Source organism: Suncus etruscus, chromosome 16 (assembly GCF_024139225.1).
Source record: "Suncus etruscus isolate mSunEtr1 chromosome 16, mSunEtr1.pri.cur, whole genome shotgun sequence".
Taxonomy (NCBI): Eukaryota; Metazoa; Chordata; class Mammalia; order Eulipotyphla; family Soricidae; genus Suncus; species Suncus etruscus.
The window spans coordinates 71,292,281-71,414,812 of record NC_064863.1 but is presented as its reverse complement, the minus strand read 5'-3'; the positions used below and the strand labels follow the sequence as shown (position 1 = coordinate 71,414,812).

General features: G+C 39.8%; 1 protein-coding gene across 1 annotated transcript; it reads right to left on the bottom strand.

Moving 5' to 3' along the window:
- Positions 1-15,314: 15,314 nt before the first annotated feature.
- On the bottom strand, positions 15,315-72,858 carry LOC126032203 (uncharacterized). The gene is made up of 6 exons (XM_049789879.1): positions 72,781-72,858; positions 64,472-64,542; positions 57,322-57,418; positions 53,163-53,264; positions 38,061-38,219; positions 15,315-15,446 (listed from the first exon to the last, which is right to left on the bottom strand). Exons 1-6 carry the CDS (start codon positions 72,856-72,858, stop codon positions 15,315-15,317), a joined length of 639 nt encoding a protein of 212 aa, XP_049645836.1.
- Between the last annotated feature and the right edge of the window lie 49,674 nt (positions 72,859-122,532).

Below are 122,532 nucleotides of genomic sequence, written 5' to 3'. Positions count from 1 at the left end.
AGTTCCATCTTTTTTTCTTAAAATTTTGTGTTTTAGGGCCACACCTGGCAGTGCTCAAGGGTTACTGCATTCAGAAATTGGCTCGCAGAACTTGATTCTGCACTCAAATTGCTCCTTGTGGTGCTTCATTGGTTGCCAGGGATCTACCCATTATATTATTGCTTTGGTCCCCTCTATGCTTTAAATAATTGTATGACTATTTTTAAGCTAGATAAAAATAAAGTCTTAAAGTAACCTTCCCTGTTTTATGACTATAGATACAGTAGAAAGCAGAGACCCCAAAACTACTGGTTTGAAATTCATTGCTCTCAGTAATAATGGAGAAAGGGGATTCTATTCCCACTTTTAAAATTACACTTGGCTTTGTTTTGCTAATCTATATACTTGTAACTATTTAAAATGCTATTATTTCAGGCATCTGATAGGAATATTTAATTTATTAGCTCCATGTTTTTCTCAGGTTGAATGTCCTTCAATCTGAACTGCCTGCCATTTAAGATGGATGAATAGCTATTGAGTAGGGGTTTTTCATTCTGGATAATTCCTTTTGCTCATTGATTTTGGTATGGTCACAGTATTTTTTTTTTTTTTTTTGGTCACAGTATTTTTATTTTTGTGCAGCTAACTTCCTATTTCTGAAACTTTTCTAAAGTGGTTTGTTTATTTTTCTTTTGTTCCCTCTTTTTGGTTTTTGGGCCATACCCATGACGCTGAAATTACTCTGGCTATGCGCTCAGATATCTCTCCTGCCTTGGGGGACTCTGGGGATCTAACCCAGGTCTGTCCTGGGTTAGCATTTGCAAGGCAAATGCCCTACTACTGTGCTGTTGTGCAGGGACCCCCAAGTGGTTTATTTCTGACCAAGATACAGAAGTTTCTAGGTTTAGAATTAGATGCTACTTAATTATCTGAGATTTTTAAAAAAAATATTTTAAATAGGTTTTGAAATATTTAAAAAACTTTTTTTTTAAATATGTTGTACTGGCACTGAATGGATTATTGTTTTAATTTGCTTTTCAATTATGAAATTTTTTTTTTTTGGTGGTTTTTGGGTCACACCCGGCAGTGCTTAGGGGTTATTCCTGGCTCCAGGCTCAGAAATTGCTCCTGGTAGGCACGGGGGACCATATGGGACGCCGGGATTCGAACCGATGACCTCCTGCATGAAGGGCAAACGCCCTACCTCCATTCTATCTCTCGGGCCTCTCAATCTGGAAAATGTTAGTGAACTGATAAAATATTCGTCATCCCTATAGGACTACTCCAGTCCCTCTATTCTCTGGTATTTTTATTGAGTCAGAGTTATAGACATCAATTTTCTGTTAAAATTTTTTATGCAGTTAACTTTTGTTTTTATGCAACTCATCTGGTTGTGCTCAAACATGACTTCTGTCTGCACTGGGGCTCACTCTGGCAGGGCTTGGGGGACTTTATGGAGTGTCAGGAATTGAATTCAAGTTGGTCACATGCAAGTCCTTACCTGCTGTACTATCTAGCTCTCAACTTCTGGTTTTGTATTTTTACATTGTCATCTAATTTGTTTTTGAGCCATACCCGGCAGTGCTCGGGTTACCCAGGCTCTGTTCTCAGGAATCACACACTCTTGGTGGTGCTTGGGACCATTAGATGCCCAAGGTTGAATCTGGTTTGACTGCAAGGAAAGACCTATATGACTCACTCTACTATTATTCTGGCCCTTGTCTTCTATTTTGTTTTTTTGGGCCACACCCGTTTGATGCTCAGGGGTTACTCCTGGCTAAGCGCTCAGAAATTGCCCCTGGCTTGGGGGGGGGGGACCACATGGGATGCGGGGGATTGAACTGTGGTCCTTCCTTGGCTAGTGCTTGCAAGGCAGACACACCTTACTGCCAGCACCACTTTGCCAGCCCCGTCTTCTAATTTTTAAGCAAATCCTTTTTACAGAAAAAATACAAATATCTTTTTGCTTTTTAGTCTTAAGTTTATTAGAAATAGAAAGGTTTTATTTTTTTTTTTTATTTCTATTTATTTTGGCGGTGGGGATGTGTGGGGCTGAGAGCACAGGCTGTGGTGCTCAGGGCTTAATTTCGGTGGTTATCAGGGACAGTGGGGTGCTAAGGATCTAATCTTAGTCGGCCTCTTGCAAGGCTAATGCCCTACTTTCACTCCAGCCTCTCAAAATTTAACACATTTTCTTTACTGATTGGTTTGCTTCCTGATTTCACATAGTAGAAATATTAGAGATTTCCCTCATGACTTTACTCCTTAGTGGAGCGTTTTAAAAGCATAATTGGATGTGAATTTGTGTGTGGGCTTGATAACTATGGGATGCATTTGGATTATCTTTCACTTTATAGGGAAGCCCTTGCTTATATCTTACTGTAATATAAAGACCTATGAAAGGTGTTTGGGGGCCACACCCATTGGTGCTCTGGGATACTCCTGGCTCTGCCTTTGGGTTATTCCTGGCATTCTTGGGTGGGGGGGACCATATGGAATGCTGGGGACTGAACTCTGGTCAGCTTTGTGGCAAGGCTAACTACCTACCCACTGCTTTCTGCCCAATCACAGGTCTTTTCCATTAACCTTTCTAAAAGAAAAAACTTTTTATCAGGGTTCCGATATCTCAATGGAGAAAGGAAACAAGAGAGTATTAAAGTACTTGAATTCTTGAGTTTTGTCACTTCCTAGTTGATCACTATGCCTATCTCGCCTGCTTTTAACTCACTTTGGAAAACTTTAGTTTTCTAAAAAGAGGAGGGAGTTGTGGGTTTTTTTTGTTTGTTTGTTTGTTTGTTTGTTTTTTGTTTTTGGGCCATACCCGGCAGTGCTCAGGGGTTACTCCTGGCTGTCTGCTCAGAAATAGCTCCTGGCAGGCACGGGGGACCCTATGGGACACCGGGATTCGAACCAACCACCTTTGGTCCTGGATCGGCTGCTTGCAAGGCAAATGCCGCTGTGCTATCTCTCCGGGCCCGGAGTTGTGGTTTTTTTCAAATATTTCTCAGTATTTAGGCCAGTGGTGGCGAACACGCGGCTCATGGAGCTCCCGGCCAAAATGAATGCGGCTCTTTGCCTTTTATCATTATTTTGTCTACTGTGGCTCTTTGCCAAGTTTGGATTTTGTTCTGCTGCTTCTGAGGAGGGACCTCTGAGGAGAGATCTCCGAGCGTAGTCCCGTCTCCCATCCCTCCAGCAAGGGGGCGGACCCGTGTGTCACATGATGGGTCACATCTTGCCGTTAGTTTTTAGTGTGGAGGATGCAGCACACCCTCCCCATCACTGCAGGATTTTTACCCTCACTCAAAATGGCAAAATGCAATATGTGTTTAATATATTATTACAATTAGATGCTTTTGTGTGTGTCTGTTTTGGCTGGTCACTGCATGGTGTGGCTCTCTGACTCTCACAGTTTAAAATTTTGTCTCTTTGTGTCGAACTTGTTCGCCACCCTTGATTTAGGCTGTCAGTTGTGTTTTTTTGTTTTTTGTTTTTTTTTTGGTTTCTTAGTTTTTGGGCCACACCTGGTTACGCTCGGGTTACTCCTGGCTATACGCTCAGAAATCACTCCTGGCTTGGGGGACCATATGGGACGCCAGGCGTTCGAAACTCGGTTCCTCCTAGGCTAGTGCGCACAAGCCACACACCTTTTGCCCGGTGCCTATGCTCCAGCCTCAGTTGTGTTTTTATGTGTGGAACTTTCACTAGTAATTCTGCTTTGCAACTTAGAATATTGGTTGCTATTTTCCTAATGCTTGTGGTAATTTATTTAGTTTCCCCCCACCCCCTAAATTGATAATTTGTTTCTTTTTTTTTTTTTGGTTTTTGGGCCACACCCGTTTGACACTCAGGGGTTACTCCTGGCTATGCGCTCAGAAATCCCCCCTGGCTTGGGGGGACCATATGGGACGCCGGGGATCGAACCACGGTCCATCCTACGCTAGCGCTTGCAAGGCAGACAGCTTACCTCTAGCGCCACCTTCCCGGCCCTGATAATTTGTTTCTTAATGTTCAGTCTTTTAATCATATCACTCTACTCACTCTCTTCAGTATTATTTCAGTAGTATCTCAGAAGGTACTAAGGGTTTATTTGTAGTCTTTGGGATAGTTCGTCACACAGTTTGGGTCAGAATCAAGGATAGTAAAATAACAGCTCATTACTCTTCTATGGATTTTGGCCAGCAAAGGTAACAAGTTGGCTAATTTATTATAGAGCCAATTTGTATATGCAACAGTGTTTGAGAGACTTAATTTTTAATTTCTCCAGTTTTGGAGATGACTTTGGTTTGGGCGTTCCCACATTGAACCCAGACTCCTTTACCCACACTCCAGACTCTAGAGCAAAGCAGAGCTCACCCCTCATCTTCCTGGTCCTTTTGTAGAGTCTTTAGAGCCACCAGTCTAAATGTTAATAAGTTTTCTAGGTACACTATTTGATTTCAAGCCTAGATAGATACCTTTTGGTATTCTGATAACTGGTGAGTCAGTCTTCCCTTCCAGGCTTTTGTATTTCCTTTTATCTCCTTAAATGTGTGGCTTAGGGCCGGGTGGTGGCGCTAGAGGTAAGGTGCCTGCTTTGCCTGCGCTAGCCTTGGACGGACCGCAGTTCGATCCCCCGGTGTCCCATATGGTCCCCCAAGCCAGGAGCAACTTCTGAGCGTTACCGGGTGTGGCCCAAACCCCCTCCCAAAAAAAAATGTGTGGCTTAAAGAATATAAATCTGGGCAAGACAGATTGTACAGTGGGTAAGGCCTTATACATGACTGACCCTGGTTTGATCTCAGCATCCCTTAGGATCCCGGAGCCAGCGAGGAATACTTTTTTAGTGCAGAGCCTGAAGTAACCTCAGCACTGCTAGGTGTGGTCCAAAACAAAAGATTTGTAAATTTTTAATGTCATTTTTTTATTGGGATAACAATTTTTCTTATGCATAAATTTGTGTAGAATGCCTGTCCAATTGAAATCTGGGGAAATATCACTCGGCCCCCAAATACTAGGTCTTTTTTTTTTTGTATTTGTTTTTGTTTTCAAGTTTGTTACTATGTTGTTTAAAAGTACTATATGAGGGGCTGGAGAGATAGCATGGAGGTAGGGCATTTGCCTTGCATGCAGAAGGATGGTAGTTCAAATCCCGGCATCCCATATAGTACCCCGAGCCTGCCAGGAGTGATTTCTGAGCACAGAGCAGGAGTAACCCCTAAGTGCTGCTGGGTATGACCCTAAGACAAAAGAAAAATACTATATGAAAAAGAAAAGTGCTATATGTTGAGAACTATGAGGAAATTGGGATTTGAAAACCAGGACTGAAACTCAACCATTCTACTTGGTCCTGAATGAGTTTATTTGGCTTGAGGATGGATGGATCTGAAATCATCTAGAGCTTTTTATAATATACTCAGTACATTTCTGTAGATTTTAGAAATGAGACTTTACTAAAGAAATAGGTTAAATTTATTACTGAGCTAACAGTTAAAGATGACCCTAACTTCATGAGTAGTGGCTTTTATTTTTGACAAGGTTGAGAAAGGTGCATAGTTTATCCACTGGCAATATTCATTCATATTCAACACTGACGATACTTAACCTGAAAACTTGGCATTGGTAAAAATGCATAGCAAGATAACTAAATACCTAGTTGTACAGATTACAGTTTCTTGGCCAGCACAATACTATAATGTGAACTGAGGGAGAGATTTTCTTAGCTTGATTTTTGTTTGTTTTTTTTTGATTTTGGGGCCACACACTGGTGCTCAGCACTTAGAACTGACTACACTTGGAATCACTCACTCCTGGGCTTGGGGGACCTTATGGTATGCCAGAGACATACCAGTAGGTACGGCACGTGCAAGGCAAATATCCTACCTGCTGTACTATTTCTCTGGCCCCACAGCTTGACTTTTATAAGGTCATTTACATTAAAATTTGATGTGTTGCTGTTTGGCAGACTAAATTTTAGATACAGTAACAATTTTAAGGACTACTGCTTTAAGATGGTACAATTAAACACTTACAGGAGGGTGTTTAGTTTCTCCTTTTATTTATTTTTTGGTTTTGGGTCACACCCCAGCAATGCTCAGGGGTTTGTGCTCAGAAATTGCATCTGGCGGGTTCAGGAGACCATGTGGGATTCCCGTAATTAAAGAAGGGTTGTTCCCAGGTTGGCCACGTGCAAGGCAAATGCCCCCTCAAACTGCTATTGCTTCAGGCTTGTAGTTTGTACTTTAGTCTCATGGACAAAAGTGCACGTTTTGGTATTCTAATGTGTACAAAATGACAATGAGCACTGTAGCAAGTGAGGGAAGGAAGGAGGTGGGGTTGATCGGCTAGAAATGTGATAACTTGGTTATTTTTTCTCTTTTTTTCTTCCTTTTTGGTTTTTGGACTGAACCTGTCAGTGAGCAGGGATGACTCTTGTGGGACTTGGGATCTGCCTGGGCTAACTCTTGCAAGGCAAGCATACCCTTCCCACTGTACTATCTGGCTCTTTGGTTTATTTTTTAATATTCTGCATGCAACATATCTGATGCCTGTATATAATTCTACCTCCTGTTAGACAGTGTCTTAACTCATTGTTTTAAGAATTGCTAATCGGGCTGGAGAGAGATAGCATGGAGGTGGAGTGTTTGCCTTGCATGCAGAAGGACTGTGGTTCGAATCCCGGCATCTAATATGGTCCCCCTGAGCCTGCCAGGAGTGATTTCTGAGCATAGAGCCACGAGTAACACTTGAGCACTGCTGGGTGTGATCCAAAAACCAGAAAGAAAAAGAATTGCTAATCAGTGACTGATAGAAAGGACTTTGACAGTTTTATTTATATTGACGTTAGTGCTTTTAAGGAAGATTTGTTTGTAATTCCTTAATATGCTGTCATAGATAAGTCTAATTCAAGAGACTTCATATTTAGCAATACAGCAGCAGTGTCACTTCTAAATGTTTTTTTTTTTTTCTTCCCAGTAATCTCTGTAAAGGTAGATAACTTACTTTCAAGGTGGCAAGTGAGAGATAGGATATAAGGAAAGGATAGAGAGGGGAAAAGCACCTTACAAAATTAGTGGCACAGCGGTGTTTGCCTTGCAAGCAGCCAATACAGGACCAAAGGTGGTTGGTTCGAATCCCGGTGTCCCATATGGTCCCCCGTGCCTGCCAGGAGCTATTTCTGAGCAGACAGCCAGGAGTAACCCCTGAGCACCGCCAGGTGTGGCCCAAAAACCAAAAACCAAAAAAAAAAAAAAAAAAATTAGTGGCTAAAGAGAGAACACAGCGGTGGGGCATTTGTCTTGCAAGCAGATGGCCCAAGGCCAGTGGTGGTTAAATTCCGGCATCCCATTTGGTCCCCAGTGCAGGCCTGGAGTGATTTCTGAGCAGAGCCAGGAGTAATCCCTGAACGCCGCCAGGTGTGGCCCCAAATAAAAAACCAAAAACCAAAATTGTATTTAAAAATGCTTTCTTGGGGGCCGGGTGGTGGCGCTAAAGATAAGGTGTCTGCCTTGCCTGCGCTAGCCTTGGACGGAGCCTTGGACGGACCACGGTTCAATCCCCCGGTGTCCCATATGGTCCCCCAAGCCAGGAGCAACTTCTGAGCACATAGCCAGGAGTAACCCCTGAGCGTTACCGGGTGTGGCCCAAAAACCAAAAAAAAAAAAAAAAAAAAAAAAAATGCTTTCTTAGAATTACATCCTAAGAACAAGGTGTTAATGTTACAGAAGTTTCAATCACTATAGTTGATGGAGGGAGGGTTTTTATTCATTTTCAAAGAAAGTATAGCTGGATAAGTATTCTATATTTTAATTCTTGAAACTGAAATAGAAATAATTGGGTTCTATTAGTCATTTTTTTTAAACTTTATTTACTTATTGATTGATTGGTTTTGGGGCCTCACCCAGCACTCGGATTACTTCTGGCTCTGCACCATATGGGATGTTGGGAATCGAACTGGGTCCCTCCCTGGTCAGCTGCATGCAAGGCAAATGCTCCACCGTTGTGCTATCTCTCTGGCCTCTCTATTTGTCATTTTATTTATCATCTAAGTTGGTATTAGCAAGACTATTTTAGATTTATTGCCATCACTAATTTTTTTTGTAATCAGGCTGTATTGTGTATTGTGTGTTAGAATTTGAAAGTATGGCTACTTTTCCTGGCTCCTAAAATACTGGGAGAAATTTAAGAGGTATATTACTGCTAGTACCGACATGTGACATCAAATCAAATATGTCCTAGAAGTTGTACTTTAAAATAAATGCTTTTATTTAATAAAAAGATTTACAAAATTGCCTTTTTATTGTATGGATGGCCTTGGATTGCACAGGGCTTGGTCACATTTAAATAAAATACCTTCCAATCTGATGATGTGGAACTTTTAAAAATTAGAAGATGGCATTGATATTATAGTATAGATAAAAGATTAGCTAAGGCATTAAGAAACTTGGAAGTGCTCAGAAATTTGTGTAATTGCTTCTACAATCATTTATAAAGCATGCTACTACTCAGTTTTATGTATACTTATCAGCATGTCTTTTTTTTAGTACCTGGTTGGTTTGATTTTAAAATAACTTGATGTTCTGTACCACTTAACATTTCAAGACATTTTCCCCAAGAAAATTCTGTTGGAACCAAGTATTTCCAGTTCTAGAAGCCTACTTGTAGGGTCTTACGACATTTATAGTGGGCTTGAATGGGGTTTTCTTTTGCACTAAATTTTCTTTTCTGGAAGATTACTTCTGTTCAAATTATTATGTAGTGCTTTTGTCTTATAATTAAACGCTTACAGCACTCATGCAGTTTTTGCATTGTCTTTTTTTTAAAAGACCTTTCCTTTCGACAAGTACTTTGAGATAACATAGGTCATATTTTCTTAGTGAAGGTAATACTACTAGCAACATTTTTAAAATGACAAAACTTTTAAATAGGATTCTTTTGAAAGTAACCTCATGCATAATTGTGAGTCATGTATTATGTTGAAGAGTCTGAATTTGTTCGAAGAAAAAGGAAATTCCTAGAGTTTTCTGGAATGTTCATGTGAAAAAATGCTGAGGGAGATTTGTTGTGGACATGTTCAGTGTTTGTCCTTTGCCTGACTTGCTGTCTAATATGAGACTCCTAAAAGACCTGGTAAGCATTAATTATGTTATACATTTCTGAAATTTTTTTCTGTAACAGGTAAATTGAGTTGGGTTTATGTAATAGCTCTAATGTTAACAAATGAATTAAAGCAGTGTAAAGATAAAGAAAGCTTAATGTGGGCCCGGAGAGATAGCACAGTGGCGTTTGCCTTGCAAGCAGCCGATCCAGGACCAAAGGTGGTTGGTTCGAATCCCGGAGTGTCCCACATGGTCCCCCGTGCCTGCCAGGAGCTATTTCTGAGCAGACAGCCAGGAGTAACCCCTGAGCACCACTTCGTGTGGCCCAAAAACAAAAACAAAAACAAACAAACAAAAAAGCTTAATGTACTATTTTGCTATTCCATCTTCTGTATCTGTGACTTTGCTTTAGGAAACTGCTAGCCTGCCAAAAGAGGCATCATTAAGGACAAGTTCTGGTGTGGTTCAGAGGTCACGATTTCTCGTCCCTCACAAATCAGTTCTGTTTTATCTGTAACCAGCTTGTGGTTTGTTACTATTTTAAAAGTCATGCTAGATTTTGCATATTCTGGATTGTATTATGGATTCATAGGAAGAACTTAAAAAGAAACACGTTAAGTATTTCCAGATTTATTAAAATGTGTAACTTAGATTTTTAAACAATTCTTGTATTAAGTTCAGTGGCTTTTAATGAGTGGTTCATTCATGGATTCATTCATTCAGATGAATGGTTCTGAGAGCCAGCTTAGTCATTGGCCCTATAATGTCAGGTAAATAAAAGTTAATTTCTCTAAGAACCAATTACCCGGCTATAAAATTATTTCGCTCAGATGTGGGTATTAGTAGGTATACATAAGTGCTCTGAGGTTAGAATTCAAGTACATAATGTGATTAACACAGAAGTTAAGGTTTCAGATGCTGACAGCTGACAATCAAAGCTTCCCATTGCTGGGATCATGTTGGAGAGCTGTGGAAATTCTGTACTTGAGACACTATTGCGTCTAAAGGCTCCAACCCAGCTATCAGGCAATGCTTGTAAGAAACAAACAAACTGCCACCAAAATATGTGGGTGTGCCCTGTTTCTGGCTTATCTGAACACTCCTAACTTATGCTTCTATAATTCTTTAGTCCTTCACATAGGCTTCTGAAGGTGATGAATCAAATTTAAATAGAAGTTATGTAAGTTTACCGCACAACTGTAATTTTAATCTGGAAAATAAGCCGAATTTAATATAGATTTAGATGATTCTAGATTTAGCAAAAACCCCCTTTAAGGAAATAGGAAATCAGATTTAATATGTTTTATTTCTGGGAAAAGATAAAGGAAAGAGCTGGAAGTTCCAGCTCACCTCAGGAAGCTCACCACAAAGAGTGATGAGTTTAGTTAGAGAAATAACTACATTTTGAACTGTCCTAATATTGAGAATGTATGAGGGAAATGTAGAGCCTGTTTAGGGTACAGGCGGGGGTTGGGTGGGGAGGAGGGAGATTTGGGACTTGGGTGATGGGAATGTTGCACTGGTGATGGGTGGTGTTCCTTTTATGACTGAAACCCAAACACAATCATGTATGTAATCAAGGTGTTTAAATAAAAAAAATTATGCATTAAAAAAAAAAAAGAAATCCAAAAAAAAAAAAAAAAAAGAAAAGATAAAGGAAACATATTGAGTATGGGATTTAGACTTACAGTGATCGTAAAATAAATATATCAGATAATTGAAAAATGATTTGAAATTTGGAAGAAAGGCCATTATTGGACAAGACAATGTGCGAATGAATAAAAAGTACTGGAGAATTAGGAAAAGAAACGAACCGAAGGCTGAACTGTTCTACAGCCATTGGAGTCAAAGACTGAAGTATTCCACATGCACTGACCCACATTCAGAAGTATTTCTTGGACCTCTTCCTCTTAGATTTGAACAGTTTCTTTAGCATGAAATGGAAATAATAGTTCATACATATTTCAGGGTCATGGTGAAGGTTTAATCTTCTTATATACCTGAATCCCTCAATCTATTCTTAGTGATAAACCAGTGTTGTTCTGGAAGTTGATCTGGAAGTTATTTTCTGCCCAGCAGGCCACTTTAATAAAATACTCATGATTTCCTCTCCTCTCAACTGGTATTTAAATTTAGTATAGCACCATCCTGACCCCCCCCACCCCTTTTAATAAGCTTTTTCTGGAGCCAGAGAGATAGCACAGTGGTAGGGCATTTGCCTTGCAAACAGCTGATCCAGGACAGATGGTGGTTCAAATCCTGTCATCCCATATGGTCCCCCATGCCTGCCAGGAGCAATTTCTGAGTGCAGAGCCAGGAGTAGTAACCCGTGAGCACCGCCAGGTGTGACCCAAAAACCAACCAACCAACCAAACAAACCTTTTCTGTGTGTAGGACCATTTTTGTTTTGTTTTGGGGGCATACCTGATGGCAGTATGGGTTGGGGAAGGACCATTTTGGGTGCTGTGGATTGAACCTGGGTTACTTTATGTTAGATAAAATTCCTATCCCCTATTTATCGCTCTAGTCCTAGCCCTTGGTACATAATTTCTGAATACTTCTATATAGAGACTTTCTTTTTTTTTTTTTTTTTTTTTTTTTTTTTGGTTTTTCGGGCCACACCCATTTGATGCTCAGGGGTTACTCCTGGCTAAGCGCTCAGAAATTGCCCCTGGCTTGGGGGGGACCATATGAGACGCTGGGGGATCGAACTGTAGACCTTCCTTGGCTAGCGCTTGCTAACGCCACCTCGCCAGCCCCGAGACTTTAATTTCTTAAATTTAATGCTGCTGGTGTAATTTAGAATACATGAATTCTAATACTTGCACAAATGAAAAAGTATTGCTTTATTTATACTCAGATATGTTCTGACAAATGTAGCTCAAATAGTAGGGAAATGGCTTTTTTGGGCAGTTTTCAGTAGTTTGTAAAAAATGTAAATCTTGAAAACTCTTAAATTTCTATTGAAGACTTCCTAGAAAAGTGGAATTTAATGTGGGTCTTGAAACTGTGTTTTAAAAATGCCAGGTAGAGAGGAACTTGCAGACACACATTTAATTGTTAGGTTTCTAATACATGTTCTAACACTAGAAAGTTAGATAGCGATGTTTAAAGTAGTGAAAGGAATAGTACTTACTGGCAACAAATGTAGTTTCAGATTAGTTGAATTTTATGAGGGCTTCAAAAACAATAATAGCCAGGTACATGATTCCACTTCTCACAATATCTTCAAATTCCTATTTATATCTTCCAGAAATCTACTAATATGGCAAAAAGTAAAATACAATTTTTTTGTCCAATAAGTTAGTGTCAAATGAAAATGGGTCCAGTAGTTAAAGGGATTTAAAAGCTATATACCATGGACAGTTAACTTTATGGCTTTGCGATTTTTAATGTTTCCAGACAGTTATTTTCTTAGTGTCTAACATTGGAACTTGAGACATAGTACAGTGGGTAGGACACTTGCCTTGCATGTAGCTGATCTCGGTTCAATCTGGGACCCATATGGTACCCCAAGACATCAGGAATGCTCCGAGGGCAGAGCCAGAGTTAAGGGGGTGGTGGCCCCCTTCCCCTCCAAAAGAGAATTATTTGAAGTAATATAGAACGTTGACTTAGTAGTTTTTGTTTTCTGGGGACCGTATCTGATGACTCAGGGATCACTCCTTGTAATGTTGGAGCCATATATGTACCAGGGAACAGAACCAGAGGGCTCCCCTGAGTGCAAGCAAATTCTTTACTTTCTGTATTTTTAAACATTTCAGAATTTTGTTATTCTACCCTCATCAATAGTTTTTACCTTTCAGTGTTAATGTAAAAACAAGACACCCAAACACTTTAGAACATTTTTTGTTTCGGAGTCACTTTTTGGTCATCAGGGGTTACTCCTGGTAGTGCTGGGTAGGCCATATGGGATGTGGGGGGATCAAACCTGGTTGTTTGCATGCATGCAAGCACTTGATCCCCTGTCTTGTCTCTCTGGCTCTGCTTTAGTACATTTTGTAGTTTTCATACATTACCCTTTATTAGAGAATAGTTTCTTACATTAAAATTTATTTAATGACTAGAACAATGATAGTGTGCTGGAAGAATAAACTTGTGTATATATTTAAATTTTTTTTCTTCCCGTTTTTGGGTCTCACCCAGCAGTGCTCAGGGGTTACTCCTGGCTCCATGCTCAGAAATTGCTCCTGGCAAGCACAGGGGACCATATGGGACGCCGGGATTAGAACCAATGACCTGCATGGAAGGCAAACACCTTATTTAAAATTTGATCATCAATTATAATGAGTCACTAGTCAGGAAGTCCAATTCCTTTTTTCCCCATGGATCAGTAAATGATTTTTATTTTTATTTCTTTTTTGTGTTTTTTTGGTCACAGCCGGTGAAGCTCAGGGGTTATTCTTGGCTATGCACTCAGAAATCACTTCTGGCGTGGGGGAACCATATGGGGTGCTGAGGGACCGAACCGAGGTCTGTCCTAGGTTAGCACAGCACTGCAGCCACTTTAACACACCACAGCTCACCATAATTTTTATTTTTATTTTTTGTGTGGCACTTGGGTTACTTCTACCTCAGCACTCAGGAATCAGGTCTGACAAGTTCAGGGGGCCATATGGAATGCAGGGGAATAGAATGTGGGTCTGCCACATGCAAAACAAATGCCCTACCCACTATGCAATAGTTTCATCCTCTGTTTCTGTTTTCTTTTTTTTTTTTTAAGGGACACAACAAATGTACTCCTGGTTCTCTGCCTTGGAATCACTCTTGGTGCTGTTTAGGGGACTGTATATCACGTACAGTTCCCTAAACTTGGGATTGAACTGGAGGCAGCAATGTGCAAAGCAGGCTCCTTCGTCTCTGGTCTATGGCTCTGGCCCACTAAATTACATTTTAAATATGGGGAAATGAGTTAATGAAATTGCAAAGGGAAGGCGGTTGCTATGGTTATTGGGAATCAGTGAATAAAGTATCACACGGGGTAAGAAGTGATTGGGCCAAGATAGGATAGGAACTGATTTATTAAAAGATGTGAATGGCTTTCCAGTTTTAAACTTTACTCAAGGGCATGTCCAGTATGAACTATAATACATTTTTATTTTGTCTTTGGGCCACACCCGGTGACGCTCAGGGGTTACTCCTGGCTATGTGCTCAGAAATCGCTCGCTCATGGCTTGGGACCATATGGCACTTCCAGGGATCTAACCACCGTCTGTCCTGGGTCAGCCACCTGCAAGGCAAAATGCCTTACTGCTGCGCCATCACTCTAGCCCCATATTTTGTTTTGTTCTTTTACCAGACCCAGTGGTGCTTGGAGGTTACTCCGGGCTCTGCTCAGGAATTACACTTAGTGGTGCTCAAGGGACCATATGGGATGCCCAGAATTGAATCCAGGTTGGCACATGCAAGGCAAGTGCCCTACCTGATGTTCTGTTACTTTGGCCCCAATAATTTGTATTTTTATTTCAAATGAAAGAGTATGTAGCAGGGTGAGTTTTCTACGGACTATTACAGAGAAAGTTGCGAAATGTTTCTAAAGAATGTTAAGTTTAACGTGATTAAAGAGTAAGGTGTGTAAAGTGGTTAAGGTGAATAAGGATTAAGACAGATTGAGGGGCCCGGAGAGATAGCACAGCGGCGTTTGCCTTGCAAGCAGCCGATCCAGGACCAAACGTGGTTGGTTCGAATCCCGGTGTCCCATATGGTCCCCCGTGCCTGCCAGGAGCTATTTCTGAGCAGACAGCCAGGAGTAACCCCTGAGCACTGCCGGGTGTGGCCCAAAAACCAAAACCCAAAAAAAAAAAAAAAAAGACAGAGATTGAGTTAGTGTAATCAAAGCTATCTTGCACTATTTAATAATAGTTAATACAGCATTTACTATGATGGACTGACAAGGACTGCTGTTTTTACAATTAGGTCCATTTTACAGACAAAATATGGGCACAAGTTAACATCCAAAATCAAGTACCTGATAGCAGAATCTTACTTGGCTGTCAAGTAGTCTGATTCTAGGAGTCCTGCACTCTTAATCTCAACAAAGGGTGAGAGGCTGGGGCCCTACTGAGGAAGTGGAAAGAACAAAAAAATGCACAGCATTGGAAGACATAACAAAGATAAGGTCAAGGGATGCTAAAGGACCAAGCCCATACTCCCAGTTCTTCTCCAGTTCTACCACTAGAGAATGTCTTCAGAACTGTTGGCTGTGAAACTAGAAAGACATACGGCAATTTATTGGTACCTGTTGGGGATTGGGAATAGTCAGATTGGGATTATATTTGTACTTAAAAGAATAATGATTAAAAGGAAAATTGCCAGAGTGATGACTGTCATCTTTTGAAAATGTTTCCACAATATCCTCTTAAGAAGCTTCGTTTTCTGAGATGTTTTGGCCTGAAACGAACAAACACAAATTTAATGCTTTGCTTCTATTTCAAGACTACTATCTATCTTCAATATTTAGTAGAGTTTTGTAGAAGAGATTTTATTTCCTGTAACCAATCTCCAAAGGGCTTAGTCATTCTTAGTCTGCACTGGAGAAAGTACAGGAGGAAGGTGGTTTTGTGTGGCCAACGTCAGTCGATTCCCTGTACGCGGCATTTGATCTTCCAAGCACTGACAGAAGTGATTCTTTATCATACATAGTCTGGGTGTGGTCCAACTCCCAATACCACCACAGGACCCATCACCACCACCAAAATGTTTCTGAATAGCTTTTATAACTTGGTAGAGCAAGATGACAGCTATTCTCTTATTCTCCATTTGGCTGAATTGCATGCCTCCTAATTTTTGAGCTTCAACTTTCTTATCTTTATTTAACATGGTTTCTCTTAAATGTTATTTTATTACTTTTCGTTGTTTTGTTTTTGGGCCACACCCGGTGACGCTCAGGGGTTACTCCTGGCTGTGCTCTCAGAAATCCCTCTGGCTTTGGGGGCCATTTGGGACGCCAGGAATTGAACCGAGGTCTGTCCTGGGTCAGCCAGCCACGTGCTAGGCAAAAGCCCTACCGCTGTGCTATTGCTTCAGCCCCTTAAATTATATTTCTTATAGCACTTCTAGCTATTCCTATCCCTACCTCAATTCATATTTGTTCTCCAAAGTACTAAATTCATACCTACATTTTGCAAATTTTATTTATTTGCAATATTTTATTTATTCTATAAAGGAAACTCCTTGGAACACAGATTTTTGTCTTCACTGCTGTATTCCCCACAGTATATGACAAACTGTAGTTGTTCAATTAATATTGAGTGAATATACTTATTAAATGAGAATGATAGTATGCAACATAGTAGCTGATTTTGAGGAATTAGTGACAATCTGGTATATCTAGGCCAGTGTTTTTCAATCTTGTGCAAAGGCACACTTTTTTCATGAAAAAAAAAATCAAGAGGCACACCACCATTAAAAAATGTTAAAAAGGGGCCCGTGAGGTGGCGCTAGAGGTAAGGTGTCTGCCTTGCAAGCGCTGGCCAAGGAAGGACCACGGTTCAATTCCCAGTGTCCCATATAATCCCCCCAAGCCAGGGGCAATTTCTGAGCGCTTAGCCAGGAGTAACCTCTGAGCATCAAACGGGTGTGGCCTCAAAAACAAACAAAAATTGTTAAAAAGGGGGCCGGAGAGACAGCATGGAGGTAGGGCATTTGCCTTGCATGCAGAAGTTCAATGGTTTGAATCCCGGCATCCCATATGGTCCCCTGAGCCTGCCAGGAGCGATTTCTGAGTGCAGAGCCAGGAGTACCCTCTGAGCACTGCCGGGTGTGACCCAAAAATGGAAAGAAAAAAGAAAGTTAAAAAGGCCGGAGAGATAGCATGGAGGTAGAGCGTTTGCCTTGCATGCAGGATGGTGGTTTGAATCCCGGCATTCCTGAGCCTGCCAGGAGCAATTTCTGAGCTTAGAGCCAGGAGTAACCCTTGAGTGCTGCAGGGTGTGCCCAAAAACCAAAAACCAAAAAAAAAAAAAAAAAAAAAAAAAAAGTTAAAAATATTTAACTCTGGGGCCGGAGAGATAGCATGGAGGTAAGGCGTTTACCTTTCATGCAGAAGGTCATCAGTTCAAATCCTGGCGTCCCATATGGTCCCCCGTGCATGCCAGGAGCAATTTCTGAGCACGGAGCCAGGAAAAACCCCTGAGCATGCCGGGTGTGACCCAAAAAAAAAAAAAAAAAACCACAAAAAAAAAATATTTAACTCTGGGCCCGGAGAGATAGCACAGTGGCATTTGCCTTGCAAGCAGCCGATCCAGGATCAAAGGTGGTTGGTTCGAATCCCGGTGTCCCATATGGTCCCCCGTGCCTGCCAGGAGCTATTTCTGAGCAGACAGCCAGGAGTAACCCCTGAGCACCGCCGGATGTGGCCCAAAAACCGATATTATATATTTATATTATTTATTATATATATTTAACTCTGCCTATATTGACTATATATAAAGTAATTCTCTGGAATAGGAATCAAACAAGTTATAATTACTATTTTATAATGATTGGTCTGTTTGTGAGCTGAAGCCGCATGTTACAGTTGAAATTGGACTTTTTCCCACGGTACAGCAGACTATCTCACGGCACATTCGTGTACCACGGCACAGTTGTTGAAAAACGCTGATCTAAACTGCCAGATGAGACTAAATTATGCCAGTAAGATTACACAATGTATGGGCTGGAGCAATAGCACAGTGGGTTTTGCCTATTTGCCTTTTGCCTATTGCAAGGCCTATTGCCTTGCATGCAGCCGATCCAGGGCCAATCTGGGTTCGATCCCTGGCATCCCATATGATCCCATAGACTGCCAGGTGTGATTCCTGAGCCCATAGCCAGGAGTAAACCCTGAGTGCTGCTGCATGTTGCCCAAGAACAATACAAAACAAAAAAAGGATTATGCGATCTTTATAATGATTTTATTATAGCTTTTTATGCTATACATGGCATGGGGTTCTGGTACTGCTTAGATGATCTCACTAAAGTGTAACAAATTATAGAACTCCGGAGTGATAGCACAGCAGTAGGATGTTTGCCTTGCATGCAGCTTACCTGGTCCAGGCATCCCATATGGTCCTGGGAGCCTGCCACGAGCAATTTCTGAGTGCATAGCCAGGAGTAACCCCTTAGTGCCACCAGGTGTGGCCTAAAAACCAAAAATCAAAACCAAGAAAAGAAAAAAATAACTCCAGATTCTTGTACCCAAGCACATTTCTAGACAATCCCCAGCGCCTGACATAAGAAAGCTAGTAAGTTTGGTATGTTTTCCAGCATGTTATAACTTATGAAATGCCTTAAATTCAGGTGGTCAGTGAGTTGCTTTATATGTGTTTTGTTTAATAATATACACACTAATAATCTATGTATTTCTGTTTTATAGTGTTGAAGAAAGATAAGGTTTAAGTTTCTTAAGGTTATATAGCTAGTAAATGGAAATAGTGGAATTCAAATCTGGAGTTGTATTATTAAAATGTATAGAATTATTAAATAAGATAGAAAGACTTTGTATCCTTTGCTAAGATTTGTTCTCTTTTGGTTAATGTACACACAGTTTGAAAAGCCAGTTCTGCAAGGTTTTATGAGTAAAAGCATTTTTCTGTCCTAATCCTTTCCACCACTGAGCCTGGTTTTCAGAGGTAATTTTTATTTTAGCTTTTTCCTGCTTATTTTTACTATATTTCCCAGTACTGGAACAGTGGTTCTCAGATGGGTGTTTTTACTCTAAAGGGGAAAGTTGGCAATATGCGGAGACTTTTTTGTTTTGTTTTTGGCCACACCCAGTGGCTCTCAGGAGTTCACTTCTGGCAGACTTAGGGGATCATATGGGATGCCGGGGATTGAACCCAGGGTGGCTGCGTGCAAGGCAAACACTACCCACTTTACTATCACTTGGGCACCATGTGTTTAGACATTTTGGATGGTCATGTCTAGCGTTGGCTGTTATTGATGTCTCATGGATAGAGTTAGGGATGCTGTTAAACATCCTACAGTTTGCCTTGCAAACAGCCGATCCAGGACCAAAGGTGGTTGGTTCGAATCCCGGTGTCCCATATGGTCCCCCGTGCCTGCCAGGAGCTATTTCTGAGCAGACAGCCAGGAGTAACTCCCGAGCACCACCGGGTGTGGCCCAAAAACCAAACAAACAAACAAACAAACAAAAAGAAAACAAAAAACATCCTACAGTTTATAGGGTAGTCCCCTTCATTACCCTCTCCCACCAGCAAATATTATCCAGTCTAAAATGTGTACATTGGAACTTTGGTTTAAAATAGTGTCTGATACATAATGGATAGGCAATAATTATTAAATATTAGCACTTTGGTTTATTTCCTCTAAGGTATAAATTTAAAAAAAATATTTTTTGGGGCCGGGCAGTGGTGCAAGCAGTAAGGTATTTGCCTTGCTTGCACTAGCCTAGGACAGACTGTGGTTCGATCCCCCTGCGCCCCATATGTTCCCCCAAGTCAGGAGCAATTTCTGAATGCATAGCCAGGAGTAACCACTGAGTGTCACCGGGTGTGACCCAAAAACCAAAAAAAGAAAAAAAAATTAACATTTAACTTATTGTTTTAATAAACTGATTTACAAAGTTGTTCATAATAGAGTTGTTTTGGCATACAATGTCTCAGCACCAACCCTATCACCAATATCCCCTTCCTCCATGATTGTCCTCATGTGCCCTCTTTCACTCCACCTCCTACCCGGCATGCCTGCCTTGATACATGTGTGTGTGTGTATATATATATCAGGAATCGCACCTTGATATATATACATATATATATCTATATAACAAATTTATTTCATATTATTTGCTCCAACAAAACTTAAAGGAATGACGAAAATAGAATGATCAGAAAATCAGTAAAAGTCAATTTGTGATGATTAATGGCTTTGTAATTTTTTTTTTTTTTTTTTTGGTTTTTGGGTCACGCCCGGCAGTGCTCAGGGGTTATTCCTGGCTCCAGGCTCAGAAATTGCTCCTGGCAGACATGGGGGACCATATGGGGCGCCGGGATTCGAACCAGTGACCTCCTGCATGAAAGGCAAATGCCTTACCTCCATGCTATCTCTCCGGCCCCAATGGCTTTGTAATTTTAACCTATGTCAATTCAAACCATTTAATGCTATATTGTCTACTGCCTCATTTACATAACTAAGTTAACTTTGGCACCTAAAATATAAAGCATTAAATTTTATTTTGTACTTGGATCTTATTGTAGTGATAATTATGTCTTCCTTGTCATAAATAAAACTAAAAAACTTTTAGTTTCTATGAAATATGTAAAAGGTATAAGTGTAAAATTCAGTAAGTTTAAAGAGAATTAAGATAATTTAAGGGGCCGGAGAGATGGCATGGAGGTGGGGCAATAGCCTTGCTTGCAGGACAGTGGTTCGAATCCTGGCATCCCATATGGTCCCCCAAGCCTGCCAGGAGCGATCTCTGAGCATAGAGCCAGGAGTTGCCCCTGAGTGCTGCTGGTGTGACCCAAAACAAAACAAAACAAAAAGATTAAATGTAGGGGCTGAAAAGTACAGTGGGTAGTAGTGTGCTTGTCTTGCATACAACTATACAACTAACTAATACAGGGTTAGATGTCTGGCATCCTATATGGTCTTCTGAGCATTGCCAGGAATAATTCCTGAATCCATAGACAGGAGCATTTCCAAATGTTCCCCCCCCCCCAAATTATAATGTAAAAATATGAACAGGCCTATAAAAATAGAGTGTTTTATTCTATGAAAAGGAATATTGGCAGAAAAAAAAAAGAAAAGGAATATTGGTTTTAGAACAAAACTAGATACAGCTTAAATGTCTGGATTAATAATAAGTAAAGGATTGGGAGGCTGGAGCTATAGTATCACCAGCTGTGGCCCAAACACCAAAAAAAAAAAAAAAGTAAAGGATTGGAATAAAAATATAAAATATCCCTGGATGTAAAAAAAGAAACTGATCACGAGCAGTCCATGTGAATGTGGCATTAATTCAGTTTTGAAAATGAATAGAGGGGCCAGGCGGTGGCGCTGGAGGTAAGGTGCCTGCCTTGCCTGCGCTAGCCTAGGACGGACCGCGGTTCGATCCCCCGGCGTCCCATATGGTCCCCCAAGAAGCCAGGAGCAACTTCTGAGCGCATAGCCAGGAGTAACCCCTGAGCGTCACAGGGTGTGGCCCAAAAACCAAAAAAAAAAAAAAAAAAAAAAAAAGAAAATGAATAGAAACCCTTGGACAGCTAGGAGTAAACAAGCTTAGTAGTGGGCAACCCTGACTGAGTGCCATAGTCATTGCCAAGTGTTGGGAAGTTTGTGCTGTTCTTTTAGGAAGCTCTTAGTGCTACTTGCAAAACATTTTCTGGGCTATAAAATCCCTGTTGCCTGTCCATGAACTGTGTATCATTCCTTCAAATCTGAAGGATAATCCAGCCAGCTAGAATATTCTTGGGTAGGTGCTTATTTCATTGAGTTTTTGAACTATATTTCTCCATTCTCTTCTGGCTGATAGTCTCATTTGATAGGTCTGTTAATTTTATGGCCTTTCCTTTGTATGTAAGTTACTTTGTTAGGGGGGCGCACCTAGCTCCGCACCTATGAAATACTCCTGGTGATGCTCTGGGGACCATGTGGGATGCCAGGGATCAAACTTTGGTGGGCTGTGTGCAAGACATGTATGCACCTTACCTCCAGCTCTCTGACAGAAAGTTTATTTGTCTCCTAGTTGACAGAAAATGTATTGACTTATCAAGAATATACAGAGACCATGAAAATAGGGAAATTTAATTTAGGCAAAAATAGAGGGTGATTAATAGTGGAGTTGTAGACAGAAAATAATGTGAGAAAAATTATAAAATGCTTTAATCAAGATTCAACTTTTTGTTGTTGTTGTTTTTTTGGGTCACACCCGGCAGCGCTCAGGCTCAGGAGACCATATGGGATGCCGGGATTCGAACCACTGTCCTTGTGCCTGCAAGGTAAATGCCCCATGTCCATGCTATCTCTCCAGCCCCAAGATTCATTTTTTTATTTAGCTGCTCCTACTCACCTTTCTCAAAAAGGAAGTATCTTAACATAATTGTGAAAGGATAGTGTAAAAACATAAGAGTGGTTTGAAAGATAAGGCAGTTAAAGAAAATATAATCTCTTTTTTTTTTTTTTTTTGGTTTTTGGGTCACACCCGGCGGTGCTCAGGGGTTACTCCTGGCTGTCTGCTCAGAAATAGCTCCTGGCAGGCACGGGGGACCATATGGGACACCGGGATTCGAACCAACCACCTTTGGTCCTGGATTGGCTGCTTGCAAGGCAAACACCGCTGTGCTATCTCTCCGGGCCCGAAATATAATTTCTTAAAGTTATTTTTGGACATAAATTTCTGGATTTTGTGTGTTATCTCTTTTCCTTATATTAAAACACAAACACTAAAAAATAGACCTGATGATGCCACAATAATATAATATAATGAAATTAAAATAATATAATACCATGCTAACATTTGTATAACTATCTATGTCTCTATTCTCATAAAGCACTAACATTCAAATGTGTAGCTGAATTTAGAAGCAATTCAGGGTAAGACCAGGTGCACAGCTATGAGTAAATGAGTAAGCTATGAGAAATGACTTTGTCATTATTACTGTGGCCATCTGTGTATGGTGGGGCTGGCCTGTGGTGCAGGGCCTAGTTCTTTCAAGAAAGGCAGGGTATGCCTCCCACACATGGAATAAGAACAGTGGAATTACACCGAGTTTCCATCCAAACTTGGAACCAGATTCAAAGTTTTGAGTCCTCCTTGAATCTGTCTCACTCCACTTGTAAACTATCAGCAATTTTATTTCCCTCTTTCTTCAAAATACATCTAAAATCCAACCATGTCACATACATCAGTATTTTGTAGAATTACCTATCATTACCACTTCCTTTGTTATTTACCTTTTTCTGAAAACCCAGATGTTTCATGTGAGATCATTACGTTTAGCCTAAATAATTTCATTTACTGAAGACATAATAGCTTTCCAGTGAAGACTTCAGTTCCTTTTCCATAATGTAAAGTTTCTGGCCAGTCTGTTAACCAGATCTCATTTCCATGTTTCCCCATGTCACTTATGCTATATCCTAACTACTCAGAATATGCAAAGCAATAAGAATAATTCTTTTTTTTTTTTTTTTTTTTGGGCCACACCCGGTGGTGCTCAGGGGTTACTCCTGACTGCCTGCTCAGAAATAGCTACTGGCAGGCACAGGGGACCACATGGGACACTGGGATTTGAACCAACCACCTTTGATCCTGGATCGGCTGCTTGCAAGGCAAACGCCGCTGTGCTATCTCTCCGGGCCCAAGAATAATTCTTATAAAAAGACAATGGAGTGTGAGTAAAAGTGATAGGTGTTACATCTGCGTTGAAGTAGCTAGCAATGAGCAAATGTATTTTATTCATTCCCTTCTCCCAGATGTTACTTGAAATGCAAACACTTTAAAATCCAAACCTTAGAGTCACAAAATGGGAAACACTTCAGTTCTTGGATTACCAAATTGTTTCACTGAGATTATTAGGTAACAACCTTAGACTGTTAGCCAAAACTTTTGCTGAGTTAAGACATTGAGAAAGTAAGGTACGTTGGTAAAGTTAGTTTTTCTTTTCTTTTTTCTTTTTTTTTTTTTTTTTTGATTTTTGGGCCACACCTGGCAGTGCTCAGGGGTTTCTCCTGGCTGTCTGCTCAGAAATAGCTCCTGGCAGGCACGGGGGACCATGTGGGACACCGGGATTCAAACCAACCACCTTTGGTCCTAGATCGGCTGCTTGCAAGGCAAACGCCGCTGTGCTATCTCTCCGGGCCCAAAAAGTTAGTTTTTCTAATGAGGTTAAAATTGTCAGCAGAATGAGTTGTTACTGCAAACCTGAAATTAAAGAAAGTATATTACTGGTTTTCAAGTGCTAGGAGTGAAAAAAAAAAAATTAGAAGATGAAAAGAGAGTGGCAAGTGCAGAATAGTATAAGTACACAGTTTTTGTATTTTCTAGATTCATTGTTTTGAGGCACTATTTAGTCTTTTGATAAGGCTAGCACACTGAATCCATCAAAATACATAGAAGTTTAATGTACAAGGCTAAGGAAAATGTAGAAAGAGCATATGATAAAATTCAACACTCTCTTATGGCAAAATTTCTTAGTGAAGGAGAGAAGGATTTCTTATTTTTCTTATTTATATACTTATTTATTTGATTTTTGGGCCACACCTGCAGATGCCCAGGGATTACTCCTGGCTCTGTGCTCAGGAATTACTCCTGGCAGTTCTTGGGGGACCATATGGGATGTTGGGGACTGAACTTGGGTTGGCTGTGTACAACACAAATGCCCTACCTGCTGTACTATCTATCCAGCCCCGGAATATTTTTTTTTAAGAGCTAACATAATTATCTTTATCCTATTATTTTTTAGTATGGTCATACCTAGCAATGTTGGGATCCCAGGCCACTCCAGGTGATGATGGATCTGACAGTGTATAGTTTGGGTCAAAAGATTTATGCCCAGTGGAATCAGGAGGTCATGTGATGCTGACTATAGAAATCTGAGTGTGGGGGCCCGGAGAGATAGCACAGCGGTGTTTGCCTTGCAAGCAGCCGATCCAGGACCAAAGGTGGTTGGTTCGAATCCCGGTGTCCCATATGGTCCCCCGAGCCTGCCAGGAGCTATTTCTGAGCAGACAGCCAGGAGTAACCCCTGAGCACTGCCAGGTGTGGCCCAAAAACCAAAAAAAAAAAAAAAAAAAAAAAAAGAAAGAAATCTGAGTGTGGAACACGCTACACATATGCCCATACAGAGCTTGTCTCCTTAGCCTTACAGGAGCATTTATAACTTGTTAAAAGTGTTTATCCAAGTCTGAATATATATATCTAATTATTAGAAAGCAATAAATATACTTCTTTTCAGTTAGGCAAATGTTTTAGGCATTGTTTCTATTCAATAGTTTACTGCATATTCTAGCTAATGTAGTAGAAAAGGGAAAAAAGAAATATTCATTGCAGGCCAGAGATATAGTATCTCTATAGTATGCAGTTGACTTGGGTTCAATCCTGACACCATACATGGGCCTCCCACAATACATGATTCAATGATCCTATAGATCATTAAATAGAGGTTGCCCCCCCAATTTTATATAGAGATCATGTGTAAAAGTCATTATTATATGATAGAATTCTATGTAGAAAATGCATATAGAAGGCCTGAAGCGGTGGGGCAGTGGTAGGGCATTTGCCTTGCATGTGGCTGACCCAGGATGGACCTCAGTTCGATCAATTCGGTTCAATACCCTGGCGTCTCATATGGTCCTCCAAGCCAGGAGTAATTTCTGAAAGCATAGCGAGGAGTAACCCCTAAGCTTGTCTCCCTAGCCTTACAAAGGTGTGGCAAAAAAACCCCAAAACCGGGGCTGGAGAGATAGCATGGAGGTAAGGCGTTTGCCTTTCATGCAAGAGGTCATCGGTTCGAATCCCAGCGTCCCATATGGTCCCCCGTGCCTGCCAGGAGCAATTTCTGAGCATGGAGCCAGAAGTAACCCCTGAGCACTGCCGGGTGTGACCCAAAAACCACAAAAAAAAAAAAAAAAAAAAAAAAAAAAAAAAAAAAAAAAAAACAAACCCCAAAACCAAAGCAAATACAAAAATAAAACAAACAAACAAACAAAAAAAAAAACCCAAAAAAGTGCATATAGGGCCCAGAGAGATAGCACAGCGGCGTTTGCCTTGCAAGCAGTCAATCCAGGACCAAAGGTGGTTGGTTCGAATCCCGGTGTCCCATATGGTCCCCCGTGCCTGCCAGGAGCTGTTTCTGAGAAGACAGCCAGGAGTAACAACACCTGAGCAACACTGGGTGTGGCCCAGAAAAAAAAAAAGTGCATATAGACAATACTATGATAGAAATTCAGCAAGGGGGCCGGGCGGTGGCGCTAAAGGTAAGGTGCGCCTGCCTTGCCTGCGCTAGCCTTGGACGGACCGCGGTTCGATCCCCCAAGCCAGGAGCAACTTCTGAGCGCATAGCCAGGAGTAACCCCTGAGCGTTACCGGGTGTGGCCCAAAAAAAAAAAAAAAAAAAAAAAAAAAAAAAAAAAAGAAATTCAGCAAGACTGAGATAAAAATTCAGTATGCAAAAATTGCATATATTACAAACAATTCCTATTTACTAAAATATTAAAGAACATGTACTTTAGAAAACATAATATGAACAAAATGAACCAAAAATAGACAGACAAAAGGAAATAATAAATTTTAGAGCAGAAATTAAATTGGAAATCCAAAAAACTATCTAGATCAATGAAAACAGGAGTTTATTCTTTGAAAAACATAAACAAGATCAATAAACCACTAGCAAAACTCAGAAAGGAAGATAGAAAAACTTAATAAACCAAATTAGATATGAAAGGGGGGAGATTACTATAGATACTACAGAAATTGAAAGAGTAATTAGAGACTACTTTGAGAAATTGTGCCACAAAAAAGAGAATCTGGAAGAAATGGATAAATTCTTGTATTCATAACTTCCCAAGGTTGAAACAAGATAATCTAGCATATCTGAACAGACCCATTACTATTGAGGAAATTAAATGGTAATCAAAAGTTTTCCCACAAACAAAAGCCCAGGCCCAGATGAATTCACTAACAAATACTTTTCAAACCTTTCAATAGAACCCATTGCTAATTCTTTTCAGGCTCTTCAGGAAAATACAGAAACATTTCCAAATATTTTTTTTTTATGAAACTAACATCATCCTGAATCTAAAAGCAGATAGATGTCACACACACACACACAAAAAAAAAAACGACTATACACCAATATTCCCGATGAACACAGATGCAAAATCTTCAACAAAATTCTAGCATATAGGATCCATCAACTCAACAAGAAGGTCACACACCATGACCAAGTAGGATTCATTCCATAGATGCAAGGATGGTTTAATATATGCAAGCCAATCATTGTAATACAGCCCATCAAAAAAGGAAAATTAATACCACATAATCATATTAATGCATGAAGAGAAAACATTGATAAGGTCCAACATCCATTCATGAAAAGACTCAATATGGTAATGGAAGGAACTTTTCTCAACACAGTCAAGGGCATTTACCACAAGCCAATAGCAAATATACACAATGGGGGGAAAAACAAAGCCTTTCCGCTAAAATCTGGTACAAGACAAGGCTGCCCACTCTTGCCACTCCTATTCAACACAGTACTGGAAGTACTTGCCATAGCAATCAGGCAAGAAAAAGATATCAAGGGCATTCAGGTAAGAAAGGAAGAAGTCAAATTCTCACTGTTTGCAGATGGTATGATACTACTGGTATATTTAGAAATATAGAGCACCTAGAAACAATAAATTCATATAGCAAAGTGGCAGGCAACAAAAATTAACATGCAAAAATCAATGGATTCTTATACACAAATAATGATAAAGAAGAAATAGACATTAAAAAACAATCCCATTCATAATAGTATCACTATGAAATTCAAATGCCTTGGAAACAACTAAAAAGATGAAGGATCAATACAAAGAAAACTACAAGACACTGCTTCTTCAAGAAATAAAAGAGGACACAAGGAAATGGAGACATATACCCTGTTCATGGATTGGAAGGGTTAATATCATTAAAATGGTAATACTCCCAAAGCGTTATACATATTTAATGTAATTACTCTAAAGCTACCATATTCTTCAAAGTGGATCAAACACTCCTGAAATTCATTTGGAACAATAAATGACCCAGGATAGATAACGCAACCCTTAGGGGGGAAAATATGGGAGGCATCACTTTTCCCGACATTAATTGTATTACAAAGCAATAATCATTAAAACAGTATGATATTGGAACAAAGACAGATCCAAAGATCAGTGGAATAGACTTGAGTATTCAGAGAATGACCTCTAGACATACAATCAATCTTTGATAAAAGGGCAAGAAATGCAAAATGGAACAAGAAGAGCCTCTTCCACAAGTGGTGTTGGAACAACTGTGGTCAGCCACATGCACAAAAGAGTACTAATACCATGCACAAAGGTCAAATCAAAATGGATTAAAGACCTTGATATCAGACCTGAAACTATAAGGTATATAAAAGAAAACATAGGCAATGGCCAGGAGAGATAGCACAGCGGCGTTTGCCTTGCAAGCAGCCGATCCAGGACCAAAGGTGGCTGGTTCAAATCCCAGTGTTCCATATGGTCCCCCGTGCCTGCCAGGAGCTATTTCTGAGCAGACAGCCAGGAGTAACCCCTGAGCATCGCCGGGTGTGGCCCAAAAAACAAAAAACAAAAACAAAAAAAAAAAGTCAAGAAAACATAGGCAAAACACTCCAATGACATTGAAACTACAAGCATCTTCAAAGAGAAAACTCTACTATCCAAATAAGTGGAAGCAAAGATAAACAAACAGGACTACATTAAACTGTGTACCAAGAGACAATTGCAACAGTGTTCATTGTGGTATTCTTCATAACAAATGTATGTTGGGACCTACATTAAAATTTAATATATTCACCAGGAAACAAGACTAGTCATGAATAAATTATCTAACCTTGCATCTCAAGAAGCCAGACACAGAACAACAAAGAAAGTTCAAAGTATGTAAAAGGAAAAAAAATTATGAGCGTATGTAAAAACAGGAAAATAAAAAAATACAAGATCAGTGAAACCAAAAGGTGGGTTTTTGGAGAAGAATTTATAAGGTTAACAAATCCTTATTTAGAGCCAGAGAGAAAAAAATGATAAAACTGATAAATCAGAACAGAAATAAAAGGGGGGAGTTTATAAACATCTCAGAACTAGAAAAGATATGAAAACATTACTACAAACAACTATATGCTATTGAATTGGAGAATTTAGAAGAACTGGACAGGTTATTTATTTGTTTGTTTTTATTTTTGGACCACTTCTGGTAGTTCACAGTGCATACTCTGACAAGTCTCAGGAATCACTCTTGGAATGGCTCAGAGAACCATACGTAGTGCAGGGGATTGAACCTGGGTCATTTGTATGCAAGTGCATGTATCTGTCCAGCCCTGAACAAAATTGTAAGAGTCATAATTTCCCAAGACAAAGTCAAGATGAAGTAGAACATAAAAATAGACCTATTAGTATCATGGGAATTGAGACAGAAATAAAAAAAAAATCTGCCTCCAAATTGAAAGCTAGGTTCAAATGGGTTCACTGGTGAATTTTCTAAATCTTTAAAGAAGGGTCTACTAGGGGCCAGAGAGATAGCATGGAGGTAAGGCATTTGCCTTGTATGCAGAAGGTCGGTGGTTCAAGTCCCGGCATCCCATATGGTCCCCTGAGCCTGCCAGGAGCGATTTCTGAGCATAGAGCCAGGAGTAACTTCTGAGCGCTGCTGGGTGTGACCGAAAAACCAAAAAAAAAAAAAAAAGAAGGGTCTACTAAACAATCTTTTAAAGTTTGTCTAGAGAGGAGAAGAAACAGGAAGTCTGAATAGTTTTACCTTGATACCAAAAGCAAAGATATCACTAAAGATAGGTATAGACTATTATAAAGATATAGGATATATCTATGTAATATGTAAAGATATATATAATATTATAATGTTATAATATATAGATATATATAAAGATATATACAGGTAGGTATATCCATGATCCTAAATAAAATTTGTGACACCAATACATTAAATGGATCAAATACCAGAGTCAAGCAGGACTTGTCCCAGGAATACAAGGGAGGTTCAATATACTCAAATTAGTTAATGTGATATACTACATTAAAAAAAGGATAAAAGGAAAAATAAAACCACGTGATAATTTTATAGATGGAGAGAAAACGTGGGGTAAGGTTTAACATTTATTATCATTAAAAACTCAACAAAGGGGCCAAATAGATAGCATGAAGGTAAGGCATTTGCCTTGCATGCAGAAGGACGGTGGTTCGAATCCTGGAATCTCATATGGTCCCCTGAGCCTGCCAGGAGCGATTTCTGAGCATAGAGCCAGAAGTAACCCCTGAGCGCTGCCGGATGTGAACCCAAAACAAAACAAAACAAAAAAATCAAAGCCATAGTAGAAATCTTAACTACGTGGTAATGAGGCTGGAGAGATGGCACAGCCATGGGGCATTTGCCTTGCGTGCGCTGACCCAGGAGGGACCCGGTTTGATTCCTGGTATCCCATATGGTTCCCCAGCCTGCGGGGGCGATTTCTGAGTGCAGAGTCAGGAGCAGCCCCTAAGCACCGCTGGGTGTGGCCCAAAAATCAATCAACAAACAAATAAAAATAAAAAATTTTTAAAAACAAAACAAAACTGTGGTACTGGGATAGACAGACCCTTATAGTAGTCAAGCTCAGGGAACAACCTAAGTACCCAACAGTAGATGAATTAGATAAAGAAATGTTGATATAAATAAATACACACACACACACACACACACACACGCACACATACACACTGGAATACTATTTATTTTATTTTATTTTATTTTTTGTTTTTTGGGCCACACCCGGCGATGCTCAGGGGTTACTCCTGGCTGTCTGTTCAGAAATAGCTCCTGGCAGGCACGGGGGACCATATGGGACACCGGGATTTGAACCAACCACCTTTGGTCCTGGATCAGCTGCTTGCAAGGCAAACGCCACTGTGCTATCTCTCCGGGCCCAGAAGAACCACCTGAGCACCGCTGGGTGTGGCCCAACCCCCCCCCCCAAAAAAAAAGAAATCGCTCCTGGCAGGCTCGGGAGACCATATGGGATGCCGGGATTCGAACCACTATCCTTCTGCATGCAAGGCAAATGCCCTACCTCCATGCTATCACTCCGGCCCCAAGATATTATTATTTTTAGTTTATATATATATTATATATACTTTAATATATTTATATTAAATACAGACATATTATACACCAATATATTAATGTATAAAATATAAATATATATAATGTACATATTAACATATATTTGAAATATATATTTAGTTTATATATATTTTTTGTTTTCGAGCTATACCTAGCTATACTCAGTACTTACTCCTGGCTCTGTGCTCAAGGTCACTCCTGGAGGTCACTTCTGGAATTGAATCAGAAATTTCTGCATGCAAGGCAAGTGCCCTACCTGCTGTGCTATTCTCTGGGTCCAATCTTTATTAAAAAATTTTAAAGGTGCCATCTTATTGGTTGGTGGTGGCACCAGGGCCTGTACTCAGAGGAACTGATGGGTCATACTGTGCTGGGATCAAGTTCAGTCTACCTGTGATTTTATCACTTGAGCTCTCTCTCAGTACCCATAGATATATTTTTAAAGTGACCCCAAATAAAATGCGGGAAAACACTGAAGCCTCGTAAAGTATCATCTGGTAAAATGGGATAGTTTTATTATTTTACAGCTATGCTATTGCTGTAGCCCCTAGTAAATTTTTCTTTTTTTGGTTTTTGGGTTACACCCGGCAGCATTCATGGGTTCCTCCTGACTCTACGCTCAGAAGTCGCTCCTGGCAGGGTTGAGGGGCCATATGGGATGCTGGGACTCGAACCACCATCCTTCTGCATGCAAGGCAAACACCCTACCTCCATGCTATCTCTCCAGACCCTAGTAAACATTTTTTAAATAAAATAAATTTTCTCAGACTTCTAAACCATGGCCTTTGAGAAACACACCCTGGCTTTTAATACAACAGAATGAAGGCCTTCCATGTAGTCACAGTGGCTGTGACCTGAGCATCCAGCATCACATCACATCCCTGAGCACAGAGCAAGGGAGCACAGAGCCCTGAGCACTTCTGAGTGGCTATAGAATTTTCTGAGTACAATTAAAAGTGCTTTGTAAGACTGTAGATACTGGGGCTGGAAAGATAGCACAGCGGTAGTTTGCCTTGCATGTGGAAGGTCGCTGGTTTGAAACCCGGCATCCTATATGGTCCCCGGAGCCTGCCGGGGGCGATTTCTGAGCGTAGAGCCAGGAGTAACCCCTGAGCATAGGCGGATGTGACCCAAAAACAAAAAACAAAACAAAACAAAAAAAGACTGTAGATACTATCGGTTCTTTGAGAATAACTATTCTGTTATTAGACATTATCATTTATTATGCTAGTGAATAATATTTTAAACTGTATCTAGTTTCATGCAAATCTGTCTCCAAAGTAGATTAAACTATATCAAATATATATTTTTATTTTTTTATTCCTGAAGATGACCAGCATGGCACCTTGTTCATAATAGACCTAAGAAAATTTGTTAGTAAATATTCAATGAATTTAAATGGCCTGGCTTGTATTATCTGAGTTCTTGTATTACAACTGTCATAATGTAAAATTGCAATTCTAGATGATTTATTTTAGTTTTTCTTTGCACATTACAAAAACCAACATGAACTTAATTTGTTAATTTGTTTCCTGTTATAAAAATAATGTAGAGGCTTGACTTGTTCAAATACATAGTATTTGTATAGGTGGCAGGACCAAGATGGCTGACTAGGAAGAAAAATAATGCTTTTCTTTATTTTCCTGTATAGAATAATATTTTCCTGTATAATTCTATATCAATATATATATCAATTCTATATCTATATTCCTGTAATTCTATATCAAAGGTCAGTTTAGGTATGAAAATAAACCAGAACCTGATGAAAACAGTTTATACATTTGGGTGGATTGTGATCAAAAACTTATCTTGACAAGAAAGAATTGTCAAGGGCATTAAACTGCAATCCAAATACAGAAACTTGACTCTGGGACAGGGCTGTGTCAAACATTTAGCCGCACTATCCCATAATTGTGTACTTACAGCACCTGAACAGTAGGCATGATATGAATGACACAGTGTGAATCAGGGTTAGAGTTGCCAATATGAATCAAATGCCAGATTGATGATCACTTACAATCTTGCTGATAACAGTGCTAATGGATGCTATGGAATCCACCTTCCTAACTAACGAGAAAGCCATCCCATGGCAAATAGCTGAACTAGTTGAGGGCAGAGAGATAGCTCTCAAGAGCATTGACCTCTGGAAGATCAGTAGATCTGTCCCAAAGCAATCCTCACATGACTACTAGCAAACTAGCTACCTTTTGGGGGGCCACACCCAGCAGTGCTCAGGGGTTATTCCTGGTTCTGTGCTTAGGAATCACTCCTGGCAGGCTCAGGGAACTTTATAGAGTGCTGAGGACTGAACCCAGGCTGGCCGCGTAAGAGCCAAGCACCCTACTCACTCTACTAATCACTCCAACCTCTCAGCCACATTATTATAACAAGCAAGCACCCCAGGGTTTCTCCCAAGAATAGTCAGAATGCAAGGGAATCACATGGCCTGCTGCATTCGTTGGCTGGTCCAGTAGCCAGTTCCCTGCTAGTCCTTGAATGCATTCTATGTTCCAACCTCTTTTCTTTTTTTTTTTTTTTGGTTTTTGGGCCACACCCGGTAATGCTCAGGGGTTACTCCTGGCTATGTTCTCAGAAGTTGCTCCTGGCTTGGGGGACCATATGGGACACCGGGGGATCGAACCTCGGTCCGTCCAAGCGCAGGCAAGGCAGGCACCTTACCTTTAGCGCCACCGCCCGGCCCCGCAACCTCTTTTCAGACTTGCCTTGGTTCAAGTTTTCAGTGGCTGCATGGGTCTGTGTCACTGTGGAACCTTAGCACTTGCCAGATTTGTGAATCCCCCAGCTTTCTCCATCTCAGCTCCACAGCAGGAGCAAGGCTCGTGTAACCACAAACTCCTGAGTGCTGCCCAGGTTGGCTGAAGCTTGGCACCCTGGCCTATGCCAGGCACTCACAACTGCGACCCCCCAGTTGCTGCCCAGACCAGCTCAGGCTTGGCATGGCAGCCAGTGTCAGGTACTGGACAGTTCCTTGTTTGTCATTTTAAATAGCCAATAAGGTTAAGTTCTGAGAGGTAAACATCATGGTGACCTCAAGACAAAACTACTTACAAGAACCAAGCAAAAGGCTAATGGAACCTAGTTACTACACATCAAAGACAAGACAAATATCAAAGGCAAGAGCCATTTAAAACTGCAGAGATGTACTATAATAAAACCCAGGGCTCGGAGAGATAGCACAGTGGCGTTTGCCTTGCAAGCAGCTGATCCAGGACCAAAGGCGGTTGGTTCGAATCCCGGTGTCCCATAGGGTCCCCTGTGCCTGCCAGGAGCTATTTCTGAGCAGACAGCCAGGAGTAAGTAACCCCTGAGCACCGCTGGGTGTGACCCAAAAACTAAAACAAAAAACAAAAAAACCCAGAACCTACATACAAAACCAGCACGTTGCTCAAGCCAGGACTAGAGCTCTGTAGTAGAGTACAGATCTAAAGTATTGAATCTTAGTACAGTCACAGATACATATACACAAATTCTTTTATTTATTTTTTTGGAGGGTGAATACTTGGCTATACCGAAGGATTATTCCTGGCTCTGCACTCAGGAATTACTCCTGGTGGTGCCTAGGGGATGATGTAAAGTGCTGAGAATTGAACATGGGTTTTTGTGTGCAAGTCATGTACCCTACAACTCTCACTCCAGCACCACAAATTCTTTTCTATCAAATTTTTTTTTTTACTAAATATCAATAACCTGCACTCACAATCATGGGGAGAGCAGACTTGACTAAGCTTTGCAAAGTTAAGACAGAGTATTCAGATCTTGGTGATGCTGCCTGTGATGAAGGTCACCCTTCACTTCTCTGCTGAATGAGCCTGTCAGCTTTACTGTCTGTGATTCTCAACATAGCAGGTGCCAGATGCAGTACAGCCCGGTATGCGTGATCCCCACTAGTAAAGGGTTATGAACCCCAGCAAGCAAAGCTAAGAGCTGTGAAGTGTCATGAAGTGACATGGCCAGGAAGATTCCCTGGTCAGCACACGGTTGAGTACACCAGTGACTTGTAGTGAATGCTAGAACTAAAATGTGCTTGAGCACAACTAGAGTTGTGCAAATATCTAGGCTCGATGTTCAAGCACTGCCACCTGCTGGGAAACTTCTAGTAGAACTAAATGCAGGAGCATCTGAGGTAGGCAATGGTGTGACACTGGGCCATTGCAATAGAAAAGGAAATGGACCAGTCCATGGTAGGAAGCTTGCCACAAATAGAGGGGGAGTGCAGTTAAGGCAACGAAGGGACTACTATGACGATAGCTGGAAATGATCACTCTGGACAAGAATTGGGCGCTGAAAGGGGAGAAAGTAATATGCATATACCCCTCAGTAGCAATACTATAAACAACAGAGTCTAAAAGGAAAAAAATGAAGAGAGAGAGAGAGATAGAGAGAGAAAGCGAAGAAAAATACCTGCCACTGAAGCAAGCAGGGAGAGAGCAGAAGGGAAACTTGGGATATTGGTGGCAGGAAATGCATACTTCTGAAGGATGTTATACATTTCATGACTGAAATTCCATCCTGAACAACTTTGTATCTCATGGTGATTCAATCAACCATTTATTTATTAAAAAGGGGGAGAAAAGGAAGGAGAGGTACAGAGAGGTGAGAAGAATCAGAAAACAAAACTTAACCTTCTGTTATCTATAAGAGACTCATTTGAGTCCCAAAGGTAAGTACAGAACACAGTTGCCATGTCTAGATTAGCCAGTTCCATAGATTCACAGATTCTATTCTCAGAAGAGATGTAAACCAAGCCATGCAAAAACCATAGGTATATTGCTCATGCAGAAGAAAGCTGGCAAATCACCATCCTGCTGAAGTCACAGCTGAAGTCATACTGCACCATAATAGCTGCTTCACTAATGGCCCCGCTTCAGCACTCATCTATGGCTCTCTGCAGACACCAGTCTGACCAAAGCTCCAGTATGTTGGAATTTGGGCTGACATTACCAGGACTTTTTTTGGAGTAAGTGCAGGCACACTTCACTCTCCCTACCTCTAAGCCTTCTTTACTTCTGAAGGCTTGACAGCCAAACATGTGCCCCACAAAAGCCACAGTATCAGCAACATTACTTGGAATTCTTGGACAACTCCATTTTAAAATAGTATCATCCGGGGCCGGGCGGTGGCGCTGGAGGTGAGGTGCCTGCCTTGCCTGCGCTAGCCTAGGATGGACCGCGGTTCGATCCCCCGGCGTCCCATATGGTCCCCCAAGAAGCCAGGAGCAACTTCTGAGCGCATAGCCAGGAGTAACCCCTGAGCGTCACAGGGTGTGGCCCAAAAACCAAAAAAAAAAAAAAAAATAGTATCATCCCTATGGAAACACACCAATTTATAGATCAATGTGTATCTTAAACTACATAAAGTTCAGAAACAAGAGAAATACAGAAAGACCAACTACCAACAAGAGTTTATTAAACCTTCTGATAATGACTTAATCTCACTGCAAGAGACAATATTTTTCACAAATTTGCTTGTTGCTGTACTCTTTTTTACTTTCTTTTCTTTCCACCTTTATAAAAATTATTTTGTTTCTAATTACTTGAAAACAAATGTATTATGATCAACTATGCCAACTATGTTATGTGGTCTTTAAATAATTAAAAAAATAGATGAATACAAGCACTAAGTGAAAGATTAAGAACAATCAAGTGGAAAAATATACACAATAAAGACAAGACATTTATCAAATAAGATAGACTTGGGGCTGGAGTGATAGAACAGCAGGTAAGGCATTTGTCTTACACGTTGGCAGACCTGGGTTTGATCCCCAGCATATGTTCTGTGAGCCTGCCAGAAGTGATTTCTCAGTGCAGAACCAGGAGTAACCCCTGAGTGTTTCTGGGTGTGACCCCCCTCAAAAAACAAACAAATAAAATAACATAGACTTGAGCTAAAAAAAAGAAGCAAGTGATATGGGCTGACTTTATGTAATGATGCAGGGGTCTTCAAACTACGGCCCGCGGGCCACATATTGTATTTATTCCCATTTTGTTTCTTCACTTCTAAATAAGATATATGCAGTGTGCATAGAAATTTGTTCATAATTTTTGTTTTTACTATAATCTGGCCCTCAAACAGTCTGAAGGACAGTGAACTGGCTCCCTGTTTAATAAGTTTGAGGACCCCTGGATTAAGGTATCAAAGAATACTAACACTTATTAACATATAAACCCAACTGAAGGCACATCTATATAGAGAAAGCACCTTTCCCACTATGCTATTTGTTAGTCTAAGCTCATTTTTTATTTTTTTATTTTTTTGGTTTTTGGGCCACACCCAGTGACGCTCAGGGGTTACTCCTGGCTATGCGCTCAGAAGTCGCTCCTGGCTTGGGGGACCATATGGGGCACCGGGGGATCGAACCGCGGTCCGTCCAAGGCTAGCGCAGGCAAGGCAGGCACCTTACCTCTAGCGCCACCGCCCGGCCCCGTAAGCTCATTTTTGAATGCTCTCTCTTCTTTTGCCCCCGCTGCAATTTATTTTTTAAAATTAATTAATTAAAAAACCTTTTTTTTTTTTTGGTTTTTAGGTCACACCCAGTGGTGCTCAGGGTTTACTTCTGGCTCTATGCTCAGAAATTGCTTTTGGTGGGGCCAGAGTGATAGCACAGTGGTGGGGCGTTTGCCTTGCACATGGCCAACCTGGGATGGTTTGATCTCCGGTGTTCTATATGGTTCCCCAAGCCTGCCAGGAGCAATTTCAGAGCACATAGCCAGGAGTAACCCCTGGGTGCCAAAAATAAAAAACAAAAAACCCCAAAAAACAAACAAAAAAAATAAAAGAAAAGAAAAGAAAAGAAAAAAAAGAAATAGCTCCTGGCAGGCTCAGGGATGCTGGGAACTGAATCCGGGTCCATCCCAAGTTGGGGATTGCAAGGCAAAAGTCCTACCATTGTGCCATCTCTTTGGCCCCTACAATTTATTTTCTAAATAAGCAAATGTGTTTCTGAAGATAACATTCATATATTAATTAAAACAACTGCAAATTAAAAAAGTTTGCCTATATGGTTTGTTTTATATAGTTGCTCTTTTAATATTTTAGTTGCATTTCAAACATTTTGAGATAAATCTGAGGTAGGTTGACAAAGGATTATCTGGCATGTTTTTGCTTTTGGTTATTTTGTCTCAAGTAGTAATCATTTGGCTTGGTATATCTGAAGGGTGTGAATTACTTACCGTTACTTCAGTCTCATCCATTTGATTAGAGAGACTATTCAATTTTTCTTCACTTTGCAAAACTTTATCAATATTTTTAGTCATAATGCTTTTTACATCTGATATTTGACTCTTCAGAGTGAGTATTGAGCCGTCATCCTCATTGTTATTGTATTTCACCTATGAGTGAAATATAATGCAAACTTTAATTTTTACATGTGAAATCTGTATTATGTCAAAAGTACACCTCATTTATATTTCAGTATAAGGAATTGATTAAGTCATGGTCCCATATCAATCTTCAGAAAAAGAGGTGAAAAGGGTGCAGGACAGACAATTATCAGTGCATGTGGTTATTATATATTGACTATCTTTGAGGCATCTCCGGGAAGGAAGTAGCTTTGTAAAATGATTTATGCATTTAGTATGCTTTTTTTTTTCGGGCCAGACCCGTTTGATGTTCAGGGGTTACTCCTGGCTAAGCACTCAGAAATTGCCCCTGGCTTGGGGGGGATCATATGGGACTCCAGGGGATCGAACCTCGGTCCTTCCTTGGCTAGCGCTTGCAAGGCAGACACCTTACCTCTAGTGCCACCTCGCCGGCCCCTAGCATGCTTTTTATTTACTTATTTTTAGTCACACCAAGCAGTGCTCACGCCTGTTCTATACTGTGGAATGGGGGGTGGGGACATTATAGAGAAATATGCAGTACTGGGGATCCAGCCCTAGCCAGCTGCATGCTAAGCAAGAGCCTTAGCGTTTGTACTATTTCTTACGCCCCTAAGTAGAATTTTTAAAGTCATTTTAGGTTCACAGTAAAATTGAGTGGGCATTGAGTGCCATTGGAGGGCAGCACTCAGGTCCTTCTTGGAAGACAGGTGGGCAAGGGGTCGGCAACAAAAGACTCGAAGTCTTGATGCTGGAAAGTGGCTAAGAGCTTTGGCTTGAGCCTCAGCTACAGAGCAACTACATTTTTTTTCTAGGTTTTTTTTTTTTTTAAATATACATTTAACAGCAGGTTACTGGCAAAAAATCAAAATACATCAATTTACAGGTTCCTCATTTCAACATATTATTAACAATTTTCTAAGCATGCTGACCTAATATAATCTTACTATTTCTTTTCTTTTTTTTTTTTTTTTTTTGGTTTTTGGGCCACACCTGGTAACGCTCAGGGGTTACTCCTGGCTATGCGGTCAGAAGTTGCTCCTGGCTTGGGGGACCATATGGGACACCAGGGGATCGAACTGTGGTCTGTCCAAGGCTAGTGCAGGCAAGGCAGGCACCTTACCTCTTGCGCCACTGCCCGGCCCCACTATTTCTTTTCTTAATCATAAGAAAAATTATTTTTAAAAATTTTTTATTGTGGGCCCGGAGAGATAGCACAGCGGCGTTTGCCTTGCAAGCAGCCGATCCAGGACCAAAGGTGGTTGGTTCGAATCCCAGTGGCCTATATGGTCCCCTGTGCCTGCCAGGAGCTATTTCTGAGCAGACAGCCAGGAGTAACCCCTGAGCAGCGCCGGGTGTGGCCCAAAAACAAAAAAACAAAAAAAAAATTTTTTTTATTGTGACCAAAGTGCATTACAAATCTTTCACTGCATCATTATGGTACATAGTGACAATGAATGAGGGGCATTCCCACCACCAGTGCTGTCCTCCCTCCGCCCCCGTTCCCAGTATGCATCCCATTTCTCCCTTCTCTACCCCCCAGTATGCTAGTGCAACTGGTCTCCACTTTACAGCTTGTTGTAGATTGAGCATCCATTTACCGTCATTGGAGATAAACTTACTATTTCTAAACAATGGCACTCTGGTGATTGTCTATATTAACTATATGACCTAAAAATAGTGGTTAATGTGGTTAATCTTTACTTAATATAAGAAATCTGACCAGGCTGAGCAGTGAGCAGGATTTTTATTATATTTAATATGTTACAAGTCCACCATTTTAAATCTATGTCTGGGGGGTCCAGGTTTAGGTCCCCAATTATGTAATGATTTGGTCCAAGCCTTTCACAGCCTTTTTTTATTTGCTTTTTTAGTAAATCCTTTTGTTCCTGTGTAAGATGACATTAAAGAGGCATTGCTCTTATTAATATTTCTAAAAGGGGCAATGTATAATAAGACACTCTTTTTCCTTCATGCACCACTCCTCTGTTACCAGCTTCATCATACACTCCTGTATAAGGTAAGCCAGGGATCAGGTGTAGTTAATTCTATGCTTAGTGGGCTGTAGTCTAGTCCTATATATAGGTGGTTCCCATCTTTTGCTCTGTTTTAGATATAATCATCGTATGACTTGATTTTTCTTTGTTTTTGGTCTGGATACAGATATATTTATTTATCAAATTGCCTTAGTAAGGTATGGCCAGGAGAAGGGTGAGGGAAACAGAGGCAAAGTATAGTTCAGGGTTAAGAACTGCAGTTAATTCAGAAATTCAAACAAAATAATCAATTTTTGTGAAACCCAGAGTTGACAATCAGACATTAATAAAACAAATTATTGTCATTTTTCAATTTCCAAATGATTTAAGTTTCAATGACAATTATGACTTCTAAAATATCAAACATTTTTTATTTTTAGCTTATTTTTATATTCTTTTGAAAATTTCCTTTATAGAAATCTATAATAGAATTTATACATAGTGAAATTATGCATAGTGAATTGCACTTCACATCCTTTTTTCTTTATTTAAACATCTTTATTAAAAATATGATTGTGATTAGGTTTCATTCATGTGAAGGACACCCCCCTTCACCAGTGCAGCATTCCCACCACCAATGTCCCAAATCTCCCTCCATCCCACCCACCCCCACATGTACTCTAGACAGGCTTTCCAGTTCCCTCATTCATTCACATGATTATGGTAGTTCTCAATGTAGTTATTTCTATAACTGCACTCACCACTCTTTGTGGTGAGCTTCATGAAGTGAGCTGGAAGTACCAGCCCTCCTCTCATTGTCTCTGAGGATTGTTGCAAAGATGACTTTTATTTTTCTTAAAACCCATAGATGAGTGAGACTATTAAATCCTATGACAATCATCTCCCTCAATGTCAATGGACTAAATTCATCAAATAAAAGACATAGAGTGGCAAAATGTGTCAAAAAGATGAATCCAACCTTCTGCTGCCTACAAGAAACACACCTAAATAGTCAGAACAAACATAGACTCAAAATCAAAGGCTGAAGGAAAATCATCCAATCAAACAACACCCTTAAAAAAGCTGGGGTGGGGCCCGGAGAGATAGCACAGCGGGCGTTTGCCTTGCAAGCAGCCAATCCAGGACCAAAGGTGGTTGGTTCGAATCCTGGTGTCCCATATGGTCCCCCGTGCCTGCCAGGAGCTATTTCTGAGCAGACAGCCAGGAGTCACCCCTGAGCACCGCCGGGTGTGACCCCAAAACCAAAAAAAAAAGCTGAGGTGGCCATATTAATATCTTATGGCACCAACTTTATACTCAAAAAAGTTGTAAGGGACAAAGATGGACACTATGTACTAATCAAGGGATATGTGCAACAGGAAGAAATCAGACTATTAAACATATATGCACCCAATGAGAGACCAGCAAATTATTTAATACAATTACTGATGAATCTGAAAGAAGATATCAATAATAACACAATAATTGTGGGAGACCTCAACACGGCCCTGTCAACACTTGATAGGTCAACCAGACTGAAACCCAACAAAAACATACTAGTCCTGAAAAGAGTAATGGAAGAAAGAGGACTAGTATATATATATATATATATATATAGGCACTCCACCCCAAAAAGCCTGGATACACCTTCTTCTCCAATGTACATAGGTCATTCTCCAGGATAGACCACATGCTGACACATAAAACATACCTTCATAAAATCAAGAGGATAGAAATCTTGCAGGCTACCTTTGCTGGTCACAATCATATTTGTAATCAAGGTGTTTAAATAAAAATAAAAAAATTCTCTGTTCTCTGGGGCCGAGCAATAGCACAGCGGGTAGGGTGTTTGCCCTGTATGTGGCTGATGTGGATTTGATCTCTGGCATTCCACATGCTTCCTGGAGCCAGCATGCCTGCCTGCCTGCCTGCCATCCCTCCCTTCTTTCCTTCCTTCCTTCCCACCCTCCCTCCGTCCCTCCCTCCTTCCTTCCTTCCCTCCTCCCTTCCTTCTTTCCATCCTTCTGTCCTTCCCTTCCTTCCTCCTCCCTTCCTTACTTCCCTTCTCCCTACCTTCTTTGTATTCTTCCTTCCTTCCCTCCCACCCTTCTCTCTTCCTTCTCTCCTCCCTTCCTTCTTTCCATTTCCTTCCTTCCCTCTCTCCTTCCTCCCTTCCTTCCCTCTTCCCTACCTTCTTTCCCTCCCTCCTCCCTTCTTTCCTTCCCTCCACCCTTCCTTCCCTCCCTCCCTCCTTCCTTCCCTCCTCCCTTCCTTCTTTCCCTTCCTCCCTCCCTCCCTCCCTCCCTCCTCCTTCCTTCCTTCCTTCCTTCCTTCCTTCCTTCCTTCCTTCCTTCCTTCCTTCCTTCCTTCCTTCCTTCCTTCCTTCCTTCCTCCCTCCCTTGTTTCCCTCCCTCCCTCCTTCCTTCTTCCTTCCTTCCTCACTCCCTCCTTTCGTCCCTCCCTCCCTTCCTTCATTTCTTCCTGTGAAAGACCCACACTCTGTGGTGCTCAGGGGTTACTTCCTGGCTCTGCAATCAGAAATCACTCCTAGTGGGTTTGAGAAACCGTATGTGATGCCAAAGATTGAACCTGGTTGGCCTTGTGTAAAGCAAATGCTCTACCCAGTGTGTATTTCTCCAGCCCTCCAAAAGTAATTTTTAATGCACAGAGCCAGGAGTAACCCCTGGGCAATGCCTGCTGTGGCCCAAAAACAAACAAGAAAAAAAAAATCTTCTGTTCTCTACCTATTTAGGCTTCCTTTCCTTTTAAGCCCTCATAGCAATTGGTCTTTGATCTTTTTTTCTCTCTTCATGGTTTTGACTTTTCCAGAAGGTCAGATAATTGGAATCACACGGTAGGCAGCCTTTTAGAAGTGGCCTTTTGGGAAGATGCAATTGAAGTTCCTCTCTGCCTTTTCATGGTGTGATAGCACACTTCTTTTTAGTACTGAATCAGAATCTATTATTTTGTGATTCATCATTTTATGACTAATGAAAGAGATCTTAGTTGCTCCCGTATTTGACAACCATATGTTAAGCTACTGTAATATCTGTATGCAGGGCTTTTTATTTAATTAATTAATTTATTTACTTATTTATTTATTTTTTGCTGGCAGGCGTGGGAGAACCGTATGAGATTCTGGGGATTGAAACTGGGTCAGCTGTGTGCAAAGTGCTTTGGCCCCTGTATGCAAGTTTGTGCATGGAAAAATGCTTTTAACTTTTGGATAAATGCCAAGGAAGAGAATTATTGAGTTGTGTGGTTAGAGTATGTTTAATTTCTTATAAGCAGACAAACTGTCTTCAAGGTGACTGTGGCATTATTACTCATACCCTGAGAATGGGTTTCTATTGCTCCACATTCTTAACAGCATTTGATGTGTGAATGCTTTGGATTTTGGCCATTTTAATAGGTATGTCAGGGTGTTTCACTGTGGCTGTAATTTAAGATTTTCAGGTCAAATACTGTAGAACATCTTTTCATATGATGATTTATTTGACTTAACTTTTTGTTTGTTTATTGGTCTCAACTGCTTGGTGGGGCTGAGGAGATAGAAATGGCATTTATGGGATACCAGGCATCAAACTGAGTCAGTCACTTGCAAGGAAAGCCTTACTTCCTGTACTCTCTGGCCCTAGTTATGTTTTTTTTTTTGGGGGGGGGAGGGTTACACTCGGAAGCTCAGGGGTTCCTTCTAGCTCTACATTCAGAAATTGCTCCTGGCAGGCTCAGGGGACCATATGGGATACTGGGACTTGGACCTCTGTAATTCTGATTGCAAAGCAAACGCCCTACCTCCATGCTATTTCTCCCCAACCCCCAGTTGTTTTTTAATTGGGTTTTCTTATTGTTAAGTTCACTTGTTCATTTGGTTTTGGTTTTGTGCTACAGCTAGGTGTGCTCAGGGCTTATGCCTGGCTCTGTGTTATGGGAATCAAATGTGGTGCCAGGAATTGGATGAGGGTTGGATTAAACTGGATTGAATTTAGATCTCTAGCCCCATATTGACTCTTAATAGCCATTAAATAATGGCTTTTATTAGATTTGTCCACTGCAAATGTTTTCTTCTAGTCTGTAGCTTGTCTTCTTATTCTCTTTAATATTTTGATTGTATCTGATCATCTGGGCCTAAAAATTTCTGTTTTTTGATTGGTGATTTTTTTCTCATCTGTTCACATTCCTTGAGTATTTTTTCTTTTTTTCTTTTTTTTTGTTTTTGGGCCACACCCGTTTGACGCTCAGGGGTTACTCCTGGCTATGTGCTCAGAAATCGCCCCTGGCTTGGGGGACCATATGGGATGCTGGGGGATCGAACCACTGTCCGTCCTATGCTAGTGCTTGCAAGGCAGACATCTTACCTCTAGTGCCACCTTCCCGGCCGCCCTTGAGTACTTTTTTCATTGACTAATTGTTTGCCTTAAGGTTCTTTTCCAATATCTTCTGCTGTATAGAGTTGTTCTGCATTTCATCTTCCAGTTCACCGATTCTGTCCTCGGTTGCTATTACCCTGTTGGAGAGGCTTTTCATTGAGGTTTTCAGTTCAGCTACCATGTTTTTCAGACCTGTTATTTCAGTTTGCAGTTTTCTGGTTTTTGTCTTTGTGTTCTGTTCAGCTAGCAATATGTTTTCTTTGATTTCCTTGAGGATCCTCCATATCTCTATTCTAAACTCCTTTTCCGAGAGATTAATCAGATGGTTGGTATTTTTTGGGTCATCACAGCTATCATCTTCATTCTCTGTGCATGGTGTTTGCCCACGAGGTTTTCCCATTGTCATGCTTGTAGTGTGATTTTTTTTCTGTGTGTTATGGTAGGGTTCATTAGTTAGAAAGAATGCGTGGCCGCAAAGCAAAGCAGAGCAGCAGTGCTCTTCTGGGACCTCTAGGAGACATTTTTTGCTGGGCCCTTGCTTGCCCTCTCAGGAGTGCTTCAGGAGACAAGAGAAAAGAAACACACAAAGCCGACAGGCCCCCTTAGTCTCTTCCAGTCGCTAATCTCACAGCAGGACCAGACCCCTCCTGCCTGCCTTCACAGACAAAGGAGTCACCTCTCTCAATTGGTGATATTTGACCACTGATTTTTGTTGTTTATTTTTTTTGTTTTGACGCACTTCCATTGGTGCTCCAGAGAAACTTATTGTAATACAAACTTCATTTAAAAAAATTTTTTTTTTTTGGTTTTTGGGCCACACCCGGCAGTGCTCAGGGGTTACTCCTGGCTGTCTACTCAGAAATAGCTCCTGGCAGGCATGGGGGACCATATGGGACACCAGGTTTCGAATCACCACTTTAGGTCCTGGATCGGCTGATTGCAAAGCAAACACCGCTGTGCTATCTCTCCGGGCCCAACTTCATTTAAAATTATAAAAGTTATTTTAATTAAACATTTTTGTTAACTAATCTTTGGTTTCTAAGATTTCAAGAGTTTAGCTTCACACATTTTTTTTTTTCTTTTTTCTTTCTGGCTACATCTGGCAGTTCCCAGGGCTTATCCAGGTTTTGTGCTCTGGGATCACTCCTCAGGGGAACAAACCTGTGTCAGCTGCATGCAAGACAAATGCCATAGCTAGTGGATTATTGCTCTAGTCCCTAGTATTCTTTTGTAAATTAAAAAATATTTACAAAACACACACACACACACACACAAAACCACATACACACACACACAAAAAAAAAAGGGGCCCGGAGAGATAGCACAGTGGCGTTGGCTTGCAAGCAGCCGATCCAGGACCAAAGGTGGTTGGTTCGAATCCCAGTGACCCATATGGTCCCCCGTGCCTGCCAGGAGCTATTTCTGAGCAGACAGCCAGGAGTAACCCCTGAGCACAGCCGGGTGTGACCCAAAAACCAAAAAAAAAAAATTTACATTATTCAAACACTGTGGTTACAAGGTTGCTCATAATACAGTTTTTCTTCCACAGACACAAAGTCACTCATGATTGGGTTTCAGTCATGCAATGCACAATACCCTTCATCAGTGCACATTTCCCACTACCAATGTCCCCAGTAAATTATTTTCTGTGTTTGGGTTGCGCCCAGAGATATTCAGGGGTTATTCAAGGCTTGGTGTGCAAAGGCTTGGTGGTGCTCAAGGGAACTATAGGAGGCTGGTGGTTGAACCTGAGCCAGATGCATGGAAAACATGTAAAGCTCAGCCCATTGAGCTTTATCTTGGACACTAGAATTACTTTTTATTAATTTGTTTTTGGATCATACCCAGTTATGCTCAGGGATTACTAATGGCTCTGCGTTTAGGAATTATTCTTGGTGGTACTTTGGGGGACCATCTGGGATGCTGAGAACCTGGGTGACTGCAAGCAAGTCAAGTGTACTGCTGTACTATCTCTCTGACCCTATAATTATTTATTATTTTAATAAGTTAATTCCCTAATTGAATCATTGTGAAATACACAATACAAAGTTGTTCATGATTGAGTTTCAGTTATACAATGTTCAATACCCTTGGTCAGTGCACATTTCTGGCCACCAATGTCCCCAGTTTCCCTCTTGTCCTCCCCATTGCCCTCTACCTCTCCCTCTCCCTGCTTGCAGGCATTTTTCTTTTCTCTCTCTATCACTCTTTCTTCCTTTTAAACATTGTGGTTTGCAATATTGTCACTGAAGGGGCATCACTTTATTTCCTTTCAGCATCCAGTTCCTGTCCAGAGTAATCTTTTCGAACTATCATTATCATTGTGATCCCTTCTCTGTCTTAACTGCACTCTCATGCTACTTGTGGGAAGCTTTATATTATGGATTGGTTCTTCTGGCCCTTGACTCTGTTGCTTCTGGATATTAATGTTATACTATATACTTTTAATATCCCACAAAATAATGCAATTATTCTATGTCTAGTCCTCTCCCTCTGATTCATTTCCTCAGCAGAATACTCTCTATATCCATCTATGTATTTGTAAATTTCATGATTTCATTTTTCTTAACAGCTGCATAGAATTCTTTTTCATTTTGTAACTTTTTATTTATGATTCATTGGGTTTTGGGCCACACCCAGCAGCGCTGGGGGTCACACCTGGATCTGTGCTCAGAAATCGCTCCTGGCAGGCTCAGGGGGACCATATGGGATGCCGGGAATCAAACTGGAACTCTCCTGGTTGGCCACATTCAAGGCAAATGCCCTACTGCTGTGATTTCACTGCCCCCTGCATAGTATTCTGTTGTGTACATGTACCTTGGTTTCTTTAATCATTCATCTGTACTCAGCAGTTCTGTACTCCTTTGTTCACTGCAGCCTTATTCACAATAGCTAGAATTTTTTTTTTAATTAGCCTTCCCACTTCCTTTCCTTTTGCCTTTTGTTGTGATAACTAAGTTCATACACACTGTCAGACTGCTTGGTTTTTGTGAATATTTTTTAGGAGGTCACTATGGTGCTCACACACTTTATTGCCTGGCATCAGGACTCGTACATTTTTTTTAATCACAGTACTTGCTAATATGTGTAAATATTTATTTTTACTTGCTTAAAAATGTTTTGTTTGGGGGCTGGCGAGATAGCATGGAGGTAAAGCATTTGCCTTCCATGCAGAAGGACAGTGGTTCGAATCCCAGCATCCCATATGGTCCCTCGTGCTTGCCAGGGGCAATTTCTGGGCATAGAGCCAGAAGTAACCCCTGAGCACTGCTGGGTGTGACCAAAAAATGTTTTGTTTGGGCTGGAGAGATAGCATGGAGGTAAGGCTTTTGCCTTGCATGCAGAAGGATGGTGGTTCGAATCCTGGCATCCCATATGGTTCCCTGAGCCTTCCAGGAGCGATTTCTGAACATAGAGCCAGGAGTAACCCCTGAACGCTGTTGGGTGTGGCCCAACTCCCCCCCTCAAAAAAAGAACAAACAAAAACAAAAAAATGTTTTGTTTGTTTTTTGTTGTGTAGTCATACCCAGTGATGCTCAGGAGTTACTCTGTGCTTAGGGTTCTCTGTGCTCAGGGCTCACTCACTCCTGGCAGGCTCAGGAAACCATATGGAATTCTGGGGATCAAACTCGAGTCAGCTGTCTGCAAGGCAAACACCCTATCTGCTGTACTATTGCTCCATCCCCGTATCAAAATGTTTTATTGCAATAAGATTTATACATTAAAATGATTACTTTTACTTTTATTTTTTTACCTTCAATCTTATTTATTTTTGGTTTATAATATTATTAATAATGGTTTTCTCATAGACATAAGTCTGGTACCACAACCATCACCATCACTGTTTCTTTCCCCTCCCTTACCCCTCCCTTTCATTCATCCTCCTAATGTAATTATGAATCAATCCCCCCATTATACTGCCTTCAGATCATTATATATTTAAATATATTTATATATTATATTATTACATAATATAATAACATAATAATTATGTAATAATATAATATATAAATATATTTATATATACTGCTGCCTTGATGAGTATGTTTAAGTTTTAAATGAGAAATTATTCTGCCTCTGTTGTTGTTATTCTGACTAACTTCATTCAGGTTGATATCTTTTAGTTCTATCCATGTTGCTGCAAACTGCATGATTTTGTTCTAAGAACTGCTTTTATCTCAAGGAATATACAAAACACATATGATATGTTTATATAAACATGTATGATATTGTAAGTTAACACCCAGCCATTAACCCAAAGCAAAGGTGCTCCCCCAATTTCCTCTTTCTTTTAAACTTAAAGAGTGTACTCACCAGTCTTTCTGGTAAGCTTCATATCATGGGCCAGTTCTTCCAGCCCTCATCTCTACTGTCTCTAGGTATTATTATAATAATGTCTTTTATTTTTCTTAAAACCCATAGATCAGTGAGACTATTTTGTGTCTATGTCTCTTCCTTTGCTGTATTTCACTCAGCATAATAAAGCCCATGTACATCCATGTATAGGAAAATTTCATGACATCATCTCTCCTGACAGCTGCATAGTATTCCATTGTGTACATGTACCACAGTTTCTTTAGTTTTCATCTGTACACTCATCTCCTTGGTGGTGACTTTGAATAGCAGCAGATTTAGGTTGAGGTTCGTCTTGAGAGAACAGTCTTAAACTGTACCTCTTGTAAGGGTCTATGTAGCAGTCACAGATATTTGTAGGTACCCAAAGCAGGACACACTGTTATTAGATTATTTTAGGGTATAGACATAGAAGATTCCTTTCCCCTTTTATTTTCTTGTCGTAATGGCTGAGGCTCATATGACATATGTTTTTGGTACTTGCACATATGGGTGGTGCTTGCTGGGGGTTGTACAATTGATTGTGGTGTTTTTGCACAATTTAGTTGTGTTTTCACACACTTTGGTTGCAGTGCTTTCCAGGTGCCACACAATATTCTGGATGTGATGCCTGACACATTTTTGTGGTGGCACTGGGCACTCTAAATGACTGTGCTACTGGAACCCTGTTTGGTAGCGGGCTGGTACTGAGGATTAAATGTGAGATTCTGGGTTTTCTAGAAATGATTGTTTTTGTGGGGGCCTCCCCAGCATGCTCAGGGAACCCAGAAGTCACTCTGGAGATATTCCACCAGAATAGTGGGCGTGTAGGGCAGTGACAAGACCTAGAATGTGGAGGTGCAAGGAAGAGGGAGATAAAAGGGGGATAAATTCAGAAATGCTTTGGAGGATATGTACCAGGGATTGAACCCAGTTTGGGTACATGCAAAACATTGCATTCAGGGCAAAGCATACTCTAACTGCTGCACTATTCTATAGTCCCTTAGGAGATTATTTTTTCTGGGGGCTGGTAGTGTTCAGAGCTTACTCCTGGCTCTGTGTTCAGGGATCACTCTGGCTATGGTGCGGAGAGCAGGAACTATAACTGGTGCTGGGGATTAAATCCTGGTAGGATGCATGCAATGCAAGAGCCTTAAAGACCAGAGAGACAGTATCATGGGAAAACCTAGGTTTGATTCTGTCATCCATATGATACTCAGGTCCCACTAGGAGTGATTGCTGAGCACAGTGCCAGGAAATATACTTTTCCTTCCTTCCTTCCTTCCTTCCTTCCTTCCTTCCTTCCTTCCTTCCTTCCTTCCTTCCTTCCTTCCTTCCTTCCTTCCTTCCTTCCTTCCTTCTTTCTTTCTTTCTTTCTTTCTTTATTATTTTTGGCTTTTGGCCCACACATGGTGATGTCAGGGGTTAATCCTGGCTATGCACTCAGAAATTGCTCCTGGCTTGGGGGACCATATGAGACTCTGGGGGATCCAACCACAGTCCACACGTGCAAGATGAACACCCTACCACTGTGTCACCACTCTGGCCCCCAGGAATAATATCTGACCACTGCTGGTTGTGGCCCCAAAAAAACAAAAATGGAAAGGAAAAAAAAAGAAAAAGATAATCACCATAACCTTACTAATTCTCTGGCTCTCACACTGAATGTTTTAAAGTCAATTGAACTATTTCACTTAAGTCACCAACTCCTTAAGTAGTTCTTTTTATTTATTTTATTTTTTTTTGTTTTGAGGTCACACCCAGCAGTGCTCAGGGGTCACTCCTAGCTCTGTGCTCAGAAACAGCTCCTGTCAGGCTAGGGGGACCATATGAAATGCCAGGAAACCAAACCCAGGTCCGTCTGTTGTGCTATCCAGTCCCTAATGCTTTCTTTATTATTATTTTTTAAATATTTTTTATTTAAGTAACACGATCATAGTTGGGTTACAGTCACAAACAGAACACCCCCCTTCACCAGTGTAACATTCCCCACTCCCCCCTTCCATCCCCTACCTGTATTCGAGACAGGCATTCTACTACAGTTATTTGGTTTATTTTTATTTTTATTTAATTTTTTATTTTATTTTATTTTATTTATTTATTTATTTTTTTTTTTGGTTTTTGGGCCACACCCTGTGACGCTCAGGGGTTACTCCTGGCTATGCGCTCAGAAGTTGCTCCTGGCTTCTTGGGGGACCATATGGGACGCCGGGGGGATCGAACCGCGGTCCATCCTAGGCTAGCACAGGCAAGGCAGGCACCTTACCTCCAGCGCCACCGCCCGGCCCTAATTTTTTATTTTTAATTATGAGAACAATGATGCAAAGAGGACAAGGTAAAGTTATAGTGGAAGGACAATCACCCATAAACAGAGTTCTCAGAAGAAATCCCCCTGATGACGCCTAAATATTGGTCAAAGAACATTAAGAAAAATAAGGCAGAACCCATGTACAATTACTTTGTCCACAAGCCCCCAGATTGTAGTACATTATAACATTTCTTAGCAGTACACAAAGCAATCTAAAGCCATAAAATATATGTGACTCCTTAAACATTGAAGGCATAGTATTTTTTTTTTTATATTTTCATGCACATGTAATACTTCCTTTTTAAAGTAAAAAGAATATATGTATGTATGTATATATATGTATATATACATATTTTGGTTTTTGGGTCACATCCAGTGACACTTAGGGGTTACTCCTGGCTATGCACTCAGAAATCGCTCCTGGCTTGGGGGACCATATGGGACGTTGGGGGATAGAACCACAGTCTGTCGTAGGCTAGAGCGGGCAAGGCAGACGCCTTACCCCTTGCACCACCGCTCCGGCCCAAAAAGAATATATATTTTGTTTTCATTTTTGGGCCATCCTAGTGATGGTAAGGATCTCCTGCCAACACTGTGGTAAGGGGGTCGCTCTGGGCATTGCTCAGGGGACTTTGCAGTGTGGCGAATGAAACTGTGTCAGTGCATGCTAGGCAAGCACCAAAACCCTATTCTAATTCTCCAGCTCCTGAAATTCAAGTTTTACTGTACATAATAGAAAAACCACAAAACTTAAATATTTTCATTGTTAAGTCTACTGGCTCAGCAGGATCAAATATTGTGCAACCACCATTTTCAGAACTTTTCCGCAGAAAATTCTGAACCTATCAAACACTAATCTTTTCCCTAATTCAGAGTTGTGCAGTCACCTTTCTATTCCATTATAAATCTGACCTCTGTAAGTGGAATCGTACTATATTTATCTTCTTGTAATAAACTTATTAGTAGGGATTCCTTTTATTTTATGATATTTATTATTATAAAATATTTATAAGTTCCAACGTTAAATTTGTGAACCGTCTTATTCAGAGATCTGGTTTCTAGTCCAGTGTTCCTCCACCCACTGATTTGGCAATCACTTAAATATTTTTGGTTTTCATCTGGGAAGAAGACTCGAAGTTAGCTAGAGCACATGGTTTGCCTGCAGGGACTCTGGAATTGATCCCTGGTACTTTATCATGATCTCTGAAGCCAGAGTAGAGAGCTAGGTGTGGCTCCAAGACATTCCCCACAAAAAATTTCTGGTTTATCTTTCACCTTCCAGCCTCACTCTTTACTATTGTGTGTGTGTGTGTGTGTGTGTGTGTGTGTGTGTGTGTGTGTGTGTGTGTGTGTGTGTGTGCATGTGTGCGTGCGTGCCATACCTGACAGTGCTCAGAGGTTATTCTGGAGTGAATCCACTCAGGAATTTTTTTTAAAGTTGTATGTAAAGATGTTAAATAAACAATATTTTATTTAAAGTAAACATGCTTTTATTTGCTTATGAATATATTATGAATATATATTATGAATATCATTCTTTATATTGTTCTTAGTTCCCAACAATCTTTGTATTATTAAAAAAATTTTTTTTTATTGAGACCATTGTGAATTACAAGTCTTTCACAGTTGTAGTTCAGGTGTTTAGTGACAGTGAATTAGGGCCATTCCCACCACCAGTGTTGACCTCCCTCCACCATAGTTCCCTGATGCATCCCAAACCTCCACCCCTAGCCCCCTGGACTACTAGTGTAACAGGTCCATTAATATTTGTATTCTTGATCAATACTTTATATATTTATATATAAATTTTCTTGACCAATACTTTATATATTGACCAATACTTATATCTTTATATATAACGATTCTTGACTGATACTTCATATCTTGACCAATACATTTTTAATAAAAACACTTTGTGATTTGTCACCGTAACAAATAATATTTAAGAGTAGAATTGGAGATTACATACCATATATTTCCCTAGTACTTGCTGAAAATCTACCTCAATTGCATTTGAAGTAGGAAAATAATCTTGTGAGAGTAAAGGGTTTCTCACAAATGCGTCACTAACCTGGAAAATTAATAGAAATATTTAACCTATAGAGATTATTTTAACTGGAGAATTTACAGAGTGCATATGTTCATTTGAAGCAAAATATAGAAGAAACATGAAATAAAACAAACCACAATATCTCTAGTTTATTTTTTGTGGCCAACTATCCTGTCTCAATAAGATCACTTCTTGCAAGGTTGGGGGATCATATGTATAGTAGGGATTAAAATTAGATCAGTTGCATGTAAGGAAAGTGCTTTATCTGCTTTACAATTTCTTCACTCCCTCCATTAATATTTCAATTAAAATATTTATGCTGATTATGTATTCATGAAAATAATTGGAGAAGAATTACTTACTTAAAAAAAACTTTAACAGAAAGTTATCAAAATAATGGTTTAGGACTTTTCTGCTACTGAGACTATTTTTCATCAAGTTTCCTTATACCTTATTCTGGTAGGAGATCAAACTTGGGGCAATCATCAGCAATGGCTGATATGCACAATACTAATTATCCCTTAAGAAATTCATAAAATGTTATATATCTATATTTGTATATATTTAAGTACTTTATCTAACACATTTTATTTTGTCTGACAATTTTTGGATAACATTTCTCTCAAAGATTGTATCCTATGGACTAGAGAGAACTCTAAGAGTTGAGTACATGCTGTGTTTGTGGGAGGTCCAGGCATTGAGAATCATACCCTGAGAACCACTAGGAGTGAATACAGAGCTTGAGAAACCTTTAAGCACTGCCAGAGGCTATGCAAGCCCCATCACTGCTCCCCAGCAGAAAAGAAAGATTGTATATTTTGATTTAAAATAATTTCTTCACTAATAATATATAATTTAGTCAAATTTTCTACCAAAAGTATCTTATATAATGTGGCCTTAGGCTTTGGATCACTTAATTTTTATTAAGTTATCTCTGTAATTATCTATAAATTAAATACACATTATTGGCAAAACATATATTGAGGAAGGTTATTTCTTTTTAAAATTATTTTATTTTATTTATTTTTTGTTTGTTTTTGAGTCATACCTGGTGATATCAGAGGTAACTCCTGGGGGCCATTTGGGATGCTGGGGATTGAACTGAGTGAGGTCTGTCCTGGATCAGCTGCATGCAAGGCAAATGCCCTACTGCTGTGCTATCTCTCCAGCTTCTAGCCCATGATAATGATGATGATGATGATGATGATGATGGTGATGATTTTGGCAGTGCTCAGGGGTTACTCCTGGTTCTACACTCAGAAATTGCTCCTGGCAGGCTCAGGAGACCATATGGGATGCTGGGATTCAAATTGGGGTCTTTCCTGTGTTGGCTGAGTGCAATGCAAATGCCTTAACACTGTGCTATTGCTCCGGCCCCAAGATTCAATTTTCTTATTCATTTTTCCACTCTGTGTCTTTTAACTGGTGCATTTAGTGCACTGACATTGAGAGAGATGATTGTAGGAGTTTGGGGTGTTTGTGGGGTGTTGTGCTTTAAAGTAGACCCTCAGTTTTTCTTTTTAGGTTGGTTTTGAGTCTGTAAAGTTTCTGAGCTGTTGTTTATGCATGAACTTGTATATCCTTCATTCAAACTTGAATGAAAGTCTGGCTAGGTGAAATATTCTTGGTAAAGCATTCATTTAGTTGAATAATGTCACTATCTCCCACCACTACCTTTGGACATGGAAAGTTGCTTGTGGTAAATCTACTGTAAATCTAAAGGATGAATCCTTGTATGTAATTTCCCTTCTTTCTGTATTATATCCCTAGTTGTGTTTTTTTTTGTTTGTTTTTTTGTGGTTTTTGGGTCACACCCGGCAGTGCTCAGGAGTTACTCCTAGCTCCATGCTCAGAAATTGCTCCTGGCAGGCACAGGGGACCATATGGGACAACGGGATTCGAACCGATGACCTTCTGCATGAAAGGCAAACGCCTTACCTCCATGCTATCTCTCTGGCCCCTAGTTGTGGTTTTTATCATTGTGACTAGGGTGTATCTTGGGGTGCCTTTCTTTGGATCTTTTTTAGCTGGCACTCTTCGGGCATCCAGGATATGGTTTCATGTGCTTTTTATCTCTGGGAATTTCTCAGGAATGATGTCCTTGACTGTTGGTTCTTCATGGGGATTTTCTTTCTGAGTCTCTGGGACTCCAATAGTTCTAATGCTGTTTCTCTTGTCTTTATTCAATAGTTTTAATGTTGTATGTTCACTTTCTTTGAAAATTTTTCCATCTTCTAATTGCTTAAGGCTCTTTTCCAGCCTCTTCTGTTGGAGGTGTTCTGCAGCTCATCTTCCAGTTCACTAATTCTGTCCTTAGCAGCTGTTACTCTGCTAGTGATGCTTTTCACTGAGTTTTTCATTCCACCTACCATGTTTTTCAACCCTGATAGATTTTTGTTTTTGGGCCACACCTATTGAAGTTCAGGGGTTACTCCTGGCTATACACTCAGAAATTGCTCCTGGCTTGGGGAGATAATATGTGATACCAGGGGATTGAACCATGGTCCATCCTAGGTCAGTGCTTGCAAGGCCTTTAGCGCCACCACTCTGGCCCCACAGCCCTGATATTTTTGTTTGATTTTTTTCCTTTTACTTTCATATCCTCTTGAATCTTATGGGTTGTTTGTTCCATGGTTTCTTTGACTTCTTTAAATAGCCTTTACATTTCCTCTCTAAAGTCCTAATGCATGTGGCTGATGTTGTTTGGATCATCAAAACTGTCTTCAGTCACAAGTTGTGGTGGGGTTCTGTGTTATTCCCCACTGTGACCTTTGTAGTTTAATGCTGTTTTTTTAATGTGTGGTGGTGGGTTCCTTGACTAGAAGAAATGGCTGGTTTCCCACACATCAGTTTAATTCAAAATGGTGCTTTTTAAAGTTTAAATTACAGCCACAGCCCAGACCTGGTCCTGCTGGGCTTACACACCTCACTCCAATTCCACTCTTTTATCTTTGTATACTAAGACTTTTAACTCATGTGCTGATGAGATGATTCATTGAAAGAAAAAAAACTTCACGTAATAGCATTTGATTTGGTGACTGGGTTCTTTATCAGACAAGAAAGTTACTGGAGTTGAGAAATCAATAGCAATGAAGTGTAGGCAAACATCATTCCATATAAACTAAGGAAAAATATACATCAGTAGAACCAGAATTCTGTGTCTAGAAACATTGCTCAGTCAAAGTCAAAACATTAACTTGAGGATTCTACCCACATGCACAGGACAATGCAGTCCATGCAAAAATTAAAAAATGGGTAAAGTAATTGCTGTTTTTCTATGTATGTTTCAATATCCTTGAACTTGGGTTCTCAGGTAGGCAGGAGAGTGAAAATGAGAATGCAAATATGTTGGATGGGGCAAAACTCAGCTATTCTAAATCTTTTCCAGTCAACTTTCACCTGCACTCCCAGGGGCAGCTCCAGCCTCAACAAAATCAATGAGCTCCCCCTGCTAGGTGGTGGGGAATGGGTGAACCGAAGCTATGGGCTCCCACATGACATATCCCTTGGGCACCACTGGACTGGCTGGAAGGTAGAGACAACCTTGAGTTCACCTGGTTACAGGAGCTTGGTGAAGGTTAGTTCTTATTCTTATTTTAGTTTTTTAAAAATAATTTTTATTGTGACCAATGTGAATGACAAGTCTTTCACAGTTATATTTAAGGTAGATAGTGACAGTGAATTAGGAATTATTTCAGTTTAATTACTTATTTTTGTGATGTAAATACTTTTATTTAAAGCATCTGAGGGGGAGAAGGAGAAAAGAGGGCAAGAGAAAATGAAGGATTCTGTAGACTAGGGAAGAGAGCTTTTCCTTATTTTTAAAGAATTCATGTGAAGAGAGATTCTGATAGAACTCAGGAGATTGTCTACAAAATTCTTGCTGTAGAGTTTGGGGAATATGGAAACAGAGATAGTCAAGGGGTGAAGACAAGCCATCTATGAAGGCTCTGTTTTATGAATGATAATGCGTATTATCATTTTGATTAGTAACACTAGTACTAACTATAAAACATAGGCTTCATAGTTAATTTTGTTCATTAAAAAAATTCTTGAAGTAGTTTAAGAAATTACGTACATTTTTAAGAAATGCAGATGGTGTTACAGTATCCAAGGCATTATCTGTAGCACATAGGTAAGTGATTCCATCAATTAAGAGAGTATGGTAGACAAAGCTTGGAAAAGAACACATTGAAGAAATTAAGTACCCACACAGAAAAAAAATTTTTTTTGTTTTTTTTGGGCCACACCCGTTTGATGCTCAGGGGTTACTCCTGGCTAAGCGCTCAGAAATTGCCCCTGGATTGGGGGGACCATATGGGACACCGGGGGATCGAACCACGGTCCTTCCTTGGCTAGCGCTTGCAAGGCTTACCTCTAGCGCCACCTCTCCGACCCCCACACAGAAAATTTGATCTATTTACAAATTCATATTTTTGGCCGGAGAAATAGTACAGAGGGAAGGGAACTTGCATGTCCAATTGCCAGCATCTCATATAGTCTCTTGAGCACTGCCAGGAGTAATTCTTTTATTTCAAAATCTTTGAATTTTTATAAATAAATCCTTAAATGAATCACCATGAGATATACAGTTACAAAGTGGTTAATAATTGAGTTTCAGTCAATGTACAGTACCCTTCAGCAGGTACATTTCCTGCCATACCAATGTCCCCAGTTTTCCGTCTGCTTTCCCTCTGTCCTCTCCCCTACCTACCTCTGTGGCAGACATTTTGGAGTAATTCTTGAGTAAATAGCCAGGAATAAACCCTTTAGTACAGCTTGTTGTGGAACCTCCACCAAAAAACTATACTATTTTTTAGTTAGAATTAGAAAATCTTGCACATATTAAAAATTAAATGATGTTAAACAAAAATTTCATAATATTTGAATATTTAAAATAAAATCAATATATATTATTGTCATAAAGCCAAAATTTTATAAGGTTCTATATGTTATAGCTTTGATGTAAATAACTTACATTACAAAATTAAGTCAAAATTTGGATCAAGGGGCCAGAGATAATGCAGCGGTAGGGTGTTTGCCTTGCACTTGGCTGACCCAGGACGGACCTGGGTTCGATCTCTGGTCACCCAAGCAGGAGATTTCTGAGTACATAGCTAGGAATAACCCCTGATTGTCATGGGGTGTGGCCCAGAAACAAAAAAAAAAGTTTTTTTGATCAAATAGGACTGGAGAGATAGTACAGCAGGTAAGGTACTTGCCTTACATACAGTTGACTCAAGTTCTATCTCAGCAACCCTATTTGGTCCCTTGAGCACTGCCAGGAGTAATTCTTGAGTGCAGAGCCTGGAGTAACCCCTGAGCATTGCCAGATGTGGCCCAAAAATAAAACAAAAAACCCCCAAAAATTTGGATCAAGGAGCCGGAGTGGTAGCACAGTGTTAAGGTGCTTGCCTTGCAAGCAGCCAACACAGGATGGACCCTGGTTTGAATCCCAGCATCCCATTTGGTCCCCTGAGCCTTCCAGAGGCGACTTCTGAGTGCAGAGCCAGGAGTAACCCCTGAGTGCCACTGGGTGTGACACAAAAAACAAAAAAATTTTTTTGGATCAAATCGAAAATGTTATATGGTGACTGATTTCTACTTTCCCTATAATTTTGGACAGCCATATTTAATTTTGATATTTCTTCTTATTGTGATATATTAGTTTTTAAAACTTACAACTATTAAATACCAAATATTTTTGAGAAAAGGATAAATGGGAGGGATTAAACTCCCTTAGAGTATATGAGAGTCTACTTTTTCCTAACCATTCCAATTTCCAGATTTTCCTATATTTTCAGAGTCACATATAAGGAAGATAGAAGACACTTAAGAATTGTGTCTCTCTTTACTGTCCAATCTAAGCTTTAAAATGTAAGAGCGTGTCAATTGAAAGAGATGCTTGAGGATTAGGATTCAGCTCAGTTATTTTGAATTTTATATTTGCATGGTGAAAATGCTCAAATGCTAAATTGATTATTTAAGAGAGTAAGGAATCTCAGACACAGGTAGAAAAGACAATCTCAAAGGTAGAATAAAATACATACCCTTTTAATGTAAATTGCTCATATGTACCAGTAATTTCCTTCTACTAATATATATAATTTATATTGTATTTGTGCTATCTAAATTATTTAAAAATGTAGTCACCATGAAATTACAATTATTCGTGATTAATTTTTCAGGTATACAATGTTTTAAAACCTTTTCCTTCACCAGTGTCCACTTCCTTCCACCAATGCCTGTCCTGCTGTTTGCCTCCTACCTCTTGAATCTACAAATTCTGTAATCCCACACTACCCACCAGTCTAATTTTTGTTTCTGGCTGTGTCCAGGGATTACTCCTGGAGGAATAATATGTAATATGGAGGACCATATGTGATTCTGGGATTGAACCTGGATTGACTACATGCAAAGCAAATACCATACCTGCTATACCATACATGTACATATATGTGTATATATGTTTTATATCTATGGTTTATGTATATGTATATGTATATGTATATACATACATATATATTTACTTAGTGGTGCTCAGGGACTATTTCTGGCTTGAGATCACTCCTAGTGATGCTTAGGGGACCACATACAGTGTTGGGTATCAAACTAAACCCTTGATCTATCTCTCTGTCCCTTTTCATGATGATAGTGATTGTTTATGCACATATTCTCCATTTGAAAAATACTGTGATTTCGGGCCCGGAGAGATAGCACAGTGACGTTTGCTTTGCAAACAGCTGATCCAGGACCAAAGGTGGTTGGTTCAAATCCCGATGTCCCATATGGTCCCCTGTGCCTGCCAGGAGCTATTTCTGAGCAGACAACCAGGAGTAACCCCTGAGCACTGCCGGGTGTGACCCAAAAAAACCAAATATATATATATATATATTTCAAAATTAGGAGTATGCTGAAAATAGTTGCTGATTCTGACATATCTCTACAAGTTAAGTATTAGATTTAAAGTAAATTGATACTGGGAGACCAGAGAAATAGCACAGCATGTAGGGCATACCTTCTACATGGTATGATCTATGGCATCCCAGATGAGCCCTGAACCCTGCCAGGTGTGATCCCTGAGTGCAGAGCAAAGAGTAAGTCCTGAGCACAGCCAGGTGTGACCTCCCCCAAAAAACAGACAAAAGTTAAATCAATACTACTAATTTTAAAGTTTTATTTATTATGTTAGTAATATTAACAAACCATCTTTTTTTTTTTTTTTGTGGGTCACACCCGGCAGTGCTCAGGGGTTATTCCTGGCTCCAGAGTCAGAAATTGCTCCTGGCAGGCACGGGGGACCATATGGGGCACCGGGATTCGAACCGATGACCTCCTGCATGAAAGGCAAACGCCTTACCTCCATGCTATCTCTCCGGCCCCCAAACCATCTTTTGAATATTTAATTTCACTATTATACTGGTAACTGACAAAAGGTGACAAAGTTTGTATGACATAATACAACTTTTCTATTATTACCACATTCCACCATAAGGCAATTATTCTCTCTCCTTTTTCCCCTCCCTCCATTTCTCTCTTCCTCTTCCTTCCTTTTTCTGTACTCAGGTCTTACTCCTGGTACTGAGCTCAGGTATCACTGACTGGCTATGCCTGGTGGAACTCTATGTGGTACTGGGAATCAATCAAACCATGGTTGACTGCCTGCAAGGAAAATGCTTTATCTACTATACTCTCTCTGGTCTCAATATTTATGTATTTTTAAAAAGAAAGTAAAAGAAAGTTATAAACTAAAAACTTATTAAAATGGTAAGTTTTTCTGTTTATTTTTCAAATGAAAGCAGAAAAAGTAGTACCATATTTTTCAGCATATAAAACAACTGGGCATATAAGACGACCCCTAATTTTACAGTTAAAACATAGGGTTAGGCCTATATTTGCTGTATAAGACAGAACATTCCTGTGCTGTAACTGTATGTACCACATTGAGCCTGTCAAAACAAGCAAAAGTTCAAAGGTTATACTGTAATAGACTTCCTCTCTGACTCTGGCCACTGAGCAGGCTTTTTTTTTTTTTTTTTGTTTTTGGGCCACACCCGGTGGTGCTCAGGGGTTACTCCTGGCTGTCTGCTCAGAAATAGCTCCTGGCAGGCACGGGGGACCATATGGGACAGTGGGATTTGAACCAACCACCTTTGGTCCTGGATCGGCTGCTTGCAAGGCAAACGCTGCTATGCTATCTCTCCTAGCCCTCTGAGCAGGCTTTTTACAGTGTACCTTTGGGTACAGAACATTGTCTAATTTGCATGCATAAAAAGTCTTCTTGGACTGGCTGAGTTAGAGGGGCGATCCGAGCAGCCTTGCAGTGATTGGTGCAGGATCGAGTTGGAAAATTCGTTTCGTGGCAACATTCAGACGATTTTCATTTAGCGGCATATTGAAACATTTTTCGGGATATACTCAGCGTATAAGACGACCCCCAATTTTGGTTGACTTTTTTTCATTTCAAAAGTCATCTTATATGCTGAAAAATATGGTATGTGATATGGAAAAGAAGGATAATTACACTTCTCAAAGGAAATTTGTGTTATTTGACTTTGGAACCATACAAATGTTTTATTTAGTTATAAAATGTCATAAAAATAAAATTAAGGACAACTGCTCTTAAAAGAAGAAAAAAAGTTGAGGTTGTTCAAAATACTGGAGCACATGCTTGGCATGCTTGGGCTTTGTCTCTGGCACTGTAGACTCTCCTGAGCACTGCTTGCTGTGGGCCTGGATGATCCCAGCAATGCTGAGTAGTTTTTCCCCCATTAAAATGAAACAAAATGAAACTAAATTTATACCGATTAACACAGGAAAGAAATGATGATGACTTGGCGGTTTGGATAATGGTAAAGGTAGTAAGAGTCTGTATACTTTTTTGTTTGTTGTTTTCTTGGCGACCATGTCTAGGAGAACTCTGGACTTTACTCCTGTCTCTGTATTTAAGGATCAATCTTGGTGGGCAAGGGGACTATGTGGGGTTCCAGGGATCAATTTTAGGTTTGAGAAACTGGAAAGATGATATATGGGAAAAAAAGCAGAAGGCTTGTTTTGAGATGTTTGATAATGATGATGTGTTTGATTATATTCGAGATGTCTTTCAGGCATTCAACAAGAAGGTGCAATAGCATTTGGGCAGATGACTGTGAAATACAGGGAAACAGAGTAAAGATTCAAGTTAGAATGTACAAAGCAAATAGTACATGAGGAAATATCTGTTTAAAATAATTTTAGGTGATAAGTGAAAATAAACTACCATTTTTTTAGTATTAATTTTGCAGTCCTCAACATATGAATGGCTTTGGAAATGAATGTCTGTGGCTGCTAGAATGTCAAAAGAGATGTAATCAGATATTGTGTACCATCTAATAAAAAACAAACAATGCTTTGCCCTTGAATCCAATTACTTGGAAGATGATGAACTACATTTTGAATATGCAATCAGCAAAATAAATTATTGGGAAAACTAAGTTCTTAAAAATAAGTCATTGGGCCCGGAGAGATAGCACAGCGGCGTTTGCCTTGCAAGCAGCCAATCCAGGACCAAAGGTGGTTGGTTCGAATCCCGGTATCCCATATGGTCCCCCGTGCCTGCCAGGAGCTATTTCTGAGCAGACAGCCAGGAGTAACCCCTGAGCAACGCCGGGTGTGGCCCCCCCCCAAAAAAAAAGTCATAAGGAAAGAAATGGAAAAAAATATGTACATTATATACAGCAAGTTAAAAAAATGGACTGAATTGTGCCAGCATGTCTAAGATGCTGGCACAATGAAGATAGAAACAGATTAGTGGTTGCAACAGAAAAGGGAATGGTGTTGGGCTGTAGTGTTTGTACAGTGCTTTAGAACTTGTGATGCATGTGGCTGACTCAGTTTGATCCTTGGTATACTACATTGTCCTTGAACTTACCAGGAGTGATCCCTGAACACAACCAGAAGTGATCTCTGAGTACCACTGGATATGACTTCAAAATACAAACAAAGCAGAACAACAGCAAAAAAGAATTGGAATGGTAATTTATTTTGGGGAAGTGGTGTTTGGACCACAGCTGCTACTCAGAGTTACTTTCTTGCTTTGTGCTCAGGTATCTCTCCTCGAGGTGCAATGCTGAGGATCAAACTGAGGTCAGCAATAGGCCAGGCAAGCACTATCTCTTGGCATGGTATTTAATTTTGGACATACAGAAACTGTGAATAAAATAGGACATGGTGGGAGTTTTGGCAGGGTTCTATTTTTTGGGCCACAGAAGCAGTTTTGATGGGAGTTCCCTTGTACAAATTTATAAAGTGCACATTTGCCTGATTGTTTTGTTATTCTGTCTTATTTTACAATACAGATGTTAAAAACAAATCTCTTAAAAACAAGGAAGAGTCTAAATTATGTTCATTCTTTTATTCCCTATGAATTCCTATAACTAGCAAAATGTTCTCAAAATAGCTTTAAGATAGATATACCACATTATATCCTTTGTAACACTTAGGATGATGGTCATTATTCTTGGTTTTATACTATGTATTTACAAATGAATACATTTTATTTTTATGTATTTTTTGGGGGGGGTCAACCTGGCAGCGCTCAAGGGTTACTCCTGGTGCTGCACTCAGAAATCAATTGCTCCTGGCTGACTCAGGGGACCATATAGGATGCCGGGATTCAAATCACCGTCCTTCTGCATGCAAGGCAAATGCCCTACCTCCATAATATCTCTCCGGCTCATGTGTGCATTTTTACTTTATTATTTTCAGAAGGTACATAAAGCCTTTATTAGAGAAAGTGATATTTAGAAAGATCAGATATGAGATCTTTCTTTGAGGTGAGAGAGGGTGGGTGTCCAAAAAAGAGAACTACTCTTTTAAAATTCAGTTTGAATGTATCTAACATAATATGAACATAAAAAAGAATATGAAAGAATAGGTACACTTATAGAACCATCATCTAGTTAAAATGGTACATACGAAACATTTCTGTATTCACTTTCTCAGTGTGATTTTTTCCACCCTTTCCTTTGAACAAGTAGCAATTGTCTTGGATTGATTTGGTATTTATCACTCATTATTTCCATGAGTTTATTATTCCCATTAATGATTTTTTCTTTCATATATATATATTTATCCTTCCTAAGTTTCAGTTATATGCATACATATAACTAATGCTTTCTACACCATTAGAAATGGAATTCTCGCTGATAAATGTTGAAAAAGGATACTTTCGGTGACAATAAACTTACCTTCCCATTTGAATGGTGCTCTTTTGTTCAGCTTTAAGGAGCACTTGTCTAAGCACTATTGCTGTTGATTCCTAAAAATAAATCATTGCAAGCTGTTATTTGTGTTGTTTCATAAAAAATTGTAGTTTTCATCATTTTTTTTTACCTCCCTACAACCATTTCTGAGCCTTTCTCAGGCCTACTCAAAGATCTACTATAATGTATACTATATCCTTCCTGGGGGTTGATGAAAATAATTCAGTAATATGTTGTATTTCAAATGCAGCTAGAATGTAGATTCTTATGTTAAGGTATCATAGACTTTAAATTATTTTTTGGGTTATACCCAGCAGTGTTCAGGGGTTACTCCTGGCTCTACATTCAGAAATCACTCCAGGCAGGCTCAGGGGACCATATGAGATGCTGGGATTTGAACCACTGTCCTTCTGCATGCAAGACAAATGCCCTACTTCCATGCTAGACTTAAAATTTGATTCTAAATCTTTGCAATAGTTTGGTCTAAATTTCTATACCATGTTGTTTGTTTTTAAATAAAATATTTAAGCACCATGATTACAAGTGTGATTGTAAATGGGTTTCAGTCATAAACAGAATACCCCCCTTCACCACTGCAACATTCCCACCACCACTGGCCCCTCCCTCCTTCCCCACTCCTGCCTGTATTTTTTTACAGTTGCTTTATTAGATGTGATAATGCATAAGTATATCACACATTTTTTCTTTTTTATTAATATCTTTATTTAAACACCGGATTACAAATATGATTGTAGTTGAGTTCAGTCATGTAAAGAACACACTCCTTCACCAGTACATTTCCATCACCAATATCCCAAATGTCCCTTCCTCCCTGCCTGACAGGCTTTCTACTTCCCTCATTCATTCATTGTTTTTTTTTTTTTTTTTTTTTTTGGTTTTTGGGCCACACCCATTTGATGCTCAGGGGTTACTCCTGGCTATGCACTCAGAAATCGTCCCTGGCTTGGGGGGACCATATGGGACGCCGGGGGATCGAACCGCGGTCCTTCCTTGGCTAGCGCTTGCAAGGCAGGCATCTTACCTCTAGCGCCACCTTCCCGGCCCCTCATTCACATTGTTAAGATAATTGCAGTGTAGTTATTTCTCTAACTGCACTCACCATTCTTTGTGGTGAGCTTCAGATCGTGAGCTGGACCTTCCAACCCTCCTCTCTTTTGTCTTTAAGAATTATTGCAAAAATGTCTTTTATTTTTCTTAAAACCCATAGATGAGTGAGATTATTCTGCATTTCTCTCTCTCCCTCTGACTTATTTAATTCAGCATATTAGATTCCATATACATCCATGCAAAGGAAAATGTCATGACTTCATCTCTTCTGACGACTGCATAATATTCCATTGTGTATATGTACCACACTTTCTTCAGCCATTCATCTGTTGAAGGGCATCTTGGTTGTTTCCAGAGTCTGGCTATTGTAAATAGTGCTGCAATGAATATAGGTGTGAAAAAGGGATTTTTGTATTGTATTTTTGTGTTCCTAGGGTATATCCCTATGAGTGGTATAGCCGGATTATATGGAAGCTCAATTTCCAGTTTTTGGAGGAATTTCTATATTGCTATCCATAAAGGTTGGACTAGATGGCATTCCCACCAGCAGTGACTAAGAGTTCCTTTCTCTCCACATCCCTGTCAGCACTCAGCACTGCTTGTTCTCATTCTTTGTGATGTGTGCTAATCTCTGTGGTGTGAGATGGTACCTCATAGTTGTTTTGATTTGCATCTCCCTGATGATTAGTGATGAGGAAAATTTTTTTCATGTGTCTTTTGGCCATTTGTATTCCTTCTTTGACAAAGTGTTCATTTCTTCTCCCCATTTTATGATGGGATTAAATGTTGTTTTTTTTTTTCTTGTTAAATTCTGTCAATTCCCTGCATATTTTGGATATTAGCCCCTTATCTTATGGGTACTGGCTGAATAGTTTCTCCCACTCAGTGGGTGGCTCTTGTATCCCGGGCACTTTTTCCTTTGAGATGCAGAAGCTTCTCAGCTTAATATAGTCCCATCTGTTTATCTCTGCTTCCATTTGTTTGGAGAGTGCTGTTTCCTCCTTAAAGATGCCTCTAGTCTCAATGTCCTGGGGTATTTTACCTACGTGTTGTTCTATATACTTTATGGTTTCAGGTCTGATATCAAGGTCTTTAATCTATTTGGATTTTACCTTCGTACATGGTGTTAGCTGGGGGTCTGAGTTTGCTTTTTTGCAAGTGGCTAACCAGTTGTGCCAACATCACTTGTTGAAGACGCTTTCCTTCCTCCATTTAGGATTTCTTGCCTCTTTATCAAAAATTAGGTCTGGGGAACATCCTCTGAGTACTCAAGCCTATTGCACTGATCTGAGGATCTGTCTTTATTCCAATACCATGCTGTTTTGATAACTATTGCTTTGTAATACAGTTAAAATTGAGGAAAGTAATGCCTCCCACACTCCTTTTCCCAAGGATTTCCCAAGGATTGCTTTAGCTATTTGTGGGTGTTTTATTGTTCCAAATAAATTTCAGAAGTTTTCTTTATTCTTCTGTTTAATTATCAATCTCCTTATTAGCTATATTAAGGTATATACAAATAAGAAACAGTCATATTCTGGAATGGGTGACATTCAAAATAAGCTTGGTAAGAGACAAGTTATCATGTAATAGTCACATGAAGGAAACATTTTATTTTTTATTTTCAATTTTATTTTGTTGAAACAATTGTGATCTACAGAGTCCTTCATAGTTGAATTTCAGATAGACAAAGGGTCAGGGCCTTTACCACCATCAGTCAACCTCCCTTCACCAATGTTCCCTGCGTGTATGCTATACCACCACTCTTTGCCCCCTGGCTTGCCAGTATAACAGGTCACTTTAAGTATAGTTTGTTAAAGTTTAGATCCCTTGATTCTATTATCATTGACTTTGGTTTGGGTATTTAGTTCTGTCCTTATTTATTTCTCTGCCAAAACTCCTAAGAACATTTGGCCTTTCTTTGATCTTCTTAGTTTTATAGAAAAATGTGGGAATATGTGGTAAAATACAGCAATCTGTGTCCCAAGGTTCTATGAAAAAGGTGGGAGCCCCAATATAAAAAATAAGAGATTAAAAAAAAGTTGTGTGCGTGGCAGTTTTTTTTTTGTTGTTGTTTGTTTGCATAGGCACAGCAAAATATGGTGGAAATAGAAAGAAAAACCTTTTGACCTAAAAACAGGGAGACCTTACTCATGAAACATCCTGGCATAAGACCGACTAAAGGCTTCAGGCATACTTAAGTTATCTAACCCCAAAGTCTTTCTCTGTGGTCCCAGTAAAAGTTCTTCACAGTCATGGCTGTCACAGTTTCTGTAGTTCAGAATCCTGGTTTTTGTCCAGATCCTATGTCAAAGTCAAGGTGGCAGGAGTGTCTCCTGTTTCCATGTCACCATTAGGTGGCAATTTGGAAAGCCCTGCCTTGAAAGCATGTTGCTATTGCCAAGTCATCAGGGTGTCATATGAACTCATTCTGGAGCAAATCGATGTCAGGGCAGCATTAGGGCCTCCCTTGGTGAAAGTCTGAATCCTGGTGCTGGTGTAGAAAACCATGTTGGTTCCGTAGATGGGATCTAACGCTCAGGAGTGAATGTCCAATATCCAATATTCTGGAGCCTAAGCCTAGTCACTGTGACAAATGTTCAGGGCTTGTGGCTCCACTGCAATATAAAATGTATGTGCTCCTATCTCTATTAGATTAGAAATTGAGGAAACATTTTAAATACATATAATGTAAAAATACAGGTGGCACTAGATAACTGGTTTGATTTTTTTTGGAGGATTTGGTCCATATCTGGTGGTGCATAGAAATCATGTTGGTGGTGCTTGATCAAACCTGGGCTGATCATATATAAGACAAGCACCCTAGAAATTATACTATCTCTCTGGCCTGATAACTGATATAGTTTTTAATTACATCTTATCTTAATTAATAAATGAACTGAAGTAATACTGGTTATAACACTTGTTCTAGGAGTACAAGTTTACAAACTATGCCTATCATCAAAATATCAATAACCCTTCTTCACAGTTTACTGGGGTTCCTTCATCCTTCACTCTCATCCCAATCCACTATAACTTCAGTTCTGTAGTTACAATTCAAAGGTTTGTTTTGGTTTTCTTTTGTCCATCCCTTTGCCTTTTATATATTAATATTATGAATGAAAACATTGGTATTTGTCTTTCTTATGAGTTTTAAGTATAATTTCCCCTGGCTTCATCTGTGTTGTAAGAAGTAACAAGATTTCATCTTTTTTATTTTTTTAATAGCTTAGAAGTAGTCCATTGGAACATATACACACAACTCTTTCCATTCATTTGTATCTGGATACAACTATTGCTAGACACATCTATTTTGAGGTTGCTTCTACGTTTATGTTCTAACTAGTGCAACAATTAGTGTATATACATTATACATGTATGTATAATGTATATATATATAAAATATATTTGTATATATACACATATATACTCACATATTTAGTGTTTTGTAATCTTTTTTTTAAACTTTATTTATTGATTGGTTAGTTGTTGGGCCACACCCAGTGGTGCTCACTGATTACTCCTGGCTCTGTGCTTAGAAATCCACCCTGGCAGGGTGGGGGACCATGCGGGTGCTGGAATTGAACCGGATCCCTCCCGAGTCAGCTGCATGCAAGGTAAACTCACTACTGCTGCGCTATCTCTCTGGCCCCAGCGTTTTGTATTTTTTGAATAGATGACAAGAAGTAGTAATGTTGCATTATTTGGTATATATACTATATATTAGATAATTAGTAGATATATTAATATATATTATATGGTATGTATGTATGTATATATATTGGTTTTTGGCAGTGCTCAGGGGTTCCTCCTGGCTCTATGCTCAGAAATCACTCCTGGCAGGCCTGGGGGACCATATGGGATGCTGGGATTCAAACCACCATCCTCTGCATCTAAGGCAAACGCCATACCGCTGTGCTACCTCTCCGGCCCCATATTTTTTATTTTTTGGGAAGATGTATACTATCTTTCAAGAGGTTTAACCAATATACACGCCCACAATATACAAGTTTTTTTTTTTTCCCCACCACAACTCATACACACTTGCTTTTGTTTCTGGTCTTTGTATTTGGTCTATGCTCTGTACATGTTCTACTTTTAGCTCTGTACATGGGAGTTGTTCCCAGTTCTCAGGAGAACATGTGTGCCTGGAATCAAAATATGATCTCTGCATGCAAAGTAAGTGCTCCAGCCTATTGAGTTATCTCTCTGGTTTTGTTTCAGATATGTAAATTTATTTTTAAATTTAAGTTTAGGCACTGGATTTATAATATTGTTAATGTTAGGGTTGCATGCACGAATCATTTCAGCACTACATTCTCTACCAGTGTTCATTACCCACCACGATTGTCCCAGTATTTCCCCACTTCCAACCAAGTTTCTTCCACCTCTTCCCCATGGAAATCTTCCTACAAAAGATAGTTTTAGGTTTCTGTTGCCTTGATCAAATTCAGGGCCTTGCACATTCTGTTGCCTATGGTATTTGTTATCTCTTTACTATGTTTTATTATATCATACACATGAAGGAGATTGTTTTGTATCTGTTCCTCTCCTGACTAACTTCACTCAGCCTCATACTCTCCAGATCCATTTATGTGGCAACAAATTGAATGATTTCACCTACTTTTACAGATGTAAAATGGCATCTCATTCTGATTTGCCTTATATTGTTCTATTTTTTTTTTTTTTTTTGGTTTTTGGGCCACACCCGGCAGTGCTCAGGGGTTCCTCCTGGCTGTCTGCTCAGAAATAGCTCCTGGCAGGCACGGGGGACCATATGGGACACCGGGTCTCGAACCAACTACCTTTGGTCCTGGATCGGCTGCTTGCAAGGCAAACGCCGCTGTGCTATCTCTCCGGGCCCCTTATATTGTTCTATTAAGTCCTTTAAAGCTAAGCCTTTAATATCATGAAACTATTGGCCACCTGTATGGTTTTATTTTTTTTTAAAGTGGCTATACATGGTTTTAAATTAAAAAATTAAAGATACTTTTTTGAATGGGATGTTGAACGAAGGTAAAGTGACATGCGATACCCTATCAGTAATAGTACTATAAACCACAGTGCCTAAAAGTAAAAAGGAATGAAAACCATGCCTGACATGGCAGGAGGGTGGGAAGGAAACTGGGGACACTAATGGAAGGAAGTGGACTCTACTGAAGATTGGTGCTGGAACATTGTGCACCCGAAACTCAATTATGAATAGTTTTGTAGCTTGTAGTCATGGTGATTAAATAAGAAAAAAATGTGTTGGGGCACCTTCACATTAGTGCTCAAGGATCTAGGATCACTCCTGGAGATAGTGAGTCTAGAGACGTATTGACTGATGGTTTGGTGCTTGACTGAGTTATATGTTTCTGCATGTGACTGTAGTTCTGTAGTTATTTATAGTTCTGGCCATAGAACTATATAACCCTTGGTGCTCTGTTGGAGCTTGGGATTGAATTCAGGACCTTGCACATTCGAAATATGAGTTCCACCACCTTGGGATATTTCCTAGACCCAAGTTGTATAAGTCCTTATATTTTTTCTTAAATATAGCCCCTTGTTAGAGGTATGATGTACATAGACTTTCTTATTCAGTAGCAACTTCTTATTTTATTGATAATTTCGTTAACTTGGTTTAGCTTGATGTAGTCCCCTATCCTTTTATTTATTTTTGGCCACACCCAGTAATACTCAAGGTTTATTTCTGGCTCTGTGTTGAGGAATCACTCCTGGCAGGCTCTGGGAATCAAGTATGGGTCAGCTATATTCAAGGCAAGTGCACTATTTATTGTACTATCTCTCTGATCCCTCTGATTCTATTATGTTTTTATTTTTTGAAGTGATGGTAGCTAAAAGTTCATCAATTTTACTTATCTTCTCGAAGAGCTAGTTCTTGAGCTTATTTTGGGGGGGGCACACTCAGCAATACTCAGGGGTTACTCTTGGCTTGACACTTAGGAATTAACTCTTGTTGGTGCTCTGGGGATTTATATGGCATGACACGAATTGAACCTAGTTTGGTTGCCTGCAAGGCAGGAGCTTTACTCACTGCACATTCTATGGCCCCCTGTTTGGTGATGGTAGGAGGAAGTCACAATTTTAAAAAAGAGCAATCTTTATTTGCTCTCCAGTTTCTCTAGAGGAAAACAAACTGAACACAGGATCCTTCATTCACTATATTTTGACCACTTTTCTGACCTTATCTACAGCCCCTATTATCCCAGAGTGACATATACTGTTCTAGTCATCATCCGTTTTTGAGGGTCCCCAAACAAATTAATGCTGTTTCCTCTGCCTGGAATCCTCACTTCTCTTTCTTGTACCTGGGGAGGTCTGTTTTATCGCTTCTAAAAGAGGCATTCTAACACCATTTGAGTGTTAGAGGAGAAATCTTGACCTATCATCCTTTTAACATAGTGGGAAAAACTGATAATAGCTTTTGGATGTAAAGAGACCATGCTAAGCAGTTGTCCTCTCTGCTGCATCTCTCACACCTTTATCCAGGGACTTCGTCGCTAGCATGTATATATATATATATATGTTAAATATATATATTTAACAAATAGAAATGTATATATATGTATATATATGTTAAATATATATTTAACAAATAGAAATGTATATATGTATATATGTTAAATATATATTTAAAAAATAGAAATGTATATATATGTATATGTATGTCAAATATATATATATATTTAACAAATAGAAATGGTGGTTGAACTGCAAGGTCATTTCTTTTTTTTTTTTTTTTTTTGGGTCACACTCGGCAGTGCTCAGGGGTTATTCCTGGCTCCAGGCTCAGAAATTGCTCCTGGCAGGCACAGGGGACCATATGGGACGCCGGGATTCGAACCGATGACCTCCTGCATGAAAGGCAAACGCCTTACCTCCATGCTATCTCTCCGGCCCCGCAAGGTCATTTCTTGGCGGGGGCAGAGAACAACGCTAAGGGGAAAGAAAGAAAAGTGGCTGTGAATCAGAGCTAAGTGGGCCGCGCGCAGTACCAATCCTACCCGGTAGGCGGCGCACGTGCGCCCCCGCAGTTCGAAAACGCCAGCGGCACCAGCCTGAGATTCACCCTTGTAGCCGCGGGGCCGCGCGGGGGAGTGACCTCTCGGGGGCGGGGCTTCGTGGGGGCGGGGCTTAACGCTCCCGGGCCGCCCTAAGGGGCTCGGCTGGGCGCGCTAGCCCCAAAAAGCCGAAGCCACGGCTTGGAGCTGTGGCCCCCGGTGTACCTTATAGGAGCCGCCGGTTAGGGCCAGTTCCGCCAGGATAGATCGGCCATTAGCAATGCAGCTGTAGGTGATCGTCATAGAGGGCGGCTCTGGGAAAGGAAAGGAAAAGCTCCCGCCAGCCCTAACCGCCCGCGACCGACTCGCGGACCGGAGCTGGGCTCCGGGGGGCGGAGCCTGTGCCTGCGCATGCGCGAGGAGCGGTTGATTGGCAGGAAGGAGGCAGGAGGCGGGATCATCTCTTGCCTAGGCCGAGCCTTTGTTGAGACCTCCTGGGTGAAGTTTCTGGAAACTTCTCCAGGGTTTTTAAAGTCGTTTCAGATCCACTTTGCATCACTACCCGCCTGTCATTGACTTGCAGCCTCGAACTGTTGGGGGCCAGAGCGGTGTGGCCCACTCCCCTCTCCCCACAAAAAAGAGAGAGGGTGTTTAAGAGGAAAGGTCTTTCCCTGCAAGGTCTTTCCCTGAAGTTCTCCCCAGCGTGTTTTCAAGAGAAAAACATGTCCTTTATTTATTAGACATTTTTATTTTATTAAATTACTGGGATACAGAGTTGAAAAATTGTTGATAGTTGAATTTTGGTCATATAATATTCCAACAACCATTCCTTAAACAGTGTTCATTTCTTGCTACCAGTTCCCCAAGTTAATTTTCTGTTGTCGCACCCCTACATCCTGTACCCCCCCTTTCTCTTTCTCTTGTTTTTGGGCCACTCCTGGTGGCACTCAGGGGTTACTCTTGGCTCTGTGCTCAGAAATTGGTCCTGACTCTGGGATGCCAGGGATCAAACCCCAGGCCCATCCTGGGTCGGTTACATGCAAGCGCTATCACTGTGCTACCACTTCTGGCCCCTCTCTGTCTTTTTTTAAAATTAAATTTCTTTATTTTAGACATTGTGGTTTACAGAGTTTTCATAAATACAGTTATTTCTGGCAGTCAGTATGCCAACACCAATCCCACCACCAATGTAACATTTCCTCTACTCTGGTCATCAGAGTGATGGACCAGACCAACCTCTCGAAAGCCTGTTCCTTGGCAAGTATATATAAATATATATTGCTTGGTACAAATAAATGTCAATAAATTATAGAAATAAAAGCATTAAAAGAAAATTTGTGAAAATTATCATATCTTTTTTTTTTTTTGGTTTTTGGGCCACACCCAGCGGTGCTCAGGGGTTACTCCTGGCTGTCTGCTCAGAAATAGCTCCTGGCAGGCACGGGGGACCATATGGGTCACCGGGATTCGAACCAACCACCTTTGGTCCTGGATCGGCTGCTTGCAAGGCAAACGCCGCTGTGCTATCTATCCAGGCCTGAAAATTATCATATCTAACAATGGGATGTTATATCATTGTTTGAAGGTCTATTAAGCTATATATTGCCTCTTGAGTGTTATATTGTTAATTTTATTTGTTAAAATTCTGTGGCTTCTATGATAATTTCAGATCTAAGTTAGTGTATACCTCTGGGAAATCAGTACTAAACTTAAGTGAATATTGTACTGCCTCGTAAGCAGCAGCTCAGTCCACAAATTTGAGAAATTGGACTGATGAGCTCATATGATGAGAGTGGTGGTTTGTAGGGGCCTTCTGAAGGGCCCCAGTATGATCAGCTGCAAGGCTGGTGTGTCCATGAGTTAGTTGTTCTCGTTGGTTGGGCTTCTCTTTCAAGAGTTAGATGAGTCTATGGTGTTGGTTGCTTGCCAACATGGAGGCCACTTCTTTTTCTTTTTTTTTTTTTCTTTTTTTTAGTTTTTGGGCCACACCCGGCGGTGCTCAGGGGTTACTCCTGGCTGTCTGCTCAGAAATAGCTCCTGGCAGGCACGAGGGACCATATGGGATACCGGGATTTGAACCAACCACCTTTGGTCCTGGATAGGCTGCTTACAAGGCAAATGCCGCTGTGCTATCTCTCCGGGCCCCACTTCTTTGTCTTAACTGTACTTTCCACTCATTTCTATTGACTTTGGGTATTATTTTCATACCATGGGGTTTGTTTTTATATCTCACAGATGAGTGTGATTGTATATGTCTGTCTCATCATTCATTTCACTCAGCATAACACTTCCTATTTCTATTCATGCACCAGTGAACATTTCCTGCTACCAATGTCCCTGTTTCCCTCTGTTTCTCCCCCTGCCTGCCTCTAAGACAGATATTTTTTTTTCTATCTTTCTCTTAGTCTCTCTTTCATTTTTCCCTTTTAAACACTGTGGTTTGCAATATTGTGGCTGAAGAAGTATTATGCCTATCACTTAGTCACCTTTCAGCACCCAATTCATGTTCATAGTGACGTTTTCCTTATATCATTGTCATAATCGTCCCTTCTCTGCCCTAACTGCACTCTCCAGCCATTTGTGGCAAATGTCCTCCCACGGAGTAGTTCTCCTGTCTCTATTGTCTCTGGATACTATTACCATACTATCATTTTTTAAATATATAAGAGAGATTATTCTGTTTATCCCTTTTCCTCTGACTCATTTCACTTAGCATAATACTCTCCATATCTATCCATGTATAAGCAAATTTTACGACTTCACTTTTCCTAATAACTGTGTAGTATTCCATTGTGTAGCTGTAACAGTTTCTTTAGCCATTCATCTGTTGTCAGGTACCTGGGTTGTTTTCAGATTCTGGTTATCGTTAATAGTGCTGCCATGAACATAGGAATGCAGAAGCTTTTGTACATTATGTGTTTGGGCTCCAAGAGGATATTCCTAGGAGTGGTAATGCTAGATCATTATGGAAGCTTATATGATAATGAGCTAAGTAAAAAATTTTCCTAGCTTTTTGAAGAATATCCATATTGTTTTCTGAAAAGGTTGGACTAGTTGACATTCCCATCAGCTGTGAATGAGAGTCCCTCTCTCCCCACATTTACACCAGCATTGGTTGTTTTTATTTTTTTGTGATGTGTGCCAGTCTCTGTAGTGTAAGATGATATCTCATTGTTGTTTTGATTAGGATCTCCCTGATGATTAGTGACATAGAGCATTTTTTTTAAATATGCCTTTTGGCTATTTGTATTTTTTTCTCTGAGGAAATGATTGTTCATTTCTTCTCCCCATTTTTGCTTGGGGTTGGATATATTTTTCTTGTTAAGCTCTACTAGTGCCTCATATACCTTAGATATTTATCTCTTATCAGACCCATTGTTTCTTTTAGCGCATTGTTTTTTTTTATAGTATTTCTAAAATTATTTTATCTAAAGTTATAGAGTTGTTTGGTACTGTTAGAACCTCTGAGTTTTTATCTTCTTTTACTGTGTTGGTGGGCTTGTAATTTTCCCCATTGTGTCTACTGTGATCTGGATGAATCTTCATTGTTCACTTGCATGGGAGTGCTCTGTTACTTGCTGAGCAGAAGAAGCCACTGCAAAGCAGCAGGCCACCAGCACTCAAGTGGGCTAGGATCAGATTGGGGTCCTGGTGCAATTTCCATGACAGACTCCGAAGGTTTTATTTATATTTTCTTTTTTTAAATATATAAAATCTTTATTTAAGAACCATGATTAAAAGCATTATTGGGTTAGGTTTCAGTCATAAACAGAATACCCCCCTTCACCAGTGCAACATTCCCACCACCAATGCCAGCATCTCTGTCTGTTTTGGTATCAAGGTGATGTCAGCTTCATAGAAACTATTTCTAAGTGTTTCTTCAAATTTATGAAAGAGTCTGGAAAGGATTGATAGAAGTTTCTCTTGAGAGAATTCATTAGTGTATCCATCTAGACTTTTGTTTTTGGGAAGACTTTTGATCACCATTTTAATTTCCTCAATAGTGATATAGTTGTTTAGATATGCTACCTCATTCTTATTCAATTGTGGAAGGTTAGGAGTCCAACAATTTGTCCATTTCTTCCAGGTTCTCATGTTTTGTGGCATAGAGTTTCTTAAATTAGATTTTGATTACCCTTTGAATCTTTGCAACATCTGTTGTGATCTCTCCCTTTTTATTTCTCATCTGGCTTATCAAATTCCCTCTCTCCCTTTCTTTGTGTATTTTGCCAGTAGTCGATCAATATTGTTTGTTTATTCAAAGAACCAGTTTTTGCTTTTATTAATCTTTTTTTTTTTTCAGGCTACACTCGTTTGATGCTCAGGGGTTACTCCTGGCGAAGCGCTCAGAAATTGCCCCTGGCTTGGGGAGACCATATGGGACTCCAGGGGATCGAACCACAGTTCTTCCTTGGCTAGTGCTTGCAAGGCAGACACCTTACCTCTAGCGCCACCTCGTCGGCCCCATGCTTTTATTAAGTTTTATATTGTTTTTTGGATTTCCACTTCATTGATTTCTGCTCTAAGGTTTGTTATTTCCTTTTGCCTACCTATTTTAGGCTCCATTTGTTGACAACTTTCTAATTTTAAAAGCTGTGTCATTAAGCTATTCATGTAGGCCCCTTCTTCCTTCTGATGTGTGCTTGCAAAGCTATAATTTTCCTACTAGTACCACTTTCACTGTGCCCCATAAATTCTGATAAGTTGTGTCTTTATAGTCATTTGTTTCCAGGAATGTTTTGATTTCCTCTTTGATTTCATCTCAGACCCACTGGTTGTTCAGTAATAAGATGCTTAATTTTCAGGTGTTAAAGTTTTTCTTCTGTGTTCCTTTGTAGTTCATATCTAATTTCAGTGCTTTGTGATCAGTGAAGGTAGTCTGCACGATTTCTATCCTTTTGATTTTATGGAGATAAGTTTTATGGGCCAGCATGCAGTATATACTGGAGAATGACTAATGTGCATTGGAGAAGAATGTGTATCAAGGTTTCTGGGGATGAAATGCCATATATATATGTATATATATACTAGTCCACTTCCTTCCATTTTTCTTTTCAGAGCTAGTATATTTTTGTTGGGTTTCATTCTGGTTGACCATGAAGGGGTGACCGGGCAGTGTTGAGGTTTCCCAAAATTATTGTGTTGTTATTGATATCTTTTTTTTAGATTTGTCAACAATTATATAAATATTTTGCTGGTCCCTCATTAGGTGTGTATATGTTTAGGAGTGTGATTTATTCCTCTTGTACACATCTTTTGATTAGTATGAAATGTCCATCTTTATCCCTTACAACTTTTCTGAGTCTAAAGTTTGTGTCATCTGATACTAGTATGGCCACTCCAGCTTTTTTGAGGGTATGTTTGCTTGGATGATTTTCCTCCAGCCTTTGATTTTGAGTCTATGTATGTTCTGACTATTCAGGTGTGTTTCTTGTAGGTAGCAGAAGGTTGGATTTAGTTTTTTTGATCAATTTAGCCCTCTGTGTCTGTTAACTGGAGCATTTAGTCCATTGACATTGAGAGAGATTATTATTATGGGATTTAGTGCATTTTTGTGTAGAAGTTTTGTGTGTCTGTTGGTTAGTCTTGTCTTAAAGTAGACATTTTAGTTTTTCTTCTAAGGCTGGTTTTGAGTCTGCAAAGTTTCTGAACTGTTGTTTATCCATGAATCTGTGTATATTTCCTTTAAACCTGAAAGTGGGTCTTGCTGGGTGCAGTCTTCTAGGCAAAGTGTTCGTTTCATTGAGCTTTTTCACTATGTCCCACCACTGCTTTCTGGCCTTGAGGATTTCTGTGACAAGTTTGTTGTAAATATTAAGGGTTCAGAAGACTCCATATGCCAGTTCTTCTGTGTTTCTTTAGCTGGTATGTTGGGGGCTCTGGGCAGAAAAGCTATCCATAGGCCCCCTGGGCTGACCACTTAGTTCAGGGGACTGAGATCCCCCCATGCCAGGTGGGTCTTCAGGGCCATGCCTGGTTAATCGGGTCCTGGGGGGAGGGTGGGGGAGAGAAATTCCTCCCCATGCATCCACAACTACAGAGGCAGGGGCTGGCTGCACCCAGAAGACTCCATATGCCAGTTCTTCTGTGTCTCTTCAGCTGGTATGTTGGGGGCTCTGGGCAGGACAGCTAGCCATAGGCCCCCTGGGCTGACCACTTAGTCCAGGGGATCGAGATCCCCCCACACCAGGCGGGTCTTCAGGGCACGCCTGGTTAATCGGGCCCTGGGGGGAGGGGGGGTGAGTGCAGGATTTGGTTACATGTAGTCTTTAGCTCTGGTATTTTCTCTGTAATGATGTCTTTGACTGTTGATTCTTCCTGGGGATTTTCTTCCTGGGTCTCTGGGACTTCAATGATTCTTATGTTGTTTCTGTTGAATTTATTGGAGACTTCTATTTTCATCAGTTCATATTCTTTGAGTAATTTTTCCATTTTTTGATCATTTGCTTTAAGGCTTTTTTCCAATGTCTTCTTTTGTATGGAGTTGTTATGCATCTCATTGTCTAGATCACTGATTCTTTCCTCAGCTGCTGTTACCTTGTTGGAGAGACTTTACATTGAGGTTTACAATTCGTGTACTGAATTTTTCAGACCTGTTATTTCTGTTTGGAGTTTTCTGATTCCTATCTTCATATCCTCTTGATTCTTTTTTTTTTTTTTTTTTTTGGTTTTTGGGCCACACCCGGTGGTGCTCAAGAGTTACTCCTGGCTGTCTGCTCAGAAACAGCTCCTGGCAGGCACGGGGGACCATATGGACACCAGGATTCGAACCAACCACCTTAGGTCCTGGATCGGCTGCTTGCAAGGCAAACACTGCTGTGCTATCTCTCCGGGCCCTATCCTCTTGATTATTACTTGTATTCCATTCAACTCAATGTAAGCTTTCTTTGAGTTCTATGTCCATCCTCCATATTTCTTCTCTAAACTCCATATCTGAGAGACTAACTAGGTTGTTGGCTGTTTTTAGGTCATCTGAGTTGCCATTTTCATTCTCTATGCCTGGTGTTGGCCTGCATTGTTTCCTCATTATCATGCTTGTATTGTGGATTTTTCTACATGTTGTGGTGATATTTATTGGCTAGAATATGCGTGCAGCTGTGAAACAAAGTGCTCTGCTGGCTCCATGCTTTGTTGGGGGGACTGCTCACCTCTGAAGAAGACGAGCCCTCAGGGAAGAATGGCAGAGAGGATCAAAATCCCAGGCCAGGACAGTAGAGAGAAGGCCCAAGATGTCTGCTGTGTTTCTGTTCACACAGAAGAGATCCTATTTATATTTTCTTTTTATTATATATTTTCTTATTTTAAATATATACATGTATGTATTCACAGAAATATATAGAAGCTACACTTGGAGATGGTCAATGGCCTAGTGATGGCCCAAGGACTATCATGGTCAGACCCTATAGTACTGGGAGAAGAAGCACATATTGCTGAGTTTTAAATTCAGTGTCTTGCACATGTAAAGCATGTGTTCTACAACTTAAACCTTTAATTCTTAATTGCAACCTCCTTTAGAAACTATGTAAGTTTCTACATAAAAACTTCATAACCTTGGGGCCGGCGAGGTGGTGCTAGAGGTAAGATGTCTGCCTTGCAAGCGCTAGCCAAGGAAGGACCGTGGTTCGATCCCCCGGCGTCCCATATGGTCCCCCCAAGCCAGAGGCAATTTCTGAGCACTTAGCCAGGAGTAACCCCTGAGCATCAAACGGGTGTTGACCAAAAAAAACAAAACAAAAAAAAAACTTCATAACCATATAAAGGTTTTTTTTGGCGGGGGGTATTTTGATTACCTTGTTCCTTATTATGTTTCAATCTGGCCATTACTAGAATGTTAAAAATACCCACTTGACAATATTTATTAGTTTTTTATGTAGCTCCTTTTATGTTAAAACTACTGAAGGGTCTATGATTTCCTATAGAACAGAAAATTTTTTTGCTCTAACATTCTAACATTATGTAGGACAATATTGGTTGAATTTTGTATTAAGATTTTCTGTTACACCCTAGTGGGAGCCCCTAAAAGGAAGTTTCTAGTAGGCCTTGCTCCAGCTCCTCTGGGGGAGAGGGAAGTGAGCACCTTTTAGAGCAAACACCTGGTATGTCACAATGGAGCCCAACCCCAGAGCTTTACCCACCCCATAGGTAACTTTCCCCCTAGTCACAAAGGTTATGCCTTACATAGGTCACATCTGCAGACTTGACTGCTGTATATACACCTAAACAGTAAGGAGCTCCCCTTCACGTTGTTCGAGTTTCCTTCAAAGGTAAAACCTATTAGTTGTGTAACTGTTTAAATAACTCCTGTTCTGACAATAATGCGAGTTCTCTCTCTATCTCTTTCTCTCTCTCTTTCTCTCTCTTTCTCTCTCTCTTTCTTTCTCTCTCTTTCTCTCTCTCTCTTTCTCTCTCTCTCTTTCTCTCTGGCTCTCTGTCTCTCTCTCTCACACACACAGAGGAAAAAAAAGAAAAAATGTTTCTGTTATACTCAACAAGCAAATGTAGTATTGACAAATGATTAAAGGCAGTGTCGTGGGGAGAGAATAAAGGGATTTTGGAGTTAAGGCCCTGATTTCTGATTTTGACATTTTCTTGTTAGGAGTGGTGGTATAAGCCCTAAGGTGTCTGCATTGTGTGCACTAGCCTAGGATGGACTGTGGTTCAATCCCCCAGTGTCCCATATGGTCCCCCAAGCCAGGAGCAATTTCTGAGTGCATAGCCAGGAGTAACCCTTGAGCGTCACCAGGTGTGATCAAAAAACAAACAAACAAACAAAAAGTAATCTTTATATTTTTTTAACTTTAGATCTTACCATCATTTTAATATAATTCATAAACATAAGTATATTCAGCAATAAAGTATGTTGTTTTTGAACCCCAAAAGGTATTATATGCTGAATGACTGTTAATGATCATTATGAGTTCATGTTATTAAGCAACTCTATCTAATAATGTGCAGTATGAAAATGTAATAGTCTATGGGAGATTCCACTTTATGGATTCAGTGAACATATTTGAGTCACAGTTAGTAAAATTATTTTTTTGAGTAGAGTTCTATATTTGTCTTCTTTTTAATTTGTAGATTTTTCTGAATATAGAGGCTAAATATTATCCATCTTTTTAAAAACTACTCTCATTCCTTCAAATTGGTAGACATAATTTAGGTATTTCATAGCATCAGGTACAATTATTTACACTAGGAATTTCTGCTAGGAATTGTAGGCAAGTTTAAGAGAGTATGAAACTGTCACATATCTCTGCAGGCCACTTAAGTATATCAAGTTAGTTTTAAGTCTATTTCAATGTTAGAGCCAGCAGAGGGAGCACAGAACACAGTTTTGAAGGAGAAATTATCATACAGTTGGGCAGGAGATAAAGGTCCACTTTACAAAGAGTGGAAATGAGAGCTAGGAAGAAAGCTATTCCTCATTTTCAACTTCATCTGTCTCATTTCATTTGTAACTCATTCAGGCCCAGGCAGGCCTGTTCTCATCTTTTCATTTGTATCTTGCTCAACAGCTTTTCATAACCCTTCCCTTTTGTCTAATTATATAGGAAGACCCACAAGTGCTTTCATGTTCTGCAGGCTGTTTCTTTTATAGCCAGGTCAACCAATGAGCTCAGATATTGGGACTGGACAATAGTGAGGCTCCCAGAAAAACAATGGTGTACCTAAGAGCGTGTATTCAGGATCTCTGCTAGATAAAGTTATTTTGGGAGACTTAAAGATTGTGAGACAGGGGCCGGAGAGATAGCATGGAGGTAAGGCGTTTACCTTTCATGCAGAAGGTCATCGGTTCGAATCCCGGCGTCCCATATGGTCCCCCGTGCCTGCCAGGAGCGATTTCTGAGCACGGAGCCAGGTAAAACCCCTGAGCACTGCCGGGTGTGACCCAAAAAACCACACACACACACACACACAAAAAAAAAAAAAGAAAAAAAAAGATTGTGAGACAGCCAAAGGCTGGGTTCTTACCTATGTAAAGACATAAATAGACAAAGAAGAGCAAGACAAGAAGTGCTGTAGGGAGAGGATTACTAGAGAGGAAAAGAATGTCACTGCCTCTTCTTATAGTCTTACAAAATCAGGATAAAAGCATCACCGGCTGGGCCGGAGAGATAGCACAGCTGTAGGGCATTTGCCTTGCATGCAGCTGATCCAGGATTGACGGTGGTTCGAATCCGGGATCCCATATCGTTCTCTGTGCCTGCCAAGAGCGACTTCTGAGCACAAATTCAGGAGTAACCCCTGTTAAAACCCCTGCAAAAACAAAGCAACAACAACAACAAAAATCCAAAAAACATCCCCAGCAAAAGTGGGGAGAAGAGACGAACAGAAATTTCCTCAAAGAAGATATATATGGATGATCTAAATATATATGGAAAAATGCTCTTTTTCACTTCTCAGAAAGGAAATGTAAATCAAAACAAGTGAGATAGCCTCTTATATAGTATGACTGACATACCACAAAGAACAAAAACAACCACTGTTGGCATGGATGCACGATAAAGGGACCCTAGTTTACTGCTGGTGTGAATGTCAAAAGGTCGAAATTATTGGACACTTCTCAAAAAACTAGTCCAAGGAGATCATTTACAACAATCATTGTCATAGTGGTTCCTATGATTTCCTAACTGCACTCACCTCTCTTTGTGGTGAACTTTCCATCATGGATCGACAGTCATCTTAGCTCTCATCTCTATTATCTTTCAGTATTATTACCATATTATTTTTATATACCATAAATGACTGAGATCATTCTATATCTATCCCTCTTTTTCTGACTCATTTAGTTCAGCATAATACTCTCCATATCTAATCATGTATAAGCAAATTTCATAACTTCATTTTCCTAACATCCACTCATCTGTTCTAGGGCACTTGGATTTCCATAGCTATTGTGAATAGTGTTGCAAGGAACATAGGGATGCAGATGATTTTTCTGCATTGCTTTTGTATCCCTAAGGTATATTTCTAGGAGTAGTATTGCTGGATGATATGGAAACTCACTTTCTAATATTTTTGAAAAATATCCGTTATTTTCCAAAAAAAGCTGGACCAGTCTACAGTCCCACAACAGTGAAAGAGAATCCCTTTCTTCCTGTATCCATACCAGTATTGGTTGTTCTTATTCTTCTTGACATGTGCCTCTTCCTGTGGTGTGAGGTGGTATCACATTGTAGTTTTGATTTGCAATGCCCTGATGATTAATGCTGTGCAACGTTAAACAACTTTTTAGTGGCATGTTCCCAAGTAGTACGCAGGAGGTCTGGGGTTACTTCAGTGTTTGAGGAACCAAGGCAATACTACTTGTGGTTCATAGTGGTCACCAGAGCTATACCTAATGTTTTACAGATGACTATGCGTGGCAGAGATTGAATTTGAAGCTTAGTGCTTGAAAAGGATGTATGCTAACCCTTGAAGCTATCTTCCTGTCCCTAAATTACTTACTTTAAGACAATATTGGTTTCAGCCATTAATTGCATACAGCCAATTCTTTGTTAACAAAGATGTTTGGTTTTAAAAGTCTGTACATTGATTATTTGGAATTTAGAGCATATTTTTCTTCAGAAGTATTACAACTGAGTTAATGTATGTTTAAAATATAAATATAAATAAAAATACCCCAGTAGTTAAATCAGTAACTCTAGTAATTAAACAAAAAAGAGAATCAATAAGATTGAATTAACTTGCTCTCATTTATCTTTCTGTTGGTGTTTAAGGAAGGTAGATTTAATTAAAGTCCAGCAAAGAGATGTTAGAAATCACTGAATATTTAGAATAATGGGCCTTGATATAAATTGTATAGACGATGCAGACTATTCTTCCTTCCTCCCTCCCTCCATTCCTTCTTCCCTCTCACCCTCCCTTCTTCCTTCCTTCCTTCCTTCCCTCCCTCCTTCCCTCCTTCCTTCCTTCCTTCCTTCCTTCCTTCCTTCCTTCCTTCCTTCCTTCCTTCCTTCCTTCCTTCCTCCCTCCCTTCCTTCCTCCCTTCCTCCTTTCCTCCCTCCCTTCCTCCCTCCCTCCCTTCCTTCCTTTATTCAAAGCATGATGCCATGGATTCCTGATATTGCCTACATGTGCCAAGTGCATGTTCTCTCAGTGCTGTAATAGTTTGTGATCTCTGGTGCACCACAGACAGTATGTGTGTGACTCTGTTTGCGCTATATCCAGAGTGTGCATGATAGCCACAATGAAAAGAGCATGACCCCTAGTGATCAGGCTTACAACCATTGGAACTTAAAAAAGTTCTCTATGCAGTCCATTATGCCTAATAAGACCTGATTGCTGTTGAACAAATATAACCAAGTGTTCAAGTACTACAACTAAGTGTGTATGCTCCCTCATCATTATAACAATAGTAAAGAGGAGATAAGAAAGGGAAAAAAAGGAAAACTGGCAAAAACTTAAAAATTAATCTCTTTGAACTCTATAAACTAGCCAAATTTTAATTAACACAGGAATCAATTAAACGGAGAAATGGTTCAGTTTTAAAAAGATTGAGTTCTGTGACCACCCTCAAGGAGGGAACCCACTCCCACACCACAGGGGATCAAAACAGGCGAAAAATAGAAGCACAGCACTCTAAAACACACCATTAAATACAAAGAAATATGCGTAAATCAAGGAGAACACTAATATCTGGAGATATGGTGACAAACCCTTGCAAGTTTCCAAGCCCACCTAAACGCACAGATCCACGTGAAGAAGACCTAAAAGCAGCCATGAAGAAGGAAATGCAAGAATTAATAAAAGATATGAGAGAAACCCTAGCTATCGAGTATAAGAAATCTATGGATGAGCGAATCAGCCAAATTAAAGAAGAAATGTTAAAGAACATGAGAGATTCCATACAAAAAGAAGTGAAGGAATTAAAAGACAAAGTAACAAGCCTTACAAGCAGAAACACAGAATTGGAGAAACACATTGAAGAACTCGAAGGAAAACTGCAAACAAAAAATGATCAAGAAACCAACAAAGAAATAAAAGGCAAAGCACTGGAAGAAAAAGTCCAGTATCTAATGAACAAGGACAAAAGAAACAATCTAAGAATTGTGGGTATACCAGAAGGAGAGGAAATAGGGAAAGGGGAAGAACAAGTAGTCAGAGAGATAATAGCGGAGAACTTCCCCACCCTCTGGAAGGAAACTACAATGCCAATACAGGAAGTAAAAAGAGTTCCCAATAAGATAGACCCTAATAAACAAACACCAAGACACATGGTAATCCAATTGGCAAAAAACAAAGAGAAAGAGAAACTCCTTAAAGCAATAAGGAAGAAAAGAAACCTCAAGTACCAAGGTAGGGACATAAGAATCAAACCAGATCTCCCATTCGAAATAATTCAAGCAAGAAGACAGTGGAATGACATATTTAAACGACTGAACGAAAGAAATTTCCAACCTAGGGTCCAATACCCAGCAAAACTTACATTCATATGGGAGGATAGACTAAAAACATTCTCAAACAAGAACGAATTTGAACTATTTGTGCAAACAAAACCGATCCTAAACGACTTACTCAAAGACGAATTACACAATCCAAACCCCCGATTGTAACAAAAACCACCCTACACAACACAACTACACAACAATCCTCTCTTTCAATAATCTCCCTAAATGTTAACGGACTAAACTCTCCAATTAAAAGACACATAGTAGAGAACTGGATTAGGAAAAATAAACCGGACTTCTGCTGTCTGCAAGAAACACACCTACAGATGCAGGATAAGCACAGGCTTACAATAAAAGGTTGGAAAGTAATTATTCAGGCCAATGGAAAACAAAAAAGAGCAGGGACAGCCATTCTTATATCAGACCAAATTGCATTCAACCTCAAGAAAGTGATCAGAGACAAAGAGGGTCACTACTTACTGATCAGGGGAACATTAGATCAAGAAACACTAACCCTGGTCAATATCTATGCACCTAATGTAGAGCCAGCAAAATATGTGAGGCAACTACTGACAAACCTGGAGAAACACATGAAGGGAAATGTGATAATAGTAGGGGACCTCAATACTCCACTATCACCACTGGACAGATCCACCAAACAGAAAAATAGCAAAGAAATAAGAGCTCTAAATGAAAAATTAGAAGATTTAGGGCTAATAGACTTATATAGAGCCCTCCACCCCCAGAAAGCAGAATACACATTCTTCTCAAGCCCACATGGAACCTTCTCCAGAATAGACCATGTCTTAGGATACAAAGCCAACCTATATAAGACCACAAAGGTAAGGATCATTAGAAGCACCCTCTCAGATCACTATGCAACAGAGCTCAAAATTGAGGTCAAGAAGAAGCAATGGAGAAAAACTAATACCTGGAGATTAAACAACATGCTGCTCAACAACAGCTGGATCAAAGAACAACTCAAGGAAGAAATAAAAAGATTCCTTGAGACAAATGACAATGAAGAGACAACATGTCAAAATTTATGGGACACAGCAAAAGCAGTAATTAGGGGGAAACTCATAGCAATACAGGCTTATGTCAAGAAACAGGAAAATAATAAAACCAACAGTTTAAAAGAACACCTCAAAGAATTGGAACAACAGCAACAGAGAAATCCAACCACATCCAGAAGGCAAGAAATAATAAAAACCAGAGCAGAAATAAACAACATAGAAACTAAGAAAACAATACAAAAAATCAATGAGACCAGGAGTTGGTTTTTCGAAAAAATAAACAAGATAGACAAACCACTGGCAAAACTCACCAAAAAAAAAAAGAGGGAAAACACCCAAATCAGTAGGATCACAAATGAAAGGGGAGATATTACAACAGAACCCCAAGAAATACAACATATCATGAGATCATATTATGAACAACTATACTCAACTAGGCTAGAGAACCCAGTAGAAATCGATAGATTCTTGGAAAAACACCCTCTTCCAAGACTGGAAAAGGAAGATCTAGAAATCCTAAACAGACCAATCACCTCAGAGGAAATTGAAGATGTAATTAAAAAACTCCCTAAGAACAAAAGCCCAGGCCCAGATGGATTTACAGGTGAATTCTATCAAACATTTCAAGAAGAGTTACTACCATTTTTCCGTAGGCTCTTCCAAACCATAGAAAAAACAGGAATCCTCCCCAACTCCTTTTATGAGGCTAATATCACACTCATTCCCAAAGAAGGCAAAGACACCACCAAAAAAGAAAACTACAGACCAATCTCACTAATGAACATAGATGCAAAGATACTCAATAAAATATTAGCAAACTGAATCCAGCACTTCATCAAAAAGATCATACATCACGATCAAGTGGGATTCATCCCAGGAATGCAAGGTTGGTTCAACATACGCAAATCAATCAACATTATACACCACATCAACAACATGAAGGACAAAAACCACATGATCATATCAATCGATGCAGAGAAGGCGTTTGACAAAATCCAACATCCTTTCATGTTAAGGACACTCAGCAAAATAGGGTTAGAAGGAACCTTCCTCAAGATAGTTACAGCCATATATGAAAAGCCTACAGCCAACATTATACTCAATGGTGAGAAACTAGAAGCATTCCCACTAAGATCAGGAACTAGGCAAGGCTGTCCACTCTCTCCACTCTTATTCAATATAACCTTAGAAGTCCTAGCAATAGCAATCCGACAAGAGAAGGAAATCAAAGGAATTCAAATTGGGAAAGAGGAACACAAGCTATCTCTATTTGCCGACGATATGATGATATACATCGAAAACCCTAAAGAGTCCACAGTAAAACTCCTAGAAACAATTAACCAATACAGCAAAGTGGCTGGTTACAAAGTCAATACACAAAAGACAGTAGCGTTTCTATATACAAACAATGAAGTTGAGGAGAGAGAGATTAAAAATACAATTCCATTTAAGATAGTTTCAAAAAATATCAAGTATCTAGGAATCAACCTTACAAGAGAAGTGAAAGACCTATACCAGGGAAACTTCAAAACACTTCAGAAAGAAATTGAAGACGATCTAAAGAAATGGAAGAACATCCCATGCTCATGGATAGGTAGAATTAACATAATCAAAATGACTATCCTACCCAAACTCCTATATAGATTTAATGCAATCCCTATCCAAATCCAGACACAATTCTTTAAAGAATTAGAACAATCATTCACAAAATTCATCTGGAACCACAAAAGACCCAGGATAGCCAAACAAATACTGAAAAACAAGAAGCTGGGAGGCATTTCCTTACCTAACTTGAAACTATACTATAAAGCCATAGTAATCAAAACAGCATGGTACTGGAACAGAGACAGGACCTCAGACCAGTGGGTCAGAACAGAATTTCCAGACATAAACCCCTAGGTATATAGCCAACTAATATTTGATAAAAGAGGCAAGAATCTGAAGTGGAACAAGGAGAGCCTATTCAACAAATGGTGTTGGTACAACTGGAAAACCACATGTACGAAAGTGAAAATCAACCCATACCTTACTCCTTATACAAAAATCAACTCAAAATGGATCAAAGACCTTAAGACCTATATATCAAAAAGGTCTTTGAGAATGGAGCACCAATGGCAAGAACGTTAGCATCAAATATAAACAAATGGGACTACATCAAATTAAAAAGCTTCTGCATGGCAAAAGAAACCCTACTTAACGCAAGAAGACAGCTAAAAGAATGGGAAAAAATCTTTTCACTCGACATATCAGATAAAGGGCTGATATCTAGAACATACAAAGCACTCAGAAAGCTGAGCCCCCCAAAACCAAACAAAGCTATAAAAAAATGGGAAGATGAAATGAATAGACACTTCTCTGAGGAAGACAGAAGGATGGCCAACAAACACATGAAAACATGCTCACCTTCACTCATCATCAGGGAGATCCAAATCAAGACAACAATGAGATACCACCTTACACCAGTGAGGATAGCTCACATCAAAAATAATGGAAACAACCTTTGTTGGCGGGGATGCGGTATGAAAGGAACTCTCATCCACTGCTGGTGGGAATGCCCCCTAGTCCAACACCTATGGAGGAAAGTCTGGAGAGTGCTCAAAGAACTCAGAATTGAGCTGCCATTTCACCCAGCAATTGCTCTCCTAGGCATATACCCACAAGATGGAAGGACATTCATTCCAAAATACGTATGCACCCCACTATTTTGTTTGTTTTTTTTTCTTTTTGTTTTTTTTTTTGGTTTTTGCATCACACCCGGCATTACTCAAGGGTTACTTCTGGCTGTCTGCTCAGAAATAGCTCCTGGCAGGCACGGGGGACCATATGGGACACCGGGATTCGAACCAACCACCTTTGGTCCTGGATCGGCTGCTTGCAAGGCAAACGCCGCTGTGCTATCTCTCCGGGCCCGCACCCCACTATTTATCGCAGCACTCAGTATAATAGCCAAATCTTGGAACCAACCTAGATGTCCAACAACGGATGAATGGATCATTAAGATGTGGTACATATACACAATGGAATATTACATGGCAGTTAGAAATGATACAATCACAGACTTTGCAGCAACGTGGATGGACCTAGATCATGTTATGTTAAACGAAGTAAGTCAGAAGACAAAAGATAAACACAGAATGGTAGCACTATTCTGAAACACCTAGAACATATATTTTACACACAACTAAAACCTAACAATCATACAACAGGGTTTAACAGGGTAGAAACTCCGAACACTGTAATAGTCAACATATACGTGGGAGCAGTGTCCAAAATACATGAAAAAGGAACAACGCAAACTCTTGGCTGCACATTATACCACAAAGAAAACAGCAACAACAGAAACAGCAACATAGAGAGAACAGGTATGTAATCAGACTCCCCACAACAAAAGCCCACAATAATCCCTTAGAGATCGTAAACAGGAACACAAGTATAGAACACCACGGGAAATCACGGACTGCAATGGCAACATACCATAACACTACGTTTTAATTCCTTTACCTTGCTATATTTTAAATAACCTCTCAGCTTTTCTGTCCACAGGCACCCTTAGATACAAAGGGCGGACAAACTACGATGGCAACTCGGGATACCACACGAGATACCTTACCTTGATTGCACAACGAGATGGCCACGAGAAAACTCTTTAACATACACTTTATCCCTAGGTTAAACCTTCTTTTAGGAATTGAAGCACGGGACCAGTCAGACCACCAAAGCAGTACCTGCGACGTACAGACCTAAACTACAGGCTCTAGTCATCGAACACATTCAACCAAACCAGCATTCCCTTGCTATTCTCTCCTTTCTTCTCGCTACTTTTTTCTTTTTTTCTTTTTTCTCTAATATTGTTCTCTTTACTTTTTCCCCTTTCTCTTCTCCCTCTCTTTCTACGGTATTTTCTCTTTTCTCTTCCTTTATACCCCCCCCCCATATACCTTCCCCTTTCTCCCCCCCGGAAATCCAACTATCCCATCACCCCTCAATCCCATCCAGATCTCCCACCATATTAAAACTCTCCACCCTCAGTCCTTAATCTTTTAGGCATCAAGATCGATTTCCTACCCAACGAACCAGTACCCAGCACCCAGGCGAGGGGACACCCAGCCAATCCCACACCTCGTCTCCTGCAAGTAAAGACAGCCAACTTCCCTGTGGACTCATGCTACGAGACCCTCCCTACCATCTCCCCCTAACGTGGACTGTTTCCTGAAACCGGACTTAGGTCCAATAGTATCCCCAATGCAAGAACTCTTCCAAGACATCCCTGCCGCAAATTTTTACCAATCTGAAGAAGGTCAGGGGGTGTGATTGGAAGATGTCTGGGAACCCACACACCACAAGAAAAATCCAAAAGACAACGGGAAAAACCGTACTTTCAACATAGGCATAAGACCTGTAATACACCACCTCTTTACCTGTTCTCCCCCAAATGTAAAGTAGTCTTTTGCACCACTTTGGTCCTTTAAAAACTTCGCTAACTCACTTTCTTTCTTTCTTTCTTTCTTTCTTTCTTTCTTTCTTTCTTTCTTTCTTTCTTTCTTTCTTTCTTTCTTTCTTTCTTTCTTTCTTTCTTTCTTTCTTTCTTTCTTTCTTTCTTTCTTTCTTTCTTTCTTTCTTTCTTTCTTTCTTTTAATGTTTGCCCTACATATACATTTGTGGGCACATACACTTTTATTTCCTTTTTTTTTTTTTTACTTTTTTTTTTATAATCGTTTTTGGGTATGTGACCTATTTCTGTTACCCACTCTGTCCAACCCAAATACATCGACAATATAATGGAGCCCCACTTCCCTCTGCAAAGGCACACTAAATAAAGGGGAAATCTTACATATAAAAAAAAAGAGCTCTTATCTACTAGAGATAGGAACTCATAGTTGTTTACAATACAGGGTTATCTCCTACCTTGAAAATATGTCATGTGGAATCAACTTAGACCTCAGGTGATTAGATACCATTCAACCAGCCTTGAACCCTGGATCCCAGACATAGAAACGGCACAGCTCTTCACAACAGCTGCAAGAAACAAACTCCATCTGGGACAGCCTTATTACTGCAGGGTCAACAACAAGGGCCAGCTCTAACATGATATCCCGACAATGAAGAAAATGTGAACAACTTGACCTTAGAGCAGTTTAGCCTACCTCACCAGCTAACGACAAGACAAAACCAGAAGACGTGGCACCCTTTGGTAGGTCCAAAAGCCAAGATCTTGTTTCACAGATGACTGGATACGAGAACCACGACCAGACTGTATACATCTTGGGACCAATAAAAAAGCCCTAGTCTAGGGTTTGAACTAAGACCTGCACAATAAGCATGATCCCCAGTTCCAAAGGTCCAGCAGAGACAATTGTAACGGAAAGGGGCTTCTGGAAGCACAAAGATAGACACTATCCTAGATGCCATCCTAGGTTCAGGGCAAAGACCAAGATCACCAACCACAGGAGACGGATTAAAATGGCACTGAGGTAACAGAACCTCTAGATCCACAAAGACTGACTTCACCATAAGTCCCACCTCAGGATCTGTACAGATACTGAGACCTCTAAACACAGAGCTCTGATTGTATCACCCTGGACAGAGCAGAAGTCTTCCACACACCAAAAAAAAAAAAAAAAAAAAAAAAAAGACAAAAAACAAAAAACAAAAACCCACCACCGGGAGAGTAATGATCCTGAGCAAAGACCAGAGCTGATTCCATGACAGTATACTCCAAGGACGGAGAAACCCCATATCGCATAGGGCAAGTGAATTCCTTTTCGAAAGACCCCAATATTTACTGTGCCAGGGCAGGAGGGAAAAAAACAAAAATACAAAAAAACACAAAACCTTGGACATTTATATATATATATATATAAATATATATATAAATATATATTACCTTCATTTTTTATTGTTATTATTATTTTTATTTACCTAGCTATTTTGGTCGATTTCTCTGTTTGGATGTGATTATTGAAATTGTTGTCCCCAATTATCCTTATTTTTTTTTCTCTTCCTTTCTTTTCTTTCAATATGTGCTATGCCATGTTTCTTATTTCAAGACCACGGCGTGTTTTTTTTTTTTTTTGTTTTGTTTTGTTTATCTGTCTTTTGTGGTGCTTATCGATATAGCTGGAGTCCTCACTGGATATTTGACACTTCTTATGGTACTGGTGGAGTGTTTCACCTTCTTTCTCTCATTCATTTCCCAAATCGATGATGAGAACCTCTAGAAGGATTCTGCCCATTTATGGGGTATTAGACTTTTACCCCCAGTTTATTTATTTTCTCTTTTTCAGGCAAAACCACGCAACTTGAACTAGCTAGCCCTGCCCCCACTTAGAGGGGGAAATAAGGGAGGCATCAAGACCAAACTGATGCAAGACTACTAAGTAGTAGGTTAGATACAGAGGGGACCACATATTCTAGACGCCCTGGGGGTGAGGGAAGAGGAAATGGGAGGTAGGACAAAAACGGAGGTGTAAGGAGGACAATTTAGGGATGGGAATCCCCCCTGATTTTATGTAAATATATACCTAAAATATTATTGTCAACAATATGTAAGCCACTATGATCAAAATAAAAATTATATTATTAATAAAAAAAGATTGAGTTCTGTGGCATTTTATTTTATTTTATTTTATTTTTTTACATTTTTTTTAATATTCTATTTAAACACCTTGATTACATACATGATTGTGTTTGGGTTTTAGACATGTAAAGAACACCACCCATTTTAACCTTGCTCCACCTTCCACCTTTTTAGGGAAGGGGCACAGCCAGTAGTTATTGGGGTTTACTCCTGGCTCTGCACTTAGAAATTACTCCAGGCTCCAGGCTTGGGGGACCATCTGGGATGCCAGGAAATCAAACTCAGATGCAAGGCAAATGCCCTACCTGTTGTGCTATTGTTCCAGCACTACTTTGAATTTGTTGTTGTTGTTTTGTTTTTGGGCCACACCCCGTAGCATTCAGGGGTTACTCCTGGCTCTGTGCTCAGAATTTGCTCCTGGCAGGCTCCGGGGACAATATGGGATGCCAGGAATCGAACCTGGGTCCATCCAGGGTTGGCTACATGCCTTACCATTGTGCTATCTCTCTGGCCCTGATAATTGAATTTTAATTAAAAATGTGCTAGCTGTTGATGAGGGCTTTAAAAGAAATGAAGAAGGCTCTTGTTTTGTTCAATAAGCTCTTCTGTGCTGCTTTATGTTTGTCTTTTTTTTTGTTTTTGTTTTTGTTTTTTGGGCCACACCTGGCGGTGCTCAGGTTGCTCCTGGCAGGCATGGGGGACCATATGGGACACCGGGATTAGAACCAACCACCTTTGGTCCTTGATCGGCTGCTTGCAAGACAAACGCCGCTTTGCTATCTCTCTGGGTCCATTTGTCTTCTTTAAAAAAATTTTTTTTTTATTTTGGGGGCACAACTTGCTGTGCTAAGGGTTTGTTTACTCTTGGCTCTGCACTCAGGGATCACTCCTAATGGGCTCAGGGACCAATGGGGTACTGAGGATTGAATCTGGGTCAGCCATGTGCAAAATAATGCACCCTACCTTCTGTACTATTAACTCTTGTCCCACATCTTAAAAATATTACTCACAGTTCATGGCCACCCTCTACTTTCCAGCTATTCAGTCCTAAAAAATAGCATCCACTATTTTCCAGGAATCCTGGGGCAGCTTGGTTCTTCTAAGACTCTCTGAAACTCTTGAACTCTCTGAAATACTTACTCTCACAAAATTGTCATTATTTGATTAGGAAAAATTACAAAGATGATTCAGAGCTCACTAAGTTTTAAAAATCTCCCTACAAGGACATTGTCAAAAACAAATATAGACAATTATTTTCCTATGCAGAGTTTTTGGGTGATGAATAGAAATTGAGGAAACAATAAACTAACAAAAAATTTTAAAGGAAAAGCTGGGAAATGATATTTGTGTTCTTATATGCATTGCAGCACTATTCACAATAGCTTAAATCTGGAAATAATTTAAGGATAAAGAAACTGTGATATTTATATACAAAATGGGTTACTACTCAACAATAAAAAAAGATTAAACCCTGAAGTTCATTGCTATCTAAATGGAACTGAAGGGTATCATGTTGAATTAAATGAAGGTCTTTATTTTAAGTTTTCTTAGGATATATGTGGAGTATAAAGAAATATAGTAAAGGAATTAAAAAGTGACAAAAAACAAACAAACGGGCTGGGCGGTGGCGCTAGAGGTAAGGTGTCTGCCTTGCCTGCGCTAGCCTTGGATGGACCGCGGTTCGATCCCCCGGTGTCCCATATGGTCCCCCAAGCCAGGAGCGATTTCTGAGCGCATAGCCAGGAGTAACCCCTGAGCGTCACCGGGTGTGGCCCCCCCAAAAATATATATATATATAACGACCATTTTGGGAGCCGGGCGGTGGCGCTAAAGGTAAGGTGCCTGCCTTGCCTGCGCTAGCCTTGGACGGACCGCGGTTCGATCCCCCGGTGTCCCATATGGTCCCCCAAGCCAGGAGCAACTTCTGAGCACATATCCAGGAGTAACCCCTGAGTGTTACCGGGTGTGGCCCAAAAAACCAACCAACCAACCAACAAACAAACAAAACAACAGACCCTGTAAAAGTCTGTAGAACTGAGTTTGCCAAGTAAGGGTGGAGAAGGTGGGCGATGGTATGACTGTTAAAGAGACTTAGATAAATTGGTAGAAGGATGCTGACACTCTTGTGATATGGGTGTATAGCACTGCATGCCTGAAATATCATCATTAACAGTACTGAAAATGACAAGGCCCAAATTTTAAAAAAAAGTTAGAAGAATTTCCAAGTCCAATCTCAAAGTCTCCCAGTCACTCTTTCATTTTTCTATTGTTTATTTGGGGGGGGGCATACTCAGTGAAATCAGGAGTTATGCCTGACTCTGTGATCAGGAATCACTCCTGGGAGTGTGCAGGGGACCATATGGAATGCCAGAGATTGCAAGGCAAGTGCGCTACCTGCTGCACTTTCTCTCCAGCTCCCGAGACATCTTCATTAGGTTGGTCTTAGGGTGGTCTCAGCAAGGGACTGAATATAGATCCCTAGGGATATTACAACGTTTCCAGTCAAAGGGATATCTTTTTATTATCCTCTCTTTATGGTTGACTTAAAAAACTTGTATGGGGGCCAGAGAGATAGCATGGAGGTAAGGCAATTGCTTTGTGTGCAGAAGGTCGGTGGTTCGAATCCCGTTATCTTATATGGTCTCCCCGAGCCTGCCAGGAGCGATTTCTAAGCCTGGAGCCAGGAGTGACCCCTGAGCGCTGCCAAGCGTGACCCAAAAACCAACCCCCCCCAAATAAACCTTGTAGAGGTTGGAGAGAATTCAGAGAATGGAGAATGTGACAATTCAAAGAATCAGCAGTACACTTACAAGGAATTTGTTTGCTGTATGTGCATTTGTTTACTTGAAAACTTTTCAAATTCATCCTGGAAAGCCTATATTCTTTGTACAAAATTTTCCTACAACTCATGGAACTCACTCAAGCCTGGAGAAGCATCTACATAGAGTGCTCATTAAGGTCTCAACCTCTACCCAGGTTTTTCAGGCTCAAAAATAGAATTTCAGGAGAAGACAATAATAAAGCAATTAAAGTGCTTTTGGATATGAAAGAGGAGAAAAGGGGGAGAGAGGAAGAGAAAGAGAGATTGAGAGATTTTCCAGAGTGAGTATTGGTTTTTCCAAGGAGTGATGGGAGATCATTGTAAAGGAATTACAAACCTCAAGTTGAGATGCAGATAACTGTCAGTAATGATGTGTGTGTGCTGTGAGATTGAAGGGAAAAAAAGGAGGCTCATCTGGAGTAGCAGATTATAAGCAAATTCTAGGATAGAGTATGTGGGTATAAAGTACAGGCAAAGTGGGGTACACCCTGAGTATATTGGGGAAGGTGACAAACTGGAGAGGGAGTGCCTGGCTTCTCCAGATAGGACAGGTTTTTTTAAACATCTCCTTAGAGCTTGTTGATAGAATTTTGCCGAGGAAGGACTGTTGAATCATTATGGATTCTTGATGGGCTTGAACTGTTTCTGACTTTCTAAAATTCATTGCCAAGGAGCTCCTACCTGCCTTGCTTTAGTCCCATATCCATACATACTCACATTGGAGTAAGTGCTTCAATTTAAGAGCTGGGTGGATGTATACATAAGGAAAAAAATGTATACACAGGAGTATACAATTTGAGTAACACAATAACATTTAGGTCTATCTAGCATAAATTAAAATATCTTATTATTATTATTAACTTTTTTGGATTTTTATTTGTTTTTTGGGTCACACTGGCAGCGCTCAGGGATCACTCCTGGCTCTACGCTCAGAAATCACTCCTGGTAGTTTTCTAGTACCATAATAACACTGGATTACAATCACCAAATCTCTGTGTCAGAAAAGATAGTACTTGTGTGTGGGGTTGACTCAGTTAAGTGATCTTGCCAGTTTGGTTGGGACTCTTCTATGTAACTTTCATTATCCAGTCAGCTATCAAGGACTCAATATCATGATTATATGTATATAAGTGTACTACATTCAATTTAACAAAATGGAAGTCTCTGCATCTGCCACATCTGCTAATTTTCTATTTCCCCCAAATTAAAGATCTGACTGAGCTGAAGGAGATGTCTAAAGACATATTCTGCAGTGGGAGAATCCAGGTATTCTTATTGTAATATATTTTTCAGTAATGTTGCTTGTTTCGTTTTTCTGTATTTGAAGTGGATATAGAATGATTAAAACATCAGATAAAAACAATGAAAGCATGTTGTTTTCATCATTTGAAGACGTGTAATTGTGAATGAAACCTGTTTGAACTCATATGTTACAAAACTGTTATGCCTTCTGTTTTAGTCATTGTCCACGAGGAAATATTTTTGCTGTTTTATTGGGTGTTTTGGGTTACACCTGGAAATACTCAATGCTTACTCCTGTCTCTGTGCTCAGTGGTTCATATGTAATGCTAGGGATTGAATGGGGTTGGTTGTATGAAAGCCCCTTACTATCTTTTGAGCACCAATGGAGAAAACATATACCTGTGATTTGTGTGTTTGCTGACCAACACTGTAAATTCTGTTCCAGATGCTGTTGTGTATATTGTCTAGGAAGATGAATCTTGAATATAACTTAGTTTTTGCAATTGTCGATCTTCAAATAGGAGACCGCCAAGGCTCTATTAGTTAATTAAGAATTAATAACTCATCACTGAACCTGTCAAGTCAGAGGACAGAATAGAAAAAAGCTAAAATATTGTAGTACATAAACTAATTTTTGTATTGTCCACTTGGTGGTAGAGTTGTTTTTAGAAAGCAGTGTGAAGAGTAATGAGCCAAATAAAAGAGAAATAGAATCTCATGAATTTCTAGCTGTGAGAGAAATGCAGCATGCATTTTCAGTGGACATTCTTCTAAGAAGCATCATTACATTTAATAATGTACACAAGATAATATAAGCCAGCATATACACATTTATGTTACAGCTTTTTTTCCTTGCCAGGCATGGCAATTTTATTTTCTAACACATCAGATGAAACTACTTGCTTTCTGGCTATAGAATTCAATGCTCAAGGATTGAGATTTTAGAGATAATGTTAATTTGAGCTATCATAAACATTAACTTCTTCTTGCTCAAAATCTAAGCTGCTGATCAGTAATTCTGACATTACTTGGGCTCTTGTTAAAAATACAGAATGTTGGTTCTTAGCTCCAACCTAAAAATTAGACTTCAATGGAACAATATTCCAGGTTTTTGTATGTACTGTGAAATGCTGTTCTCCACTGGTAAAGTGAAAACCGTGGCTGATGAAGTACTGAGGAAAGAGAATAGGGTAGGTGTCAGTACTGGAATAATTTAACAAAAATTCAGAGTTGTATTCTGAACTTTTAATAGCTTATTGGAAGCCATCCCCCAAATGCCCTTGTTTCTGTGTAGTCATCTCTAGTTCTTTTAAATTCTAAAAAGCAAACAAGCAGAGTTATGTGGGTCATTAATACACTTGTCACTCAGTGTTAAAATACAGGAATTCCTGGAGATTTATGTTCTTCTTTGGCCTAATCCATTTCTGATGGTGTGATATCTGCCAGCATGGGAATCTCTTTATCTGGAAAAAGAAATGAAGTGGTTGAGCAAGTTTATCCTTTCCAGCTTTTTTTTTTTTTTTTTTTTTTTTTTTTTTTTTTTTTTTATCTTGGACTAGTTCTTTCAAACTTCATTTCTTTTTTTTTTTTTTTTTTTTTTTTAATTTTTTTTTTTTATTTAAACACCTTGATTACATACATGATTGTGTTTGGGTTTCAGTCATAAAAGGAACACCACCCATCACCAGTGCAACATTCCCATCACCCAAGTCCCAAATCACCCTCCTCCCCACCCAACCCCCGCCTGTACCCTAAACAGGCTCTACATTTCCCTCATACATTCTCAATATTAGGACAGTTCAAAATGTAGTTATTTCTCTAACTAAACTCATCACTCTTTGTGGTGAGCTTCCTGAGGTGAGCTGGAACTTCCAGCTCTTTTCTCTTTTGTGTCTGAAAATTATTATTACAAGGGTGTCTTTCATTTTTCTTAAAACTCATAGATGAGTGAGACCATTCTGCGTTTTTCTCTCTCTCTCTGACTTATTTCACTCAGCATAATAGATTCCATGTACATCCATGTATAGGAAAATTTCATGACTTCATCTCTCCTGACAGCTGCATAATATTCCATTGTGTATATGTACCACAGTTTCTTTAGCCATTCATCTGTTGAAGGGCATCTTGGTTGTTTCCAGAGTCTTGCTATGGTAAATAGAGCTGCAATGAATATAGGTGTAAGGAAGGGGTTTTTGTATTGTATTTTTGTGTTCCTAGGGTATATTCCTAGGAGTGGTATAGCTGGATCGTATGGGAGCTCGATTTCCAGTTTTTGGAGGAATCTCCATATCGCTTTCCATAAAGGTTGAACTAGACAGCATTCCCACCAGCAGTGGATAAGAGTTCCTTTCTCTCCACATCCCCGCCAACACTGTTTATTCTCATTCTTTGTGATGTGTGCCATTCTCTGGGGTGTGAGGTGGTATCTCATCGTTGTTTTGATTTGCATCTCCCTGATGATTAGTGATGTGGAACATTTTTTCATGTGTCTTTTGGCCATGCGTATTTCTTCTTTGTCAAAGTGTCTGTTCATTTCTTCTCCCCATTTTTTGATGGGGTTAGATGTTTTTTTCTTGTAAAGTTCTGTCAGTGCCTTGTATATTTTGGAGATTAGCCCCTTATCTGATGGGTATTGGGTGAATAGTTTCTCCCACTCAGTGGGTGGCTCTTGTATCCTGGGCACTATTTCCTTTGAGGTGCAGAAGCTTCTCAGCTTAATATATTCCCATCTGTTAATCTCTGCTTTCACTTGCTTGGAGAGTGCAGTTTCCTCCTTGAAGATGCCTGTAATGTCCTGTAGTGTTTTGCCTATGTGCTGTTCTATATATCTTATGGTTTTGGGGCTGATATCGAGGTCTTTAATCCATTTGGATTTTACCTTTGTACATGATGTTAGCTGGGGGTCTAAGTTTAATTTTTTGCAAGTGGCTATCCAATTGTGCCAACACCACTTGTTGAAGAGGCTTTCCCTGCTCCATTTAGGATTTCCTGCTCCTTTATCAAAAATTAGATGGTTGTATCTCTGGGGAACATTTTCTGAGTATTCAAGCCTATTCCACTGATCTGAGGACCTATCCTTATTCCAATACCATGCTGTTTTGATAACTGTTGCTTTGTAGTACAGTTTAAAGTTGGGAAAAGTAATTCCTCCCATATTCTTTTTCCCAATGATTGCTTTAGCTATTCGAGGGTGTTTATTGTTCCAAATGAATTTCAAAAGTGTCTGATCCACTTCTTTGAAGAATGTCATGGGTATCTTTAGAGGGATGGCATTAAATCTGTATAATGCCTTGGGGAGTATTGACATTTTGATGATGTTAATCCTGCCAATCCATGAGCAGGGTATGTGTTTCCATTTCCGTGTGTCCTCTCTTATTTCTTGGAGCAGAGTTTTATAGTTTTCTTTGTATAGGTCCTTCACATATTTAGTCAAGTTGATTCCAAGATATTTGAGTTTGTGTGGTACTATTGTGAATGGGGTTGTTTTCTTAATGTCCATTTCTTCTTTATTACTGTTGGTGTATAGAAAGGCCATTGATTTTTGTGTGTTAATTTTGTAGCCTGCCACCTTGCTATATGAGTCTATTGTTTCTAGAAGCTTTTTGATAGAGTCTTTAGGGTTTTCTAAGTAGAGTATCATGTCATCTGCAAACAGTGAGAGCTTGACTTCTTCCTTTCCTATCTGGATTCCCTTGATATCCTTTTCTTGCCTAATCGCTATAGCAAGTACTTCCAGTGCTATGTTGAATAGGAGTGGTGAGAGAGGACAGCCTTGTCTTGTGCCAGAATTTAGAGGGAAGGCTTTCAGTTTTTCTCCATTGAGGATAATATTTGCCACTGGCTTGTGGTAGATGGCCTTCACTATATTGAGAAAGGTTCCCTCCATTCCCATCTTGCTGAGAGTTTTGATCAAGAATGGGTGTTGGACCTTATCAAATGCTTTCTCTGCATCTATTGATATGATCATGTGGTTTTTATTTTTCTTGTTATTGATGTTGTGTATTATGTTGATAGATTTACGGATGTTAAACCAGCCTTGCATTCCTGGGATGAAACCTACTTGATCGTAGTGGATGATCTTCTTAATGAGGCATTGAATCCTATTTGCCAGGATTTTGTTGAGGATCTTTGCATCTGCATTCATCAGTGATATTGGTCTGTAATTTTCTTTTTTGGTAGCGTCTCTGTCTGGTTTAGGTATCAAGGTGATGTTGGCTTCATAAAAGCTATTTGGAAGTGTTTCTGTTTGTTCAATTTCATGAAAGAGTCTTGCCAAGATTGGCAGTAGTTCCTCTTGGAAAGTTTGATAGAATTCATTAGTGAATCCATCTGGACCTGGGCTTTTGTTTTTCGGCAGACATTTGATTACTGTTTTAATTTCATCAATGGTGATGGGGGTGTTTAGATATGCTACATCCTCTTCCTTCAACCGTGGAAGATTATAAGAGTCCAAGAATTTATCCATTTCTTCCAGGTTCTCATTTTTAGTGGCGTAGAGTTTTTCAAAGTAGTTTCTGATTACCCTTTGAATCTCTGTCATATCAGTAGTGATCTCTCCTTTTTCATTCCTGATACGAGTTATCAAGTTTCTCTCTCTCTCTTTCTTTGTTAGGTTTGCCAGTGGTCTATCAATCTTGTTTATTTTTTCAAAGAACCAACTTCTGCTTTCGTTGATCTTTCGGATTGTTTTTTGAGTTTCCACTTCGTTGATTTCTGCTCTCAGCTTTGTTATTTCCTTCTGTCTTCCTGTTCTTGGGTCCTTTTGTTGAGCATTTTCTAGTTCTATTAGCTGTGTCATTAAGCTACTCAGGTAAGCTCCTTCTTCCTTCCTGATGTGTGCTTGCAAAGCTATAAATTTTCCTCTCAGTACTGCTTTTGCTGTGTCCCATAAGTTCTGAGAGTTTGTGTCTTTATTGTCATTTGTTTCCAGGAACCTTTTTATTTCCTCCTTGATTTCATCTCGGACCCACTGGTTATTGAGCATGAGGCTGTTTAACTTCCAGGTTTTAAAGTGTTTCTTCTGAGTCCCTTTGGAGTTCACAAATAATTTCAGAGCCTTGTGGTCAGCGAAGGTAGTCTGCAAAATTTCTATCCTCTTGATCTTATGGAGGTATGTTTTATGTGCCAGCATGTAGTCTATCCTGGAGAATGTCCCATGTACATTGGAGAAGAATGTGTATCCAGGTTTCTGGGGATGGAGTGTCCTATATATATCCACTAGGCCTCTTTCTTCCATTTCTCTCCTCAGGTCTAGTATATTCTTGTTGGGTTTCAGTCTGGTTGACCTGTCCAGTGTTGACAAAGCCGTGTTTAGGTCCCCCACAATTATTGTGTTGTTGTTGATATTATTTTTCAGATTTGTCAGCAGTTGTATTAAATATTTTGCTGGCCCCTCATTCGGTGCATATATGTTTAGGAGAGTGAATTCTTCCTGCTCTACGTACCCCTTGATTAATATAAAATGTCCGTCTTTGTCCCTTACAACCTTCCTGAGTATAAAGTTTGCATTATCTGATATTAGTATGGCCACTCCAGCTTTTTTATGGGTGTTGTTTGCTTGGATAACTTTTCTCCAGCCTTTTATTTTGAGTCTATGTTTGTTCTGACTATTCAGGTGCGTTTCTTGTAGGCAGCAGAAGGTTGGATTGAGTTTTTTGATCCATTTAGCCACTCTGTGTCTCTTAACTGGTGCATTTAGTCCATTGACGTTGAGAGAAAGAATTGTCCTGGGATTTAACGCCATCTTTATTTCAAAATTTGGTGTGTCTTTTGGGTAGTCTTGTCTTAGATTAGGTCTTTCAGTTTTTCTCTTAAGACTGGTTTTGTGTCTGTGAAGTTTCTGAGCTGTTTTTTGTCTGTGAAACCATGTATTCTTCCATCAAACCGGAAAGTGAGTTTTGCTGGGTATAGTATTCTGGGTGAAGCATATATTTCATTCAGTCTTGTCACAATATCCCACCACTGCTTTCTGGCATTGAGCGTTTCTGGTGACAGGTCTGCTGTAAATCTCAGGGAAGCTTGCTTGAACATGATTTCCCCTTTTGATCTTGCTGTTTTCAGAATTCTGTCTCTATCTGTGGGATTTGTCATTGTGACTAGGATGTGTCTTGGGGTGGTTTTTCTGGGGTCTCTTTTGGTTGGTACTCTTCGGGCATGCAGGATTTGATCACATATATTCTTTAGCTCTGGAAGTTTCTCTTTAATGATGTTCTTGACCATTGATTCTTCCTGGAAATTTTCTTCCTGGGTCTCTGGGACTCCAATGATTCTTAAGTTGTTTCTGTTGATCTTATCATAGACTTCTATTTTCGTCTGTTCCCATTCTTTGACTAATTTTTCCATTGTCTGCTCATTTGCTTTAAGTTTTTTGTCCAATCTCTCCTGCTGTATGGAATTGTTATGTATCTCATCTTCCACAGCACCAAGTCTATTCTCAGCTTCTGATACCCTGTCCCAGAGCTTATCCATTTTGTCATTCACTTCGTTTACTGAGTTTTTCAGGCCTGTTAGTTGACATGTTATTTCAGTTTGGAGTTTTGTCATTTCTGCCTTCATATTTTCTTGGTTCTTATTAGTGTTCTGTTCAACTCGATCCATGGTTTCTTGGAGTCTGTTGAGCACCTTCCATATTGCTAGTCTAAAGTCCTTATCTGAGAGGTTGATTAGTTGTTCAGTCATTATCTGGTCCTCAGAATTGTCATCTTCATTCTCTATGTCTGATGCTGGCCTGCGCTGTTTCCCCATTGTCACATTTGTATTGTGGGTTTTTCTACGTGTTGTAGTGGTATTCATTGTCTATATGATGTAGGCAGCACACTCCTCTGGCTCCTCCCTTTCTGGATGGGCTGACTTGCCTCTAAGGGAGGGGAGTCCTCCGTGGATGAAGCCTCACACTGGGTCAAATCTTAGGCCCGAGCATGTAACAGAGAAGACAGTCCAGAGAGAAATGTTTGCTTCTGTGATATAGCGCCGTTCTTAGTGTGATTTTTCCTTCTTGTTGCAATGGAGTTCTTTCCTTAGAAAGAGTGCACGGCCGCGTAGCGAAGCGGAGCGGCCGTGCTCCTCTGAGCCTCTTTTTGCCCCACTCGCAAGAGTTTCACGCAAGAGGACAGTAGACAGACATAGACAGGTCACACTCACAGTCTTTCACAGCTGAGCCCCACTGGGCCGGTGTACTTTCGCGGATTTTCCCCGCCTGGTGTCACACACAGGGAGCCAGCTTTTGCAAAGGATAGCCGGCTTTTATGCTCTGAAGTCCCTCCCTGAAAATGGCGTCTGGGCGAGCGAGGTTTCTGGAGGCTCTTTTTGCCCCGCTCGCAAGAGTTTCACGCAAGAGGACAGTAGACAGACATAGACAGGTCACACTCACAGTCTTTCACAGCTGAGCCCCACTGGGCCGGTGTACTTTCGCGGATTTTCCCCGCCTGGTGTCACACACAGGGAGCCCCCTTTCCAGCTTTTATAAAACTCTATGGCTTTAGAATACAGATAGGGCTAAGGTTAAAATGGTAAACACACTTTAGGATACAGATAGGGCTAAAGTTAAAACAGTAAACACAGGAGGTCCCACCTCATTTGTATGCTTTCATCTGTTGAGAATGATCAGGGTTGGTTAATGGTTGTTTATGTAATCTGAGCACACCTGTCAACTGATGTTTGGAGGGAAATTAAGTAAAAGGGACCAAGAAGCACTAAACATTATCACTTTAACTTGCATGTCATGAATTGTTTACATACATTTAAATAACATATCTAAGGTAGAAGAAATGCTCAGTGAAGAAGTACAGTTTGTTGACAGCACATAGACTTAATATTAAATAGTCTTGTGTTTGTGTTTGAATTTTGTAGCATGCTATTTGTTTGGGTGTTCAAGTACATTATCTGAAGTTATTTGGTTTTGGTTTTGTTCTTAACTGAAACTGAAAAGTGTGAATAATATAATAATGTGTTCCTCAAATTGTAATTTTGAAGTATCAATAAGAAAACATATTTAAAGGAGCTGAAAAATAACAGATGCTCAATAAATGTTAGTTTTTATTTTATTGGTGTATCTATATTCAGAATAACTTGCACTTTGATCTTTATCTTTGGAATATTTTTTAGGTCTCTATTATTATTTTTTATTATTTTTATTTTTATCACAGTGGGTTACAAATCTTTCACAGTAATATTTTAGGTACATAGTGACATTAAATCAGGGGCATTACCACCACCAATGTTCTTCTCCCTCCACCCGTGTTCAGCATGTATCCCATATCCCCCTGCTTTACTCCCCCCACCCCCGGTTGCTAGTATGAGTGGTCCCCTGTGTCTAGCTTGTAGATTGGGTATTCATTCTGTTGTCATTAGCTTTGGATTTGGTGTTTAAGTCTGATCATTTTTTATTTCTACTCGATGTTCATATGACTGTTTGTCTTGGTACCCTCCATTATTTCTCCTCCAATTTATGAGGTAGAACAAGATGGTTCAAATTATGTGGTTTTGTTAGAAGAAAAAAAAAAGGGGAGGGAGAAATCAGACAAGCAAAAAAAAAGGGGGGGAGGAGTCCTAGAGGCTATAAATATCAAGTTAAGAGAAGAAAGGGAAAAATTAAGAAAAACATAAAAAGAATACTAAAAAGAAAGAATCAAAAAACACCTAAAACAAAACAAACAAATCCTGAAAAGCACCACAGCAATAAGCACCACAGCAATAAAGACAACAACCAAACAATAACCATGGTCTGGAGATAAAAACAAAACAGAGCACAAAAAATAAACAAAAGAACTCCCCTAAACCAAAACCAAGCAACAACAATAACAAAAATAACTTTGCTTTTTTTTTTTTTATAGGCACAGTAAATATTGGGGAGATTAGGAAGGGAATTCCCTTGGCCTAAGAGGTACAGGGTTTCTCTGCCCTTGAAGTATACTGTCATGGGAATAACTACAGGTTCTGTACATGTTCTTATTCTCTCCCATAGGTCCTTTTGTGATGTCTGGAAACTTTCTGCTCAGTCGTGGATGATAAAATCAGGCTTCTGTAACTAGAGATCATAGGATGGAGCCTAGGGTGGAGTCTTTCTGTATGGTTCTAGAAGTTCTGTTTCTCTTCTGTAGTTGGTGGTCTTGGTTTTTGCACCAATCTAAGGCAAACCCTAGGATAGAGTCTTTCATTATGTTTTCAGAAGTACTGCTCTCTTGCAATTGTCTCAGTCAGGCCTTTGGAATTAGATATCTTGGTTGTTGTACAGATCGTACAACAAAGCCTAGACTGGTTTTTTTTTTTTTTTTTTTTTATTGCTCCTGGGATACCTTCTGCCCACTCATGGTTGTCACAGTCAGTCTTCTGTAGTTGGCAATCTTGGCTTTTGCAGAGATCAAAGGATGATGTGTCTTCTGATTTCATCTTATCATTAGGTGGTGATGTAAGACAATCTGCTCTTAGACCAAGTTGTTGCCATTTTCTAATTGTCAGGATGTCTTATCAAAATTGGTGCATGTTGATGTCAGAGCAGTATTAAGAATGTCCCAGAGGGAGTTTGGTTCCTGGAGCTGTTTTGGAGCATTGTGTCAGTTCTATGTCTGGGATCCTGGCTTTGGGATTGGTAGATTGCTGTCTAATCATATGGAGTCTAAGTTGGGATCACATTACATATGTTCAAGGTGGGAGGTGCCTCTGTATTGTAAAATGTATGAGTTCTCCCCAAAACCATAAGATATATAGAACAGCACATAGGCAAGACACTCCAGGACATTACAGGCATCTTCAAGGAGGAAACTGCACTCTCCAAGCAAGTGAAAGCAGAGATTAACAGATGGGATATATTAAGCTGAGAAGCTTCTGCACCTCAAAGGAAATAGTGCCCAGGATACAAGAGCCACCCACTGAGTGGAAGAAACTATTCACCCAATACCCATCAGATAAGGGGCTAATCTCCAAAATATACAAGGCACTGACAGAACTTTACAAGAAAAAAAACATCTAATCCCATCAAAAAATGGGGAGAAGAAATGAATAGACACTTTGACAAAGAAGAAATACAAATGGCCAAAAGACACATGAAAAAGTGCTCCACATCACTAATCATCAGGGAGATGCAAATCAAAACAATGATGAGATACCACCTCACACCCCAGAGAATGGCACACATCACAAAGAATGAGAATAAACAGTGTTGGTGGGGATGTGGAGAGAAAGGAACTCTTATCCACTGCTGGTGGGAATGCCGTCTAGTTCAACCTTTATGGAAAGCGATATGGAGATTCCTCCAAAAACTTGAAATCGAGCTCCCATATGATCCAGCTATACCACTCCTAGGAATATACCCTAAGAACACAAAAATACAATACAAAAACCCCTTCCTTACACCTATATTCATTGCAGCACTATTTACCATAGCAAGACTCTGGAAACAACCAAGATGCCCTTCAACAGACGAATGACTAAAGAAACTGTGGTACATATACACAATGGAATATTATGCAGCTGTCAGGAGATGAAGTCATGAAATTTTCCTATACATGGATGTACACGGAATCTATTATGCTGAGTGAAATAAGTCAGAGAGAGAGAGAGAAAAACGCAGAATGGTCTCACTTATCTATGGGTTTTAAGAAAAATGAAAGACATTCTTGCAATAATAATTTTCAGACACAAAAGAGAGAAGAGCTGGAAGTTCCAGCTCACCACAGGAAGCTCACCACAAAGAGGGACGAGTTTAGTTAGAGAAATAACTACATTTTGAACTTTCCTAATAATGAGAATGTATGAGGGAAATGGAGAGCCTGTTTAGAGTACTGGCGGGGGTCGGGTGGGGAGGAGGGAGACTTGGGACATTGTTGATGGGAATGTTGCACTGGTGATGGGCGGTGTTCTTTACATGACTGAAACCCAAACACAATCATGTATGTAATCAAGGTGTTTAAATAAAAAAAATGTATGAGTTCTTATCCCAAGTAGATAAGAGCTTGATTCTATATATAAAATTTCCCCCTTTTTAGTGTGCCTGTGCAAAAAGAAATGGTGCTATATTATATTACTGGTGGATTTGGCTCCATCATCTCTGTGTCCTGGTTTTGACTTAAGCTTTAATCCCAGGCAAGACTTTTTCTTGTAGGATTTTGTATCAAGCAGAACCAAAACAGATAAAGTTAAGGAGAAGAAAGCAAAAACAAGACAATATATATAAAAAGGAAAACATAAATAAACATGAATTTAAAAAAGTAAGGGAACAAAATGATGCAGGAGACTACCTTACATTTGGGAATAAACAGGTTAAGAGATAGTATTATAGGGGTCTTAAACTTATAAAGGAAATATAGGCTTCCCCATTGTCTTTTGGGATATTCTTGTGGGGGATGGAATCCAGGGCACATTTTCATCACATACTCTGGTCTTGTTGAGTTTCAGAAATGATTTGAGGCAAAAAGGGCTCAGGTAAAGTTCTTGCATGGTGGTCCTTCTGGTGCTGAATCTGTTATCAAACAACAGTCCACATTTGAGGGGGCGAGAAGGAGGGCCACAAAGCATGAGTCAGCAGGAGCGTTGGTTGTAGTTTCTTGCTGGGGGATGAGATGTGGGGCTGAGTGGGTGTCCCTTCATTTGGGAGCTTATTGAGGCAAGCGGCCGGTCTTGATACCTAATGAGTTAAGAACTGAGGGTAAAGATTGTTAAAAGGTGGGATATCAGATTGGGATTGGGGGGTAAAGGGATAGTAGGATTTCTGATGGGGAGAGGATGGATGGTATATAGGAGGGGCTATATACACTATAGGCATGATTGTTTACAATTTAGGTTTGGCTGTCATAGAGGAGTTCTCTATGTACACATGCCCACAGAAAGACATACATTTGTGATTTATTCTTAAGATGTTGTTAGAGGTCTGATCCTGATAGGATGGTTCTGAGCTCTTAAGGACTGGTTGAGTTAAGATAAATAATTAGCTTAGGTATAACTTAAGAAAGAGAGGAAGAGAGAGCTGAGGATAAGAGAGGGGAGAACAGAAAAGTAGGTAAATATAGTAAAAATAAATTTTTGTTGGTCACACTCAGCATTTCTCGGGGATTACTCTTGGCTCTATGCTCAGAAATCACTCCTGTCAGGCACAGGGGACTATATGGGATGCCGGGATTCACTGATCTTCTGCATGCAAGGAAAATGCCTTACCTCCATGCTATCTCTCTGGCCCGTAAAAAATTTTTATTAAAAATCAAATAAAAGAGATTGGGTCAGTGCATCGGAGTTGGGAGGTTTTCCCAGTTTCTAGACATTTCATCAGTGATGGTGTTGGGCTTTGCTAAATGAAGGTTTTAGGCTTAGATAATGGCTGGAGTGTTTAGGATACACATAGGTTTAGTGAGTTGACTACTAAACAATGTGTTAATGAGGCCTACCTATGTGGGACACTACCCTATGTAGTATTGTTATGCTGCATCTTATGTATCGAAGTTCCTTTCCTAAAGAGAAACTATCAGTGTGGATTTTATTTCACATAGATTAAATTGATGATGATGAGGAGGAAAGGGAGAAGGAAAGAAGTAGGGAGAAGATATATCTCATTATATCATCTGTAAAAAGAGATAGTTTGAGTTCCTCTTTCCCTATTTGGATTACTTTGATTCCCTTCTCTTGTCTGATTGCTATTGCTAGGACTTCTAAAATTATATTGAACAAGAGTGGAGAGAGTGGACAACCTTGCCTAGTTCCTGACCTTAGTGGAAATGCTTTCAGTTTTTTGCCATTAAGAATAATGTTGGGGGCCCGGAGAGATAGCACAGTGGTGTTTGCCTTGCAAGCAGTTGATCCAGGACCAAAGGTGGTTGGTTCAAACCTGGTGTCCCATATGGTCCCCCATGCCTTCCAGGAGCTATTTCTGAGCAGACAGCCAGGAGTAACCCCTGAGCACCGCCGGGTGTGGTCCAAAAAACAAAAACAACGACAACAAAGAAAGAATAATGTTGGCTGTGGGTTTTTCATAGATAGTTGTAACTATCTTGAGAAAGTTTTCTTCTAGTCCTATTTTTCTGAGTGTTTTCAACATGAATGGGTGTTGGATTTTGTCAAATACCTTCTCTGCATTGATTGATATAATTATGTGGTTTTTGTCTTTTTTATTGTTGATGTGGTGTATCATGTTGTTTGATTTGCATATGTTGAACCATCCTTGCATCCCTGGGATGAAACTCACTTGGTCATGATGTACGATCTTTTTGATTATACAAAAATATAATGGATTCGGTTTACTAAGATTTTGTTGAGTATTTTTGCATCTATGTTTATTAGTGAGATTGGTCTGTAGTTTTCTTTCTTAGTGATGTCTTTGCCGTCTTTGGAATGAGTGTGATATTAGCCTCATAAAAGAAATTGAGGAGGATTCCTGTCTTTTCAATGGTTTGGAAGAGCTTGTGGATCAGTGGTAGTAATTCTTCTCGAATGTTTAATAAAATTAACCTGTAAAACCATCTGGACCTGTACTTTTGTTCTTGGCAAGTGTCTTAATTACTGCTTCAATTTCCTCCGTGGTGATTGGCATGTTTTGACTTCCTAAATCTTCTTATTCCAGTCTTGGAAGATGGTATTTTTCCAAGAATCTGCGGATTTCTTCTGGTTTCTTTTTTTTTTTTTTTTTTTTTTTGGTTTTTGGTTTTTGGGTCACACCCGGCAGTGCTCAGGGGTTATTCCTGGCTCCAGGCTCAGAAATTGCTCCTGGCAGGCACGGGGGACCATATGGGACGCTGGGATTCGAACCGATGACCTCCTGCATGAAAGGCAAACGCCTTACCTCCATGCTATCTCTCCGGCCCCTCTTTTGGATTCTTTAGCCTAACTGAGTATAGTTGTTCATAATAAGTCCTCATGATGTATTAAATTTCTTGGGGGTTCTGTTGTACTCTCTCCCCTTTCATTTGTGATCCTACTTATTTGGGTGTTTTCCCTCCTTTTTTGGTGAATCTTGCCAGTGGTTTGTCTATCTTGTTTATTCTTTCAAAAAACCAACTCCTGATCTCATTGATTTTCTGTATTGTTTTCTTAATTTCTATGTTGTTTATTTCTGCTCTGATTTTTATTATTTCTTGTCTTCTGGTTGTGTTTGGGTTTCTTTGCTGCTGCTTTTCTAGCTCCTTAAGATGTCCCTTTAAACTGCTGATTTTGCAATTTTCCTCTTTCCTGACATAGGCCTGTATTGCTATGAGTTTCCCCCTAATTGCTGTTTTTTTTCCTGTGTCTCACAGATTTTGACAATTGTCTCTTCATTATCGTTTGACTCAAGGAATCTTTTTATTTCTTCCTTGAGTTTATCTTTGATACAGCTGTTGTTGAGCAGCATGTTGTTTAATCTACAGCTGTTGGATTTTCTCCATTGTTTCTTTTTAAGTTAATTTTGACTTCTGTTGCATAGTGATCTGTTAGGGTGCTTCTAATGGTCCTTATATTTGTGATCTTATACAAGTTAGATTTATATCTTAAGGCATGGTCTATTCTGGAGTAGGTTCCATGTGGACTGGAGAAGAATGTGTATTCTGTTTTTTTGGGGTGGGGGGCTCTATATAAGTCCATTAGCCCTAGTTCTTCTAATTTTTCATTTAGGGCTCTTATTTCTTTGCTAGTTTTCTGTCTGGTGGATCTGTCCAGTGGTGATAGTGGAGTATTGAGATGATCTACTACTATCACATTTCCTTTCATGTGTTTCTCCAGGTTTGCAAGCAATTGCCTTACGTATTTTGCTGGCTCAGATTTGGTGCATAAATATTAACAAGGGTTAGTACTTCTTGATCTAGAGTTCTCCTGATCAGTAAGTAGTGATCCGATCACTTTCTTGAGGTTGAATGCAATTTAGTCTGATATAAGAATGGCCATCCCTGCTTTATTTTGTTTTCTATTGGCTTGAATAATTGATTTCCATCCTTTTATTCTAAGCCTGTGCCTATCCTGTACTTGTAGGTGTGTTTCTTTCAGGCAGCAGAAATTCGGTTTATGTTTTCTAATCCAGCTCTCTATTATGTGTCTTTTAATGGGAGAATTTAGTCTATTGACATTTAAGGAGATTATTGACATAGAGGGCTGTAGTACAGTTGTATTGTGTGGGATTTTTTTGTTACAATCAGGGTTTGGATTGTGTAATTCATATTTGAATTGATCATTTAGAATTGGTTTTGTTTGCGCAAATAATGCAAGTTCTTTTTTTGTCTGAGAATGTTTTTAGTCCACCCTCCTATATGAATGAGAGTTTTGCCGGGTGTTGGACTCTAGGTTGGAAATTTCTTTCATTCAGTCATTTAAATAGCCATTCCACTGTCTTCTTGCTTGACTTGTTTCAAATGGGAGATCTGATTTGACTCTTATGTTCCTTTCTGTGTACTTGAGGGTGTTTTCTCCCTTATTGCTTTAAGGAGTTCATCCTTCTCTCTCTCATTTCTCTCTCTCTTTTTGCCATTTGGATTACTATATGTTTTGGTGTTGATGTATTATGGTCTATTTTATTAGGGACTCTTTGCACCTTCTGGATTTGCACTGAAGCCTCTTTCCAGAGGATGGGAAAGTTTTCCACTATTATTTCCCTGACTACTTGTTCTTTCCCTTTTCCTATTTCCTCCCCTTCTGGTATACCTACAAATCTTAAATTATTTCTTTTGTCTTTGTTCATTAAATACAGAACTTTTTCTTCCAGTGCTTTACCTTTTATTTCCTTGTTGGTTTTTTTGTCATATTTTGTTTGCAGTTTTCTTCAAGTTTTTCTATGTGATTCTCCAACTGTGTGATTCTGCTATTATGGCTTTCTAAGACATTTTTTATTTCCCTTAATTCTATTTGTATGGAATCTCTCATGTTCTGTAACAGTTCTTCTTTAAGTTGATTGATTCGTTCATTTATAGATTTCTTGTACTCACTGGCTCGTGATTCTTTCATTTCTTTTACCATAGCTTGCATTTCCTTTGCCATGGCTGGTTTTAGGTCTTTATCTATTGGGCCTGTGTGTATTGGTGGACTTGGAAACTTGTTAGAATTTCTCTTCATATCCCTAGTTGTTAGTGTCTTCTTTGGTTTACCATATTTCTTTGCATTTATTGATTTGGCTTGGAGTGCAGTGCTACCAATTTCAGTCTTCCTTTGCCACCTGTTACGGGGTCTGGGTTCCTTCTCTGGAGTGCAGCGCTAGGTGGGTGTGTTGGCTGTGGTTGCTGAGGTTTTGTCTCTCCCACTTCTTCCAGTCAAGCCTGGGTCAATTGCCCCTCCCACTCTTCCTGCCAGTCAGTGCAGTTCTGCCTCTAGCCATAGTGGTAGAGGGCCTACTTGTGCCTAAATCACTTGCCACTCTCCTCCACATGGGAGTCAGTCTGCACTTCCTTCTTGCCCCTCTAGTCACTGGTTCCCCTGACTCTCAGTCTCCCCAGGCTGCCTAGGTTATGGTCGTGCGACCCCCCTGCACATTTCCTCTGGGACCCCTTGTCTTGCTCCCCAAATTCATGGTCTCCCTGGGCAGTGAGCTGGTGACCCCCACGCATTCCCTCTGGGCCCCCTGTTCTTGCTCCCCAAACTCCCGGTCTCCCCGGGTGGTGCATTCTCAGCAGCCCCCCTGGCTTCACTCTCTGGACTCTAAAAAAAGACTATTTTTAATAATTGTTATTGTGACGATATGAATTATAAGTCTTTCACAGTTATATTTAAGGTACATAGTGACATTAAATTAGGGTCATTCCCACCACCAATTTTGACCTCCCTCCATCTCTATTCCCATCATACATCCAATACCTCCACCCTTTGCTCATTGGACTGATAGTGTAACAGGTCCTTTTGTATCTAGTTTGTTGTAGATTCGGTCTTTTGATTCTATTATTAACTTTGGGTTGGATATTTAGGTCTGATCATTTTTTATTTCCACTCAAAGTTCATGAGACTGCTTGCCCTTGGTACCACTCACTGTCCCTCACCCTCCCAATTTATGAGGTAGAACAAGATGATTCATGTTCTATAGTTCTGTTGGGGGAAAAAGGAAAGCTAGGAGGAACCCCTGTCTAGAAGCTATAATTAAACATTTAAAAGAAGAAAAATATAAAAGTAAAAACCAAACTAAAACAAAACAAACAACAAAAACACAACAACAATCACCACTACCGCAACCACCAACAACAAAAGGAAATGGGGGGGTGGTGTGGCAAATTGTTTTGCATAGACACAGTAAGTATTGGGGAAAATTAGAAAGAAAATTTCTTTGACCTAAGAGATAAAGGGTTTCTTCACCTTTGAAGTAGATAAGAGCTTGTTTCTATACATAAGATTTCCCCTTTTTAGTGTGCCTATGCAAAAAGGAACTATGTCATACATATTATATTGTTGGTGCACTTGGGGGTAAGAATGATAGTCTATACAATCTCTGTGTTCTGGTTTTGACCTGAGCTTTTATCTCAAGCAAGACTTTTTCTACTAGAATTTCATACCAAGAGAACCAAAAGAAACAAAAGCAAATAAAAGGGGGGGGGGGCGCGATGGCAGAGGCTATCTTTACATTTGGAAATAAACACATTAAGAGGTATAACTATTAAAAAATTTAACACATGGGGCCAGAGAGATAGCACAGAGGCATTTGCCTTGCAAGCAGCCAACCCGGGACCTAAAGTTGTTGGTTCGAATCCTAGCATCCCATATTGCCCTCAGCCTGCCAGGAGCTATTTCTGAGTAGATAGCCAGGAGTAACCCCTGAGCACCGCCGTGTGTGGCCCAAAACCAAAAACCAACAACAACAAAAAATTTAACATATAGATATGCACATTAAGTCTTTTGGAATAATCTTGGGGGTATGGGATCGAGGGCACATTTTCATCCCACACTGTGGTCTTATTGAGACTGAGAAATGGTTTGCAGCAGTGAGGGATTAGATAGAGTCCTTAAGCTGTAGGTTCTTCTTGAGCTGAATCCACTAGCATGTAACAGTCCAATTTGAGGGGGTGTTTGAGAAGAAGGGCAGCATAGAATAAATCAGCAGGAGTAGTGGTTGCAGCTTCTTGCAAAGGCATGGACTGAGAGGATGTTCTTTTGCTTTGGGAGCAGAGTAGCAGCTTATTAGGACAGGGTGTCAGTCTCAGTTCTTAAGGAGTTAAGAATTGAAGGTAAAGAGGGTAAAATAGGAAAAGAAAACAGATCAGAATTGAGGGGGTGAGAGGAAAGAAGGAGTTCTATATAACAATATAGGCATGGATTGTTTACAATACAGATTAGGCAATCATAGAGGCATTTATTACATACAACTCATGACCACTTATGGACAGATATTAGAGGTTTATTCATAGATTGTAGTTGGAGGCCTGACCCTTATAGGATGGTTCTGAGCGCTTAAGAAATAGTTGAATTAAAAAAAGATAAATAAATGACTAAAAATAGATTAGGAAAGAAAAGAATAAAGAAGGGAGTGGACAAACTAAGATTGCATCTCGGGGCTCAATCACACAAGATACCATACCCAGCTTGCACTACGAGAATGTCCCAATAAAACTCTTTAACATTCCCTTTATCCCTAGGTAACACCTTCATTTAGGACTTGAAGCATGTGACCATCCAAACCACCGAAGCAGCAACTGTGACCTATAGACTTATACTACAGGCCCTACTCATCGAACACACTCAAACAAACTAGCATTCCCTCACTCTTTTCTCTACTCTTCTCACTACTGGTTTTTCTTTTTCTCTCCTTTTCTTTTTAATTTATTTTCTCTTTTCTTTCCTGCCCCTTCCATATACTTTCCCCTTTCACCCCTTTGAAAATTTGACTATCCCTTTGCCCCCGCAATCCCATCCAGATTCCCCACATTAAAACTCTTCACTCTCAGTTCCTATTCTATTAGGCATCAAGAATGACTTTCTTCCCCAGCGAACCAGTACCCAGCACCCAACTGAAGGGACAACCAGTCAAACCCACACCTCGCCCCCTACAAGAAAAGGCAACCAACTCCCCTGCTGACTCATGCTGCATGGTCCTCCTTACCAAGCCTTCCTAACGTGAACTGTTACTTGAAACCAGACATAGCTCTACAAATATCCCCCAATGCATGAACTCTTCTCAAGTCCTCCCTACCGCAAATCTTTTGCCAATCTCAAGAAGGTCAGGTTGGGAGATACAAAGGTGCCCGGGAACCCACACACCACAAGAAAATCTCAAAAGACAATGGGGAAACCTATACTACCATCATAAGTATAAGACCTATATTACACTACCTCTTTACCTGCTTTTCCCCAAATGCAAGATACTTTCTTGCATCACCTTGTTCCTTTAATTAATTTTTTACTTCATTTCTTAAAAATATTTTTTCTTGTCATATACATATATATATATGTGAGCACATTTTTTATTTCTATTTTTATCTTTTTTTTGGGTGTGTGACATGTTTTTGTTTTCTTCTCTCTCCACCCTCAAATGCACTGGCAATATAATTTAGCACCATTTCTCCCTGAAAAGGCACACTAAAAATAGGGGGCAATCTTACGTATAAAAACGAGCTCTTATTTATTAGGGATAAGAACTCATACTTGTTTACAATACAGGGGTATCTCCCACCTTGAAAATATGTCACGTGGACCCAACTTAGACCCCAGGTGATTAGACACCAACCGTCCAGCCTTGAACCCTGGACCACAGACATAGAAACGACACACTTCTTCACAACAGCCACAGGAAACAAATCCCAACCGGGACATCCTTAACAGTGCTCGGACACCAACAAGTGCCAGCCCTAATATGATACCCTGGCAACGAGGAAAATGGGAATAACTTGACCTAAGAGCAAGTTATTCTACCTCACCAGTTAACGATAAGACAAAATCAGAAGATTTGTCACCCTTTGGTCTGTCCAAATGCCAAGATTGCGATTTACAGATGACTGGCTGACAGAACCATGGTCAGACTGTATGTATCCTGGGACCAATAAAAAAGCCCTAGTTTAGGGTGTGAGCTACGACCTGCATAACAACTATGATCCCTGGTTCCAGAGGTCTGTCTGAGACTATTGCAATGGAAGGGGACCTCTGAAAACATAACAGAAGACACTATCCCAGGCCCATCCTAGGATCAACGCAAAGACCAGGACTGCCAACCACAGAAGACGGATTAAAATGACACTGAGGGAACAGAACTTCTAGACCCACAAAGAAAGACATAATCATAAGTTCAACTCCCTGACTCATGCAGATACCGAGACCTCTAGATACAGAGGCCCGATGTTATCACCCAGGACGGAGCAGAAGTCTTCCATACATAAGAGTTTATGTTGTTCCTCTTTCATGTGTTTTGGGCACTGCTCTTATTTGATTGTTGAGTATTAGTTGTCTATAAAGGGTATGTTCTAGGTGCTTCAGCATAGTGCTATCATTCTGTGTTTATCTTTCATCTTCTGGCTTACTTCATTTAACATAATATGTTCTAGGTGTTGTACTAGGGGGCAGTGCCTTTCATGCCACATCCCCACCAACATAGATTGTTCTTGTTATTTTTGATGTGAGCCTTCCTCACTGGTGTAAGGTGGTACCTCATTGTTGTCTTTATTTGAATTTCCCTAATGATGAGTGAAGGTGAGCATGTTTTCATGTGTATGTTGGCCATCTTTTGGTCTTCCTCAGAGAAATGTCTATTCATTTCATCTTCCCTTTTTTTATGGTGTATAGGTATTTTAAAGTTCATAATAGTCACCTGTTTCACAGTTATTACCCTTATCCCATTTTATACTCACATTTTAAGAATGATTTGCCCTCAAACATGCACATAATTTGATAGGAGCTTTCTTTACTGTTTTCTGATCATTTAATTTTCTTCATTTAACAGTAGCTTGTACATAATTTATCTTATTACATGTAAAATTATATTACTAACAGCATTTTATGTCCTAATGTTCTTGGGCTGACCTTACTCTTTATACTTATAAGTAGTAGGTGCAATAGCTAGTGGAAAAACTGAGTCCTAGCAATGTTAAATAAACTGTTCACCTAGCTAGACATGGTGGAACTTTAATACAATGATAGTAAATCTAAAAATACTTTGGAGTTGGGGAAAAAGTTCAAAGAGGAAGAGTATATTTCTCAATTTCAGTTCTCAGCACTGCATGATTTCCATTGGAAAAGACTGTTTAAGAAACCCTAAAGAGCTATTGAAAGAATGAAAAAAATCCATATCCACATCAATTTTCTGTTACGTTTTCTTTTTTATTGGTAGGAACTCTTTTATATATCATGAATATACTGCACCTTATAAGAGAAACTCTTTTCTTATTCTTAGGTATTTATCTTTACCCTAACCTGTTATTTGTCTTTATTTTTCACTTTTTGATGTTCTTTTATGGGCATTCATTTCTTCTTCACATTAGAATACACCAAAGCAATAGTTAAAAATAGAACTGCAGATTTTGTTAAAATTTGAACTGATCATTTCAAAATGTGGTAATAATAATTTAAACATAGAGAGAATCTATAACATATGTAATGTAAGGTCACAATAAGTTAATATAAATATGAAAATAACTTCAAGGGCATTAGTTGCTTTGTGAACCTAGTTCACACTGAGTACTTTCAAATTGCAATTCCCCTCTAGGCATATTTATAATTGGAAAAGAAGGAGATGGTGTTTTCATATGTATTAGATCAGCATTTGGGGAAATGAATTTTTACTTCATCTACAACAAATGAATCTTAATCAGTTAAGTGGCTCTGGGCTAATGGATTTATAGCATCTTTCTCACATTTTGCTTACACCTTTTTATTATTCCACTTTGTTCTTATAAAACATTTTTATATTTTGCCTGAGTCATCTAGAAGTTGCCTTGAGCCATCTGATCCTCTTTAAAAATTAAAAAAAATTAAAATTAAAATTTAATTTTTAAATGGAATCACCATGAAATACGCAGTTACAAAGCTGTTGATGTTTGAGCCTTAGATATAAATGTTCCAACATCCATCCCTTTGCCAGGGTACATTTCCCACCCCTGACATTCCCTGTTTCCCTCTCCTCGCCCCTCTGACTCTTCTGATCCCCAAAATATCCCTTTGCTCCCTGGAAGTCTCTTTGGAAGACATCTTTCTGGCTATCAGAACCTTGCATTTATTTAGATGTTAACATTGCATTCTGTGTCCTCAGGAACATGATCATGTCTCTAGCTTCAGAGGTCAAGGCCGAACTGGCTAAAGCCATAACGTTCTCTGTTATGTCGTTTTCTTTTTTATTGGTAAGAACTCTTTAATATATCATGGATATACTGCACATTATAAGAGAAAATCTTTTCTTATTCTTAGGTATTTGTCTTTATCCTAATCTGTTATTTGTCTTTATTTTCTACTTTTTGATGTTCTTTTATGGGCATTTGTTTTTTCTTTTTTTTCTTTTTTCTTTTTTCATTTTTTCCTTTATTTAAACATCTTGATTACATCTATGATTGTGATTAGGTTTCAGTCATGTAAAGAACACTCCCTTTACCAGTGCAACATTCCCACCACCAATGTCCCAAATCTCCCTCCATCCCACCCCACTCCCACCTATACTCCAGACAAGCTTTCCAGTTCCCTCATTCATTCACATGATTATGGTAGTTCACTGTGTAGTTATTTTTATAACTGCACTCACCACCCTTTGTGGTGAGCTTCATGAAGTGAGCTGGAAGTACTGGCCCTCCTCTCATTGTCTCTGAGGATTGTTGCAAAAATGACTTTTGTTTTTCTTAAAACCCATAGATGAGTGAGACTCTTCTGCGTCTCTCTCTCTCTCTCCCTCTGACTTATTTCACTCAGCATGATAGATTCCATGTACATCCATGTATAGGAAAATTTCATGATTTCATCTCTCCTGATGGCTGCATACTATTCCATTGTGTATATGTACCACAGTTTCTTTAGCCATTCGTCTGTTGAAGGGCATCTTGGTTGTTTCCAGAGCCTGGCTATTGTGAATAGTGCTGCAATAAATATAGGTGTGAGGAAGAGGTTTTTGTATTGTATTCTTGTGTTCCGAAGGTATATCCCTAGAAGTGGAATAGCTGGGTCGAATGGGAGCTCAATTTCCAGATTTTGGAGGAATCACCATATCGCTTTCCATAGGGTTGGACTAGACAGCATTCCCACCAGCAGTGAATAAGAGTTCCTTTCTCTCAACATCCCTGCCAGCACTGATTGTTTTCATTCTTTGTGATGTATGCCAGTCTCTGTGGTGTGAGATGGTATCTCATCATTGTTTTGATTTGCATCTCCCTGATGATTAGTGATGAGGAGCATTTTTTCATGTGCTTTTTGGCCATTTGTATTTCTTTTTTTTTTTTTTAATCAAAGTGTCTTTTCATTTCTTCTCCCCATTTTTTGATGGGATTAGATGTTTTTTCTTGTAAAGTTTTGTCAGTGCCCTGCATAGTTTGGATATTAGCCCCTTATCTGATAGGTGTTGGGTGAATAGATTCTCCCACTCGGTGGGTGGCTCTTGTATCCTGGGCGTTATTGTTTTTGAGGTGCAGAAGCTTCTCAGCTTAATGTATTCCCATCTGTTTATCTCTGCTTCTATTTGTTTGGAAAGTGCAGTTTCCTCCTTGAACATGCCTTTAGTCTCAATGTCATGGAGTGTTTTACCGACATGTTGTTCTATATACCTTATGGTATCAGGTCTGATATCAAGGTCTTTAATCCATTTGGATTTTACCTTCATACATGATGTTAACTGGGGATCTATGTTCGCTTTTTTGCAAGTGACTAACAGTTCTGCCAACACCACTTGTTGAAGAAGTTTTTCCTGCTCCACTTAGAATTTCTTGCTCCTTTGTCAAAAATTATGTAATTGTATGTCTGGGGAACATTGTCTGAGAGCTCAAGCCTATTCCACTGATCTGAGGGTCTGTCTTTATTCCAATACCATGCTGTTTTGATAACTATTGCTTTGTAGTACAGTTTAAAGTTGGAGAAAGTAATGCCTCCATTTTCCTTTTCCCTAGGAGTGCTTTAGCTATTCGAGGGTGTTTATTGTTGCAGATGAACTTCATAAGTGTTTGATCCACTTCTTTGAAGAATATCATGGATTTTTTTTTTTTTTTGGTTTTTGGGCCACACCCGGCGTTGCTCAGGGGTTTCTCCTGGCTGTCTGCTTAGAAATAGCTCCTGGCAGGCATGGGGGACCGTATGGGATACCGGGATATGAACCAACCACCTTTGGTCCTGGATCGGCTGCTTGCAAGGCAAACACCACTGTGCTATCTCTCCAGGACCTGTCATGGATATTTTTAAGGGGATTACATTACATCTGTATAATGCTTTGGGGAGTATTGCCATTTTAATGATGTTAATCCTGCCAATCCATGAGAAGGGTATGCTTTTTATTTCCGTGTGTCCTCTCTTATTTCTTGGTGCAGGGCTTTATATTTTTCTTTGTATAGGTCCTTTACATCTTTGGTCAAGTTGACTCCAAGTTATTTGAGTTTGTGTGGCACTAATGTGAATGGGATTGCCTTTTTTTTTTTTTTTTTTGTTTTTTGTTTTTTGTTTTTTGGGCCACACCCAACGGTGCTCAGGGGTTACTCCTGGCTGTCTGCTCAGAAATAGCTCCTGGCAGGCATGGGGGACCATATGGGACACTGGGATTCGAACCAACCACCTTTGGTCCTGGATCGGCTGCTTGCAAGGCAAACACCGCTGTGCTATCTCTCCGGGCCCGGGATTGCCTTCTTAACTTCCTTTTCTTCCCTATCATTATTGGTGTATAAAAAGGCTATTGACTTTTTGCGTTAATTTTGTAGCCTGCCACCGTGCTATATGAGTCTATTGTTTCTAGAAGCTTTTTGGTAGATTCTTTAGGGTTTTCTAAGTAGAGTATCATGTCATCTGCAAACAGTGAGAGCTTGACTTCTTCCTTTCCTATCTGGATTTCCTTGATATCTTTTTCTTGCCTGATCGCTATAGCAAGCATTTCCAGTACTCTTTTAAAGAGGAGTGGTGAAAGTGGAA

What these genes read in the sequence shown, in the direction of transcription:
- LOC126032203 (XM_049789879.1), bottom strand. Translation starts at nt 72,858, where the DNA reads ATGACGATCACCTACAGCTGCATTGCTAATGGCCGATCTATCCTGGCG. An exon ending in AGCACCATTCAAATGGGAAG is followed by an intron (nt 57,419 to 64,471) that starts GTAAGTTTATTG and finishes TTCTTTTCCAAG; the next exon opens with CTTTGTCTACCATACTCTCT. An exon ending in CATCTGCATTTCTTAAAAAT is followed by an intron (nt 53,265 to 57,321) that starts GTACGTAATTTC and finishes TTAATTTTCCAG; the next exon opens with GTTAGTGACGCATTTGTGAG.